Source organism: Xenopus laevis, chromosome 3L, assembly GCF_017654675.1.
Source record: "Xenopus laevis strain J_2021 chromosome 3L, Xenopus_laevis_v10.1, whole genome shotgun sequence".
In the NCBI taxonomy this organism is placed as follows: domain Eukaryota; kingdom Metazoa; phylum Chordata; class Amphibia; order Anura; family Pipidae; genus Xenopus; species Xenopus laevis.
In genome coordinates, this window is record NC_054375.1 from 158,501,074 (window position 1) to 158,623,145 (window position 122,072).

Below are 122,072 nucleotides of genomic sequence, written 5' to 3' on the forward strand. Positions count from 1 at the left end.
TATAAGGGGAATATGATCACTATGATGTAAAGTATATAAGGGGGGATATGATCACTATATATAAGGGGATATGATCCCTTACTATAAATATATAAGGGGATAGTATGATTCACTTTATAAATATAATAAGGTGTTGATCACTATATATAAATTATAAGGGGGGATATGATCCTATATATTAATATATAAGGGGATATGATCATATGTATAAATATATACAGGGGAATATGATCACATATATAAAATTTAAATGAAAGGGGGATATGATCAGCTATATATAAGGGGATATGATCACTATAATATAAATAGTATAAGGGGATATGATACTTTATAAATATATAAGGGGGATAATGATAAGAGGGATATGAATTCACTAATATATAAATATATAAGGAGAATAATGATCAATTATATAATATTATAAGGGGGGGATATGATCACTCATATATAAATATTAATGGGATATGATCACTATAAATATAAATAATATAAGGGACTATGATCACTATATATAAATATATAAAGACTCCTATAATATTAAATATATTAAGTGCCGGATTATGGATCACGTAATATATAAATATATAAGGGGGATATGAAAATCACCTATATAAATTATAAGGGGGGATAATGATCACTATATGTAAATATATAAGGGGATATGATCACTATATATAAATATATATAGGGATATGATCACTAATATAAATATATAAGGGGGATATGATCACTATATATAAATATATATGGGGTATATGATCACTATATATAAATATGATAAGGGTAATAGATGATCACTATATATAGCACATATATAAGGAGATTATGATCAGCTATATATAAATATATAAGGGGGATATGATCACTAATATATAAATATATAAGGGGGAATATGATCACTATATATAAATATATAAGGGATATGATCAGCTATATAATAAATATATCAGTGGGGATATCATCACTATATATAAAAATATAAGGGGGATATCATCAATATATAGCATGAAATATATAAGGGGGATATGATCACTATATATAATATCATAAGGGGGCATATGATCACTATATATAAAATATAATAAGGAGGATATGATCCACTATATATAAATATATAAGGGGGATATGATACTATATATAAATAATATAAGGGGAATATGGATCACTTATATAAATTATTGATTTTAAGGGGGGATATGATCACTATATATAAATATATTAAAGAGGGAATGATCACTAATATAATAAATTATATAAGGGATATGATCCACTATAATATAATATATAAGAGGGATATATCACTATATATAAATATATAAGGGGATATGATCACTATATATAAATATATAAGGGGGATATGATCACTATAACTTATAAAATATATAAGGGGACATGAAAATCACTATATATAAATATAGGGATATGATCACTATATATAATATACAAGGAGGATATGATCAACTATATCTAAAATATATATAGGGGACATTGACTCACTATTATATAAATATAATAAGGGGACATGTCACTATATATAATAATAAGGGGAATATGACACTATATCATAAATATATAAGGGGGGATATGAAATCACTTATATAAGTATATTAGGGGATATGATTCACTATATATAATATATAAGGGGAGGGGCATGATCACTATAATATAAATATATAAAGGGGGGGATATGATCACTATATGACTAATATATAAGGAGGATATGATGCACTTATATATAATATATAGGGGAATATGATAACTATATATAAATAATTTTAAGGGGGGAGAATGATCACTAATAATATAAATATCATAAGGGGGATATGATTCACTATATAATAAATATATAAGGGGGATAATGATCATATATATAAATATATAAGGGTGGATATGATCACTATATATATAATATATAAGGGGGATATAATCACTATATATAAAATATATAAGGGGATAATGATCATCTATATATAAATATATAAGGGATATGATCACCTATATATAAATATATAAGGGGGTATGATCACTATATAATAAAATATATAAGGGGATATGATCACTATATTAAATATATAGGATATGATCACTATATATATATGTATAGGGGAGTAAGATCACTATATATATAATATATATGGGATTGATCACTATATTTAAATATAGTAAGTGGGGATATGATCACTTATTTATGAAATATATAAGGGGGTATATGATCCACATATATAAAATATAGAAGGGGACTGAATACTATATATAAATATATAAGGGGGATTGATCACTATATAATATATAAGGAGGATATTATCACTATATAATAAATATTAAGGGAATATGATCACTATTATAATATTTAAAGGGGGATATTGATCACTATTATAATAGTATAAGGGGATATGATCACTATATATAATATATAAGGGGATATGATCACTATATATAAATATATAAGGGGATATGATCACTATATATAAATATATAAGGGGGATATAATCACTATATATAATATACTCAAGGGGGATATGAATCACTAATATATAAATATATAAGGGGATTGATCACTAATATAAATATATAAGGGGGGATAGATCACTATATATAATTATATGTGTGTGTGTTGACAGGTAATGAAATACGAGAGAAAGTTCAGAGAAGAGCAACTAAGCTGATAAAGGGAATGGAAGGGATCAGTTATGGGGAAAGACAAGTTGGGATTGGTTACACTGGAGAAGAGACAGTTAAGGGGGATATGTTATAATAAATATATATATTTGTGCCTATATATTATACAGTTACATTATGTGCATATATGATAAGGGGGTGACACTGGGGCAGTTGTATAAGATGGGGGCTGAGGAAGAGGAGGGGGCTGAGGGGTGTCAGAGATACAGTAGGGGGGCAGGTGCAGTCAGTTATATTTATCTTACTTTAAGGTCAGGGAGCGTCGCCCCCTCCTTTCTGATTCCTCAGCCCCGTGTAAAGGACAAGGGTAATAGTAGAATAAGTTGCCCTTTGAGAAGGTCACGGAGAGCCCAGAGGGGGGGGGGCTGGTGGTGCCACGAGAAGGACATAGAGAAATGTCAATGTAAGGGTCACTGCTCACCTAATCTTACAGGTTCCTGAGCCAGAACAGGGGGTGCAGCCAAGTTATCATTCAGTGAGGCTCACAATTGCACCATTGGGGATTTCTCTGCACCCCCTGTGTCCCACATATTTACCCCATGGTTTAGCAAAAGTGTAACAAGATGAACACTCCATACAATGAGGGGCAGGGGAAGGGTGTGGGTGCTATCAGGTAAATAAGGGTGCATGGGAAGGTGTATTATATTTGCAGCACCCTAATGCACTCACACCAAACACTAATACTGTAGCACCCTAATGCACCCACACCAAACACTAATACTGTAGCACCCTAATGCACCCACACCAAACACTAATACTGTAGCACCCTAATGCACCCACACCAAACACTAATACTGTAGCACCCTAATACACCCACACCAAACACTAATACTGTAGCACCCTAATGCACCCACACCAAACACAAATACTGTAGCACCCTAATGCACCCACACCAAACACTAATACTGTAGCACCCTAATGCACCCACACCAAACACTAATACTGTAGCACCCTAATGCACCCACACCAAACACTAATACTGTAGCACCCTAATACACCCACACCAAACACTAATACTGTAGCACCCTAATGCACCCACACCAGGCACTGACACTGACTTAATGCACAAACACCAAACATTGATTTAATGCAGGGATCTAGTAAGTGAGTGTTAGTGTCCTGTGTTTATTGGGGGCATCACTAATGGCTGTTGCTGCTGAAGCCCAGTTGCCCAGTTGCCCAGTAGAGGTTGTACCTGTGCCACAGCCCAGTCTCCAGTCTCCAGTCTGTGCAGTCAGATTGGGAGGGTAAAGGGCAAACTGGCAGCAGGGTCTTTACAATGGAAATGGGATGATGGATGGACCCCATGTGTCTCCTCCTTCCAGCCCCTTCCTAATTAAAAGGCGGCCTCAGCCTATAAAAAGGGCAGCAAGCAAAGCCGGGCACCCACAGGCACCCACACAGGCACCCACTCAGCTTCTGGCACACAGGTAAGTCTCTACGGCAGCTCAATAGGCACAGGAGACTGTGGGTTAGATCAGTAGGTACTGGGGGAGCCTCCGGCTGATCAGTAGATACTTGGGAGCTCGATGGGGCAGGAGTCAGGTAGGCGTACTGGAGAGGGCTCAGGGGCAGATCAGTAGATTTACTGGGAGGAGGCTCAGGGCAGATCAGTAGGGGTTACTGGGGGAGCTCAGGGCAGAGTGCTAGTAGATACTGGGAGAGCTCAGGGGCAGACAGTAGGTACTGGGAGGCTCAGGGGCAGATCAAGTAGTGTCTGGGGGAGCCTCAGGGGGCAGATCAGGTAGATACTGGGGAGCTCATGGGTCAGAGATCAGTAGGTATGGGGAGGCTGCAGGGGCAGAATCCCAGTAGATACTGGGAGGCGAGGCCTCGTAGGGGGGGCAGATCAAGTAGGTATTTTGGGGAGCCTCAGGGGCAGATCAGCTAGGTTACTGGGGAGCTCAGGGGCAGGAATCAGTAGGTACTGGGGAGCTTCAGGGCAGATCGTAGGTACTGGGGAGCTCAGGGGGCAGATCAGTAGATTACTGAAGGAAGCTGCAGGGCAGATCAGTAAGGTACTGGGGCCGCTCAGGGGCAGATCAGTAGGTACTGGGGAGCTCAAGGGGCAGAGTCAGTTAGGTACTGGGGAGCTAGGGGCAGATCATTAGATACTGGGGAGCTCCAGGGACAGGGATCAGTAGGGTTACTGGGGGAGCTCAGGGGGGCAGATCAGTAGTACTGGGGGAGTCTCAGAGGGCAAGATAGTAGATACTGGGAGGAGCTCAGGGGCAGATCAGTAGGTACTGGGGAGCTCAGGGGGGCAGATAGTAGGTACTGGGGAGCTCAGGGGCAGGATCAGTAGGTACTGGAGCTCAGGGGCAGATCAGTAGATAAACTGGGGAGCCTCAAGGGCAGAATTCAGTAGGTAACTGGGGGCTGCAGGGGCAAGATCAGTAGGGTACTGGGGAGCTCAGGGGCAGATCAGTAGATACTGGGGAGCTCAGGGGCAGATCAGTAGATACTGGGGAGCTCAGGGGCAGATCAGGATAAGCTACTGGGGGAGCTCAGGGGCAGATCAGTAGATACTGGTGGGCTTCAGGGGGCAGATCAGTAGGTACTGGGGAGCTCAGGGGGCAGATCAGTAGATACTGGAGAGCTTCAGGGCAGTATCAGTAGGTACTGGGAGCTTAGGGGCAGATCAGGTAAGGTATTGGGGAGCTCAGGGGGGCAGATCAGTAGGGTACTGGGGGAGCTGCAAGGGGCCAGATTCAGTAGGGTACTGGGGGAGCTCAGTGGCGCAGATCAGTAGATTACTGTGAGGGAGCTAAGGGGCCAAGATCAGTGGTTACGGGGAAGCCTCCAGGGGCAGATCTAGTAGGTACGGGAGCTCCAGGGGGGAGAATCAGTAGGTAGCTGGGGGCAGCTCAGGGCAGGATCAGATAGAATACTGGGAAGGGCCTCAGGGTGCAGGGGAGTGTCAGGGGTAGGGTACTGGGGAGCTCAGGGGCAGATCGTAGGTACTGGGGAGGCTCAGGGGCCAGATCAGTAGGGTAGCTGGGGGAGCTCAGGGGCAGATCAGTAGATACTGGGAGCTCAGGGGCAGATCAGTAGGTACTGGGGAGCTCAGGGGCAGATCAGTAGGTACTGGGGAGCTCAGGGGCAGATCAGTAGATACTGGGGAGCTCAGGGCAGATCAGTAGGTACTGGGGAGCTCAGGGGCAGATCAGTAGGTACTGGGGAGCTCAGGGGCAGATCAGTAGGTACTGGGGAGCTCAGGGGCAGAATCAAGTAGATTTACCTGGGGTGAGCTCAGGGGCAGATCAGGTAGGTAACGGGGGAAGCTTCAGGGGCAGATCAGTAGGGTAGCTGGGGGAGCTCAGGGGCAGATGCAGGTAGATTACTTGGAGAGCTCAGGGGGCATAGATCCATAGGGTTACGGAGAGCTTCAGGGGGCGATCAGTAGATACTGGGGAGCTCAAGGGGCAGATCAGTAGATACTGGGGAGCTCGGGGCAGATCAGTAGATACTGGGGGAGCTTCAGGGGCAGATCCAGTAGGTACTCTGGGGAAGCTCAGGGGCAGATCAGTAGGTACTGGGAGCTCAAGGGGCAGATCAGTAGGTACTGGGGGAGCTCAGGGGCAGATTCGTAGATCTGGGGGGAGCTTTTCCCAGGGGCAGATCAGTAGGTACTGGGACTCAGGGGCAGATCAGTAGGTACTGGGGAGCTTCAGGGGCAGAATCAGTAAGATACTGGGGAGCTCAGGGGGCAGATCGTAGATACTGGGGAGCTCAGGGGCAGATCAGTAGATACTGGGGAGCTCAGGGGCAGATCAGTAGATACTGGGGAGCTCAGGGGCAGATCAGTAGGTACTGGGGAGCTCAGGGGGCAGAAATCGGGTAGATACTGGGGGAGCCTCAGGGGCAGATCAGTAGATACTGGGGAGCTCAGGGGGCAGATCAGTAGGTAACTGGGGAGGCTCAGGGGCAGAATCAGTAGGTACTGGGGCTCAGGGCAGAATTCAGTAGGTACTGGGGAGCTCAGGGCAGATGCAGTAAGGTACTGGGAGGCTCAGGGGCAGACTCAGTAGATATCTGGGGAGCTCAGGGGCAGATCAGTAGATACTTGGGGAGCTCAGGTGGCAGAAGATAAGACACTGGGGGAGGCTCAAGGGGCAGATCAGTAAGTATACTGGGGAGCTCATGGGGCAGATCAGTAGGTACTGGGGAGCTTCAGGGGCAGATCAGTAGGTACTGGGGAGCTCGGGCAGATCAAGTAGATACTGGGAGCTCAGGGGCAGATCAGTAGATACTGGGGAAGCTCAGGGGCAAGTAATCCAGTAGATACTGGGGAAAGCTTCAGGTGGGCAGATTCAGTAGGTACTAGGGGAGCTCCAGGGCAGATCGTAGGGTACTGGGGGGAAGCTCCAGGGGCAGATCAGTAGATACTGGAGAGCTCAGGGGCAGATCAGTAGATACTGGAGAGCTCAGGGGCAGATCAGTAGATACTGGGTAGGTTGTGGGGCAGAAGTGGAAATGAATTGAAGGATAAAGTTGCTGAAACCACAGGACAATGGAACTGTCATTTCATAAGAGGCAGAACTATTAGAGCTCAGTATTATTTACAGAACATTAAACGCTCCTTAGGAACAACTTTAGTCCTATTTTCTCCTACAGGGAACAGCCCTTGTGTGTGTATGTGAATGTATATGTAAGTATGAGTGTGAGTGTATATGTAAGTATGAGTGTGAGTGTATATATGAGTGTATATATGAGTGTGAGTGTATATGTGAGTGTGTATGTAAGTGTATATGTGAGTATATAGATGAGTGTAAGTGTATATGTAAGTATGAGTGCAAATGTATATGTGAGTGTATATATGAGTGTGAGTGTATATGTGAGTGTATATATGAGTGTGAGTGTATATGTGAGTGTATATATGAATGTGAGTGTATAGATGAGTGTAAGTGTATATGTAAGTGTGAGTGTATATGTAAGTATGAGTGTGAATGTATATGTGAGTGTATATATGAGTGTGAGTGTATATGTGAGTGTTTATGTGAGTGTATATGTAAGTATGAGTGTGAGTGTATATGTGAGTGTATATGTGAGTGTATATGTAAGTATGAGTGTGAGTGTATATGTGAGTGTATATGAGTGTGAGTGTATATGTGAGTGTATATGTAAGTATGAGTGTGAGTGTATATGTGAGTGTATATGAGTGTGAGTGTATATGTGAGTGTATATGTGAGTGTATATGTAAGTATGAGTGTGAGTGTATATGTGAGTGTATATGAGTGTGAGTGTATATGTGAGTGTATATGAGTGTGAGTGTATAGATGAGTGTGAGTGTATATGTAAGTATGAATGCAAATGTATATGTAAGTGTATATATGAGTGTGAGTGTATATGTGAATGTGAGTGTATATGTAAGTGTGAGTGTGAATGTATATGTGAGTGTATATATGAGTGTGAGTGTATATGTGAGTGTATATATGAATGTGAGTGTAAGTGTATATGTATATGTGAGTGAATATGTAAGTATGAGTGTATATGTGAGTGTATATATGAGTGTGAGTGTATATGTGAGTGTATCTATGAATGTGAGTGTATATGTAAGTGTGAGTGTATATGTAAGTGTGAGTGTATATGTAAGTGTGAGTGTATATGTGAGTGAGACAAGGGGGGATATAAACATTTAGGGGTCGGCTAGTGATGGGAAGAGGTTCTACTTTACCCTTTGGCTGCTGCTATAATTATCTGCCCTTTCTCTGCCTTCAGTGACTTTTAGAGGAGTTATTAATAGCCCCAGTCAGGGTTATATGGGGAAACTGCCCTACCCAGCAACTCCCTGCAACTCCCAATAATAGCTAATAGACTCGTCCACTATCTGAAAACTCAATCTCCTGAAAGCTCTGAAATACTCAGCACTTCCACTGACTGCCTGTAGAGTCCACTATAGAGACTGTTTGTATGATTATCAGGGCAGAGGTACCCAGTACCACTATAGAGACTGTTTGTATGATTATCAGGGCAGAGGTACCCAGTACCACTATAGAGACTGTTGGTATGATTATCAGGGCAGAGGTACCCAGTACCACTATAGAGATTGGTGGTATCATTATCAGGGCAGAGGTACCCAGTACCACTATAGAGACTGTTGGTATGATTATCAGGGCAGAGGTACTCAGCACCACTATAGATGATAGATTACTAAGCACAATGTCAGGGTAGATGATTTAGTAGGTTGGTACCATGAGTATATGGACCTCTTATAGTGACCGTCCCTCTGTCTCTCACAGACACAATGTCCATCCTGAAGATCCATGCCAGGGAGATTCTGGACTCCAGGGGAAACCCAACTGTAGAAGTTGACCTGTACACTGCTAAGGGTAAGTAAAGCCTCAGCTGTGACCCCAATACTCTTTTTTTCTTGGTGCTGACACACGTGTCTTTGTGTAGGTCTCTTCCGGGCGGCCGTGCCCAGCGGAGCTTCCACAGGAATATATGAAGCTCTGGAACTCAGGGATGGAGACAAGTCCCGCTATCTGGGCAAAGGTCAGACTCTCTCACATAAATTCACCAGTGTGGGGCAACTTAATGATTGGAAGGGTGTGATTATGGTGGATACCCCAGTCAGCCAATATTTGAGCTAGGGTTGGAGGGATTGAGGAACGGGTGGAGTAAGGGAAGAAATATATGATGAGGGGATAGACAAAAGGACGGATGGACAGATGGAGAGGAGTGAGGTTGTCCGTGGGTGGGTATTAGTGACATGAGACGTTCACTGAATAATGGATTGTGGGTAGAACATGAATGAAGGGCCAAAGAGAAGTGGGAAGATATTGGAAAGTGGGAAGAGGAATGAAGAGGTTGAGGGAATTGATGAATGGATTGAGAGGGATGGGGTTGTTCTTGGGCAGATAGAAGATAAATGGAAGGTCGGATGGGTAGATAGTAGATGGAAAGGGGGACATAACATGAATGAAGTGCCAGTGGAATTGGAAGTGGGTAGAAATTGGAGAGAAGGATGGAGAGAAGATGAATGCAGGGATGGATACGTGGTTGGAGAGGGATGAGGTTGTTCTTGGGCAGATGAATGGGAGGTTAGAAGGAGGGATAACGGATGGGGCAGCAGAACATGAATGAAGGCAAAGGAATAAAAAGTAAATTCTGGAGGGAAGGATGGTTGCATGAATGAAGGGGCAAAGGAATGGTAAGTGGGAAGGTGTTGGAGAGAAGGGGTGATGGATGAGACGTTTGAGGTTGTTATTGGACAGATAGTAAATGAATGGAAAGGTCCCTTATGGGATCGCGCCTATGGCTGCCACAGGAAGGGGTCAATAAGGATCGAAATATTGGATGCAAAAGGAGATGGCAACAGATAAAGATGCGATGGGAATTGGATGGAATGGAGGGGGATTGAACTGGAGTGGATTGTGATCGGAGAGGGAAGTGATGTGCTGCTGGGTGGAAAGAGGTGGCGTGTGGATAGATGGATGTGTGGATCGTTGAGCAGGGGATGGTCGGTTGGATGGAGAGGGGTTGGAGTTAGATTGAACGGTATGTCGCGTGGAGAGACGGTCTATGGAGTGGTTGATGGGAATACGGATGATCTGGATGGAGGGATGGATGGCACTCCGATTGGAGCGGTTGATGGGCTGGTGTGAGGGTTGACTAGAACTCTCGCACGGCATAGACCCGATTCCAGATGAAACTGGATTGGCATGGATGTGTGAAGAATGGGAATGAATGGGATGGATAAATGGATGGAGGGATGGATGGATGGAGAGGAATGGGTGTGGGTATGGTAAGAGGGGAGTGGTGGGATCGAAGATGGAAATGATGGTGGCTGTGAGGAGGGAGTGGGGCTGAGGCTATGCGATTGGGAGACGGGTTGTAGTTTGGGACTGGATGGATTGGACTGGAGAGGGATGGGTGGAATCGGGAGAGGGATGGAAATGGGATGAGGGAGGGAGGATGGATGGATGGATTGGATGGGATGGAGAAGGGATGGATGGACTGGAGAGGATGGGTGATGGATGGAAATGGATGGGGAGTGTGGAGGGATAGGAGTGGCAGGGATATCTGGGTGGGACTGGAGAGGGGTTGATTATGGACTTGGGATAATTGTGTGATAGAGCAGGGCTGATGGGGTGGAATGGATTATGATGGAATGGATGGAGTGGGTTAATGTGAGAGGCGAGTTGGAGAGGCGGTGGAGTAGATGGTGATTGGATGAGAGGTATGATTGGTGGGATGGATGTGATTGGATGTGAGAGGGGTGGGAATGAAATGGGAGAGGGGTGGGATGGGATGGATGGATGGATGGATGGATGGAGAGGGATGAGGTTGCTCTTGAGCAGATAACTGGATAAATGGGAGGTTGGGAAACAGATGGGGGCAGAACCTGAATAGACAGGCAAAGGAATAAGAGGTAAGTAGATACTGGAAGGATGGATGAAGTGGTTGGGGATCACTGATGGAATGAGGAATAACATAAATGAAGTAATGCGAGGAATGGGAAGTGGGTGTGCAAGTACAGTACATATAACCTGCAACTGTACATGTGTAAGGAGAGTATTCTTCACCTGTACCCACCCCAGCCCCCATCCTATTAACCTCCTCAATGTCTTTGTGTCTCAGGGGTCCTAAAGGCCGTGGAACATATCAACAAGACTATTGTCCCAGCACTGCTGGAGAAGGTATGAGGACCCATGGCTGGCCAATCAGGAGGCTGGGAGAGGGTAGACTGATTAAAGGGAGAAGCTAGGTCACATGAGCCTATCATCTGATGTGGGCGGAGACTTGCACATTGCTCTGTTTCTATAACTGTGAATGGAATGTGCCCCCTGGTGGTGACACAGGATAGACAGAATGTGCTGTATAATTGGCCTTAAATCATCTCACACTTGTGTTTATTCCCAGAAACTCAGTGTTGTGGAACAAGAGAAGATCGACAAAGTAATGCTGGAACTGGACGGGACAGAGAATAAGTGTAAGTAAAGGAATCAGACAAACCCAACAGCATTTATGAGACATTATTTCAAGTCAATGTCAGGGGTGGCACCTCTGGGGGGTGATGATCAGGGAAGTTATTGTGGGACGGACACGGGGCTGGGGGCAGGAACCAGTTATTTGGCTGATGGGGGAAGTTATTGTGAGACGGACACTGGGCTGGGGGCAGGAACCAGTTATTTGGCTGATGGGGGAAGTTGTTGTGGGACGGACACTGGGCTGGGGGCAGGAACCAGTTATTTGGCTGATGGGGGAAGTTATTGTGGGACGGACACGGGGCTGGGGGCAGGAACCAGTTATTTGGCTGATGGGGGAAGTTATTGTGGGACGGACATGGGGCAGGTGCAGTCAGGTAACTTATGTGTCCCTCATCACGTGACCTTGTTTGTTTCCTCCTCTGCAGCCAAGTTTGGAGCCAACGCCATTCTGGGTGTGTCATTGGCTGTGTGCAAGGCTGGTGCAGCTGAGAAAGGCGTCCCCCTGTACCGACATATCGCTGACTTAGCCGGGAACTCAGAGCTCATCCTGCCAGTGCCTGTACGTAACAAACAAGGGAAACTAATAGTAATAAGGGGGTGCAATGAGGCTATGACCACAAAATACAGACAAATACCAGACCCTCACCCCATTATCACTGAGACATTGAGACATATTGTTTGTCCCCTGCCAGACACCGTCCTGTCTCCCCAATCTGACTCCTCCTACAGTAGTTAATATGGCTGCCTTGTAGTGATGTGGGGGTCGGGGTTGAGCTCTTCTGTCTCTCTGCCCCTGGTGAGTCCTAAAGGTGCAGAGCTTGGTGTGATCACAGCCCTGATAGTGAGGCCACTGATTTAGACTTTTTATTTCCCATCCCTATAGAAATAAACCCTCCAATCATAGCAGCCCGTGCTTAGCAACGCCTCCAGCCAATTGGCTCCTCCCCCCACGTGAGTCCTGTTCTTCTTGTGTTGCCTATTGGCTGCTCCTCACCTCCGACCCCCCATTATCTGCCCCTCTCTCAGGCCTTCAATGTGATCAACGGGGGGTCCCACGCAGGGAACAAGTTGGCCATGCAGGAGTTCATGATCCTCCCAGTGGGGGCCTCCAACTTCCACGAGGCCATGCGCATTGGAGCCGAGGTCTATCATAACCTGAAGGCCGTCATAAAGGCCAAGTACGGCAAAGATGCAACCAACGTGGGGGATGAGGGGGGGTTTGCCCCCAACATTCTGGAGAACAACGAGGGTAAGAAGCAATGGGGGCAACAGTGAGCTTGATGAGCACTGGGGGTTTGGAGGATAAAGAGACAGACCAGTGGGGGGGATACAAGTTTGGGGGACAGGTGAGTCCCAGGCCAATGGTTCCTCTGTGTCGTTGCTATAGCGCTGGAGCTGTTAAAAGCCGCCATAGAGAAGGCGGGGTACCCAGACAAGATCGTTATTGGGATGGATGTCGCTGCCTCTGAATTCTACCGCAAGGGAAAATATGACTTGGACTTTAAATCTCCAGACGATCCAAATCGGTACATCAGCGGGGAGAAGCTGGGCGACTTGTACAAGAGCTTCATTAAGTCTTATCCTGGTAAGAAAACCCCTCATTACACCCCCTATCACTCTGCCCCGCCCACTTTAGGGTGACCCTGGGATACAGAGGGAGCTATCAGCCTGCCCCGCCCCCTGTAGGGTGACCCTGGGATACAGAGGGAGCTATCAGCATGCCCCGCCCCCTGTAGGTTGACCCTGGGATACAGAGGGAGCTATCAGTCTGCCCCGCCCCCTGTAGGGTGACCCTGGGATACAGAGGGAGCTATCAGTCTGCCCCGCCCCCTGTAGGGTGACCCTGGGATACAGATGGAGCTATCAGCCTGCCCCGCCCCCTGTAGGTTGACCCTGGGATACAGTGGGAGCTATCAGTCTGCCTGCCCCCTGTAGGGTGACCCTGGGGGAGCTATCAGTCTGCCCCGCCCCCTGTAGGGTGACCCTGGGATACAGACGGAGCTATCAGTCTGCCCGCCCCCTGTAGGGTGACCCTGGGATACAGAGGGAGCTATCAGTCTGCCCCGCCCCCTGTAGGGTGACACAGTCAATAATAAGACTTTGCTCCTTTCAGTGGTCTCCATAGAGGACCCCTTTGATCAGGACGACTGGGACACATGGAAGAGCTTCCTGAGCACTGTAGATATCCAGATAGTGGGGGATGATCTGACTGTCACCAACCCAAAAAGGATCCAGAAGGGGGTGGAGCAGAAGGCCTGCAACTGCCTGTTACTGAAGGTCAACCAGATCGGCTCCGTCACAGAATCCATCCAGGCGTAAGTGATGGAACCCCAAATAAATCTGAAATATGGGAGTATCGGGGGGTATTTCAGTGTTCATCAGATGGGCAGTGTAGATAGAAGCACAGTGAGTAGTGGGTGAGTAACTAGCAACACTGAGTATCTGGGGAGTAGTTAGGTATTCACAGTATCGGTGTATTTGGAGTAACCATGGTGCCTCGGCAGGTGTAAGCTGGCCCAGTCCAATGGATGGGGAGTGATGGTCAGTCACCGCTCAGGAGAGACTGAAGATACATTTATCGCCGACCTGGTGGTGGGACTGTGCACTGGGCAGGTAAGTGGGTGACAAAGACAAGGGGTTACAATAATAGCAGCTTATTTGCCCCTATACAAAATGGCACATTAGTGGGGACAAGCCCTGTGCCAACGCACTGAGCCCCAATTACTGGACACTCCGTGGTTGGGCAGAATGTAGGGCAGAAGGTTGGGCAGAAACTCAAGCAGAAGGTCGGCAGAAGGTAGGGCAGAAGTTTGGGCAGAAGGTTGGGCAGAAGCTCGAGCAGAAGGTTGGGCAGAAGGTTGGGCAGAAGGTTGGGCAGAAGCTCGAGCAGAAGGTCAGGCAGAAGGTCAGGCAGAAGCTCGAGCAGAAGCTCGAGCAGAAGGTCGGGCAGAAGGTCGGGCAGAAGGCTGGGCAGAAGGTCGGGCAGAAGGTTGGGCAGAAGGTCGGGCAGAAGGTCGGGTAGAAGGTCGGGCAGAAGGTTGGGCAGAAGGTCAGGCAGAAGGTCGGGCAGAAGGTCGGGTAGAAGGTCGGGCAGAAGGTCAGGCAGAAGGTAGGAAAGAAAGTTGGGCAGAAGGTTGGGCAGAAGGTCAGGCAGAAGGTAGGAAAGAAAGTCGGGCAGAAGTTTGGGCAGAAGGTCAGGCAGAAGGTCAGGCAGAAGGTTGGGCAGGTCAGGCAGAAGTTTGGGCAGAAGGTCAGGCAGAAGGTCAGGCAGAAGGTCAGGCAGAAGGTTGGGCAGGTCAGGCAGAAGGTCGGGCAGAAGGTCGGGCAGGAGGCAGTAAAGAAGGTTGGGCAGAAGGTTGGTAGAATGGGGGCTGAGCTGATTCTATGACACTGGTGACACTCAGAAACTGGCAATTATTCATTGGGTCCCTGGTACATTAGGAGTCCAGTAATTGTGGCAGGAAAGGGTGGGATATGGAGAAGTCCTGTGCCTGACTCAGTACTGGAACACTACTTAGTAGATCCTGCCCTACATGTGCAGCTGCCACTTGTGTGTATGGGGGAAACACAGCAAATAAATGAAACTGCCATTCAGGGGCTCCTCACCCCTAAATCCTTTAACTGACTCCCCAGTGTCTCACCCCTATAGAGGCTGCTCCTTCAGCCATACAGCTTGGCACAGAAATCATCATGGCAGCTCCTGTTGCTCCTCCCACTACCAGTTACTCCTACTGGGACCCAAAGCTACTTGCCCCCATGAGCCCCACAGCAGCCAGTGTCAGACTCTCTTCCTTCTCTCCCACCTCCACATTTCCCATCATGCTCAGCTACTGCCCATCCCATTCCTACTGGACTTCCCTTAGTTCTTCCCACAAGAACAAATGTCCCTGAACCCTAAATGTCACTTCAGGGGGCTTCACCTTTCTCTTATGTTCTACAGATCAAAACAGGCGCCCCCTGCAGGTCAGAGAGACTTGCCAAATACAATCAACTCATGAGGTAAGACCCCCTACTCTCATGTCTGCAGAAATCCAGTGCAGGCAGCAGCAGTCACACAGCAGGTAACCCCCGGTGTTTTTCTTGCAGGATTGAGGAGGAGCTGGGAGACAAGGCCAAGTTTGCAGGGCGGAACTTCAGGAATCCCCGGGGAAAGTAAATGAAGGAGCAGCTGTGCCCCCCGGTGTGAGACCCCCCTTGTGCTGCAGAATTTCAGAGCCGGGTCCCACAATGTTCTATTCACTGCCCTGCAGCCCCCAACTCTTTGTATTCTGCCTCCCCTCATATACAAAAGCAACATGGCAGCTCCGCCATCTGTGCTGCCCATTGGCCAATCCCTCCGGCAGCTCTGCTTGTAACAAACATGGAGGGTCACGGACAAGGGAGGGGCAATACAATGAAATGAGAGAATAGTCCTAATAAAATGTGTAAATAGAAATACAGCCGCCTCGGAGTCTGTTCTTTATACTCCCCCAGTTCCATCTTCCAGCAGGTACCAGTGCTCAAACTGGGCCACACAGCTCACATTCACTTGGGAACCAGGAGAGGAAAAAACACTAGAGTTCTCAATCCGACCAGAGCAGGGGACGGGGCGCAGCTCACAAGCAGTTCCCAGGACTTTCCAGTTTGGGGCCACACACTATTGTGTTGCTATTGCCATACTCATACAGGTATGGGACCTGTTATCCACAATGCTCAGGACCTGGGGTTTTCCAGATAACAGACCTTCACATAATTTGGATCTTCATACCTTAAGTCTACTAGAAAATTATGCAAATATTAAATAAACCCAAAAGGGATTTTATACTCACGGAAAATCCTTTTCTAGTCGGCCCTCCTGTCAGTGCAGACGTAAGGGGAGGTTCAAAAGCAGAAAGAACAGGGGGGTGCGCTGAACTATAAGTATTATCTCTTATACAACTAATGCAACTGCAACTTGTAAAGCTTTGGGGCTAAACACGGCCGGTGTAGAAGCAAAAACGTGTAACTAGAGAGTAGGAGACCAGTCGGGAGTCTGTCCTTTGCTTCTAAATCTCCATTGCCCGTATCACATGGCCTTTATGTAACTTTGTCATTCGTGGAAGTGATGGATCAGGAAGGCGACTTTGAAGCTCAGACACTTCAGATCACAGGAATGGAGAGGTTCAAACTGGAAGTACCAGGGGATTGTCATGCCTGGACCTCTGGTTCTGGAGCAATGGAACGTTGTGCTGGATGCGAAGATGTCCGGGTTCCTCCATGTGGCTCCAATCTGGCTGAATGCCTCTCTGTGAAGGCTCCATTCTCCTTGGTCGAGTGTTTGAAGTTGGCTTCCCAATTTTGGACTCCTGGGATAAATATTGCTGAGATTGTTGGTGGGTTGTGTTCGGCCCACGTCAGGATCTTTGTCACCTCCTGCACGGCCATTCTGCTGCGCGTTCCTCCCGGCTTGTTCACATAGGCCACCGCCATAGCATTGTCCGACTGAATCCTGATTGGCTCTGCCTGGAGGAGATCTGACCATCCTTGAAGAGCCAGTACTATAGGCCGCAGTTCTAGCACATTGATTGACAAAAGAGACCACTGACCTTGTAGCATGTGAGTCCCGTACACTGCTCCCCATCCGAATGTGCTGGCGTCGGTCATCACTACTTCCCTGGTTGGTAGCGCCCAACTTCTGCCCAATGTTAGGTGAGCTCGGGTCATCCACCAGGAGAGGCTGCTCCTGGTCTGTGGAAATAGTTGGATAACTGGTTGTTCCAGCACTGAAGAAGTTGAGTTGTGGTGGCCCCAAGTGAAATCTGACGTTTGGAATAGTCTCTAATGGCGCTACCATGAACCCCTGAAGGTAGAGGTAGTCCTGTCAGGGGCCTATCGGCTTCTTGCAGAGAAGTCTGGAACAAGGAGGAAGCCCATGGGTTAAAGTCCAAGTTCGCTGTATCCAAAAGGGGTGAGGCATAAGCGCAGTCAAGTTCAGACAAGTTGCCGACAGCAAGAATCAAAATCAGGAAACTGTAACCCAGGAACACGATTCAGCAATTCCTATCGGGCATCAAACCCGTGACCTGGAAGTCCTTTTATTTTCAAAGTTCACGCCGGGCTGTGACGTCTTTACTGGCGCCACCATTTTGGAGATGACACCACCGAAGACAGGAGCGACGTCGGGCGCTTCTGACAAGACCCCGTTATTTGGGGTTTCCCGACGATGCACTTTGTGTCTTGATCTTGTCTATCGTCTGGAGTCAAACAGTGACCCCAAAAAGCGTATCTGCTGAGAAGGGTGTCGGGAGCTTTTGTTGTGGTTTATCAACCACCGTGTTGCGTTAGGACATGTAACGTTATTGGTTTTCGTTGCTTATGAGGTTGCTTTGCGTTGGAGATCGTCCAACTACGGCAGCATGTGGATCCCCGTTGTCCTTAGGTGGGTTGCGCTAGGGTCTTCGTCAACAATCGTGGACAAATGTCCGCTTCCCAGCAGCAAAGGATTGTGGATAGTTGATCTTCTACTAATCTGTCCTCAGCCTGTATCCTCTAACTCCCACAATTCCCTGCACATGTGATTTCAATAAGGAAAGGGACATCCCAGTGCAATGCATTGTGGGTTATGTAGTTCCTGCATGCTGTCTGTAAGTACAATGTGTAACATCAGTGTTTAGTCCCTGCCAGGATTTCAAATGATGCAGAAAGAGAAGAACTGTTACACAGCTGGATTTCAGCATAGAAAATGCCATTTATTTATACTTTTTGAAGAAACAGGTAACTGTGATGGGAATATTAGGGGTTTCTGTGTTATGTGGGCCTTTTTATCAAATTTTGCTTTGGAAGCCAGAGTTCCCCTTTAAATTAATAAAATAAACTTAAATGTAATCAATGTTTTTGTTAATGAGGCTTTTAATCCTATACGGTGACTATAAAATGCCGATCCCTATTAATATGATAACAATTCCCCAATGCGGCACCTACAAGAGGTGAGAAATCGGCTGAACCAAAGCAAATTATCTTAGAATTGATCAGACACACGGGGAACAGTTACACTGAGCTTTACTCAATTTTTTAAATGTCGTTTGAAAGACAAATTCATAAACTGTCACTAAACAAGAAAAGTGAATTCCCCCTAAGAAACCCCCAAGCTGAAGTGGCAGTTGTGGTGGGGACCCGTGTCTGTAGCATTACCTGGAGTAGGAGGGATATTAGTTACTTGGAATAGGAGATCCTCCTTGTCCTGTGTCTCTAGTATCTCTGAATTAGTCTCGGCTCTATCATCTTCAGGAGACTGGTGGCTCTATATTCCTACAGTCTGAGCAGTATGTGGCTTCCGCCTTTAACTTCCTACATTTTTGCCCTTTCTCATGTGTTTTTGCTGATTTCTTTACTGATCTAGCAGCCCAATTATCCTCCTGTAATTCTCTCCATTATGATATATAATAACCAATGGCTGAGCCCCTGTATTGCCTGTTACTAACAGTATAATGTTCTCCTTATTGTATTCGCTCTGTTACAGGTGAGCACTGAAAACCGCTTGTCTTTAAGTTTCCAGGTGACCCTCCGACTAAAGGAAGAGTCTCTAGAGACACAGTCCGGAAGCGAAGACGAAATGGAGTTGCGGAAACTGTTTGCGCCAGAACAAGAACCGCGGTAACTTGGAGCGGTGCCCTTTTTCAAAATGGTGCTAATACTGCGCTAAGCCTGCAGTGTTGTGCTGGTCTGTACCATCCGTAGTGCTATACCTGAGCAGGTAATAAGCTGCCTAGTGTTTATACAACCTCCTATACTATCAGGTTACTCGCTCTTATGGCAGCACAGCAAACCGCCGTGGTCTCTTCCCTTTGAGACTGAGTGTCATACACCTGTTGGGCTGTAAGTAGCTCCTCCCACCTCTTCCCTTTGAGACTGAGTGTCATACACCTGTTGGGCTGTAAGTAGCTCCTCCCACCTCTTCCCTTTGAGACTGAGTGTCATACACCTGTTGGGCTGTAACTAGCTCCTCCCACCTCTTCCCTTTGAGACGGAGTGTCACACACCTGTTGGGCTGTAAGTAGCTCCTCCCACCTCTTCCCTTTGAGACTGAGTGTCATACACCTGTTGGGCTGTAAGTAGCTCTGCACACCTGGCCCAACTCCTTAACCCTTTGTAGAACAGCGTGTGCCAGAGGGACAGGGTTAATATCTGCCAGTTAGGAGGAAGGGGTAAATAACGTAAAGAGACAGCTCTTCGTGACTCACCTGTGTCATCCAGGTATTGATGAATCTTAAAAAATCAAAGAAATAAAACAGAAGAGAAATTTCTCTCCTTCACCTCCAAGTCAGGACAAAAGAACTGGGAAACAGAGGCGGAGTCTATATATCCTGAGGGAGGGGCCAAGAGACCAATTCTTCAGTCCCGCCTCCAGAGGTGAAACTGGACATAACCCACTGCTCTGCACTGACACGAGGGCCGACTAGAGAAATAAGGATTAATATCCAAAGTGGAGGGGCCCTAAATGGATTCTGCTGTGGGGCCCGGTCCCTTTGCAGCTCCCTGAGCTTTTACATCAATTGCAGGTTAGTGAGTGGGGTTATCCGCCCACCTACTGTAAGCCCCACCCCTTTTCTTCTGCTTAACGGCTCTGCCTCAGAGGGGCAGTAATAACTAACCGGCCATATTTACACATGCTGCAGCCTGCACTGCTATTTAACACAGCCATGGGACACAACCCCGCTGCAGTTGATGCTGCAGAGTCAATAAAGTCCAGTTGCTATGGGGAGTGAAATTTCATAGCAACTGGACGAAATACCAGGATCCTTCATTTTCCAGTGACCCCGCCCCTTTACATGAGAAGGGCTCGTTAGTTAAGAGGTAAAACTTTTATTATTGAACTAAAAACAGAAGAAACATCAGAAGCGTCCCAGTAATGAGTAAGAGGTTGGGGCCACATTTGTATCTGGGGAGAAATGACAAAAACGCCACTTAATGAATAAATAGAAATAATCAGCGTTAGCTCCTCCCCTCCTTATTTGTAGAGCGGCGGGGGAGCTCCTCCCACAGTCCAATCAAACTCACAGCATTAAGCCCTTCCCCCAGTACCTAAAGCTTTAAGGCTTCACATCACTGCTGGTTGCGACTGCCCAGCAACTGTGCTCCCCCCAACATGCGCCCAGTAAATTGCCGGGGGGGGGGGTGAATATTAAAATAAATGACCAACAGGCCACTCAGGACAGGCCACACCCACCCCTATATATTAAAACAAATATATCATTATAAAATCATCAGAGCAGAAAACCGGAAGCCGAGGCCTAGTTACAGCGGGGGCGGCCATGTTTGAGTGGCAATATTCCAGGGGCAAGGTCTCAGGAGCCCACACTCTCTGCGTCACCGTCTTCGTGTTTTAGGCGCTTTTTGGCTCGGATCTCATTCATCGCCTCCTCGATGGATCGGGTGTCTCGCTTGTTGGCGACGGGAACTGAAAGTAACAAAGAGGATTAAACGTTTATGCAACGATCATATGTAATAAATGTCACAGCAATATGGCAGCTCCCACCCACATGCAGACTTATTCCCAGGAGACTGAAGATCTGGGGGGTAAATTGGGGGAGGGTGATGGGAAGGGCTGGAGGCCGCCTGCTATTTCAACAACAAAGAGGCTCCAATGAATAGTTATGGCAATTTCCAGCAGCCCCTTGTTCCCCAACTGTCAGCTGGGAGGATTAAGGAATATTATACTGGGAGAGATTGGCCACAGCAGATACAGGGGAGACAACTGGGTTTAGGATAAATTCTGGGATATGGGAGTGACTAAAGGGCAAACTAATCCTAAGGGGAGGTGGAAGCCCAGGGAATGCCCTCGGGGTGTAAGGCTGAACTACAACTTTCCCTGCTCACTCTCCTGTAGATAAAATGTAGGAAATTGTCTGAAATTGAATCCGATTAGAAATAAACTTATTCGGATAAGAGTTACTGGGAGTCGCAGAGCTGGAAAGCCAGAACATTCCCCTCAGTGGATCCCAAGGCCCAGGCCAAGCGTCAGTCACGTACAACTGTCAGTTGGGAATGTCGCCGTTTGTACAGACGCGGTTCTTATGAAAAAGAGGGGAATTCCCAGAAACAGAAATAAGGTCCTTTATTTTCTCTGTTTCGTTGGAACTCTGAATATTCAACATAATGTTCTGTGTTCTGGCGCAAACATGAGGGAAGCCCCAGAGTGGGAGGGGTTTAGAGCGACCATTGTCTGTAAGAGCCAGTCTGTGCACCAGGAAAATGGGATGATCTGGCTACAGAGGCAAAACACTCTCCTGTCCCCCTGTGTGATGAGGAATGTTCTGGGCACACAATACCCTCATACTGTACTGTCTAAGGGAATCAATATGGCACCTCCTCCTCCCATATGTATAAATACAAATATACAGAGAAGGAATGTTCTGGGCACACAATAAGCTATACTCTCATACTGTACTGTCTAAGGGAATCAATATGGCACCTCCTCCTCCCATATGTATAAATACAAATATACAGAGAAGGAATGTTCTGGGCACACAATAAGCTATACCCTCATACTGTACTGTCTAAGGGAATCAATATGGCACCTCCTCCTCCCATATGTATAAATACAAATATACAGAGAAGGAATGTTCTGGGCACACAATAAGCTATACCCTCATACTGTACTGTCTAAGGGAATCAATATGGCACCTCCTCCTCCCATATGTATAAATACAAATATACAGAGAAGGAATGTTCTGGGCACACAATAAGCTATACCCTCATACTGTACTGTCTAAGGAAATCAATATGGCACCTCCCTCCTCCCATATGTAATAAATACAAATATACAGAGAGGAATGTTCTGGGCACACAATAAGCTATACCCTCATACTGTACTGTCTAAGGGAATCAATATGGCACCTCCTCCTCCCATATGTATAAATACAAATATACAGAGAAGGAATGTTCTGGGCACACAATAAGCTATACTCTCATACTGTACTGTCTAAATGAATCAATATGGCAGCAGAGTAGGATGGTAGAAGGAATCTAAATGAAGCCCAGATCATATTCAATATTTGTTGCCCACTTACCACAGCCATAAGCCTTGTTGGCCTGCAGGGTGTGAGCTGCATCTTTAGCGGCCTCCTTGCCAATCAGATGAGTGTACTTGTCCTTATAGTCCGTGGCCGGTCTGACTGTGGCCGGGGCTCTCAGGGCATCGGCTTGTGCCTCACGCAGTGTCAGCTCCTGTAGGGACACACGGGAAAGTAAGGGGAGCAGAGTAACCCAACTAGTGTCCATATAATGTCACCTCCCCAATAACTCTCCCCTCTCCAATATTCATAAACCCCCAGCATTATACCCAACGGATTCTACTACCAGTTCTACTCTATAGGGACAACTAGTCATGTTACTCCATATACTGGCCCAGCAGCTCACCAGCCCCCCTCAATTCAACCTCCCCTTTATCAGCTTATGCCCCAATGTAAATAAAAACCTTCAGCCTCTTCTTCTCTTCAGCCTTTGTGGGGTCCCACTCCTCCCCTCTGCGATACGCCTCCAGTTCTTCATCCGACGGGGCAAACTCCTTATAGACAAGAGAGGGGGCAGGGTATCACTCATGTATTATAAGGGATAATGTACCCCCTACTGTAAATGATAAGGATATTAGAAGTCACTGAGGGGTTGTTCTGTGACCATATAAAGGCACAAGGCTACAGGCTGAGTTATACAGGGAACTCTGAGTATCACTCATGTATTATAAGGGATAATGTACCCCCTACTGTAAATGATAAGGATATTAGAAGTCACTGAGGGGTTGTTCTGTGACCATATAAAGGCACAAGGCTGCAGGCTGAGTTACACAGGGAACTCTGAGTATCACTCATGTATTATAAGGGATAATGTACCCCCTACTGTAAATGATAAGGATATTAGAAGTCACTGAGGGGTTGTTCTGTGACCATATAAAGCAGGGGTGTCCAAACTACGGCCCGCGGGCCAAATGCGGCCCGATATCCATTTTTAATTGGCCCGCAGAGTGCAGAAATCCCTCCCCCCTCTCAGCATCCATAAAAAAAAAAGTTTCCTTCCACGGCGTCATTGAGGGGCGGAACCTACAGTGCTTCACAGAAGCTACAGAAGCCTGTCCTAAACTCCGCCCTCCCCTCCCCGTGACTGGAGTTTAGTGTAGTGCGGGGAGGGAGGGGGAGCCAGTAAACAAACTGAAAGCATGGCTCCAACTGCTGCCTAACCTGGCCTGGATTTCCTGCATGTTCTCATGAACTGTGAGTAAAACTGTTCGGTGCTTGGCTTGGGGGAGGGGTGGATTTAGTGAGGCTGCAGCCGGGCAAGGGAGTCAGTTACAGATCGAGTGTGTGAGTTACTGTGTGTGTGTCTATCTGTATGTGTTTCACTGTGTGTGTGTGTGTGTGTCATTGTATGTGTGTGTGTGTGTATATCTGTCTGTATGTGTTTCACTGTGTGTGTGTGTGTCACTGTATGTTTGTGTGCCTCACTGTATGTGTGTGTGTCTGTCTGTATGTGTCACTGTGTGTGTATGTCATTGTGTGTGTGTGTGTCACTGTATGTGTGTGTGTGTATCTGTCTGTATGTGTGTGTGTGTCTATGTGTGTTACTATATGTATGTGTTTCACTGTGTGTGTCACTGTGTGTGTGTGTGTGTATCTGTCTGTGTGTTTGTATGTGTGTGTTACTTATTTAAAATTTGTAAAATGAACATGGTAATCGGGGGGTGTGGCCACAAAATGGGCGTGTCCACAGTGAGTGGCCCGGCTGTTTGTATATTTTACCGCATATGGCCCTTGGTGAAAAAAGTTTGGACACCCCTGATATAAAGGCACAAGGCTGCAGGCTGAGTTATACAGGGAACTCTGAGTATCACTCATGTATTATAAGGGATAATGTACCCCCTACTGTAAATGATAAGGATATTAGAAGTCACTGAGGGGTTGTTCTGTGACCATATAAAGGCACAAGGCTGCAGGCTGAGTTATACAGGGAACTCTGAGTATCACTCATGTATTATAAGGGATAATGTACCCCCTACTGTAAATGATAAGGATATTAGAAGTCACTGAGGGGTTGTTCTGTGACCATATAAAGGCACAAGGCTGCAGGCTGAGTTATACAGGGAACTCTGAGTATCACTCATGTATTATAAGGGATAATGTACCCCCTACTGTAAATGATAAGGATATTAGAAGTCACTGAGGGGTTGTTCTGTGACCATATAAAGGCACAAGGCTGCAGGCTGAGTTATACAGGGAACTCTGAGTATCACTCATGTATTATAAGGGATAATGTACCCCCTACTGTAAATGATAAGGATATTAGAAGTCACTGAGGGGTTGTTCTGTGACCATATAAAGGCACAAGGCTGCAGGCTGAGTTATACAGGGAACTCTGAGTATCACTCATGTATTATAAGGGACAATGTACCCCCTACTGTAAATGATAAGGATATTAGAAGTCACTGAGGGGTTGTTCTGTGACCATATAAAGACACAAGGCTGCAGGCTGAGTTATACAGGGAACTCTGAGTATCACTCATGTATTATAAGGGATAATGTACCCCCTACTGTAAATGATAAGGATATTAGAAGTCACTGAGGGGTTGTTCTGTGACCATATAAAGGCACAAGGCTGCAGGCTGAGTTATACAGGGAACTCTGAGTATCACTCATGTATTATAAGGGATAATGTACCCCCTACTGTAAATGATAAGGATATTAGAAGTCACTGAGGGGTTGTTCTGTGACCATATAAAGGCACAAGGCTGCAGGCTGAGTTATACAGGGAACTCTGAGTATCACTCATGTATTATAAGGGATAATGTACCCCCTACTGTAAATGATAAGGATATTAGAAGTCACTGAGGGGTTGTTCTGTGACCATATAAAGGCACAAGGCTGCAGGCTGAGTTATACAGGGAACTCTGAGTATCACTCATGTATTATAAGGGACAATGTACCCCCTACTGTAAATGATAAGGATATTAGAAGTCACTGAGGGGTTGTTCTGTGACCATATAAAGACACAAGGCTGCAGGCTGAGTTATACAGGGAACTCTGAGTATCACTCATGTATTATAAGGGATAATGTACCCCCTACTGTAAATGATAAGGATATTAGAAGTCACTGAGGGGTTGTTCTGTGACCATATAAAGGCACAAGGCTGCAGGCTGAGTTATACAGGGAACTCTGAGTATCACTCATGTATTATAAGGGATAATGTACCCCCTACTGTAAATGATAAGGATATTAGAAGTCACTGAGGGGTTGTTCTGTGACCATATAAAGGCACAAGGCTGCAGGCTGAGTTATACAGGGAACTCTGAGTATCACTCATGTATTATAAGGGACAATGTACCCCCTACTGTAAATGATAAGGATATTAGAAGTCACTGAGGGGTTGTTCTGTGACCATATAAAGACACAAGGCTGCAGGCTGAGTTATACAGGGAACTCTGAGTATCACTCATGTATTATAAGGGATAATGTACCCCCTACTGTAAATGATAAGGATATTAGAAGTCACTGAGGGATTGTTCTGTGACTATATAAAGGCACAAGGCTGCAGGCTGAGTTATACAGGGAACTCTGAGTATCACTCATGTATTATAAGGGATAATGTACCCCTACTGTAAATGATAAGGATATTAGAAGTCACTGAGGGGTTGTTCTGTGACCATATAAAGACACAAGGCTGCAGGCTGAGTTATACAGGGAACTCTGAGTATCACTCATGTATTATAAGGGATAATGTACCCCCTACTGTAAATGATAAGGATATTAGAAGTCACTGAGGGATTGTTCTGTGACCATATAAAGGCACAAGGCTGCAGGCTGAGTTATACAGGGAACTCTGAGTATCACTCGTGTATTATAAGGGATAATGTACCCCCTACTGTAAATGATAAGGATATTAGAAGTCACTGAGGGGTTGTTCTGTGACCATATAAAGACACAAGGCTGCAGGCTGAGTTATACAGGGAACTCTGAGTATCACTCATGTATTATAAGGGATAATGTACCCCCTACTGTAAATGATAAGGATATTAGAAGTCACTGAGGGGTTGTTCTGTGACCATATAAAGACATAGCATTAATATTAATTAAAGATGAAAGCTATAGGGAACCCCCCATGTAAAGTTTATTCTCGTGCCACTGACCTTCTTGAATATCATCACATAACGAGTCTCCTCATCGTCCCCGAAAGAAAAGGACGTCAGGCCGGCGACCTCCACAACATCGTGACTGAGGGGGAGAGCAGAGCATCATGGGACACGGAATGTGCACATAGTACTGGAGCATGGAAACAAATCTATAGGTGGGTGTGAGTGTAAGTAAGTGTGAGTGAGAATAAGTGAGAGTGTAAGTCAGAGTGTGAATGTAAGTGTGAGTGTGTAAGTAAGTGAGTGTGAGTATAAGTGTGAGTAGGAGAGAGACTCACACGATGCTGCGCTCAATCTTCCCCATCGACTCAAACTTCCTCCTGGTCTGTGTACTGTCCTGTATGAACTGACTCACCTCCTGCTCCATCTGTGGGAAACAAGAAAATACTCTCACCCATTTCACCCTGCAGGGGGAGGGACTCTCCTTCTGTCTGTGTCACTATCACCCTGCAGGGGGAGGGACTCAGATCCTTCTGTCTGGGTCACTGTATCACCCTGCAGGGGGAGGGACTCTCCTTCTGTCTGTGTCACTGTATCACCCTGCAGGGGGAGGGACTCTCCTTCTGTCTGTGTCACTGTATCACCCTGCAGGGGGAGGGGCTCTCCTTCTGTCTCTCTCACTGTATCACCCTGCAGGGGGAGGGGCTCTCCTTCTGTCTGTGTCACTGTATCACCCTGCAGGGGGAGGGACTCTTTCTGTCTGTGTCACTATCACCCTGCAGGGGGAGGGACTCTTTCTGTCTGTGTCACTGTATCACCCTGCAGGGGGAGGGACTCTCCTTCTGTCTGTGTCACTGTATCACCCTGCAGGGGGAGGGACTCTCCTGTCTGTGTCACTGTATCACCCTGCAGGGGGAGGGGCTCTCCTTCTGTCTCTCTCACTGTATCACCCTGCAGGGGGAGGGGCTCTCCTTCTGTCTGTGTCACTGTATCACCCTGCAGGGGGAGGGACTCTTTCTGTCTGTGTCACTATCACCCTGCAGGGGGAGGGACTCTTTCTGTCTGTGTCACTATCACCCTGCAGGGGGAGGGACTCTTTCTGTCTGTGTCACTATCACCCTGCAGGGGGAGGGACTCTTTCTGTCTGTGTCACTATCACCCTGCAGGGGGAGGGACTCTTTCTGTCTGTGTCACTATCACCCTGCAGGGGGAGGGACTCTTTCTGTCTGTGTCACTATCACCCTGCAGGGGGAGGGACTCTTTCTGTCTGTGTCACTATCACCCTGCAGGGGGAGGGACTCTTTCTGTCTGTGTCACTATCACCCTGCAGGGGGAGGGACTCTTTCTGTCTGTGTCACTATCACCCTGCAGGGGGAGGGACTCTTTCTGTCTGTGTCACTATCACCCTGCAGGGGAGGGACTCAGCTCCTTCTGTCTGGGTCACTGTATCACCCTGCAGGGGGAGGGACTCTCCTTCTGTCTGTGTCACTGTATCACCCTGCAGGGGGAGGGACTCTCCTTCTGTCTGTGTCACTGTATCACCCTGCAGGGGGAGGGACTCTTTCTGTCTGTGTCACTATCACCCTGCAGGGGGAGGGACTCAGATCCTTCTGTCTGGGTCACTGTATCACCCTGCAGGGGGAGGGACTCTCCTTCTGTCTGTGTCACTGTATCACCCTGCAGGGGGAGGGACTCTCCTTCTGTCTGTGTCACTGTATCACCCTGCAGGGGGAGGGACTCTTTCTGTCTGTGTCACTATCACCCTGCAGGGGGAGGGACTCAGATCCTTCTGTCTGGGTCACTGTATCACCCTGCAGGGGGAGGGACTCTCCTTCTGTCTGTGTCACTGTATCACCCTGCAGGGGGAGGGACTCTCCTTCTGTCTGTGTCACTGTATCACCCTGCAAGGGGAGGGACTCTCCTTCTGTCTGTGTCACTGTATCACCCTGCAGGGGGAGGGGCTCTCCTTCTGTCTGTGTCACTATCACCCTGCAGGGGGAGGGACTCTCCTTCTGTCTGTGTCACTGTATCACCCTGCAGGGGGAGGGGCTCTTTCTGTCTGTGTCACTATCACCCTGCAGGGGGAGGGACTCAGCTCCTTCTGTCTGGGTCACTGTATCACCCTGCAGGGGGAGGGACTCTTTCTGTCTGTGTCACTATCACCCTGCAGGGGGAGGGACTCAGCTCCTTCTGTCTGTGTCACTGTATCACCCTGCAGGGGGAGGGGCTCTCCTTCTGTCTGTGTCACTGTATCACCCTGCAGGGGGAGGGGCTCTCCTGTCTGTGTCACTGTATCACCCTAAAGAGGGAGGGGCTCTCCTTCTGTCTGTGTCACTGTATCACCCTGCAGGGGGAGGGACTCTCCTTCTGTCTGTGTCACTGTATCACCCTGTAGGGGGAGGGGCTCTCCTTCTGTCTGTGTCACTGTATCACCCTGTAGGGGGAGGGGCTCTCCTTCTGTCTGTGTCACTGTATCACCCTGCAGGGGGAGGGGCTCTCCTTCTGTCTGTGTCACTGTATCACCCTGCAGGGGGAGGGGCTCTCCTTCTGTCTGTGTCACTGTATCACCCTGCAGGGGGAGGGACTCTCCTTCTGTCTGTGTCACTGTATCACCCTGCAGGGGGAGGGACTCTCCTTCTGTCTGTGTCACTGTATCACCCTGCAGGGGGAGGGACTCTTTCTGTCTGTGTCACTATCACCCTGCAGGGGGAGGGACTCTTTCTGTCTGTGTCACTATCACCCTGCAGGGGGAGGGACTCAGCTCCTTCTGTCTGGGTCACTGTATCACCCTGCAGGGGGAGGGACTCTCCTTCTGTCTGTGTCACTGTATCACCCTGCAGGGGGAGGGACTCTCCTTCTGTCTGTGTCACTGTATCACCCTGCAGGGGGAGGGACTCTTTCTGTCTGTGTCACTATCACCCTGCAGGGGGAGGGACTCAGATCCTTCTGTCTGGGTCACTGTATCACCCTGCAGGGGGAGGGACTCTCCTTCTGTCTGTGTCACTGTATCACCCTGCCAGGGGGAGGGACTCTCCTTCTGTCTGTGTCACTGTATCACCCTGCAGGGGGAGGGACTCTTTCTGTCTGTGTCACTATCACCCTGCAGGGGGAGGGACTCAGATCCTTCTGTCTGGGTCACTGTATCACCCTGCAGGGGGAGGGACTCTCCTTCTGTCTGTGTCACTGTATCACCCTGCAGGGGGAGGGACTCTCCTTCTGTCTGTGTCACTGTATCACCCTGCAAGGGGGAGGGACTCTCCTTCTGTCTGTGTCACTGTATCACCCTGCAGGGGGAGGGGCTCTCCTTCTGTCTGTGTCACTATCACCCTGCAGGGGGAGGGACTCTCCTTCTGTCTGTGTCACTGTATCACCCTGCAGGGGGAGGGGCTCTTTCTGTCTGTGTCACTATCACCCTGCAGGGGGAGGGACTCAGCTCCTTCTGTCTGGGTCACTGTATCACCCTGCAGGGGGAGGGACTCTTTCTGTCTGTGTCACTATCACCCTGCAGGGGGAGGGACTCAGATCCTTCTGTCTGGGTCACTGTATCACCCTGCAGGGGGAGGGACTCTCCTTCTGTCTGTGTCACTGTATCACCCTGCAGGGGGAGGGACTCTCCTTCTGTCTGTGTCACTGTATCACCCTGCAGGGGGAGGGGCTCTCCTTCTGTCTGTGTCACTATCACCCTGCAGGGGAGGGACTCTCCTTCTGTCTGTGTCACTGTATCACCCTGCAGGGGGAGGGACTCTTTCTGTCTGTGTCACTATCACCCTGCAGGGGGAGGGACTCAGCTCCTTCTGTCTGGGTCACTGTATCACCCTGCAGGGGGAGGGACTCTTTCTGTCTGTGTCACTATCACCCTGCAGGGGGAGGGACTCAGCTCCTTCTGTCTGTGTCACTGTATCACCCTGCAGGGGGAGGGGCTCTCCTTCTGTCTGTGTCACTGTATCACCCTGCAGGGGGAGGGACTCTCCTTCTGTCTGTGTCACTGTATCACCCTGCAGGGGGAGGGACTCTCCTGTCTGTGTCACTGTATCACCCTAAAGGGGGAGGGGCTCTCCTTCTGTCTGTGTCACTGTATCACCCTGCAGGGGGAGGGACTCTCCTTCTGTCTGTGTCACTGTATCACCCTGTAGGGGGAGGGACTCTCCTTCTGTCTGTCTCACTGTATCACCCTGCAGGGGGAGGGACTCTCCTTCTGTCTGTGTCACTGTATCACCCTGCAGGGGGAGGGACTCTCCTTCTGTCTATGTCACTGTATCACCCTGCAGGGGGAGGGACTCTCCTTCTGTCTATGTCACTGTATCACCCTGTAGGGGGAGGGGCAGACAGAATGTTAAAGGGACACACCCGTTTCCTGAACTCCACTTTCTGGCGCCTCTCGTGCTCCTGCATTTTCTTCATTCTGGCGGCTTGTTCTGTAGATAAAATAAAAAGCAGGAGGTGAGGGAGAGACATGAGGGGCCGCAGTGCAGTCTGGGTAAGAACAAGAGGTATTTTACTGTATGTTAATAAGTTGTGTGAGGCAATTGCAGCAGCAGCAGCAGATACACAGTGAGACACATTATACAGTGAGTCAGTGTCCAATACTATCATTTATGCCCTCACAAGGAATAAAACTGATTGACAAATACAAGAACCAATAAACAGTTGGGGTCAGGTCAGGTCGCACGCACACGTGTAAAAGAAAAGCAGACTTCTTATCCAATCAGACATCACATCCAGGCCCGCTGCAGCCAATCGCATTCCTATTTCGTCACTGCGAGGACAAGCCCATTTGTAATTGACACAGAAACTGACCAATGGCGCATCCGAGTCGACCGGCAACAATAAGTGTGTGCGTGAGGAGAAAGCCAAGATTTCCCGGTTGCTTCCCGCCGCATATTGGGCTTCCTGGTCCCTTCCCATAGGCTCATCCCCTGAAACCCACCTTTAGCCTTGCGCCGGGACTCCTGGTCACCGACCTGCGGCGGCCGCTCCATAGAGCTGAGGATTGAACCGAGCAGATCCGCCATCTTGGTTTGTGGCAGCGGGGGCGCGGCCTGGAATATAAGGACAGGGCAGCGCCATATTGGGCATGGAACTTCCGGTACTTGTTGATTGGGCCTTTATGTGCAGCGCTAATTGTTTCCCTCATAGGCGGGAGTTTCCTGCGGCTCTGACTCACTCTCAGCTGCTCATACCCACAAGCTGGGCCTCTAAACTCGATGTACAGAGGGATATTCTGAGACAATTTGCAGTTACTTTTTATTATTTGTGGTTTTTGACTCATTTAGCTTTTTATTCAGCAGCTCTCCAGTTTGTAATTTCAGCCGTCTGGTTGCTAGGGTGCAAATTCCCCTAGCAACCATGCTCTGATGTGAATAAGAGTCAGGAATATGAATAGGAGAGGCCTGAATAGAAAGATGAGTAATAAAAAGTAACAATAACAATACATTTGTAGCCTTACAGAGCATTTGTTTTTAGATGGGGTCAGTGACCCCCATCTCAAAGCTTATTTACAAAAACCGCACAAAGTATTCCCTTGATAGTTGCTTATGTTTTTAGCCTTTAGATTAGAAGAGAAAAAAAACACCTACTTAATCCATTTAACTCAAACAGGTCAGTGAAATAAGTTATTAGACCTTTATAATAAATATCTGTGATAGGGAACCCAGTGCTTGTCAGTCCAATGAAACCAATCGATTCTTCTGCTTTAAAGTGCAGTCAATTTAGAATCGACCGACACAATTGAAAAATCCCACAATTGTTACCAATGATTCAAAGGTCCCCTACAGGGCGTTTTTACCCTCGTTAATCGGTTAATTGTGCAGCCGGGTCTCTCACATCCGTCAAGTCATTGGATTACAACACCGAGGAGGAGTTTAAACCATTATAAAAAATTAATAGAATGTTAGTGATAAAAAGTGCAGCGCTAATAAATAGTAATTCATATCTTTTCCCAAGTCGATTACGACTGTCATGGGAAAACGTTTTTTTTTCTCAAAACGCATCAGTTAATAGTGCTGCTCCAGCAGAATTCTGCACTGAAATCCATTTCTCAAAAGAGCAAACAGATTTTTTTATATTCAATTTTGAAATCTGACATGGGGCTAGACATTTTGTCAATTTCCCAGCTGCCCCAAGTCATGTGACTTGTGCCAGCACTTTAGGAGAGAAATGCTTTCTGGCAGGCTGCTGTTTCTCCTACTCAATGTAACTGAATGTGTCTCAGTGGGACCTGGATTTTACTATTGAGTGTTGTTCTTAGATTTACCAGGCAGCTGTTATCTTGTGTTAGGGAGCTGCTATCTGGTTACCTTCCCATTGTTCTGTTTTTTGGCTGCTGGGGGGAAAGGGAGGGGGTGATATCACTCCAACTTGCAGTACAGCAGTAAAGAGTGATTGAAGTTTATCAGAGCACAAGTCACATGACTGAGGGCAGCTGGGAAACTGACAATATGTCTAGCCCCATGTCACTGTGATTCCAAAATTCAATATAAAAAAATCTGTTTGCTCTTTTGGAGCAGCACTATTAACTGGGGAAAAAAAACGTTTTCCCATGACAGTATCCCTTTAATTCAAAGTGACCATTAATTAATAGGATAAATATAAAATGAATCTGCTCTAATTCATAACAAATGGGAGGAAAATGAAATAATAAAAGGTGGAGTTGTCCCAAATTCTACTGCCTAGTATTTTCTATCCCGGGGGACACCACAAAGGGGGAGACCGGGAGTAACCGGGACTGAGGTCTCAATTATTAAAAAGGAAGCTCTGAGCTGTCGGAAGGTTGTTATTGGCTAAAAACCACCAATCCACGGCCTCCTGAGATTTAAGCAGAAAGAAGAACAAGACAAATGGTATGATTCGAGCAGCAGGCTGACAATTCATCGCCCCACTATAGTTACGTTTCAGAGAGGTTTAAAAGTTTCGTCATTTCCATCTACAACAGGGGTCCCCGGGGACCAAAGAAGAGCCAAATATTTTTGCAAGGACCAGGGAAGGTCAGGGAGGGGTCGGGATGGGGGTTAGAGGGGTCAGTGAGGGGGTCGGCATTCAATTTTGTCTGCCAGCGTCCATTTTGGCGTGGCACATTCATTGTCTGGTGCCCCACTTCAGGACTATCCGTGGCCCGGCATTTGGGGACCCCTGATCTAGAAGATTTCAAGTAATAAGAGCAGAGTAAAGCCAACGCGCGTTTCGCAATAAAAGCTTTGTCAAGGCGAATGAAGGTCTTCCCAGGACTAGTGAAGGGGCGAATTTATTCGCCAGGTGCAAATTCGTGGCGAATTTCCACGTTTCTAAATTTCAGAATTGCCGCGAAAATTCTCCTGACAATTCTAGGCCCCCGTTGACTTGTCGCTGACGTCGGAATTGTCGCCGGCTTCATATATATTTTGACACCAGCGTCAAAATTTGTGTTTTGCTAATTTTTCGCCGGTTTGCGAATTTTTCGGCGAAGCGAAACGGGAGAAATTCGCCCATCACTACCCAGGACGCACGATTTAAATCAGTTCCGTATGTCGTATCATTATAGAAGTATCGCAGGAACTGACCGCACCCTGCCCTTCTCTCACACGGGCTTCATCGTTCCTGCGGCTCCAGAGTTGCGTCAACGGGAATCACTTAATACGTTAATCTCCGAGGGCCATTTAAATTAGAATATGTCACTAGAAGGCCCACGTTGACTAAACTTCCCTCAATTTAGTGTACGTTCTCTATCAGTCCTTTCCGGAAAGTTTTCATATTCATTTTTATTACCCATTTGAAAGCTGGAAAGAAGACAAATAATTCACAAACTATCAAAGAGAAAAAATGAAGACCAATGGAAAAGTCGCTCAGAATTGTCCATTCTATAACCATCATATAATATAAAAAAAAGAATGTGCCAGGGAATTAAAGTCTATTGGATAGAGAAGGAATGTACTTTATAAAGTTGTTACTTCATTGAACATTTCTGCATAAATCCCCACTAGTCCCGCCCATGGATTCCACTCGCTGCTGCCTCCTTTCCCAGGCTGTGCAGGGCGGCACTCAGAGGAACCAATCAGCAGCGAGCATGACCTGATAGGGAATTAAAACCTGTGTGTGACTGCAGGACTGTGATTGGCTGTCCCCCTCCTACTGTGCTTCTGGCAGGGACCGTTAGGATACGCCCACCCTTATCTGCAACAGGGACTAAAGAACATCAATCAGGAGCTCAAATAAAGGGGCTATTTTTTGAGACAATTATTTTTGGGCAAAATGCAGCATTATATAGTATTCATTATTGCCTACAAAATTAGGGGGTATCATTTGCCCACCTGCCCCTCTATCACCCCAACAATCCTGTAAAGGTGGATGTTGAGAGCACAAGCAGCGCAGCTCTCTGATTGGCCCTGGACCCAATTTAGCTGGCCTTACATGTGCCAAGCAACTGGATCTCCTCTTGATTTGTCCCTCACATGATACCGACCAGTGGAACCCCAACAACGCACCAATACACGACTCACCCCCCAATGCCTGATATCACCCATATAAATCTTCTCTCCCCCAGGCCTGGCTACTATACTGCCACCTAGTGGCCACTGGGAGCAAGTGCAGGGATTGGATGGCCTATAGAACAGCACAGGGCCACATTTCCTCTCCTCCGATTGGTTTATCTGGAGCCCCAGGTCAGTGTATTAATCTTCCCCCAGCTGCTCATTCAGTCACACAGGTCCTGGGAGTTGCAGGGAATCCTCTCTGGTCGGTGCCAGCAGAGTAAGAGCGCCCCCTGTGGTGATGCCATTGTGCTATGGGACACTCTCTCCATGAATAAAGCACTTTAGATTGTAAGCTCTGAGGAGCAGGGCCCTCTCTAGCTTCCTGGTACAGTAAGTGTTGCTGTGTGACCTTTGTCATGTGCTTTATAAATACAGAATGGGCTTTGCTGGTGCCGGTCCCTCCAGGGCAGTTTGAAGAGGATGACAGTTAGGAGAGCGTCACTAGGGAACTGCGTCTGTTTATAAATCCAGGGGTACATTCCTGGGAGCCCCCGGGGCCCAGCTCAACCAATCCATGACACTGTTGCCCCTGGGAGGGGTATTACCACTGGATCCTATAACAGAACCTTCTCAGTAAAGGGCAAGTAAACCATGAAAGCACAACAGGATATTCTTTTCTTAAAGAAAGTCACTTTATTATGATGGGCAGCTCGGTCCCTGCCATTCCAATTCATACAAAATCATGCAAAGAAAAAGGAGCATAGAAGTGACACAGACCCCCCCGCCAATTCTTTTCTCCCCCAGTCCCGGGAAACACAGAGCAGCCAATAATCTCTCTCCCCCAGTCCCGGCACAGCCAATAAACTCTCTCTCCCCCGGTCCCGGCACAGCCAATAAACTCTCTCTCCCCCAGTCCCGGCACACGGAGCAGCCAATAAACTCTCTCTCCCCCAGTCCCGGCACACGGAGCAGCCAATAAACTCTCTCTCCCCCCAGTCCCAGCACACGGAGCAGCCAATAAACTCTCTCTCCCCAGTCCCGGCACACGGAGCAGCCAATAAACTCTCTCTCCCCCAGTCCCGGCACACGGAGCAGCCAATAAACTCTCTCTCCCCCAGTCCCGGCACAGCCAATAAACTCTCTCTCCCCCAGTCCCGGCACAGCCAATAAACTCTCTCTCCCCCAGTCCCGGCACACGGAGCAGCCAATAAACTCTCTCTCCGGCCAGTCCCGGCACACGGAGCAGCCAATAAACTCTCTTTTCCCCAGTCCCGGCACACGGAGCAGCCAATAAACTCTCTCTCCCCCAGTCCCGGCACACGGAGCAGCCAATAAACTCTCTCTCCCCCAGTCCCGGCACACGGAGCAGCCAATAAACTCTTTCTCCCCCAGTCCCGGCACACGGAGCAGCCAATAAACTCTCTTTTCCCCAGTCCCGGCACACGGAGCAGCCAATAAACTCTCTCTCCCCCGGTCCCGGCACAGCCAATAAACTCTCTCTCCCCCAGTCCCGGCACACGGAGCAGCCAATAAACTCTCTTTCCCCCAGTCCCGGCACACGGAGCAGCCAATAAACTCTCTCCCCCCCAGTCCCGGCACACGGAGCAGCCAATAAACTCTCTCCCCCCCAGTCCCGGCACACGGAGCAGCCAATAAACTTTCTCTCCTCTAGTCCCGGCACACGGAGCAGCCAATAAACTCTCTCTCCTCCAGTCCTGGGACACGGAGCAGCCAATAAACTCTCTCTCCCCCAGTCCTGGGACACGGAGCAGCCAATAAACTCTCTCTCCTCCAGTCCCGGACATGGAGCAGCCAATAGACTCTATCTCAGAAAATAATATATATTACACTATATACAAATCCCACCTCCCATGCACAGACAATGCAGCCCCATTATATCTTTACAATATTTTAACATTTTTCATACTTTTTTCATATATTTACAATTTAGTGTTTACTTGGAAAGTTCATGCAGTTTGTTTTTTTTTGTATTTAACCCTTGCGTATCCAGGTAACGGTTTCTGTCCATAGGCAATACTGTAGGGCACACACATGCACCAGCACATGGAGGGGGCACCGTGGGTTTGGCTCCTCATGTTGTGCCACATTCGCTTACCATCAGTGGACTACAGGCTTGGACTTGCTCAAAGAGTCAGAAGGTGCAGGGAGTCCCAGACTGCTGAAGTGGCACATGGTGGTTGTTGGGGTTTGACCAGTAAGAGTGAAAGCTTGAGAGCAAATGGGCTCAGTCGGATCTATTATGTTCTTGCACTCCTTCCATAGAGGGACAGACGGGTGCTCAGTGACAAGGGATTGGCACCCAAATAAAATGCCAATGGCTCACCCCGCTTGCCAGTGAAGGCTCTTATCTAAGTGAGTTCTGAGCGTGTGCGGGACAAGTGCAAAGTACAGGCTTTTAGTTGGCACCGGGTGGCACAACACAGCAGGGAGCTGCCAGGAATTAGTGAGGGTATAAATGACCCCCTGGTGCCCCACTTGGTGCCGAAGATGGAAAGCTCGACTGAGAAGAGACCAAGGACTCCAAGCAAACAAAAGCACAATGTGTAGTGATAGTTCCCCTTTACATGGTCCCCTCCAAATGAGTCACCATGATGAGTGAGTGTGAGCTTTGGGCCAAGCTGTGCGTTTCAGCTGGTGAGTATCTCTCAGCCTACGTTTGGGTTCAGCTTCCCAACTGCCGCTCAGCAAGTGACATTTTTGCAAAACCACAGCCCAATTGGGCGTCAGATCTGAGTTCTTCCACAGAACACTGGCCCATGTACTAGTCCTGTGGCCCAGCAGCAGTGCCAGGACTACGTGTCCCACTCTAGTGCTTCCCCCAACCAGGGAATCCAGGGGGCACATACAAATAAATGGGGGGGGTTTCTGTGGCTGGTGAATAATAATACAGTTACAGTAACTGACCAGAACTGGGGGGGATAGAGTTTTCTCTCTCTCTATATATATATATATCTCTCATCTGTCCATATAGTCTTGTATATACACATCTCTCAGTGATAGAGAAGCAACTCTCAGCTTCCTTATATACAGATAATATATATATTCCCTATATTGCACACTGTGTGTCTCTTACTGATAATACTCTGTACCCCAATAATTCCCACGGCTCATCCCCACGTCTGTGTGACAATACATCCCACGTCCACACTCACACTCTCCTCCGGCTCATCCTGAAATGATCATTAGTGGTAAAAAAAAACAATATAAAACACAATGGATTTGCATGTAAAAGGTTCTCATGGGAAGGTCGGTACAAAAGCCACAAATATATATAACTATATGGGGGGGGGGGTGTAACAAAGTGCATGAAACGAGACGGTTAAAATAAATTAATAAATAAAGGAGCTGCCTGAGTGAATCACACAGGAAAGTGCACACGACTCACACTCACACTCACTCTCAGTGCACTTGTTACTGTACACTCACCTGCACACACACGGCTCTTACATTTACATACATGCGCCTTCACACTGTCACACACACCCTGTACAAATACACACACAGCACACGTTACCTGAACATAAAGAACAGAACCATTCACACACTCTCCTGCCATGCACACCCACTTGCACAGGGACAGCAATATATGTATATGTGTATGTATGTGTGTGTGTGTGTGTATGTATGTGTGTGTGTGTGTGTGTGTGTGTGTAACACATAGAGGAAGGCAGGCGTGTGCACACAAAGTGGACGGTTACATCTAGTGATCTACACACAGGCATATACAGTAATACGGGGGTGTGATACTCAAGGACATACATGCAGTGAAATGTGTGCATACATATATACAGATCTATACACAATTATATATATATATATATCTCTAGCTGTACTCTGGTGTGTACACACTCACTCACACTCCCTGTATGGCGCAAGGAGCAGCCCATTACGTGGTTTGATCAGAAGTCCCAGTGTCCCCCAATCCTCACCACTGTCTCACACATTTAGCCTGACACACACACACGTAACACACACACACGTAACACACACACACAGATAGGCACTGTTTCACGTTTGTGCACTTAGATCCATACACACTGCAGTGGCACAGGTGTGGCTCATATACCCGTCCCTATATAACAGGCCTATGTGCCAGACCCAGGAAGGGCAGTGATAGGGTACGGGGGCATTGAATGGGAGGGGACAGAAAAGTCAATTGGTCAGTCCCCTCGTCTGTAAACACTCCTGGGTCTGCTTCATCTCCTTCATCCTGCAAGAAGCGGAAATGGAGAATGAAAAGGTAGGAAGAGCGACACAGGTGTTTGAGGAAAGAAGGAAATGGCGGAAGTGGGGGAGGAACAATAGAAGGTTATAGGATGGAGAAAAATAAAGTAGGAAGGAATTGCAGGTCAAAAAAGGGGATAAAGGGAGGAAGGGAGGTGAGTATAAATAGGTGGGACAAAAGGAAGAGTACAGGGAAGGTATAGGAGCAAGGTGAGAGAACAGGGAAAGGTAGAAAAAAAGATCGGAGCATGGAAGGAAGCATAAGAAAGGGAGGGGAAAGGAAAGCAGGCAAGGTAAGGGTGGGTGACGGAAAGAGGGAAAGGAAAAGGCGAAAGGAAGGAAAAAGGCAAAGGAAAGGGTAAGAGGAAGAAAACAGGGCAAAGAAAGGGGCGAGAGGAAGGAAAGAGTAAGAAAAGGGCAAGAAAAAGAAGGGTAAAGAAAGGGCGAGAGGAAGGAAAGAGGGCAAGGAAAGGGTGGGGGAAGGAAAGAGGGAAAGGAAAGGGGGTGAGAGGAAGGAAAAAGGGCAAGAGAAGGGCAAGAGGAAGGAAATAGGACAAAGAAAGGGCAAGAGGAAAGAAAGAGGGCAAGGAAAGGGTGGGGAAGGAAAGAGGGAAAGGAAAGGGGGTGAGAGGAAGGAAAAAGGGCAAGAGAAGGGCAAGAGGAAGGAAATAGGACAAAGAAAGGGCAAGAGGAAAGAAAGAGGGCAAGGAAAGGGTGGGGAAGGAAAGAGGGAAAGGAAAGGGGGTGAGAGGAAGGAAAAAGGGCAAGAGAAGGGCAAGAGGAAGGAAATAGGACAAAGAAAGGGCAAGAGGAAAGAAAGAGGGCAAGGAAAGGGTGGGAAGGAAAGAGGGAAAGGAAAGGGGGTGAGAGGAAGGAAAAAGGGCAAGAGAAGGGCAAGAGGAAGGAAATAGGACAAAGAAAGGGCAAGAGGAAAGAAAGAGGGCAAGGAAAGGGTGGGGAAGGAAAGAGGGAAAGGAAAGGGGGTGAGAGGAAGGAAAAAGGGCAAGAGAAGGGCAAGAGGAAGGAAATAGGACAAAGAAAGGGCAAGAGGAAAGAAAGAGGACAAGGAAAGGGTGGGGAAGGAAAGAGGGAAAGGAAAGGGGTGAGGGGAAGGAAAAAGGGCAAGAGGAAGGAGAGAGGGCAAAGAAAGGGTGAGAGGAAGGAAAGAGGGCAAAGAAAGGGCGAGGGGAAGAGAAGAGGGCAAGGAAAGGGTGGGGGAAGGAAAGAGGGCAAGGAAAGGGTGGGGGAAGGAAAGAGGGAAAGGAAAAGGCGAAAGGAATGAAAAAGGGCAAAGAAAGGGTAAGAGGAAGGAAACAGGGCAAAGAAAGGTGCGAGATGAAGGAAAGAGAGTAAGAAAAGGGCAAGAGGAAGGAAAGAGGGCAAGGAAACGGCGACAGGAAGGAAAGAGGGCAAGGAAAGGGTGGGGGAAGGAAAGAGGGAAAGGAAAGGGGTGAAAGGAAGGAAAAAGGGCAAGGGAAGGGTAAGAGGAAGGAGAGGGCAAAGAAAGGGCGAGAGGAAGGAGAGGGCAAAGAAAGGGCGAGAGGAAGGAAAGAAGGCAAGGAAAGGGTGGGGGAAGGAAAGAGGGCAAGGAAAGGGTGGGGGAAGGAAAGAGTGAATGGAAATGGCGAAAGGAAGGAAAAAGGGCAAGGGAAGGGTAAGAGGAAGGAAAGTGGGCAAAGAAAGGGCGAGAGGAAGGAAAGAGGGCAAGGGAAGGAAGAGAGGAAGGAAAGAGGGAAAGGAAAGGGTGGGGGAAGGAAAGAGGGAAAGGAAGGAAAGAGGGCAAAGAAAGGGCAAGAGGAAGGAAAGAAGGCAAGGGAAGGAAGAGAGGGTGGGGGTAACAACAGGTATACAGTTGGAAAGGATATAATAACGGGTGAGTGCAATGGGTGAGATAAAGGGCAGGAATACAGAGTTGGTGGTTATGGAATATAGAGGGATAAAGGGGGAGGGAAAAAAAAGAAAAGACAGTCACATGATCAGTGAACAGGACAAAGTCACCACTTAACCCTATTCCCACTATCTGTCTATACTGATTAGGTCCTTTCCCTGAATGGTGTGTGTGTAGAACAGCAGGGGGCAGTATATAGAGGGTTGCACTATATTTCTCATATATATTCCATGCCACTGACCCAAGTGACTCCACATTGACTAAAACCACACCCCCTTCTGGTCAGTCTTGTCCCCATTTATTCCTGCCTGCCCTTCCCTGATGGTGGCCCTGTGTATGTGCCCTGTGTATGTACCCCATGTATGTACCCCTCATATGTACCCCATGTATGTACCCCATGTATGTACCTACCTATGGCGGCAGCGGCGGAGGAAGCGCATGATTTTCCGGGCAGCCTGATCTTGCTTCTTGGTCAGGAAGGATCCCCTGTAGAAGAGCAGAGATTAGTAAGAGACAGGGGAGAGGGAGCTGCCATACTACATAGAATGAGTAGTGAGGGAATGAGTAGTAAAGCAGACATGCTCGTACTTAATGCAGTGTTGCAGGGCAGAGCCCCCCCGTGCCCCCTCTCTGTAGCTCCTGTAACACTGCTGGATCAGGACGGCTGCCCGACGACTCTGCTGGAAACGCTTCTGCTCATAGTAACTGCGGAACTTGGACTGGATTAATATGGCTGCCTGTGTCATCTTCTTGTACAGGGCATACTGAGGGATGATGGGTAATCAGTGTTATAAGCAAAGCCAAAAAAACTCTCCCCCCCCCCGCATTTATCCTCATCTTGTGCCCAGTCCATCCCCATATTTGCCACACACAGGCCATTCCTGACAGAGAAACTGCCCCTCACCCACTGCCATTAGGGAACCACAGGGGCTTGAACAGATTTATGTGACAGTTACCTTCAGAGCAATCCAAGTCAGCTTGTAAAGAAAGAGCAATTTGTGTTAGACAATGAGTGAGGCACAACCCAATCCCTCCCACTCAGCAAATACCCCCAAAGATATCGTAACCATGAGATTATACCCACCGGCACCAATGGGCCCTTTCTCTGGATGCTTTATGGCAGCTGAGATTCTATCTGTATAACAGAACATTCTGTCCCAGTGGCTGCACAGATCCTATCTGATCCCCATTGTAAGCAGCAGTCCTGTCCTGCTTTATGGCAGCTGAGATTCTAGCTATCTGTATAACAGAACATTCTGTCCCAGTGGCTGCACAGATCCTATCTGATCCCCATTGTAAGCAGCAGTCCTGTCCTGCTTTATGGCAGCTGAGATTCTAGCTATCTGTATAACAGAACATTCTGTCCCAGTGGCTGCACAGATCCTATCTGATCCCCATTGTAAGCAGCAGTCCTGTCCTGCTTTATGGCAGCTGAGATTCTAGCTATCTGTATAACAGAACATTCTGTCCCAGTGGCTGCACAGATCCTATCTGATCCCCATTGTAAGCAGCAGTCCTGTCCTGCTTTATGGCAGCTGAGATTCTAGCTATCTGTATAACAGAACATTCTGTCCCAGTGGCTGCACAGATCCTATCTGATCCCCATTGTAAGCAGCAGTCCTGTCCTGCTTTATGGCAGCTGAGATTCTAGCTATCTGTATAACAGAACATTCTGTCCCAGTGGCTGCACAGATCCTATCTGATCCCCATTGTAAGCAGCAGTCCTGTCCTGCTTTATGGCAGCTGAGATTCTAGCTATCTGTATAACAGAACATTCTGGCCCAGTGGCTGCACAGATCCTATCTGATCCCCATTGTAAGCAACAGTCCTGTCCTGCTTTATGGCAGCTGAGATTCTATCTGTATAACAGAACATTCTATCCCAGTGGTTGCACAGATCCTATCTGATCCCCATTGTAAGCAGCAGTCCTGTCCTGCTTTATGGCAGCTGAGATTCTAGCTATCTGTATAACAGAACATTCTGTCCCAGTGGCTGCACAGATCCTATCTGATCCCCATTGTAAGCAGCAGTCCTGTCCTGCTTTATGGCAGCTGAGATTCTATCTGTATAACAGAACATTCTATCCCAGTGGCTGCACAGTTCCTATGTGATGAGTTTAGTGACAACATAAACAATATAGTAACGTGTAGTTTTCAAATGAAATGTGGATGTATTTAGAAAGAGAGTATCAGTTATTAGAAGTACATCAAAAAAAAAAATGAAATATGTAAAAAAGAGGAATTCCAGAGAAGCCCTTATCTGTATAAAAAAGTAGGACAAGCAAGAATAAGGATTAAGCAGTCGTCCCTACAAGCCCAATGCAGTGCCACGGTGCCAGATAAAGGTGGCACACACACAGTCTCAGTGGCATATAGTAGCCCACGATGGAGGCAGAAGTCCTACCTGTTTGTACTTCCTATAGCATCGCTGAATGACGGCTGCAGCCAGATCCTGCTGTTCTTTTAAGCGCCGGCCCTGTGGAGCACAAGATTAGAGTATCAGCAGTGGCACAATTTGGGGTCACTATAAGGGCACAACCCTCCAGCTGTATCACAAGCCACAATTTGGGGTCACTATAAGGATACAACCCTCCAGCTGTATCAGAAGCCACAATTTGGGGTCACTATAAGGGCACAACCCTCCAGCTGTATCATAAGCCACAATTTGGGGTCACTATAAGGGTGCAACCCTCCAGCTGTATCATAAGCCACAATTTGGGGTTACTATAAGGGCACAACCCTCCAGCTGTATCATAAGCCACAATTTGGGGTCACTATAAGGGCACAACCCTCCAGCTGTATCATAAGCCATAATTTGGGGTCACTATAAGGATGCAACCCTCCAGCTGTATCACAAACCACAATTTGGGGTCACTATAAGGGTGCAACCCTCCAGCTGTATCACAAGCCACAATTTGGGGTCACTATAAGGGCGCAACCCTCCAGCTGTATCACAAGCCACAATTTGGGGTCACTATAAGGGCACAACCCTCCAGCTGTATCATAAGCCACAATTTGGGGTCACTATAAGGGCACAACCCTCCAGCTGTATCATAAGCCACAATTTGGGGTCACTATAAGGATGCAACCCTCCAGCTGTATCACAAGCCACAATTTGGGGTCACTATAAGGGTGCAACCCTCCAGCTGTATCACAAGCCACAATTTGGGGTCACTATAAGGGTGCAACCCTCCAGCTGTATCATAAGCCACAATTTGGGGTTACTATAAGGGCACAACCCTCCAGCTGTATCATAAGCCATAATTTGGGGTCACTATAAGGATGCAACCCTCCAGCTGTATCACAAGCCACAATTTGGGGTCACTATAAGGATACAACCCTCCAGCTGTATCAGAAGCCACAATTTGGGGTCACTATAAGGGCACAACCCTCCAGCTGTATCATAAGCAACAATTTGGGGTCACTATAAGGGCACAACCCTCCAGCTGTATCATAAGCCACAATTTGGGGTTACTATAAGGGCACAACCCTCCAGCTGTATCAGAAGCCACAATTTGGGGTCACTATAAGGATGCAACCCTCCAGCTGTATCACAAGCCACAATTTGGGGTCACTATAAGGGTGCAACCCTCCAGCTGTATCATAAGCCACAATTTGGGGTTACTATAAGGGCACAACCCTCCAGCTGTATCACAAGCCACAATTTGGGGTCACTATAAGGGTGCAACCCTCCAGCTGTATCATAAGCCACAATTTGGGGTTACTATAAGGGCACAACCCTCCAGCTGTATAAGCCATAATTTGGGGTCACTATAAGGATGCAACCCTTCAGCTGTATCATAAGCCACAATTTGGGGTCACTATAAGGATGCAACCCTCCAGCTGTATCACAAGCCACAATTTGGGGTCACTATAAGGATACAACCCTTAGCTTGTACCTGGGAACATGGCAACACTTACCTTGTACTTACGGAACGCCGTCTGAATGACTCGGGCTGCCTCATATAACTCTCGCTGCTCGTGGTCGGACAGGGTGAGAAGAGCAAATTCACTCTCCATTCTGCCGCTGCTTGAGGCACCGAGAAACTCTGACCAGCGAGCTGCACCCGGGGGATCAAACCTCTCAAATGGGATCTCTCCCAAGGGGGACGGAGAGGAGGGGGACAGGGGAGCTTCAGACCTGAGAAAAAGGGATTTCTAGTTAAAGACAAACACAATAAAGGAACATATACATTTCCATATTGACTGGTGAGCACTACAAACACTACACTTAGCAGAATGGGGTGGAGAGGAAATAGATGTACCCCACCTCACTGTCATCAAAAAGGGGAATAAGTAACTGTTGGGTGGAGCTCTCCTCTGTGAGCAGTGCAAGGAGGGGGCTAAAATAATAGTTGGGTTTATGTGAAGTGCAGCTAATCTTCTCTGTGAGTGGCTCCTGGGTACTCATTCCAAGCTGCCAGTCTTTGGAATATGATGGGCACCTGCCTATGTGTCAGCTTCTTTACAACTGCCAGCTGGGCACTCACACCTCTTTTCTGGAAACTTCTGCAACTGCTGCACCTAAAGTATCTCCACACCTGCTGATGTCTCTTCCCTGGGAGCATCATTGTACAGAATTGTTGTACAGCAGTGAATATTACTCACCTTGATATTTTAACCCTTAAAGCTTCAGAGCAGCGCCTGTTGCCCCTCTTACTCCACTGACTGTACATCTCACTGGCAGACAAACGACTCGATCCCTCCTCTCTCGGACTCATCTGGGCAAATCGAGCCAGGGCACGTGCCGCTCTCATCCCCTCCCTGAGAACAGGAGATTGTGAATTCACTCACAAGCAACACACACACTAATACACCATTCACACACACAATTAGTCACACTGTAGGCAGAGCCTATTCACAAACACTAACCCATGTGGAGGCAGGCCGGGCATCTGATCTGCAGTCTCCAGGTAACTGGCGAGCCAAGTCATAGTCTTACTCAGGTTACCAGACCTTTCCTTTAGGGGAGCAGAGTCCGACGCAGTGAAGTCCTCCTGTTTTATCCGATCTGGTGTGGCCTCAATAATCTGCTCTGCCAGAGTCACCATGTCCACCTGTAATGTGCCAGAGACATTGTCAGTAGTATATATGTAATATTTATTTTACTTCATCTCAACACATCAAAGCTTCAGAACTGCACCCGATCATTCACTTACCCCCTTACCTTAGTTACAGATATACAGTGGGTATAGAAACATTGGGGTGTCACCCTGTTATAGTTCTAGGGGTACCCAGGGTACAAATAAGCACTCACCCCAAATCTCCCCCTAACTGACCTTCAGACTGGGCCCCCTTAGCTCATAACAAGGTTACAGATATATAGAAACATTGGGGTGTCACCCAGCTATAGTTCCAGGGGTACCCAGGGTACAAATAAACACTCACCCCAAATCTCCCCCTAACTAGCCTTCAGGTTGGGCCCCCTTAGCTCATAACAAGGTTACAGATATATAGAAACATTGGGGTGTCACCCTGCTATAGTTCCAGGGGTACCCAGGGTACAAATAAACACTCACCCCAAATCTCCCCCTAACTGACCTTCAGACTGGGCCCCCTTAGCTCATAACAAGGTTACAGATATATAGAAACATTGGGGTGTCACCCTGCTATAGTTCCAGGGGTACCCAGGGTACAAATAAGCACTCACCCCAAAAGAACCTTAAAAAACCTAGTGCCTGGTTGCTAGGGTCAACAGCATTAGCAACGAGACAGCTGAAAATTCCAAAACCAAGAACCCATGCTGCAATTATTTGGGAGTAGAGTTAAGCACCTGCAGGTAACCCTGGTTCTCAGTATCCTCGGTGTATCCCAAGAGATCATGTGGCTCCTCATAGTTATCGCCCACCCCGGGGAAGTCCAGGTACAAAGCGGTCCCTCCTGCATCTTCAGGGTCCCAGGAGGAGGCTAGAATTCGGGAGCTTGGGGAAGTCTCCGCAGGGGTGTCCTGGCTACTCTCTGGGCTGCAGTCAGGAGAGTCTTGCAGAGCAGAACTACTGGAATAGGCAGAGGTTACAGACACGGAGCCGTCTGACACTTGTGATGGAGATGAGAGACTGCTGAGCCCTGAGGGAGGAGGGAACATGTTATTATTGGTTCTTCCCCTCCTGCAGTTGTTATAGCAACTTATTACAGGAGTTTGTCTGTGTCATGCTGCAGGGGACAGACAGACTGATATGTCCTATTGTGTGTCACAGGCAGAGGAATAGACAAAGAGCTGTGTATAAATGTAAGTGTGCCATGCTGTGTGTAAGTGTAAGTGTGCCATGCTGTGTGTAAGTGTGCCATGCTGTGTGTAAGTGTGCCATGCTGTGTGTAAGTGTGCCATGCTGTGTGTAAGTGTGCCATGCTGTGTGTAAGTGTGCCATGCTGTGTGTAAGTGTGCCATGCTGTGTGTAAGTGTGCCATGCTGTGTGTAAGTGTGCCATGCTGTGTGTAAGTGTAAGTGTGCCATGCTGTGTGTAAGTGTGCCATGCTGTGTGTAAGTGTGCCATGCTGTGTGTAAGTGTGCTATGCTGTGTGTAAGTGTAAGTGTGCCATGCTGTGGGCAGTGCCAGTACCTGTATCAGTAGAGAGGGGTGACAGTCCCATACTGAACTCCTGGCTGCCTGTCAGTTGGTGCCAGCTGCTTCCCTGTAGCCTCGTGTAGTTACTGTGGAAAGGCTCCATTCTCTGCATCTCCTCCAGGGTGGCCGCCAGCTTGGTATGGCCTCTGTATCGGGCAACACCCAATGGAAAGCGACCCAAGGAGTCTGGGATGGAGAGAGCCCGACAGTCCCAGCGGAACAAGAGACTGGCAGCTTCAGTGTGACCCAGAGCACAAGCCCACATCTGCCAAAGTAAGTGTGAGAAGTGAGACGGGTAAAATAGAATAATATACTGGCCATGGATTTCCAAGAGGCGGTAAATAGTTGTAAATGAGAATGTAGTCCAGAGGGGAGAAGGAGGAATGGAGAGTGCAGTCTAGAGGGCAGAAGAAGGAATAGAGAGTGCTGTCCAGAGGGGAGAAGGAGGAATGGAGAGTGCAGTCTAGAGGGTAGAAGAAGGAATGGAGAGTGCTGTCCAGAGGGGAGAAGGAGGAATGGAGAGTGCAGTCTAGAGGGCAGAAGAAGGAAAGGAGAGTGCAGCCCAGAGGGGAGAAGGAGGAATGGAGAGTGCAGCAAAATAGAGAGGGGAGGAGAATTAGAGAACAGGGAAGAGTGTGCGAGTGGAGAAGCAGGGGGAGTAGGTAGCCTTACCAGAGGGGTACAGGAGAAGTGATCCACATTCAGAGGGTCAACCTCTAATTCCACTGGAAGACTTTGGGAATGGAGGTTCCTGCAGGAGAATGGGAAAAACAAGCAGCAGGCAATAAATAAGGGGACAAACACTCTTCTTGAAACAAGCAGTCCCCTCCGTTCCTGATGTCATTGTCCTCTGCACCCTATTTACCCCCCAACTGCCTGTTGCCCCACTCTCAGGCTAAGCAGCAGTGAAGCAGATACCCGCACTCACCGCCACTGTATCAGGGTGTGTATGAGCTGGGCGTATCCCTGAGCAGCTGCGAGGTGGAGCAGAGTCATGCCTCGGAAACTCATCTCATGCATTAGAAGGTCTGATGTCACCCAGCAGCTCTGTGACATCATTTTCTCACACACTGCCACCAATCGAGCCTCAAAGGAATCAGCACTTGACATCTGAAAAAAAGAAATGTGTGTGGCTCACACTCCTCCCCCAGGGGCAAATACCTATGTCTATTTAATCCCTATGAGCAACATGATATTTCTACACAAGCCAATGAATGTAGCCCAAATAGTGGGGCTGTACCTCACACACAGAGAGGCTGGACAGAACAAGGACTGTGTTGCCCCCAGGAACATGGCACCATGAAAATGATATGCCCCCCACTAACCAACACCACTGACCTTTGTGCTCTCTCCTCTCCGAGAGCCAGAAGTCTGCTGGGCTTGTCCAGAGCTCATATTGGCCATTCTCCTCTCCATCTGTTCCAGCCTCTCCAGGATAGACATCCTAAACTGACTGTCTGCAAGAGACACGGGCACAATGTAGAGACAAACAGGGGTGAGAGGGGCAAATGAGACAGATAAGGAGGCAGAAGAGTGAGAGGGATGGAAGAGGCAATAGGAAAGTAAGAGAGAACAGAAGATCAGACAATAATGCAATGAAATTAAATATGGAGGGTAAAAAGGAGAAGAGCAAAGAGGCAGACAAGGAAGAGAAATAATGGAGACACCAAAGAAGTAACAGAGAGTGAAGTAACAAGAGGGGTAAGACGGAGAGAAATGGTTGGATACCAGAGACCAGAAAACACAAAGGGACAGAAGGAGAGACAGTGATATTAATCTCCTCCATCTCACTCTCATGTATCAATGCACTTACTCTATATACTATACTATATACACTTCTACCCTCATCTTCCTCTCTAATTATATGTCATAATTGTCCTACACATTGTTACTCTCTCCTGTACTGCTGAACCCTCAAACATTCCCACTGACTGACCAGCTACTGTACCAACCACTGAATGCTCCCCTACACCCCTTATACCAAAACCAGCTCCCCACCCCATAATCATTCCATCTCAACATTGCTCTCTCTCTCCCCCCCACACACACCCCAAATCTCCCCCTAACTGACCTTCAGGCTGGGCCCCCTTAGCTCATAACAAGGTTACAGATATATGTATGTTTGCTCATACTCTGTAAAGAGAGATCCCATAAAACTATGGCAGCATAGGTATTCCCTGTACTAAGCACAATTCAGCAGGAACAGTCCCTAAGTTTGCTCATAGTCTGTACAGAGAGATCCCATAAAACTATGGCAGCATAGGTATTCCCTGTACTAAGCACAATTCAGCAGGAACAGTCCCTAAGTTTGCTCATAGTCTGTACAGAGAGATCCCATAAAACTATGACAGCATAGGTATTCCCTGTACTAAGCACAATTCAGCAGGAACAGTCCCCTAAGTTTGCTCATAGTCTGTACAGAGAGATCCCATAAAACTATGGAAGCATAGGTATTCCCTGTACTAAGCACAATTCAGCAGGAACAGTCCCTAAGTTTGCTCATAGTCTGTACAGAGAGATCCCATAAAACTATGGCAGCATAGGTATTCCCTGTACTAAGCACAATTCAGCAGGAACAGTCCCTAAGTTTGCTCATAGTCTGTACAGAGAGATCCCATAAAACTATGACAGCATAGGTATTCCCTGTACTAAGCACAATTCAGCAGGAACAGTCCCCTAAGTTTGCTCATAGTCTGTACAGAGAGATCCCATAAAACTATGGAAGCATAGGTATTCCCCTGTACTAAGCACAATTCAGCAGGAACAGTCCCTAAATTTGCTCATAGTCTGTACAGAGAAATCCCATAAAACTATGGCAGCATAGGTATTCCCCTGTACTAAGCACAATTCAGCAGGAACAGCCCCCTAAGTTTGCTCATAGTCTGTACAGAGAGATCCCATAAAACTATGGCAGCATAGGTATTCCCTGTACTAAGCACAATTCAGCAGGAACAGTCCCTAAGTTTGCTCATAGTCTGTACAGAGAGATCCCATAAAACTATGGCAGCATAGGTATTCCCTGTACTAAGCACAATTCAGCAGGAACAGTCCCTAAGTTTGCTCATAGTCTGTACAGAGAGATCCCATAAAACTATGACAGCATAGGTATTCCCTGTACTAAGCACAATTCAGCAGGAACAGTCCCCTAAGTTTGCTCATAGTCTGTACAGAGAGATCCCATAAAACTATGGAAGCATAGGTATTCCCCTGTACTAAGCACAATTCAGCAGGAACAGTCCCTAAATTTGCTCATAGTCTGTACAGAGAAATCCCATAAAACTATGGCAGCATAGGTATTCCCCTGTACTAAGCACAATTCAGCAGGAACAGCCCCCTAAGTTTGCTCATAGTCTGTACAGAGAGATCCCATAAAACTATGGCAGCATAGGTATTCCCTGTACTAAGCACAATTCAGCAGGAACAGTCCCTAAGTTTGCTCATAGTCTGTACAGAGAGATCCCATAAAACTATGGCACATAGGTATTCCCTGTACTAAGCACAATTCAGCAGGAACAGTCCCCTAAGTTTGCTCATAGTCTGTACAGAGAGATCCCATAAAACTATGGCAGCATAGGTATTCCCTGTACTAAGCACAATTCAGCAGGAACAGTCCCCTAAGTTTGCTCATAGTCTGTACAGAGAGATCCCATAAAACTTTGACAGCATAGGTATTCCCTGTACTAAGCACCATTCAGCTGGAACAGCACCTAAGTTTGAATATGCATGCCCCCAGCAGGTAGGAAGGGGCCTTACCATCGAGTGAGAGCCAGTCCAACTGGGTGCTGGGCAGGGTGAGGAAGTTTCGGGCACGATACTCAAAGACGACAGAGTGAGAGATAACTTGCTGCTGATGTATGACCTGCAGTGTGACCAGGCCGGCCTCATGTGCTGTAAGTGCAAACTCACACATATCAACAACTGTTGTGATATTCACACACACACACTTACACATGCTGCACTCTTCCGTAATGGTAATGGGTGTAGAAGATGGGAAACACTCATTCCCCAGCACTGGGCAGTGACTGATAACAAATCAGCAAGTGGCTTTTGTTAGACAGCTGCAAGTAGAACAATGAAAGGAAACATCTGATTGGCTACCATGGGTTAGTGCCCCATTGTGCCCAGGAATGCCATACATAATAGCCCATTCCTTCCCATAACACTTCATATTACTATACAGTCCCACACTTACCTGGGCAATAACAGCGTAGGACTCCTGATTGGATGAGAGAGGCCGGCACAGTCAGCTGATCAAATACACAGGAATAAGAGTCTGTATTCTCTACCCAGGGACCTGTAATCAGGATCTTAACACCCCCCTAATAAAGAGAGAAGAGAGGGAGATTAGGTAGAGCCAGTTTACACTGCAAATAATTCACTGTACAATATAAAATGTCATTCCTGAACCAGCAAGTGTATTTAGTTGTAATATTGGTGTGTAGGTGCATCTCAGCTCATTTTGCCTGGTCATGTGATTTCAGAAAGAGCCAGCACTTTAGGATGGAACTGCTTTCTGGCAGCCTGTTGTTTCTCCTACTCAATGTAACTGAATGTGTCTCAGTGGGACCTGGATTTTACTATTGAGTGCTGTTCTTAGATCTACCAGGTAGCTGTTATGTTGACAAAGTGAAGAGTCCTGGCACTCAATAGCAATTGCAAAGAATAACAGGTGTGGAAGCCTACTTTTCAGATAATCTACTGATAAGAATTATACCTGAATAACTTCAAAGGGAAAGGTAATTGTTTCTCTTTTACAATAGGGAAAGAATATTACAATAAATGTTCCTCTAGAATGTCTGTATCTTTTAATTTTGTTACAGATGGATCGAGTTATAATTGCACATGATTGGAGCTTCACTTTAACCTGCATATGGACTTTCTATAATGGACTTGAATTTTAAGTATTTTTGTACTCACCTTGGTGGGAGGGGCCTAAGGGTATTTAAGGGATGTTACGTAATTGTATTGTATCACCTGACGAAGGGGCAAGCCCCCGAAACTTTGTGCATTTGTTTGACTGAATAAATACGTAGGGGGTAACCCCTTTGCAATTGCTATTGAGTGCCAGTACTCTCCACTTTGTCAAATACCGATTTATGGGGATCGCCGTATCCCCCAAGGACTGGTCACCTAGCAGGATCAACGAAGGAGGGCCGGTTAGTGCAAGCGGAAATTGTGTTGAGCTTTTATCATGTGTTAGGGAGCTGCTATCTGGTTACCTGACCATTGTTCTGTTGTTAGGCTGCTGGGGAGGGGGTGGGGTGATATCACTCTAACCGAAGTTCATCAGAGCACAAGTCACATGACTTGGGGCAGCTGGGAAACTGACAATATGTCTAGCCCCATGTCACATTTCAAAATTAAATCTAAAAAAATCTGTTTGCTCTTTTGAGAAGTGGATTTCAATTCTGATGGAGCAGCCCTATTAACTGATGTGTTTTGAAAAAAAAAACAACATGTTTTCCCATGATAGTATCCCTTTAAGCAAAAAGCCTCACCTCGGGGTAGGACCATTCTGGAGAGAAGTCTGTGATCCCAACAAGGCTTGGAGTCTCCTCTCTCCCATCAGAGAAGACTGTCCCCACCACTGAAGCACTAGCTGCAATTGGCTGGACCTGCTGCTGTACATACTGGGCTTGAGCCGGAGAAGATTGTGCCTGGGGCGCTCCATAATGTTCATAGTCTCCTGGAGGAGCCTCCTCAGTCATCAGGTCAGAGATGAGGTCGGGGAATTGGCTGTCGAAAGAGATGTTGAAGTTTTCTGCAGACAATTCCATGTGGTCACTGGAGGCCCCAGAAGATGAGCTCAGGTCATTGTGGATGATGGAGTAAAGGTCCCTCATATGGGTTCCGTCTGGCTTGTCCTCCTCCTGACCATCACCAGGTGCTTCTGCAACCTCCTCCTGCCTGGACTCATCCTGTTCCTCCCTGGTGTCCATCTCCACCTCCAAACCGCTGCTCTCCTCCTCTTCCCTATGATCTTCTACCACTAGCACCTCCTTCTGCATGTTTGGCTTCTCCTCTTTAACCAATGATTTCTGCTCCACTGACTCCATGCAGCCTTCCTCTTGGGCTTCTCTATCTGCTTCTCCTCCTTCTGAGCTTTCAGTCTTAAACTCTGCTGTCCCTGATGCCCCCCCATAGGTCTGCCCTTCTCTGGGACTGTTGAGGAAGGAGTCAGGATCAAATGTGACTGGACCACTAGTGCTCCCTGGAGCAGCCTCCATTGCTACCTCCAGACTCTGAGAAGAAGACAGCAGGAGGCCCTCAACAGGAGAAGGTATCAGGGACACACTAACTGGTGCAGAATTAGACTGGTTTCCCGATGGTACAAGTTGCTGACTGGGTGTTAATGCCAGTGGCTTTTCCGGTATCCCCGTCATCACTAACACTGCGCTAATGCCAGGCACCCCAGGTGCAGCTGTAATCGTGACGCCAGTTAGTTCCTGGTCTGTATAGAATCCATTGGTGAGGGTCAGAGGCGGGGAGGCTTGTGTGCTATCTGGCAGTTCAGCGTAGGAATGGGAGGAGCTTGGGTCACTGCCTGAAGGAGTCCTACAACCCTTTGGTGTGGCTCTCCTTTCCTTACCCTGGTCTGGCTCAGCAGAGGAGGAAATATTCTGAACCTCAGTGAGAGCGGGCAATGGGCACATCCTTGGCTCCACCTTTGGGGAAATGATGCGGTGCTTTGTACTGGTACATTTGTGAGGAACCCCTCCTGTTGACCCTATGGGGGAGGAGCAAAAGGACAAATGAAAAAAAAAATCAATGAGAAATATATTCTGCCGTACACGAAAGATCGTGCCCAGAGACAATACACAATAAGTGGAGAGTGTGTCGTTGTCACCAGTTAAAAAAAATGTTGTGGTTCTGACACAAAGAGGAACAAAGTGTGATTTACCCAGTGATTTGGTACTGACCCAGGGAATCATGGATTATTTGGTACTGACCCAGAGAATCATGGATTATTTGGTACTGACCCAGAGAATCGTGGATTATTTGGTACTGACCCAGAGAATCGTGGATTATTTGGTACTGACCCAGAGAATCGTGGATTATTTGGTACTGACCCAGAGAATCGTGGATTATTTGGTACTGACCCAGGGAATCATGGATTATTTGGTACTGACCCGGTGAATAATGGATTATTCTGTACTGACCCAGTGAAAAATGGATTATTCTGTACTGACCCGGTGAATAATGGATTATTTGGTACTGACCCAAGTAATCATGGATTATTTTTTACTGACCCAGGGAATCATGGATTATTTGGTACTGACCCCGGGAATAATGGATTATTTGGTACTGACCCAGGGAATAATGGATTATTTGGTACTGACCCAGGGAATCACGGATTATTTGGTACTGACCCAGGCTGGTGCTGCACATACAGGTGTGGGTACGAGGAGGGGGTTTGGCCTGGTGGGTGTCCAGGATCTGTTGGACCAGTTGTTCTATAGAGAACTCGCTTGTTCCATTCCCATTACTGCAGGACCATTTAATGCCGTGAACTGAAACAAAAAGCAAAAGCATCCACAGTTATTTATCAGTCACCTACTCCTCTTGCCCTCATCTCATTTCATTCTACTTCACTCACCTGTCCCTCAGCTCCTCTCCCTTCACTCACCTGTCCCTCGGCTCCTCTCCCTTCACTCACCTGTCCCTCGGCTCCTCTCCCTTCACTCACCTGTCCCTCGGCTCCTCTCCCTTCACTCACCTGTCCCTCGGCTTCTCTCCCTTCACTCACCTGTCCCTCGGCTCCTCTCCCTTCACTCACCTGTCCCTCGGCTTCTCTCCCTTCACTTACCTGTCCCTCGGTTCCTCTCCCTTCACTCACCTGTCCCTCGGCTCCTCTCCCTTCACTCACCTGTCCCTCGGCTCCTCTCCCTTCACTCACCTGTCCTTCGGCTGCTTTCCCTTCACTCACCCGTCCCTCGGATCCTCTCCCTTCACTCACCTGTCCCTCAGCTCCTCTTCCTTCACTCACCTGTCCCTCGGCTGCTCTCCCTTCACTTACCTGTCCCTCGGATCCTCTCCCTTCACTCACCTGTCCCTCAGCTCCTCTTCCTTCACTCACCCGTCCCTCGGCTTCTCTCCCTTCATTCACCTGTCCCTCGGCTCCTCTCCCTTCACTCACCTGTCCCTCGGCTCCTCTCCCTTCACTCACCTGTCCCTCTGCTGCTCTCCGTTCACTCACCTGTCCCTTGGATCCTCTCCCTTCACTCACCTGTCCCTCAGCTTCTCTCCCTTCATTCACCTGTCCCTCGGCTCCTCTCCCTTCACTCACCTGTCCCTCGGCTCCTCTCCCTTCACTCACCTGTCCCTCTGCTGCTCTCCCTTCACTCACCTGTCCCTTGGATCCTCTCCCTTCACTCACCTGTCCCTCAGCTTCACTTCCTTCACTCACCTGTCCCTCTGCTGCTCTCCCTTCACTCACCTGTCCCTTGGATCCTCTCCCTTCACTCACCTGTCCCTCAGCTTCACTTCCTTCACTCACCTGTCCCTCTGCTGCTCTCCCTTCACTCACCTGTCCCTCTGCTGCTCTCCCTTCACTCACCTGTCCCTTGGATCCTCTCCCTTCACTCACCTGTCCTTCAGCTTCACTTCCTTCACTCACCTGTCCCTCTGCTGCTCTCCCTTCACTCACCTGTCCCTCGGCTCCTCTCCCTTCACTCACCTGTCCCTTGGCTAATCTCTTTTCACATACCTGTCCCTGGGTTGCTAATCTCTCATCATCCCATCCCTGTTTCCTCTTCACTTACTCATTCCCTAACCTCTTCTCGCTCTCAAACCACAATTCTTTTTATTAAAACACCAAAACTTCAATATGTTTCCTCGTCTTTCCAGTCCCATTCCAATCTCTCTTTCTCTACCCATCACATTTCCTTCTTTTTCACACCTTTATATGTTCCCCTTCCCATTACAATATCCTCTTCCCTCCAATTAATTTCTACTCGCTCCCTTCCCTAATTGAGAGATATTAAGGAAACAGACAAGTGACCCCAAGCTGAGTTTGTGCTGTTTGTACAAGTGCAGAGACCTGGGCATAGGCTGGGCAGCTGTAGCACATGCCTTCGCAAGTAAATGGGACTATACTGTTATGAAACATGTAGAATGGACACATTTATGGCCTCAATAGGACTGGCGTGGGAGAACACCCCCCCCCCCCCATCAGATTGGCCCGCTCTACACTTCACCTGATAGCCCAGCTGGCAATGGTTCCGTATGATCTATAAAACAAATTCATGTTTGGCTTGTGACTTACACATAGGCTTAAGTTGACTAATCAGCTCCTCTTTGCTCCATTTCATCCACTCCTTACGATCACTATTGGTGGCACAAAGTATAGGGCCACAAATCTTCCCACAATCCTCAATGGCTGGAACATTCAGGTAATGAACCAGAACTATGTCTGGATTCTAAAAGAGAAAAGAGTTATAGCCCATGACTGGTCCCCCCTAACACAGACATTGAATCTCTCACACCTCAAAACTGCCAATATTTCACTACTCCAGAACAGACTGAAAAGTTGGTACAAAATAGGTGAACTCCACGCTTAGTGTAGATAGTCACATCGATGCAGCACCAACTTAATTAACGGGATCCACTTATCCTCTAAGTTAATGTAAAAAATGGTATTAAAGCGGTGCACTTCGAAGACTTTAAAGGAAACTATACTCCTCAAACAATGTAGGTCTTTATAAAAAGATATTGCATAAAACAGCTCATATGTAAAACCCTGCTTCATGTAAATAAACCATTTTCATAATAATATACTTTTCTAGTAGTATGTGCCATTGGGTAATCATAAATAGGAAATTGCCATTTTAAAAAATAAGGGCCGCCCCCTGGGATCGTAAGATTCACTGTGCACACAAACATGCCAAACAAACCATCCTTGTTAGGTCACATGAGCCAATTAGAATTACTGCTACAGTTAGAGTTGCAGTATTTCTGGTCAGGTGATCTCTGAGGAAGCACAGAGACCATCACGAAATGGTGGTTCAAGGCAAGAGATGTAAAAGGACAATAGGACAATATTTACTTAAGTATATATACCAGTTTGGTAAGATTCTTTAATATGTCACTTAATATGATATAAATCTGTTGCTTAAGTATTCATTTTGGGGGTATAGTTTTCCTTTAAGCGTGTCTGAAAAGTTGTTAAACACTTCCATGCTGAAAGCAGTCCCAATGTGGTACAGTGTATTCTTTTATTCATAAACACCCGTCTGCACATTCATAGTACGGCATGAGGTGGCATGAGGCGTCCATTGCCTATCAATGTCCTGATATAGAACCATCACTGTCCTGAGCTGATATAGAACGTCCATCACTGTCCTGAGCTGATATAGAATTCCCATCACTGTCCTGACCTGATATAGAACGTCCATCACTGTCCTGAGCTGATATAGAATTCCCATCACTGTCCTGACCTGATATAGAACGTCCATCACTGTCCTGAGCTGATATACAATGTCCATCACTGTCCTGAGCTGATATAGAATGTCCATCACTGTCCTGACCTGATATACAATGTCCATCACTGTCCTGAGCTGATATAGAATGTCCATCACTGTCCCGACCTGATATAGAATGTCCATCACTGTCCTGAGCTGATATAGAACGTCCATCACTGTCCTGACCTGATATAGAATGTCCATCACTGTCCTGAGCTGATATACAATGTCCATCATGACTGATATGTCCATCACTGTCCTGACCTGTATATCAATGTCCATCACTGTCCTGAGCTGATATAGAATGTCCATCACTGTCCTGACCTGATATACAATGTCCATCACTGTCCTGAGCTGATATACAATGTCCATCACTGTCCTGAGCTGATATAGAACCTCCATCACTGTCCTGAGCTGATATAGAACGTCCATCACTGTCCTGAGCTGATATAGAATGTCCATCACTGTCCTGACCTCCATCACTGTCCTGAGCTGATATAACAATTGTCCATTCACTGTCCTGAGCTGATATAGAACGTCCATCACTGTCCTGAGCTGATATAGAACGTCCATGACACTGTCCTGAGCTGGATATAGAATTCCAATCACTGTCCTGACCTGATATAGAACTGTCCATCAACTGTCCTGAAGCTGATATAGGAATGTCCATCACTGTCTCTGATGTGCTGTATATATGGATGTGTCCCAGTCCTGAGCTGATATAGAATTCGCCACATCCGACTAATGATCCTGTTAATAGAACGTCCCACTGGTCTCTGTTGAGCTGAATGATGTACGTCACACTGTCCTGTATGCTGATATAGAATGTCTCATCACTGTCCTGATTGATATAGAACGTCCATCATGTCCCTGATATAGAACGTGCCATCACTGTCCTGAGCTGAGAATGTCCATCACTGTCCCACCATCACTGTCCTGAAGCTGATTATAGAACTCAATCAGCTCCGACTGTCACTGTCCTGAGCTGATATAGAATGTCCATCACTGTCCTGACCTGATATAGAATGTCCATCACTGTCCTGAGCTGATATAGAATGTCCATCACTGTCCTGACCTGATATAGAATGTCCATCACTGTCCTGAGCTGATATAGAATGTCCATCACTGTCCTGACCTGATATACAATGTCCATCACTGTCCTGAGCTGATATACAATGTCCATCACTGTCCTGAGCTGATATAGAACGTCCATCACTGTCCTGAGCTGATATAGAACGTCCATCACTGTCCTGAGCTGATATAGAATTCCCATCACTATCCTGACCTGATATAGAACGTCCATCACTGTCCTGAGCTGATATAGAACGTCCATCACTGTCCTGACCTGATATAGAATGTCCATCACTGTCCTGAGCTGATATAGAACGTCCATCACTGTCCTGAGCTGATATAGAACGTCCATCACTGTCCTGAGCTGATATAGAACGTCCATCACTGTCCTGAGCTGATATAGAATGTACATCACTGTCCTGAGCTGATATAGAATGTCCATCACTGTCCTGAGCTGATATACAATGTCCATCACTGTCCTGAGCTGATATAGAATGTCCCATCACTGGTCCGCTGCAGCTGATATAGAATGTCCATCACTTGTCCCTGCCTATTATAGATTATTCCATCACTGTCCTGAAGCTGATATAGAAGGTCCTGATATAGAACATCACTGTCCTGGACCTGTCCATCACTGTCCTGAGCTGATATAGCACTGTCTCCATCACTGTCCTGAGCAGAATGTCCATCACTGAGCTGATATATGTCATCACTGTCCTGACTGTCCATCACTGTCCTGAGCTGATATAGAACGTCCATCACTGTCCTGAGCTGATATAGAACGTCCATCACTGTCCTGAGCTGATATAGAACGTCCATCACTGTCCTGAGCTGATATAGAACGTCCATCACTGTCCTGAGCTGATATAGAATGCCCATCAGGGACCCACGTGGCTCCACTAGGAGTTGGTCTTACCAGAGCTAATGTGCACTTACCTGCAAAAGCCAGTAGCAACGGCGGTGAAATGTTGGGACTATAGAAGAGTGAACGTAACATCCGTATAAACACTGCAGAGAGAAACAGATGATGAATGTTACCAGCGTGCAACTGCCAACTATTCTCTGTAACGGGCTGGGCCAAGTATCAGTCATGTACATCACTAGTGTATTGTGCAAAGGGACAGCCTCACTGGATATTGCTACATACTGGCATTTTACAATTAAAATTAATTAACACATATATCATCTTTAAAGGACAAGAAGTGCCTTTTCAACCTGGTTTATTTATTATGAGGAGCTGAACCTTATCACTAAGTGCCTCCCCAACATCCATCCACTTGTTAGAGTAAGTGGTCTGTAACACTGTCCTGTTTCCCTGCTTGAAGTAATCAATATGGCCGACTGTCTGTATGCATGCACCATTGAAATCCTCCCCCTGACCCTACAATGCCACGGTCTACATGCACTGATGTTAATATGTATGTAACAGTATAGTGTGGGTGGAGCATTCAGCTTGCATTCTGTTGCTGATCTGCATAAGCTCCACCATGTGGTTGAGAGGATCCAGTACAGATGAGCCCACTCTTGCTTCTTCTTAACAACTGCTGCATTATGGGTTATTTAGTAGAGGGATGTTAAAACTATGGATACACGGAATCTAGGATTCGGTTCAGGATTCTGCCTTTTTCAGCAGGATTCGGCCGAATCCTTGTGCCTTGCCGAACCTAATTTGACTGCTAATTTATATATGTAAATTAGGGGTGGGAAGGGAAATGACGTGACTTTCTAACCCATTCAGTGTTGTTAGTAAGCTCACCTCCATTCCTTGCACTTTCAGTTTCATGTGATCTTCTCGTGTTGTTTTCCCATCCTTCCTCTTTTTCCAGCAATATCCATCCTTGCGATATTTCACCTTCTTACGATTATAGAGGATGATGGAGCCATTCTGAGGTCTGGTGCAAGAAACAGGCACATTATCCACTTGTAAGCCCCCATCTGCTCCAAATTCTGTTGTGCAAATGGGGTGCCTAGTGCTCAGCACAACTGTCCCAGCCCTTCCCCAAGTCTATACTTCTATTGGGCCTATGTACAGAACAAAGAAAGCACAAGCTGATTGGCTGACACAGGTTATTGCACAATTACACACTGGCCTAAGAAACAGGTGCAATATCCACATGTAACAGTCATCCAGTTAGGGTACCCTGTGTTCAGCACAATCAGCCTCAGCTGTTCCGCAATTCTAGGGTGCAAATAGGTTCCCCATTACTCAGCACAAAGCCACATAACGTGTTTGTTTGTGTGTAACTGGGGGACAGGGGACACTGCAGCATGTAACATACACACTGGCCTAAAACTGGGAAGCTGACTTACCTTGTCTTAGGGGCACTGGACAACCACTCCTCATGTCTCTCAAATGTGATGAGATACGATGCGATTTCCTACACAACAGAGATAGATACAGAAGAACATGTTTAGAGAGAGCATAAGAGCATACATAGAGAGAGAGAGAGAAGAAGAGCATACATACATACATAGAGAGAGAGTGAGAAAAGAAGAGCATACATACATACAGAGTGTGAAGACAAACATATATATATATATATATATATATATATATATATATATATATATAGAGAGAGAGAGAGAGAGAGAGAGAGAGAGAGAGAGAGAGAGAGAGAGAGAGAGAGAGAGAGAGAGAGAGAAGAGAATGCACACAGAGAGAGAGAAGAAGAGCATACATACATAGAGAGAGAGTGAGAAAAGAAGAGCATACATACATAGAGAGAGAGAGTGAAGACAAGCATAGAGAGAGAGAGAGAGAGAGAGAGAGTGAATAAGAGCATACAGAGAGAGAGAGAGAGAAGAAGAGAATACATACATAGAGAGAGAGTGTGTAGACGAGCACACACATATATATATCTATATATATATATATATATATATATATATATATATATATATATATATATATATATATATATATATATATATATATATATGAGAGAGAGAGAGAGAGAGAGAGAGAGAGCAGAAGAGCAGAGAGAGAGAGAGAGACAGAGAAAGAGAGCAGAAGAGCATAGAGAGAGAGAGAGAGAGAGAGAGAGAGAGAGAGAGAGAAGAGCATACAGAGAGAGTGAGAGAGAGAAAGAAGAAGAGCATACATAGAGAGAGAGAAGAAGAGCATACATAGAGAGAGAGAAGAAGAAGAGCATACATAGACAGAGAGAGAGAGCAGAAGAGCATAGAGAGAGAGAGAGAGAGAGAGAGAGAGAGAGAGAGAGAGAGAGAAAGAGAGCAGAAGAGCATAGAGAGAGAGAGAAGAGCATACAGAGAGAGTGAGAGAGAGAAAGAAGAAGAGCATACATAGACAGAGAGAAGAAGAGCATACATAGAGAGAGAGCAGAAGAGCATAGAGAGAGAGAGAGAGAGAGAGAGAGAGAGAGAGAGAGAGAAAGAGAGCAGAAGAGCATAGAGAGAGAGAGAGAGAGAGAGAGAGAGAGAGAGAGAGAGAGAGAGAAAGAGAGCAGAAGAGCATAGAGAGAGAGAGAGAGAGAGAGAGAGAGAAGAGCATACAGAGAGAGTGAGAGAGAGAAAGAAGAAGAGCATACATAGACAGAGAGAAGGAGAGCATACATAGACAGAGAGAGAGAGAAGAAGAGCATACATAGAGAGAGAGAAGAAGAAGAGCATATATATATATATACATATATATATATATATATATATATATATATATATATATATATATATATATATATATATATATATATATATGAGAGAGAGAGAGAGAAAGAGAGCAGAAGAGCATAGAGAGAGAGAGAGAGAGCAGAAGAGCATAGAGAGAGAGAGAGAAGAAGAGCATAGAGAGAGAGAGAGAGAGAGAGAGAGAGAGAGAGAGAGCAGAAGAGCATGGAGAGAGAGAGAGAGAGAGCAGAAGAGCATGGAGAGAGAGCAGAGGACACAGTAGTGGGTAGAGCTCACCTCATTGGTGTTCCAGCGCAGTCTCTCTTTGGGCAGGAGAGTGCACTTGGGGAGACACTCGAGGAGTTTCTTGGGCAGAAAAACTTTGATATGGTGGCTGTTCTCTACACAGACAATGAGAGGTGGGTCAGTAGGTTCAGCTGAAGACAATGGGAGGAAGTAGAATGGGGGCACCAGCGGCTGGAGAAGCAGTTGCATCTGTTACTGGTGTTGCCTCCTGGGCCCAAAGCCTCAGGGTTCCCAGGGACTGAGAGACAGCAGCAATAGCCTGTGTGTGTCACATGACTGTGTATAATATATATTATATAATCTGTATATTTGCCTCTAGGCTTATATGAGCAATGGTACAGCGGCTGCCTGGCTTTACTAACACATAACCCACAGGCTCTCCCCTAACCGCTGTATTCCCACTAACAAACTAGAACCATCTGCAGTTGCTCTTCATTTTATGTGTCATCTATTAACAATCTATGGGGTTTTTTCTCTGCAGCTTAAAGGGCTTGTTCCCCTTCCAGTTCAGTTGATGTCAGTCAGTTCACCAGAAATAAAGACTTTTGCCAATCACTATTTCCTATGTGTGACTGTTTTTCTAATAATGAAGCGTAAATCAAATTTTTCACCTTTCTAAAGCTGCTGTGGGAGGAGGGGGGTCGCCGACTCTCTAAATTGTTCTAAACAATTTATTCATTAGATTATTCTTATCTTGAATCCCTGAGTTTCATTACAGGCAGCTGTTAGAATTGATACAATAGTTACTAATATTCCAGAGACGATGCTGAGAAACGTATCGACTAAATGTTGCAAAATTGTAACAGTTTAAACAATTACTGAGCTGCCAGACAGAAACACTGAGACTTAGGGGCACATTTACTAAGCTCGAGTGAAGGATTAGAATAAAAAATACTTTGAATTTCGAAGTATTTTTTTTGGCTACTTAGACCTTCGACTTTGGATCGAACGATTCAAACTAAAAATCGTTCGACCATTCGATAGTCGAAGTACTCTTTAAAAAAACTTCGGCCACCTAAAACCTACCGAGCACCAATGTTAGCCAATGGGGAAGGTCCTCATAGGCTTTCCTAGCTTTTTTTGATCGAAGGAAAATCCTTGGATCGATCGAACGATTTTTCCTTCGATCGATCGAACGGTTTTTCCTTCGATCGATCGAACGGTTTTTCCTTCGATCGATCGAACGGTTTCTCCTTCGATCGATCGAACGGTTTCTCCTTCGATCGATCGAACGGTTTCTCCTTCGATCGATCGAACGGTTTCTCCTTCGATCGATCGAACGGTTTCTCCTTCGATCGATCGAACGGTTTCTCCTTCGATCGATCGAACGGTTTCTCCTTCGATCGATCGAACGGTTTTCTCCTTCGATCGATCGAACGGTTTCTCCTTCGATCGATCGAACGGTTTCTCCTTCGATCGATCGAACGGTTTCTCCTTCGATCGATCGAACGGTTTTTCCTTCGATCGATCGAACGGACGGTTTTTCCTTCGATCGATCGATCGAACGGTTTTTCCTTCGATCGATCGATCGAGCGGTTTTTCCTTCGATCGATCGAACGGTTTTTCCTTCCATCGATCGAACGGTTTTTCCTTCGATCGATCGAACGGTTTTTCCTTCCATCGATCGAACGGTTTTTCCTTCGATCGATCGAACGTTTTTCCTTCGATCGATCGAACGATTTTTCCTACGATCGATCGACCGATTTTTCCTACGATTTTTTTTTTTTTTTTGCGGTAAATGCGGATTTTTCCTTCGATTGATCGAACGATTTTTCCTTCGATCGATCGAACGATTTTTCCTTCGATCGATCGAACGATTTTTCCTTCGATCGATCGAACGATTTTTCCTTTCCTTTTTTTTTTTTTTGCGGTAAATGCGGATTTTACTTTGACGGTTGAATATTGAGGGTTAATTAACCCTTGATATTCGACCAATAGTAAATGTGCCCCTTAAACGTTAAACTTTTTGTAAAAACAGTAAAAAATTAAAAATGGAAAGTAATTGAAAAAAGTCTTTATTCCTGGGGAACAATCTGAACACAACTGAAAAAGTGTTTGGAAGGTGAACAACCCCTTTAAAGCCTGGTTTAGCTGGTTTAGGGGTTAATCAGCTTAAAGGGATACTGTCATGGCAAAAAAAAAATTCTCAAAACACATCAGTTAATAGTGCTGCTCCAGCAGAATTCTGCACTGAAATCCATTTTTCAAAAGAGCAAACAGATTTTTTTTTATATTTAATTTTGAAATCTGACATGGGGCTAGACATATTGTCAGTTTCCCAGCTGCCCCTGGTCATGTGACTTGTGCTCTGATAAACATCAGTCACTCTTTACTGTTGTACTGCAAGCACAAGTCACATGACGGGGGCAGCTGGGAAACTGACAATATGTCAGATTTCAAAATTAAATATAAAAAAAACTGTTTGCTCTTTTGAAGAATGGATTTCAGTGCAGAATTCTGCTGGAGCAGCACTATTAATTGATGTGTTTTGAAAAAAACATGTTTTCCCATGACAGTATCCCATTAACAAGCTGAGAGCAAGTAAAAAACAAAACAGAAGGCAAATGGTAGAGGCTGTGCAGCTTCACAATAAAAGTAATTTTGTTTTTGGGTGCCAGGGTTAGTGATCATCACTGTCACACATATGAAGAACTATAAACACACAGGGAGTAATGGGTATCCACGCTGTTAGTATGATGTAGAGAGGGATAATCTGAGACAATTTGCAATTGGTTTTTATTTTTTTATTATTTGCGGTTTTTGGGTTATTTAGCTTTTTATTCAGCAGCTCTCCAGTTTGCAATTTCAGCAATCTGGTTGCTAGGGTCCAAATTCCCCTAGCAACCATGCACGGATTTGAATAAGAGACTGGAATATGAATAGGAGAGGCCTGAATAGAAAGATGAGGAATACAAAGTAGCAATTACAATACATGTGAAGCTCTATGAAGCATTTGTTTTTAGATGGGGTCGGTAACCTTCCCCCTGTTTGAAAGCCGGAAAGAGGCAAAAAATATAAATAATGAAGACCAATTGCAATTTTGCTATGTATGAGATATTCTATAACATAGAGATGACTAAAAGATGAACCACCCCTTTACTATAATTTGTCATGTACAATTTTGAGCGTAAGCTTTTGGGAGTTTTATTCTGTAAATCGTTTATTCTGTAAGTCTATAGAAAGCATAAGATAGTGATGAGTTATTACGGAGCCCGACCCCTCTCACCTGAGACCTCAGCGCACTCCTTGCTATTCATTGTAAATGTCTGGACATGTCGGAGTCAGGAGAAGCAGTGTCACGGCTCCCACAATCGCTGCCCTCTGATGAATACGTTGGCCAAACATGAGGGGCATTCCCAGAGGTGCCAGGGAGAGAGCAAGAGATAAAGCACATTAATGTACTCATAGGGCCACACTTATATCATGTCCTATGGGCAGGACAGTAAAGAAACACTTCTGTGTCATGAACAGTATCACACGAGCTTGAGTATATATATATATATATATATATATATATATATATATATATATAGAGAGAGAGAGAGAGAGAGAGAGAAAGAAGGCATGAGTATACAGTCATATGAAAAAGTGTGGGAACCCCTCTCAGCCTCCATAATAATTTACTCCACTTTCAGCAAAAAAGAGAACAGTGAAGCAGTATTCAGTTGTATGACATTAAATCTGGCTGTGCATAAATGTGGGTACCCTTGTAATTTTGCTAATTCGTATCTGTGTAACTGCTCAGTACTAATTACTGGCAACACCAAATTGGTTGGATTAGCTCATTAAGCCTTGAACTTCATAGGCAGGTGTGTCCAATCATGAGAAAAGGTATTTAAGGAGACCAATTGCAAGTTGTGCTTGTGTTTGACTCTCCTCTGAAGAGTGACAGTATGGGATCCTCAAAGCAACTCTCAAAAGATCAGAAAACAAAGATTGTTCAGTATCAGGGTTTAGGGGAAGGCTACAAAAAGCATCTCAGAGGCTTATTAAACTGTCAGTTGCAACTGTAAGGAATGGAATGAGGAAATGGAAGGCCACAGGCACAGTTGCTGTAAAACCCAGGTCTGACAGGCCAAGAAAAATCCAGGAGCGACATATGCGGAGGATTGTGAGAATGTTACAGACAAGCCAAAGATCATCTCCAAAGACCTACAAGAAGATCTTGCTGCAGATGCAGGTGTATCTGTACATCGTTCTACAATTCAGCACAATTTGCACAAAGAACATGTGTATGGCAGGGGGATGAGAAGCCCTTTCTGCACTCACACAAACACAGTCGCTTGTTGTATGGAAAAGATCATATAGACAAGTCACAGTCATTTTGGAACAAAGAGCTTTGGACTGTGGAGACAAAAATTGACTTATTTGCTCATAACAAAAAGCGCTTTACATGGCGGAAGAAGAACACGGCATTCCAAGAAAAACACCTGCTACCGACTGTCACATTTGGTGGAGGTCCCATCATGCTGTGGGGCTGTGTGGCTAGTTCAGGGGCTGTGTGGCTAGTTCAGGGGCTGTGTGGCTAGTTCAGGGGCTGTGTGGCTAGTTCAGGGGCTGTGTGGCTAGTTAAGGGGCTGTGTGGCTAGTTCAGGGACTGTGTGGCTAGTTCAGGGGCTGTGCGGCTAGTTCAGGGGCTGTGCGGCTAGTTCAGGGGCTGTGCGGCTAGTTCAGGGGCTGTGCGGCTAGTTCAGGGGCTGTGCGGCTAGTTCAGGGGCTGTGTGGCTAGTTCAGGGGCTGTGTGGCTAGTTCAGGGGCTGTGTGGCTAGTTCAGGGACTACTGGGGCCCTTGTTAAAGTCCAGGGTCGGATGAATTCAACCCAATATGAACAAATTCTTCAGGATAATGTTGAAGCATCAGTCACAAAGTTGAAGTTCCGCTGCAGGGGTCGGATATTCCAACAAGACAATGACCCTAAACTCACTTGGAAATCTACAAAGACATTTATGCAGAGGGACAAGTACAATATTTTGGAGTCCCCCGACTTGAATATGATGGAAAATCTATGGGATGATTTGAAGCAGACTGTCCATGCTCGGCAGCCATCACATTTAACTGAACTGGAGAGATTTTGTATGGACCAATGGTCACAAATAGCCACATCCACAATCCAGACACTCATCAAAGGCTATAGGAGGCGTCTAGAGGCTGTTACATTTGTAACTAAGTATTGATGGAATATCTCTGTTGGTGCCCAAATCTATGCACCTGTCTCATTTAGTTATGATGCATATTGTATATTTTCTGTTAATCCAATAAACATGATGTCACTGCTGAAATACTACTGTTTCCATAAGGCAAGTTATATATTAAAAGGAAGTTGGTACTTTGAAAGCTCAGCCAATGATGAACAAAACTCCAAAGCATTAAGAGGGGTTCCCAAACTTTTTCCTATGACTGTATATGTATCACAACAAGCATGAGTATATATGTATCAAAGCAAGCATGAGTATATATGTATCAAAAGAAGCATGAGTATATATGTATCAAAAGAAGCATGAGTATATATGTATCAAAAGAAGCATGAGTATATATGTATCAAAACGAGCATGAGTATATATGTATCAAAACGAGCATGAGTATATATGTATCAAAAAGAGCATGAGTATATATGTATCAAAAAAAGCATGAGTATATATGTATCAAAAGAAGCAAGAGTATATATGTATCAAAAGAAGCAAGAGTATATATGTATCAAAAAAAGCATGAGTATATATGTATCAAAGCAAGCATGAGTATATATGTATCAAAAGAAGCATGAGTATATATGTATCAAAACGAGCATGAGTATATATGTATCAAAAAAAGCATGAGTATATATGTATCAAAGCAAGCATGAGTATATATGTATCAAAACAAGCATGAGTATATATGTATCAAAACGAGCATGAGTATATATGTATCAAAAAAAGCATGAGTATATATGTATCAAAGCAAGCATGAGTATATATGTATCAAAAGAAGCAAGAGTATATATGTATCAAAAGAAGCATGAGTATATATATATCAAAGCAAGCATGAGTATATATGTATCACAACAAGCATGAGTATATATGTATCAAAGCAAGCATGAGTATATATGTATCAAAAGAAGCAAGAGTATATATGTATCAAAACAAGCATGAGTATATATGTATCAAAGCAAGCATGAGTATATATGTATCAAAACAAGCATGAGTATATATGTATCAAAAGAAACAAGAGTATATATGTATCAAATGAAGCAAGAGTATATATGTATCAAATGAAGCAAGAGTATATATGTATCAAAGCAAGCATGAGTATATATGTATCAAAAGAAGCAAGAGCATATATGTATCACAACAAGCATGAGTATATATGTATCAAAAGAAGCAAGAGCATATATGTATCAAAACAAGCATGAGTATATATGTATCAAAACGAGCATGAGTATATATGTATCAAAGCAAGCATGAGTATATATGTATCAAAACGAGCATGAGTATATATGTATCACAACAAGCATGAGTATATATGTATCAAAAGAAGCAAGAGTATATATGTATCAAAGCAAGCATGAGTATATATGTATCAAAACGAGCATGAGTATATATGTATCAAAGCAAGCATGAGTATATATGTATCAAAACGAGCATGAGTATATATGTATCAAAAGAAGCAAGAGTATATATGTATCAAAACAAGCATGAGTATATATGTATCAAAGCAGGCATGAGTATATATGTATCAAAAGAAGCATGAGTATATATGTATCAAAGCAAGCATGAGTATATATGTATCAAAAGAAACAAGAGTATATATGTATCAAAAGAAGCATGAGTATATATGTATCAAAGCAAGCATGAGTATATATGTATCAAAAGAAGCATGAGTATATATGTATCAAAGCAAGCATGAGTATATATGTATCAAAGCAAGCATGAGTATATATGTATCAAAAGAAACAAGAGTATATATGTATCAAAAGAAGCATGAGTATATATGTATCAAAGCAAGCATGAGTATATATGTATCAAAGCAAGCATGAGTATATATGTATCAAAAGAAACAAGAGTATATATGTATCAAATGAAGCAAGAGTATATATGTATCAAAGCAAGCATGAGTATATATGTATCACAACAAGCATGAGTATATATGTATCAAAGCAAGCATGAGTATATATGTATCAAAAGAAGCATGAGTATATATGTATCAAAGCAAGCATGAGTATATATGTATCAAAAGAAGCAAGAGTATATATGTATCAAAAGAAGCAAGAGTATATATGTATCAAAACGAGCATGAGTATATATGTATCAAAACAAGCATGAGTATATATGTATCAAAACGAGCATGAGTATATATGTATCAAAACAAGCATGAGTATATATGTATCAAAGCAAGCATGAGTATATATGTATCAAAACGAGCATGAGTATATATGTATCACAACAAGCATGAGTATATGTATCCATGGGAACCAATCAAATGTTGACTTTCAGTGTTCTTCCTGAAGGTGTTTTGAAAACAGCTAATAACTTATTGGTCTCTATAGGTTACTGCCTTATAGATGCCCCCCCCCAACGACAAACATACAGGGGTTCCCAGACTCAGTGAATGCTGGATATAAACATAAAGTGACCCTGCCCCACACTCTGTCACCAGGTTCTGATATGCTGACCTGAAACCAGATTAACCCCCCCCCCCCAAAATAAAACCTACAGTGACCTCAATGATGATAAATCCACAGAGCAGGGGGAGTAGAATTGCAATAAAGTGCTGAGAGAATGGGAGCTGCCATGTCAGTGAATTGTAACGGTGTCCTGATCCCCCAGCTGGGAGTGTAACCCAAGCCTGCACTTTAGCCCTGAGTAACACAATGGGAGGATCAGTGTCGCTGGCATACGATCTACTCACAGACACACAGACTCCTGTCCAACCTCAGATCATGTGACAGGTAAGAGGAGAGACTTGTAAGTAACCCAGGTACCAGAGAGTGTGCCCTTCTATCCTCATTCTATCCTCATTTTATCCTCATTCTATCCTCATTTTATCCTCATTCTATCATTGTATCTGCATTGTATCCTCATTCTATCATTGTAGCGCATTGTATCCTCATTCTATCACTGTATCTGCATTGTATCCTCATTCTATCACTGTATCTGCATTGTATCCTCATTCTATCACTGTATCCGCATTGTATCCTCATTCTATCATTGTATCCGCATTGTATCCTCATTCTATCACTGTATCCGCATTGTATCCTCATTCTATCACTGTATCCGCATTGTAACCTCATTCTATCATTGTATCCGCATTGTATCCTCATTCTATCACTGTATCCGCATTGTATCCTCATTCTATCACTGTATCCGCATTGTATCCTCATTCTATCATTGTATCCGCATTGTATCCTCATTCTATCACTGTATCCGCATTGTATCCTCATTCTATCCGCATTATAGCCTCATTCTATCATTGTATCCGCACTGTATCCTCATTCTATCACTGTATCCTCATTCTATCACTGTATTTGCATTGTATCCTCATTCTATCATTGTATCTGCATTGTATCCTCATTCTATCACTGTATCCGCATTGTATCCTCATTCTATCCGCATTATAGCCTCATTCTATAATTGTATCTGCATTGTATCCTCATTCTATCCGCATTATAGCCTCATTCTATCATTGTATCCGCACTGTATCCTCATTCTATCACTGTATTCGCATTGTATCCTCATTCTATAATTGTATCTGCATTGTATCCGCATTCTATCCGCATTATAGCCTCATTCTATCATTGTATCCGCACTGTATCCTCATTCTATCCTCATTCTATCCGCATTATAGCCTCATTCTGTCATTGTATCCGCATTGTATCCTCATTCTATCCTCATTGTATCCGCATTGTATCCTCATTCTATCACTGTATCCGCATTGTATCCTCATTCTATCATTGTATCCGCATTGTATCCTCATTCTATCACTGTATCTGCATTGTATCCTCACTCTATCATTATATCTGCATTGTATCCTCATTCTATCACTGTATCCGCATTGTATCCTCATTCTTTAATCGTATCCGCATTGTATCCTCATTCTATCACTGTATCCGCATTCTATCCTCATTGTATCCTTTGTGTGTCATATACCCACAGCCATACTAGTAACAACAATAATGCAATCACTATGGCACCTCCCTGTCATGTGTAGAAAGAGAAATCAAAGCAATAGTCCTAGAGTTGCTGTACTGGGGATGTATAAGAGCTGACTATATGACTTTCCCCTCACACAATGGCTCTTTGGCCCACAGACATGTCGGCAGTGTTGTGTTTTGCTCCCAGTTATGAGGAGGAGGAGGAGGAATGGAGCTGTGAGGGAAGCAGTGGGCAGAGGAGCAGGTTGGGATCTGCTGACAGGAAGGGAAGATGGCGGGAGAGAACAAGAGAAGACATGCGAGGGCGGAAGAAGACAGAGACAGGGACTGACAAATAATGATACCTCTTGTAGGTTTATGGAGGAGACCATTGAGGAGTCACCAGATTCTGAAGCCGACGCTGGACTGACTGTGAGGAGGGGCGGTGCTGAGGCGGAGGCGGAACAGGAAGTGCGCGCAAGGGCTGCTGGGAGAACGAGTTGACAGCTGCGCTACCCGGAAGTGACTGTTAGTGAGGCTTGTGAGGAGCGGCTCGGTGTTGTTTAGGGAAGCACAGAGCGGCGGGAGCAGAGAGGCGAGTGACACAGACTAGCGACTTGTTGTTACTACAGACTCCCACTGAATTACATCCACTGATATAACTGATAGTGACTGATCCCTGTTATACGGGCGGAATGTTCCATTTCTACTCAATTCTGTGGGACGGGGGGAGAGTATATACTGTCACTTCTCCCTATTGTTATGTACAACTGTCTGTTATTCCTCTCACTGAACAGAAGCGCCGCTTTTATCTCATTCACTCCCCCCTCCTCCACACACATATATATATATATAATACATAATCTCCCTCATATATAATAATAGAGACTCCCCCCATATATATAATACAATGGATCAGTCCTTCCTGCTCCACTGGCTTCTCCCATGAGCCCCTGCGCGACTGTTAGACACTAATTGATCAGCAGATTTCTAATGAGCTTCCCAGGGGTGATTATTAGTCACCAGAGATACAGTAAAGGGGCAGTGTTTGTATCTGACAACAGACAAGTGATACACCCGCACAATACTGACTGGTGTCTCTAGTGAAACTCCCAGCATTCTCTGCACTGCTGCTTGTGACTCCTGAACTCATTGGGCAATAGGCAGCTGATTGACAGACCTTGGGAGGTTGGGATTCAGTTGTGCAGAGAGAGAGATACACAAATAGGGATTTCAGGAGCAATAACAACTGAGAATAGTCCATTAACTGAATTGCTGGGGGTGCAGATTCTGAGCCAGTCCCAGGACAATGTGGTTTCCCAGAGAACAAGGTCAGCCCTGCATTGCTCTGTGTAAAGGACACACTGATACAAGTAGGTGTAACTATTGCACTCACAGAGCGTTTCACTATATAATAATAGGCTCCCTGTGCATATAACACACACACACTATATATATAATAATAGGGTCCCTGTGCATATAACACACACACACACACTATATATATAATAATAGGGTCCCTGTGCATATAACACACTCACATTATATATAATAATAGGGTCCCTGTGCATATAACACACACACTATATATATATATATATATATATATATATATATATATATATATATATATATATATATATATATATATTAATAGGGTCCCTGTGCATATAACACACACACACTATATATATAATAATAGGGTCCCTGTGCATATAACACACACACACTATATATATAATAATAGGGTCCCTGTGCATATAACACACACACACTATATATAATAATAGGGTCCCTATGCATATAACACACACTATGTATAATAATAATAGGGTCCCTGTGCATATAACACACACACTATATATAATAATAGGGTCCCTGTGCATATAACACACACACTATATATATAATAATAGGGGCCCTGTGCATATAACACACTATATATAATAATAGGGTCCCTGTGCATATAACACACACACTATATATAATAATAGGGGCCCTGTGCATATAACACACACTATATATAATAATAGGGTCCCTGTGCATATAACACACACACTATATATAATAATAGGGTCCCTGTGCATATAACACACACACTATATATAATAATAGGGTCCCTGTGCATATAACACACACACACTATTATATATAATAGTAGGGTCTCTGTGCATATAACAAACATTATATATAATAATAGGGTCCCTGCGCATATAACACACACACACACACACACACACTATATATAATAATAGGGTCCCTGTGCATATAACACACACACACTATATATAATAATAGGGTCCCTGTGCATATAACACACACACACTATATATAATAATAGGGTCCCTGTGCATATAACACACACACACTATATATAATAATAGGGTCCCTATGCATATAACACACACACACACTATATATAATAATAAGGTCCCTGTGCATATAACACACACACACTATATATAATAATAGGGTCCCTGTGCATATAACACACACACACTATATATAATAATAGGGTCCCTATGCATATAACACACACACACACTATATATAATAATAAGGTCCCTGTGCATATAACACACACACACTATATATAATAATAGGGTCCCTATGCATATAACACACACACACACTATATATAATAATAAGGTCCCTGTGCATATAACACACACACACTATATATAATAATAGGGTCCCTGTGCATATAACACACACACACTATATATAATAATAGGGTCCCTGTGCATATAACACACACACTATATATATAATAATAGGGGCCCTGTGCATATAACACACTATATATAATAATAGGGTCCCTGTGCATATAACACACACACTATATATAATAATAGGGGCCCTGTGCATATAACACACACTATATATAATAATAGGGTCCCTGTGCATATAACACACACACTATATATAATAATAGGGTCCCTGTGCATATAACAACACACTATATATAATAATAGGGTCCCTGTGCATATAACACACACACACTATTATATATAATAGTAGGGTCTCTGTGCATATAACAAACATTATATATAATAATAGGGTCCCTGCGCATATAACACACACACACACACACACACACTATATATAATAATAGGGTCCCTGTGCATATAACACACACACACTATATATAATAATAGGGTCCCTGTGCATATAACACACACACACTATATATAATAATAGGGTCCCTGTGCATATAACACACACACACTATATATAATAATAGGGTCCCTATGCATATAACACACACACACACTATATATAATAATAAGGTCCCTGTGCATATAACACACACACACTATATATAATAATAGGGTCCCTGTGCATATAACACACACACACTATATATAATAATAGGGTCCCTATGCATATAACACACCACACACACTATATATAATAATAAGGTCCCTGTGCATATAACACACACACACTATATATAATAATAGGGTCCCTATGCATATAACACACACACACCACTATATATAATAATAAGGTCCCTGTGCATATAACACACACACACTATATATAATAATAGGGTCCCTGTGCATATAACACACACAGGGTGGGTGGTGCGACTTGATGGTGATGAGCTGATGAAGCTGAATGGATGTGGGAGTGAAGGACAGTGTGTGGGAGAGGTAACGACTGATTTATGGAAGAGCATGTAAGTAGTTGGGGGAGGGAGGATTGCATGGTATAATTCTCATTTCTATGTCGATATATATATATATATATATATATATATATATATATATATATATATATATATATATAGCCACATACATCTCTATTATTTATACATAAATGTATAAATAATAGGGATGTATGTGGCTATCTATCTATATATATCTATCTACATAGAGATGAGAATTATACCATGCAATCCTCCCTCCCTGTTATAACTCAGGACTCCCAATAAGTACCATTATCCCACCATAAGCCCCAGATCCCCCTAAATGAAACTAACCATTGTTATGTCTATGAATGATATACAGTATCTATTAGAGGCAAGTCTAAAGCAACTGCACTTTCTGCCTATTACTGAACTATTTCCCTTAAAGAATACATAAGAAAATGTAAATGTCATTGTTCTTTAGTAAAGAATGGAATGCAGGCATGAAATGTCTATATTGACTATCCCTCTGTTCCTTACTTCTTTTTTCTTTTTAATTGGTCCAGTAGTTGTTCCAGCTTAGCCCTCCCCCCAAACAAGAAGAGACACTCGAGTAAATAGAACATTTTTATTTATTTTTTTTAATTGAATCTCCTGCACAGCCCATTAAATACAGACGTTGCCCAAGGCTGAATGAAAGGGAAAAGAGAGAGCACACAGACAGATGGAGTTGGTCTGAGCAAATATTCACAAAATAATGTCCGTTTTAATGGAAAATGCTCTCTACCACTAATCTGCGGTGCAATATGTTGCCTGTCTGTATAGAAGTGACTGATAAAGCAATGAAGGGAGTGCACTGATCAAGTCAGTATAGAAATACACATTGCAGCAGTCAGTTAAATCATTGTGCTACAAACATATAGAACATTACTATACTCCATGACAACAATCCAGTGTATAAAGCGACCTTCCCTGCTGGGGGTAATACTTTATTAACATTTACTATGGAAACGTTCATGCCTAAACTGACTTGTTATGTAAAGCAAATGTTTCCTTTGCCTTTAAAAGGCTTTTTCCCCTTCCAACGCTTGATTCACTTCAGTTGGTTTCAGACAATTCCCCAGAAATAAAGACTTTTTCCAATGACTTTCTTTTTCTGACCGTTGTTGGTGAGTGTGAGTGTGAGTGGGGCAGCTCAGTGATCCAGGGGCAGGTTCCAATTGGCTGATCCATTAGTGGTTACATTTCTCAGTAGGATCTATGGGGATCTAACTATTGTATCAAGTCTAGCAGCTGCCTTTACTGAAACTCAGGGATTCTGCTCAGCAGGGACAAACACAAGAAATGGATCAATTTAGTTGCAGGGTCACTGACCCCGCTCCCAGAGCTGCTTCACAAACACATAAGAAGGGGAAAAATTTAACTTTTAGGGGTATATTTATCAAAGAGTGAAGTTAGAGATCACCACCAGTCCACTAGAGTGAAATTCTGCCACTCTCCATTCATTTCTATGGGATTTTTAAAGACGTATTTATCAAAGGGAGAACTTTTACTTTCACCCATTGATAAATACTCTTTTAAAAATCCAATAGAAATGAATGGAGAGTGGCGAAATTTCACTCTAGTGGACTGTGGTGATCTCTAAATTCACTCTTTGATAAATATACCCCTAAAGGAGAAGGAAAAGCTGAGTTTACTTGGGGTGACAAAAGTTAGGCACCCCCAAGTGATTATATTTACTTACCTGAAACCCCGGGCCGGTGCTCCTATCAGCAGAAAACTGCACCAGTCCGGGGTTCTTCCCGTGAGCGCCACAAATTTCTGCAAATTTCCCGGGGCAGACGCAATGGCAGTAGAATGAAATAGCAACTTCTTCGTTAATATTTGCCTTTTCGCTCTACTGCACATGTGCACTCGCGGGAATAAAGAAGAAGAAGGAATCCAATCGCTAGGAGCACCGGCGTTTCAGGCAAGTAAATATAATCACTTGGGGTGCCTAACCTTTGGCACCCCCAAAATATACTCAGTCTTTTCTTCTCCTTTAAACTTCAATATTAGAAAAATGATCACAAATAGAAAAAGTGATGGGAAAAGTCTGAGGAACTGTCTGAAACCAACTGAACTGAAAAAAAGTGATGGAAGGGTGAACAAGCCCTTTTAATCATAATATAACGTCCAACCTCATATATAGCAGAGAACAAAGTCACCTTCTTAACTCGTATAATGTTATAGTAATAAAATGTTCAACATAAACAATGTCAGTGTATGATAAGAGGGAGTGCAGTATGTTGTGCTGTCATTAACAGCCAGAGGATAAAGGGTAACTATTCCTCAGCTACATAGGGCCAGGACCACATCATCTTCTGCTCTACATGAGTGCAGGGAAGCTCTTCTGCTGGGCTGTGCCCTAGGAATGAATCCTACATGGGATAAAAGCAATTTTAACATGCTGTAACATTCCTGTACACAGACTCACACACACACACATATATATATATATACCTGAGAAACACAATAGAACAATGTAGTTTTAAGACCATATCCAGATTAATGGTGGTAGCCCAGACAGAGCAGGACAGGGCACAGGACAACCTATAAAGAGTGCAGGGGCCAGTAGGGATACTATATAAAGCAAACACAAGGTAACAAGTCACAGCAGTCAGTCAGACTAATGCAGGGGCCACTTATTTTAGACCGTGGGGACTGGACAGCACTGCACTAATCTGACAGAATGGAATATTAGAGACAAGTCTGAGTGAGCCACTGTTGAAAGATCACTGTTCTAAGGCCATTTTTTAACAACAGCATTAGACCAACATTGATCCCTTCTAATATAGAATGTGGTGCTACAGTTTTTAAGACACCTGCCCAGTGCATTTCCCATACACCTACTTATATATATAGAGAGAGAGAGAGATTATACTATGTGGCATGGCTTCTGGAAAGTCATGGAAGGATGATATACCTCCCAGCATGCTCTATGGGGCAGCCCAGAGGTTAGTAAAACGAGTGCCTCATTAAGTAGTTTGGGCTGCGCAGCCTCAGCTGTAAATAAAAGAGGTGTAATCCTGTAGTAAGCACATTGCAGACATGGGGGTGCAGGGTACAAGCTACTGTATTGTGTGTGCAAGTGCCATTGCTATTTGTGTTGAATGTGTTTGCTCTACTTTGGCCTGGTATGAAGAGACTTTCATTTGTTTTTGCTGCATGAAAATGAAAAGTTGACCTATTTCCAGCAGGAACTCCAATAAACCCCAATTTCAGAAGTGCCGTCTGCCTTTCAAGTTTTGTTGATTTTTCATTATAGCCGATGGGAAAGCAATTCGGGGAGATTGTCGCCCTGAAGAAGAGGCGGCCCCTCTTGATGGAGATGGTAGTGTGCTGCAGGGCCTGGGATGTGCCAGGAAACATTTGTAGTAGTTCACTCTAGGAGGGAGAGGCATCATCAAGGTAGTAAGTAGAGCAGCCAGTGGCTCCAACTAGAAGACTAGTAAGGGTTTGTCTCTGTGCTGTTACCTGCCAGTGTAGGGACTCAAGCAATTAGGTTCAATTAAAACAGGAAGTGATGTCATTGTAAACCGGAAGTGACATCATTGGAAGTAGGCTTGATCAGAAAAAAGGAGTAAAAATCGCTATTGAGAAGACCAGGGCCTGACCCACAGAAACGCCGACCCGCGTCTATACCTGCACCCGGAACTTCTACCCGCAGGGGACTCTACTGTAGCGTAGCCTTGCATTAAGTATTCTATTGTCAGTGGTGCTAGGGATACATGTCTTATTATTTGCTGCCATTTTATTATTATCCCACCAGTCCATATTGTAATAATGAAGGCACCTCCTTAGTGACTCTTTATAAACATACAGGCCAATCTCAGTCCCTAAAGATGAGCATAGCACCCACATGCAGTCAGCGAGGAGCCTAGTATCTAATAGGCCGGGACTGTATGTGTGTCATGGTCCATACACTTAATCTGTCAAAATAGTTTTAATCATTATTTAAACATTTTCTACTTTAGCTACATACATATTTCATCAAAGCCCTGGTCAGAAATGTTGGCGTATCTGAAAATTAACTAATATAAATATTTTCCTGATGGTTTCATTATTAAAGGAGAAGGAAAGGCTGTATTTACTTGTGGGTGTAACCTCAGGCCGATGCTCCTATCGGCAGAAAACTTCACCGGTCTGGGGATTCTTTCAGCGAGCACCAAGGAGCGATCGCTTCTTTCTTCTTCAAATTTCCCGGGGCAGACGCATGCACAGTAGAACGAAATATTGTCTTCTTCTTTAAAGTTCAGCTTTTTCTCGCTACTGACATGTGCCCAACGCAAAGAAAGAAGAAACAGGAAGACGATCGTTCCGAGGTGCTGCTGAAAGAATCCTCAGATCGGTGCAGTTTTCTGCTGATAGGAGCACCGGCCCGAGGTTTCAGGTAAGTAAATACAATCACTTGGGGGTGCCTAACTTTTGTCACCCTCAAGTAAATACAGCCTTTCCTTCTCCTTTAAAGGGGAAGGAAACCTAGTCTGCGCAAACCCCCCACCCCCCCTCCCGTTTGTTGCCCACCCTCCCTCCTCCCCCCTGGCCTACCCGTCCCGCTGGGCAAATGCCCCTAACTTGTTACTTACCCTTCTGCGCAGGTCCAGTCCAGGGAGTTCACCGACGACATCTTCTTCCACGCGATCTTCTTCCTGCTTTGAACGGCGCATGCGCAGTAGGATCATTTCGCCTGTACGATCTACTGCGCATGTGCGTGACTTTTGGCGCATGCGCAGTAGATCCGTACCGGCGAAATGATCCTACTGAGCATGCGCCAAAACGCTGTTCACAGCAGGAAGAAGATCGCGTGGAAGAAGATGTCGTCTGTGAACTCCCTGGACTGGACCTGCGCAGAAGGGTAAGTAACAAGTTAGGGGCATTTGCCCAGCGGGACGGGTAGGCCAGGGGGGAGGAGGGAGGGTGGGCAACAAACAGGAGGGGGGGTGGGGGGTTTGCGCTGACTAGGTTTCCTTCCCCTTTAAATGAAAGCAATAATCACTATGAACCCCCCAACAGAAACATAAAGATTTCATCATTGTTACCTCAACGTGAGTGATTAGCGCTGAGCTGCCGAAGGAAGAGAAATCTGGATCTTCTCTCTTTGGGAGGAATGGAAAGTCCTCTGGTTGATAACTGTAGGTATCAGTAGGCACTTTCATGCTGGACTTACTAGATGTGCCGTCATCACCCCAGGTAACTTTCTTCATCCTGCACAAAAGTGAGATTGGATTGGAGTCCAGGTAACTGCGGTAAAATAGTACTGACAGGAGAGAGAGAGATTTGGGAAGAAATCATGAAGAATTGGCAGGGTTGGGGTTCATTTTATGCACCACACTGCAGATATAGAAACATATAGAAATTGAATCCCATTAATCCTATTCTCCTACAGTGCAAATACCTCCTGACTGGAGGAGAACCCCATTTCTTACAGCACCATCGTTGCAGGACACAAGCTGTGCTCCTATACATCTATTTAGTGGGAAAGGAATAGGACAAGTTATAGAAGGCAAACTGAATTTAGAGAGGGGAAAGAGAAAAAACAAATCAGTAAGATAGAACTGGTTGGTCTCATGGGCATTTCTATGTGTAGGTCCAGGGTAACAATTACTGAAGAAATCATTTGTGTCTGGACAGGGGGACCACTGCCTTTACAAAAAGGTGAACAGTACAAAGATCTGAACCTTGAAAGACGGTGGGGTACATCTTAAAGGGATACTGTCATGGGAGAAAATGTTTTTTTTTTCAAAACACATCAGTTAATAGTGCTGCTCCCGCAGAATTCTGCACTGAAATCTGTTTCTCAAAAGAGCAAACTGATTGTTTTATATTTAATTTTGAAATCTGACATATTGTCAGTTTCCCAGCTGCCCCAGTCATGTGACTTGTGCTCTGATAAACTTCAATCACTCTTTACTGCTGTACTGCAAGTTGGAGTGATATCACCCCCTCCCTTCCCCCCAGCAGCCAAACAAAAGAACAATGGGAAGGTAACCAGATATCAGCTCCATAACACAAGATAACAGCTGCCTGGTAGATCTAAGAACAGCACTCAATAGTAAAACCCAGGTCCCACTGAGACACATTCAGTTACATTGAGTAGCAGAAACAACAGCCTGCCAGAAAGCAGTTCCATCCTAAAGTGCTGGCTCTTTCTGAAATCACATGACCAGGCAAAATGAGCTGAGATGCACCTACACACCAATATTACAACTAAATACACTTGCTGGTTCAGGAATGACATTTTATATTGTACAGTGAATTATTTGCAGTGTAAACCGTGTCATTTAGAAATAAAAACTACATCATGAAATCATGACAGAATCACTTTAAAGGAACAGTTCAGTGTAAAAATAAAAAGTGGGTTAATAGACTGTGCAAAATAAAAAATGTAATGTATAAAGACTGGAGTGAGTGGATGTGTAACATAACAGAACACTACTTCCTGCTTTTCAGATCTCTAACTCTGAGTTAGTCAGTGACTATAAGGGGGGCCACATGGGACATAACTGTTCAGTGAGTTTACAATTGATCCTTAGCATGCATAGAAATCCCCCTTATCAGTGTTCTGCCTCTTCAGTCAGTGCATATACACAGAGGTGGTGGGGTTGTTGGCCTCACTGACAACCTTCTGGGGAAGGGAGGTGCCCCTTGCAGCTTTTTTTTGTAGCTGCCCATTTCTGTTAAGGTGGGTGGGTCCCTTAGCACTTGTGGCCCCCTACTCCACCCATAGGGTAGCAAAGTTTGCCATCTACCTCTGGCTGGGTGACTTTAACATGCTCTAATAAGATTTATTAATAACTGTTTTATTTTAGTTTCTCCCCAAACACTGATGAACTGATGTATGTTTTGCCTCTATGGCTTCTAGATCACAGGATCATCATCATACTCACTCCATCTAAAGAATAATGTTTCTGGGACATGGCGTTGCTGTTTACTAAAGCCAAAAGGACTAAGGCCAATAGGAGTAAGGCCAATAGGAGTAAGGCCAATAGGAGTAAGGCCAATAGGAGTAAGGCCAATAGGACTAAGATCAATAGGACTAAGGCCAATAGGACTAAGGCCAATAGGAGTAAGACCAATAGGACTAAGGCCCATAGGACTGAAGCCAATAGTAGTAAGGCCAATAGGAGTAAGGCCAATAGGACTAAGGCCAATAGGAGTAAGTCCAATAGGAGTAAAGCCAAAAGGACTAAGGCCAATAGGAGTAAAGCCAATAGGAGTAAGGACAATAGGACTAAGGCCAATAGGAGTAAGACCAATAGGACTAAGGCCAATAGGAGTAAGGCCATAAGGAGTAAGGCCAATAGGACTAAGGCCATAAGGAGTAAGGCCAATAGGATGACAACAGCTACTTGGTCTTTACAGGAAATGCTATTTACATTCCCTTTGCAGAGGGTAAATTAATGCTTATTGGGCATCACATTTTTCAGTAGACTCCTGGAGATCGTATTTAGGATGTTTTAAGTTGGTACATTACAAAATTTGGGGCATATAATGGAGTAAAAGGTAGGCTTTGAGATGATTTTCAGACATTTTTATAAAAACCACTACTTTTAGCATAGATTTGACATTTAATAGTTTGCACTAAAAAGGCTTATTTAACCAATTTGGATTTGATAGAATGTGTACTTTCTGAAAATATATCGTTTTTTAGAGTCGCTGTATTATTATGGTGCATAATATACATACAGGATGATTATTTTGCAGCAGCCATTGTGTGAGCCATGAAAATTCACATGCGTATTCTCATTCGGATGCCTCTGCACATAAATCCATGCATATTGGGCACAGAACTCTTCCATATACCCTGGCATTTATAAAATGCAGTAAATGTGTTGATTTTTCAGTAGCTGAAGTGAACTCCATGACAATTTGCACTCACTCATTTTGTTCTGGGGTCTCTATATGCCACAAATGGTTTGGTGATTGTATGTACAACGGGCATCAAGGATGGAACCCTGGCATTCAGAATTAGCTTGTTTTTTTTCTTGGTATCTAATGATTGGTGGGAGATACCAAGTTGCAAATTGAAAGGTTTGAGGTGATGTTTAAGAACTTTCATAAATTTATATAAAAACTAAGTTCACAAAAACATTGACATTTGGTTATTAGGAGTAGAAAGACATATTTGACCATTTTAGATTCTATTTCTCAAAAACATATGGTTTGTGGAGTAAACTTACTGTTAAAGACATTTTTGAGAGGCATGAGGCTTTCCAAATCAGTTGGATTTTCGTGAATAAAATAAAAACGTTTTTTTTTTGGTATCAATTCATACATCACAAAAGTTTTTTTCCCCCCCTGTTATTTAGAGCTCTAAAACTTGTTTCAAAAATGAAATCTCAGGTTCTACTGAATAAAAACAATGTATAGTTTTCCTAGGTAAACTAAAATTTCCTGCCCCCAGAAATTGCCCTAAAGTGAGTGAACACAAAAGATTCTAAAAAAGAGTGCAAATGAAATAAAAAATTCTGCTGGCACTAAAATGGTTAAAGGAAAAAGTTTTTTTTACCCCTGAACTTGGCACCCCTATAGTAGAACTATATCCCCTGTTCTGTGCCTATTATGTGCCTTTCTTTATCAACCCTCTTGGGATGAGCAATTATTATTAGTAACATGTATTTATATAGCGCCAACATATTGCATAGCACTGTAAAGTAAATAAACTAAATCACATGAATTCTATACATAGAACATATGGAGTTACATACATCACAATCAATACCGGTACAAAAGGTGAGGAAGGTCCTATGCAAAAGAGCTTACACTCTAAAGGGAAGGGAGTAATACACAAGGGGGCAAATTCACTAAAGGACGAAGCGCCTAACGCTAGCATTAATTCACTAGCGTAGCGCATTTTCGTTAATTCGCCGATTCACTAACAACGGACGTAACTACGCAAATTCACTGATACGCGCATTGTACTGAACGCTACCTTTTACGCTAGACTACCTTCTCCAGGCCAGGTGAAGCGCAATAGAGTAGATAGGGATTGCTTCAAAAAAAGTTGAAATTTTTTCAAAGTCCCAAAAAACGCTGGCGTTTTTTCTTTTTTTATGGGTGATAGGCTGAAAAAGATCAACATTTTTTTTGGGGCTCCCCTCCTTCCCCCCTACATTTCCTAACTCATGGCACCTTAACTATACAGTGGGCACATGTGTAGGGCAAAATAAACATTTTATTTGATGTTTTGAAGGTTTCCCAGGCTTGTGTAGTGTTGCTACATATACTTCCATTGTAACTTCAATTTGGTGCCGTATGCAAATTAAGCATCGCTAGCATAACTTCGCTTTGCTTGGCGAATTAACGCTAGTGCAACTTCACAACCTTACGCTTCCCCTGAGCGCAACTTTGGATTTTAGTGAATTTGCGTAGCACTGGCAAAAATACGCCTGGCTAAGTGCAGCGAACCGGACGCTGGCGCAACTACGAATCTTAGTGAATTTGCCCAAAGGTGTTGGAGTGGGTGAGAAATGTGGTGTTGTATGTGGTGTTGCATTTGGTAGTTAAGCAGAGTGAGGGGAGACTTCTCGAAAGAAGTGCGTTTTCAGAGATTTCTTGAAAGCAGAAAGGTTGGGAGAAAATGGGACAGACCGTGGGAGAGAGTTCCAGAGGAGGGGTGCAGCCCTTGCAAAGTCTTGAATGTGAGCATGTGAGGAGGTAATGAGAGAAGAGTTGAGGAGCAGGTCAGTAGAGGAGCGTAGTAAGCGGTTGGGTGAGTATATAGAGATGAGTTCAGAGATGTAGGGTGGGACAGAGTTATGAAGTGCTTTGAATGTCAGGGTCATTAATTTGAATTTGATTCTGAAAGGTAACGGAAGCCAGTGCAGGGATTGACAGAATGGCGAGGCAGAGGAGGAGCAGTTGCTGAGGTGTATGAGCCTCGCAGCAGTGTTCATTACTTTTCTGAGCAATGCACAGAAAGACAATACAAGGAACTATCAATATGCATTTCATTAAAATATTAACCACTCGGGGATGTCCCTGGGGATTGTACTGCAACACTCTCATCTCAAGTGGTATAGTAATGAAATACACAACCTATGACGTGTTCAATAAGAGCATTTATCATATACAGTATAGATGCTATAGTAGAGAGAAAGACTATGGGTGAAACATAAAACCTAACTGACTTGTCTAACTTGCTCTGATTCCTTTTCTGCTCATCTAGATGATGAAATACAGGATTCACTCTTTTAAAATCACAGTATTTCTTCCTTCCTTTATTCTCTCCAAAAGGCTCATCAGGAGTTGGCCCTAGACCTGTAGAAGATGGGGCAGCCCAAACAGGAGGTGTTCTGTATACAGTTTTACTAGATATCTGGTGGATGAAAAACAAAGAGCAGCATTAATGGGACAATATGAAATCTATTCTGCTTCTCCATTAATTTTGATTTCTTTATCTGACTGGTATTATTTACTCTGCCAAACAGTCATTTCTGAGTACCTGCTCCTCTTCTATTTCTTACAATTTTTGAAGAAGAACAGATCCAGGCAGGTGCCACAATAAATTCAGTAGGGATGCACCAAAACCCAGATTTGGTCTGCAAGTTGGCAGATTCGGAGCCTTTTGAAGCAGGATTTGCATTTGGCCAAATTCGTTCCTTTTTAAGAAGGATTTGCGTTTGGCCGAATCCAAAAGCCTGGCCAAACCAAATCTGAATCCTATATAAATCTGCAACATGTGAAGTGTGCATGTCGGCTATTTCCGCGGCTTCAAGGATTCGTTTTGGTATTCACCCAAATCCGTTAAGTTGACTTTAAATACTGGACTGGAGGGTTCGGGGCATCCCTAGATTTCAGTATTCTCAATATGCCATACCATTAAACAATAGCCTTCCAAGATGAAACTGCCAATGAAATCTTCTCTGCTCTATACTATCTTCTAGCCCTGCTCCTACCTAATTTTCTGAACGCAGACCCTCCTTCATCCATAAGGGAGAACCAAGAGATATTCTAGACCATTACAACACATGTGTTTGTTGCAATGTTATTACCTAAGGGGGTCCTGGACCAAATGCTGGACCTCAAATGTGGACTTCAACCCAGAAAGTACAAGTACTGCCCCGAACAAGGTTAGGAGTTGTACTTTCTGGGTTGAAGTCCACATTTGAGGTCCAGCATTTGGTCCAGGACCCCCTTAGGTAATAACATTGCAACAAACACATGTGTTGTAATGGTCTTTCAGTCATAATTACAAGTATATCTAGAATATTTCTTGGTTCTCCCTCATGGATGAAGAAGGGTCTGCATTCAGAACATTAGGTAGGAGCAGGGCTAGAAGATAGTATAGAGCAGAGAAGATTTCATTGGCAGTTTCATCTTGGAAGGCTAAGTATATCTAGAATAGCATTTAACTGTTGGGACATCTATCTCCCTTACGGACTGTCAGGCTAGGTATTGAGGAGTACAGTATATATGGCAGCAATATGAATTCTCCCAAAATGTTAGTTTAATTGGCCTTTAGGCTGAGATCCCCAGCCACTGTTCCGGCCAGTTTTAAAACCACTGCAGTAAGGGAGACCACCTGATGGAGCTACTCCAGTTATCCCTCCCACACTAACATAATAGCAGCCCTCCACTCCTAGAGTGCATCACACAAAGGGGACTAAATGCCATAGAGGTGGGTACTAGTTATTGCTCTTTATTATGTCAGATGACACAGGAATTTCTATTATTAGAATACAAGGGGGCTCATTTACTTACCTTTAGCATTCACCTACCATAGAGTAAATGTGCAATCTCTAGTGCAATTATCATGTGTTTTTCCCACAATGCAACACTTTCCCCCAGAATTCTAGAGACATTGCAGGTACAACATGGCAATTTGCTTGGCGTAACTGCGCTGCATCTACCACAATTTCATCTGATTTGCCAACACAGGCAAATCTAAGGGTCCTGCATCAAATGACGCAGCAGCAGCGCCCAATTTGGGACAGAGGCAGGGGGACGGCAAGTAACTATAAGTTAGTGTAAAGAGCACATTTGGATGCAATTATCTCTAATGAAAGTGAATGCAAGTCACTGCAGGATAGATTAGCCGCAATAGTGCAAGCTATAAGACCTTATTTATTCTGTAGAATGCTTTACCATACCTAAGTTAACAGCTCTAGAAGCTCTCTGTTTGTTTAGGATAGCAGCTGCCATGTTGGCTTGGTGTGACATCACTTCCTGCCTGAGTCTCTCCCTGTCTCACTCAGATTACAGCAGGGATGGGAGGAGGGAAGAGGAGCAAACTGAGCATGCTCAAGCCCTGAAGGTTTAAGCTGAAAACAGGAAGTCTGATACAGAAGCCCATGAGTACACAATAGAAGGAAAGAAATGTGATGTTTCTTTTGATAGAGGACTCAGAGCAGCATTACTTTGAGGGTTTACTGGTATATTTATATAGACCTTTCTGATAAATCTTACTTACTTTTAGCCTTTCCTTTTCCTTTAAGTAAATGAGTCCTATGATCTACAGTATATTACCCTTATTCCTTATTAGCGAATTCCTTATGCTGCCTGTCTGTTTTTATTCAACATACCATGCCTGGAATGTCCAACTGGTTCTTCAAGAAATCAACACTAAAATAAAGAGAATAACAGTTACCACATTACCTAAAATAATAATTCCAAACAGGATTCGGTCATTTTACAGAAAACACAGGAACGAAATATCAGATACCGAAGAAGAAAGGTGGGCAGCCAATTGTAAGAGGGCAGTGTCAGCAATATTTAGGATATTCTTATAAACATATTTTATAAATATCTGTTATTGATAGCTGAACAAATTCTTCAGTCTCAACCCCTGCAACTCTGGTCGGGCCATGGTATAGTTATATATATTATTTACTGGCACTGCTGAAGCATTTGCACTCTACTTTGCCTTTTGGTTTTACAGTGAAGTCCACTGTGCTATAAAATATATTAGCCGGAGTCAAGTTTAATTAATCTACTGTGTATATAGTGAATAAAGTACCCCCTATTGTAAAATATAAAGATGTTATACGGTAAGTCACCAAGGAGTTCCATGACCATGTTTTTATACAGGTCAAGGAACTTCTAATATCCTCATATTTTACAACAAGAGGTACTTTATTTATTATAATACATAAGTTTTCGTGAGTCATGTGACAAAAATGACATCACTGCTCACCGTTTATAACTGATGACATCACTAGTCACCGTTTATGAGGATATAATTTATGGCTTTTGTGTATTATATGAACATATACTTTTGCTGCAGGAGATGGTCAGAAAAAGTAATGTTCTCCTGCTAGACTTACAGACTTGAGTCGTCCTGGAAAACATACAATCATATAAATTCTCTCCTCCTCTGCTCCTCACTGGGGCTCATGTATCAACACTGGGCAATTTTGCACAAGGGCAGTAACCCATAGCAACAAATCAGTGATTGGCTGTTGTTTTTCAGCCACCTGCAGGTAGAACAATGAATGCAACATTTTCATTGGTTGCCATGGGTTGCTGCCAAAAGTTAAATTTACCAATTGTTAATAAATGACCCCCACTGTCTTTTCTCACCATCCATACACCAATTGCCATCTCTCATTTTAAATAGTTGCCCTTTAGTTAGACAGTTCCCTAGCTTTTGGCCAGCTAAATGGGTCCTAGTCTAAAGTCTAGACAGCTAAAGGGGTCCTAAGCATAGCTGGGAAGTAGTTTCTCCTTCCTCGGTTAAAGTAAGGCCCTGGCAGTTCAGGAACTTTCTGAGAATTTTCCACCTAGATTGGAACCTAGGTTACATAGTAAGAGGGTTATTTACTAAACTCCAAATGCAATCAGTCCCAATGATTTTTTGATGTGCGCTGGGTTTCGTGCAATACCCAGAAGTTTTTCGGGGGAAAAATTCAAAAAAATCGTGAAAATCGGATAAAAAATCCGTAAAAATCGTGAAAATCTGATTTTTTTTTTCACCGCAAAGCAAAATTTTCTGGAAAATTTAATAATAAATAAGCGCAAAAAACCCAAGCTGATTTGATCGGAGTTTGTAGCAGAAAATATTGAGATAAATTCGGACTTTGATAAATAACCCCATAAGTGTTAGAATATAGATTTCACTAGGGGGCACATTTACTAAAGAGCAGATCGTGTTTTTATGAAGAATTTTTGCTAAAATGACAATTTGCAATGACATTACCTATTTACTAAAAGACGACCAACACACTTCGCTAGCGAAATTACCTTGTCGCTGGTCGACTTTCGCAATGTACCACCAGGCAAATTTTCGCTCAGAAAAATGATCGTAAATCCGCTAGTTTATCAAAGTGTGAAAATTTTTACTGAAATCTATTTTGCCAGGCAAATTAATACAATGAAGCTACATCCTCAACATTATTATGACATCATATCCTGTATTGCAAAAAAAGCCATAAGCAAAAATCAAAGCGCTGGCGGTTTTTCATACTTAAAGTGGAATTATGTTTACAAGTTGCAACTGTTAAAAAAATATCTTATTTACAACATTTAGGGTCAGATTCGGGGAGATTGGTCGCCCAAAAAACGGTGATCGGAGTGCCATCCCGCCGGCGATTCTAGCCGGTGGGAGGCAGTTCGGGAAGATTAGTCGCCCCGAAGAAGAGGAGATTTGTAGCTGGGCGTCAAATCTCCCCGAATCTGCCTGTGTGCCCTGACCCTTAACATTTGAAACTCATGACACATTTGTTTTAGACCTCGGACAATACAGGAATTCTGTCTTTACTTTGTTTCCTTCGACATTTTTAATAAGAAGTGGCCACTTCCAGCAATTTCACCAGCATCACTAATACATATATATATGTCCTTTATATACCCACTGAATTTAAATTGATGTAAGCCTGAATAAGTCAGCAAAGTTTTGCTAGGAAGAAAGTAACGCAGAGAAAATCTTCGTGGCAATGAATCCTTGCTGACGAATGTACGCCAATGTTCTCTTGCCGAGATGTAATTGTGCATTTTTATGAATTCATGTATTTGTATAATGTCTGACGTAGTTGCACTAAGTATAGCGACGACTTTCAAAGAGAAAATCTGCACATAAGTAAATGTGCCCCTAGGTGTGATAGATAGGAGAAGTACTAGTTAGCTAAGCAGCCTGAGCTCCACAAGGAGACTGAGTAAGGATCAGAATCCTCGGTGTACTACTGCCCAGAGTAGGGACATGGGGGTATATTTATCAAAGAGTGAAGTTAGAGACAACCACAGTCTGCTAGCGGGAAATATCGCCTCTTTCCATTTATTTCTATGGGATTTTTAAAGGCTTATTTATCAAAGGGTGAAAGAGAAAGTTTACTCATTCCCTTATCCAGAAAACCTCAGGTCCCAAGCATTCTGGATAACAGGTCTCATACCTGTATAGTTTGCTGCGTATTCAGTAAAGAGCAGAATATATATAGAGAGAGAAGAAAGGTTGAACTGACTTGTCTATCTTGTTCTGCCTCCTTTTAATATCCTCTATATGGCGAGTAACAGCATCCGCTCTTTTATTGTTATGTTTGGTTTTCTTCTTCTTCTTTGTTCCAAACACCTCACTGAGGACAGGCAAGTTGTGTATCCCTGTGGTTGATGGATCAGCCCAAACAGGGCTTGTTCTGTACACAGTGTCACTGCATTTCTACAGGATAAGGAATCAAAAAGAGTATCAAAGGGACAATATATCCAAAAAATACAATCATCTACTTCTCTATTTACATTTTGCTTTTCTTTATCTGACTGATACAGTATCTGCTAAATTGCATTCACTAGAACGATCTCATTTCTATACAAGTACTCTCTCTCTCTCTCTCCATTTCCCACACTCTGTAGTTGGACCTACGATAATGTCTCCAATTTAAAATCTATAAAAAAATTGAAGGCTAAAAACCCATCCGAAGTCTCTCCAATTTGCCTCAGAGGGGGAAATATTTCTGCCTGACTTCAAAATGGGAATGGGACCAGTCCCTGGATCAACTTGTACTATGAGCTATCTCCCATAACTCTGTATTCCCTCACTTGCTAAACACCATCCAACCCATTGATCTAGGGATATCCATAATTAGAATATGAAAGTATCCCTCACTGTACAGCTATGCAGGTTTAAGAACCACAATCTCTAATGATGTTTGTTTGTTTTCCTTTAAACATACCATGCCTGAGATGTCCAGTTGTGGTTTCATGAAAAGACTACTAAAACAGAGAATGACAGTTATCATTGCAGGAAAATGAGAGAGTTGAAGCATTGACAAATGTAGAAGAAAGGTGGGCAGCTGACTGTAAGAGGGCAGTGAAAACAATTCAAAAGAAAGACTTAAAGGAGAAGGAAAGGCTAAAAGTAAGTAAGCTTTATCAGAAAGGTCTGTATACTGTAAATACACCAGTAAACCCTCAAAGTAATGCTGCTCTGAGTCCTCTGTCTAAAGAAACAGCACATTTCTTTCCTTCTATTGTGTACTCATGGGCTTCTGTATCAGACTTCCTGTTTTCAGCTGAAACCTCCAGGGCTAGGGCTTGAGCATGCTCAGTTTGTTCCTCTCTCCCTTTCCCCCCTCCCTCCTCCCCTCCCTGCTGTAACCTGAGCCCAGAGCTATGAGTGAGACAGGGTGAGACTCAGACAGGAAGTGATGTCACACCAAGCTAATATGGCAGCTGCTATCCTAAACAAACAGAGAGAGCTTCTAGAACTGTTTACTCAGGTATAGTAAAGCATTCTGCAGAATAAATATAGTGTTATAGCTGGCACTATTGTGGTTAATCCTATTGTGGTAGCTTTCCTTCTCCTTTAATACAGTCTTATAATGCTGCTTTACAAATGTGTTTATTGTTGAGAGCTGCACAAATAACAAAGTTGTACTAACGGAACATAAAGGTGACATTGGCTTCTTTACCTTGGGTTCTTGTTAGGTTGGTCCCACAGTGTTGGCCTGTAACGTGGCTGTGGGCAAGCGAGACCTGAGTCATGCAGATACGTTTCTCTTATAAAGGGCTGTCTGTAAATAAACATGCCAATGGGGTGCTGTTTTGCATTAAGGATTCATTAAAGGAAAACTATACCTCCATACAATGTAGGTCTCTATAAAAATATAACAGCCCATATGTAAAATCTTGCTTTATGTATATAAGCCATTTTTATAAATATATACTTTTCTAGCAGTGTCACTGGGTAATCCTAAATACAAAAATGCCATTTTAAAGGAGAACTAAACCCCCAATAAGAAAAGCCCCTACCTACTACCCTAGATAATCTCCTTACCTGCTTCCCCCCCCCCCGCAAGGTTGATTACCCCTGAAAGTGATGCTAACACAGTACAGGTATGGGACCTGTTATCCAGAATGGTTGGGACCTGAGGTTGTCCAGATAAGGGATCTTTCTGTAATTTGGATCTTTAGACCTTAAGTCTACTAGAAAACCATATAAACATGAAATAAAGCCACTAGGCTGGTTTTGCCTCCAAAAAGGATTAATTATATCTTAGTTGGGATCAAGTACAAGCAACTGTTTTATTATTACACAGAAAAAAATCTGTATTATTTGATTATAATGGAGTCTATGCGAGATAGCCTTTCGGTAATTCAGAGCTTTCTGGATAATGTTTTCTGGATAACAGATCCCATACCTGTACTTACAAATCAGTGCAGAGTAAGAGCAGCGGAGTTCATGGGAGCCATCTTCCAGCTCTTCGGTATTCTTTCTTGAGTGACCGCCGTATTTTGGCATGCACCAAAAGTGCCGGAAATTGGCAAAGGGAGAGGACCTGAAGAATACCAAAGAGCCAGAAGAGAGCTCCACTGAGTTTCTCTGCACTGATATGTGAGTACTGTGGTAGGGGCACTTTCAGGGGTAATCAACTATGCAGGGGGGAAGCAGGGAGAGGGGTAGTATGTAGGGGCTTTTATTATTGGGGAGTTTAGTTCTCCTTTGAGTTTTAAGGGCCACCCTCTGGGATCATATGATTCACAGTGCACACAAACAAGCCAAAGGCACTCATACATGTTAGGTCAAATGAGTCAATTACTGGGCAAAGTTCTCTCTTTTGCTCCCACACTTCTTCCTGTTACAGTTAGAGCTGCAGTATTTCTGGTCAGGTGATCTCTTCCTGTTACAGTTAGAGCTGCAGTATTTCTGGTAGGGTTGCCACCCGGCCGGTATTTTATCGGCCTAGCCGGTAAAACACCTGCCAAGGCCAGGGCCGGTATTACAAATTTACTGGCAATGCAGTTGCCAGTAATTTGTGATACCCTTTAAAAAAAAAGCCCTCGGCCTGCCCCCAATTCACGCAGAACTTACCTTTTTTGCAGTGTTCTTGACATCGCCACGATGTTGCTCCACCCCATTTTGCATCCTGGACCGCCTCCTTTTTGTACCCGCCCCCCCACTGGCCGGTTATTTTTTTCAGTAAAGGTGGCAACCCTAATTTCTGGTCATGTGATCTCTTCCTGTTACAGTTAGAGCTGCAGTATTTCTGGTCAGGTGATCTCTTCCTGTTACAGTTAGAGCTGCAGTATTTCTGGTCAGGTGATCTCTTCCTGTTACAGTTAGAGCTGCAGTATTTCTGGTCAGGTGATCTCTTCCTGTTACAGTTAGAGTTGCAGTATTTCTGGTCAGGTGATCTCTTCCTGTTACAGTTAGAGCTGCAGTATTTCTGGTCCGGTGATCTCTTCCTGTTACAGTTAGAGCTGCAGTATTTCTGGTCAGGTGATCTCTTCCTGTTACAGTTAGAGCTGCAGTATTTCTGGTCAGGTGATCTCTTCCTGTTACAGTTAGAGCGGCAGTATTTCTGGTCAGGTGATCTCTTCCTGTTACAGTTAGAGCTGCAGTATTTCTGGTCAGCTGATCTCTTCCTGTTACAGTTAGAGCTGCAGTATTTCTGGTCAGGTGATCTCTTCCTGTTACAGTGAGAGCTGCAGTATTTCTGGTCAGGTGATCTCTTCCTGTTACAGTTAGAGTTGTAGTATTTCTGGTCAGGTGATCTCTTCCTGTTACAGTGAGAGCTGCAGTATTTCTGGTCAGGGGATCTCTGAGGCACACAGACCATCACAAAATTATGGCTCACAGTAAGAGATGTAAAAGAGCAGTATTTATTAATATATACATATATTTCAGTTTGGTAAGATTCTTTAAAAGGCCACTTAATATGATATACACTGGGGGGGTAAAGGTTTCCTTTAAGTAAACATTTTGATTTATTTAAATATGTAATATTTTGTATTGTGTATAAATGAGGAACATGAATATGCTATGATACATCTTACAATGTGTGATGTATATGTAGCCTCAGAATACATTTTCTACATATTCTGAAGATACTTAAAAAACCTAATGTACCCCAAATAAAAATCTTAAAAGGGACATAAATCCCCCACAAACGTTTGCATATATTGGTGCTAAAACACAAAAGTATGAGTTTTTCCCTCCACTTCATGTGTGCACTGATGAATGGTTCTTAAATGACTGTGCATGACCTTCATTATTATTATTATTATGCTTATTATCCTTGCTGCACTAGACTGATCAAAGCATATTCATGATTTGTGGCTTTGGGTTAGAAAACAACGAATATCACATATAAAACAGTCATAGTAAAGACACACAGAGACAAGAAGTAACAGGATAGTAAAGTCCTTCTAAAGAACAGGGTGAAATGGCCTTGCTTACCTTGGGTTCTCACTAGTTTGGCCCCACAACGTTGGCCTGGAATGTGCTTCTGGGGGACTGAAAGTCGAGTCATACAGAAGAGGTGACTGGAAATATGATTCACGGGGGTGTCTGTAGCGAATCAAGGCAACACGGTACAATTAGAGCATGTTGTAAAGTATATTTATTCTAATATATTTTGTATTGAGGAACATGGACACGCTATGATACACATGTGTCTTACAATGTGTGATATCTCATGTTCTTAGCTGTCTCACAATACATTTTCAATATTGGCATTTTTTTTGCTAGGCCTGTTATAGTTGTTAAAGGGATACTGTCATGGGAAAACATGCCTCAGTTAATAGTGCTGCTCCAGCAGAATTCTGCACTGAAATCCATTTTTCAAAAGAGCAAACAGATATTTTTACATTTAATTTTGAAATCTGACATGGGGCTAGACATATTGTCAGTTTCCCAGTTGCCCCTAGTCATGTGACTTGTGCTCTGATAAACTTCAGTCACTCTTTACTGCTGTACTGCAAGTTGGAGTGATATCACCCCCATCCCTTTCCTCCACAGCAGCCTAACAACAGAACAATGGGAAGGTAACCAGATAGCAGCTCCCTAACACAAGATAACAGCTGCCTGGTAGATCTAAGAACAACACTCAATAATAGTAAAATCCAGGTCCCACTGAGTCACATTCAGTTACATTGAGTAGGAGAAACAACAGGCTGCCAGAAAGCAGTTCCATCCTAAAGTGTTGGCTCTTTCTGAAAGCACATGACCAGGCAAAATGACTTGAGATGCACCTACACACCAATATTACAACTAAAAAATACACTTGTTAGGGTAGCAATGAGATTTTATATGGCAGCATGAATTATTTGCAGTGTCATTTAGGAATAAAAACTACACCATAAAAATCATGGCAGTATTCCTTTAAAGTACCTAGAAAACCTAGTGCGCCCAAATACAATTCTTGCTCCTTGAAGGGGACATAAATCCCCCCCTAATTTTTTGCAGACATGGGGTACATTTTGGTGATACACAAAAGTATGCATTTTTCCTCCAAAATCCACCCCGTGTGAGCACAAACAAGAACAAGGTTCTTAATTGATCTTGTGTAAGCCCATTATTCACTAACAGTATGGGGCAGATTCATCAAGGGTCGAATTTCGAAGTGAAAAAAACTTCGAAATTTGACCATCGAATAGGATAGTCTGACATTCGAAGTCGAAGGATTTTTAAGATCGTACGATCGTACTACGATTTTTTATTATTTTGTTTTTGATCACAGATTTTGATAAAATGTCCCCCCTGCCCTCAACTGCTAGTTGATCCAAAGGAAGGCAACAAAAAAAACCCACCTGAAGCCTCTTAAATTGGGGAAAAACATCCTTCCTGATTCCAAGATGAAATGAAATGGGACCAGTTGAACAACTTTGTATTAAAAGCTATTTTCAGTAGGCCCTTATTTCATCACTTGCTAAAGGGGCATGTAACCCATTCTTGTACTAATCTAATACTAATACTAATCTAATGTGTCTGCCAATACAGCTGATTAGAGGAGAAAATTCCACCACTTCCCAGGTCTCACTGTAAAATACCCTTAAAGAATATAAGAATATTAGGGTGGCTCCTCCCTCGTGTCTGGTGGAAATACCTAGTGGTAAAAAAAGCGTCAGTTTATTGTATTGTCGCCTTATATATTTATACATCATTATCTTACCCCCCCCATAAAGGGCCTCTTCTTCAGCATAAACGACCCCAATTAGGCCAGTCTTTCATCATATCTATGATTTTCCATACCCCTAATTGTCCCTCTTAGGACTCTCTATCTAATTCATTAATATCCCAATGACTGGAGACCAAAACTGTAGGGCATATTCTAGATGGGCCTTACCAGTGCTCTATACAGTGGGACCCCCTCCTCCCGTGACTCTCTGCCCCCATTTAATACAACTCAAGCCCTTATTTGCCCTTGATGTTGCTGACTGGCATTGCTTGCTACAGACAAGTTTATTATCTACAAGGACTCCAAGCTCCGTCTCCATTATGGATTTGCCTAGTGCAGTCCCATTAAGGGTATAAGTGGATATTGTTACATCCCAGGTGCAGGACTTTACATTTATCAACATTGAATCTCATTTGCCACTTAGCTGCCCAGATTGCCAGTTAGTCAAGATCCTGTTGCAAGTGCCACATCCTGGATGGAATTAATTGGGCTGATAGTTTTGTGTCATCTGCAAACACTGATACATTACTTACAACACCCTCCCCTAAGTCATTAATGAACAAGTTAAATAAAAGTGGAGCCAATACCGAGCCCTGAGGGACCCCACTAAGAACCTTACTCCAAGTAGAGAATGTCCCATTAACCCCCCCTCTGTACCCGATCCTGTAGCCAGTTTCCTATCCATATGCACACAACATTACTAATACCAACACACTAGAAAGTAGTGATTTATGCAGAACTGTATGAAATGCTTTAAAGGAGAAGACATTTTCACATTTGAGGTTCCAAAAGTTAGGCACTCCCAAGTGACTACTTTGACTTACCTGACACTCTGGGCCGGTGCTCCTATCAGCAAAAAACTTCACCAACCCAGTGTTCTACTAGCGAACACCACAGATCGATACTCTTCCTGCTTCTTCGTCTTTTAAATTTCCCAGGGCACAGTAGAGCGAAATAAGTTAAAGTTCTGCTTTTCGGTCTACTGAAAAGGAAGAGGAACGCTCCATGGTACTCACTAGAAGAACCCAGCGTCGGTGCGGTTTTCTACTGATAGGAGCACTGGCCCAGGGTGTCAGGTAAGTAAAAGTAGTCGATTGAGGGTGCCTAACTTTTGGCACCCCTAAGTAGTAAATGATATTCCTTCTCCTTTAAAGAGATCCTTATAGATCTCATCTACTGCACCTCCACTGTCCAACTTCTACATCCCCACTGTCTAAATTGTACTTAAAAGCAATCACATTTGTCTGACTGGGCCTATCATGCTGACTACTGCTCATAATGCCATTCTCCAGAACATAAGTATGCAAAGGTGTCTTCCATCTGGCCACTCTTCCCTAACCTATGGGGGTCTTTAGCCCTGCAATGAATTTGCTGGACTTTCTACAATCTATACAAAAATTCAACTCATAAGGTTTCAGTGCCCTCATTTTCCACCATTTTTCACCTTTGCTTCTTTCTTTATATTGCCTTTTAAATTCTGCTTTACAAACAGACATAACCGTCTTGCTTTTCTATTTCCCTGTCCCGCTGAAAAAAAAGTATATAGTCTTCTATATTTACGCCCAGCCATTTGACTCATTCTGCCATGTTTTGGGAATGCCTCCAGCTCTCCCATTTTACAAGTTAGGTTCTTGCATCAATACTGCTACCAGCTTGTGACTTGTGTAAATACAATGTGTGTTCCTTGCTAATATCAATCGCCCCAACAAAATTTCCACCCTCCCCGTTTTCCCTTACTATAAAAAAGGTTAAAATAACCTTCTTTACCTCGGGTTCTCGCTAGGTTGGTCCAACAGTATTGGCCTGTAATGTGGTTGTGGGCGAATGACAGTTGAATCATATAGATAGGTTTCTTTTATACAAGGCTGTCTGTAGAGAAACATGGCAATGGAGTACAATTAGAGAATGTAAGTCTGCATTAAAGATTCTTTAAGTATGCTGTAAATGTTTTGATTAATATTTCTTCTAACATATTTTGTATTGTGTATAAATAAGGAACATGGATATGCAAGGATACACGTGTAGTCCCACAATGAGTGGCTCTGGGTTAGTAAGCAATATACACTTCACATATTGAAGACGTACAGAAAATGGAAATGAATAGAAGAGTAAAGTCGTCCTTACAAACAAAACATGTTTAATGGCCTTTTTTACCTGGGGATCTCGCTTGGTTGGTCCAAGAATGTTGGCCTGTAATGTGGCTCTGGGCAAGTGAAAGCCGAGTCATTCAGATACGTTTCTTTTATACAGGGATCTCTGTAGAGAAAAAGAGCAATGGGTACAGTTAGTGCATGGAGGTCTGCATTAAGGATTCACATTTTGCATTATGTGTTTAAATAAGGAACATGTGTAGCCTTACAATGTGTAATATCTTTTCTTCTTAGAAGTCTCATAATACATTTACTATATCAGCATTTTTAAAACTGCTGGGTAAGTCTTAATTGTGAAGCTATTGCACCCAAAATACCACTCTTGCTCCTTAAAAGGGACTTAACCCCCCCCAGAGTAAATTCAATTTCCACCCCCACTACTGTATAGTATAATATAGACTATAAAGCATTGATGAAATTAGGATACAGTGCGAATTCAAACAACCAGATAAAACTTTGAAACTGTTGAATATTTATTGGAGTTGTGGGGAGGTTAATATATGAATTTGATATAATGGATATTTCTGATAATTATAGTTTTCCATTCTCAGTTTTTCATTTTAGAGTAATGTTTTTTGGCATAGATAGCCAGGCAAATAACTAATGTCCATTCTAGGTCATCCATCTGGTTCAGAATCAGAAAGAGGTGAGTTCAATAATGAAAGAATGCATTTTTTGGCCTGATAACCCATTCACAAAACTTTTTTTTTTGACATTGCCAAACCATGTAAAAAAAATATAGTAGAGTCAATGGGGCAGATTTACTAAAGGGCGAAGTGACTAACGCTGGCCAAGATTCACAGTTTTGTTCACAGATCTAGTCCTGTGGGCCAAACCCAGGCATGCAAACAGTCCACGACAAGGGTATACCATAGAACAGGGGTCCCCAACCTTTTTCACCCGTGAGCAACATTCAGATGTAAAAAGAGTTGGGGAGCAACACAAGTATGAAACAAGTGCCAAATAAGGGCTGTGATTGGCAATTTGTTAGCCCCTATGTGGACTGGCAGCCTACAGGAGAATCTGTATGGCAGTACAGCTGGTTTTATGCAACCAAAACTTGCCTCCAAGCCTGGATCTTAAAAATAAGCCCCTGCTTTGAGGCCACTGGGAGCAACATTCTAGGGGTTGGGGAGCCACATGTTACTCACAAGCTACTGGTTGGGGATCACTGCCATAGAATGTGAAGAACCTTCCTAGCCTAGTGTGTCCTGCAGTATATCTACTGGGGTGGATTTCATAAAGGGTTGAGTCACATCTAAGACTCAGGTTTTGGTCCTTGGCTACCTCAAAACATACACGTGGGGCAGAGCATGTGAAAGACTGCTGTAGCACAGTGATTGTTCACAATGTGTTTCACAACCTTGGGTTGTACCCACCCATCTGGAGAAAGTCCCAACCAGATTGATTAAGTATGAGATAGGGATCTTTAACCGCTTTCTTCTCTGCCTTATGTCTCAGAGTCTTCTTTCTACCTTCTTACCATCTGAGCTTTCCAGACAAATGGTGGGTGTTAGGTGGAGCCATCTGATTTATACAGGAGTCATCAGTATTTTCTATCCTTTTTCCAGTGGTGAATAAAGACAACCCCAACCCTTATGTCTGCACTGACAGTTCAGGCTTATGAGAAAAGGTGAGCCCAAAATCCCCACATAAGGACCAAACATGGACTAATTACCCTGTTTGCCTTGATTACCTAAAACAATGGATTTTCATGATAAAAATAACAGGCAAAAGAATGTTCAGACCAAGCCCTATTTTTCATGTTGAACATGGGGTATATTGCTCCTTTAAAGAAGCACTTTCAGTTTGTGCCTAGGAAGTAACCCATAGCAACCAAGCAAATATTTGTTGTAATCATTCTGTCTGCAGTGAAGTGATTGCTGATTGGTTGCTATAGGTTACTGCTCTAAAGCATATTTACCTACATTACACCCTGTTATCTGGAGGCCAAGGCTTCCTTCTAATTGTTAGTAGGGCTTGTGTTATCAAACGTTGCACAGCATATTCCCCTATTGATTGAGCGCCGTTGTTTTTTATCCTTGTATTTATTTCCTAAATGTATTTTAGTGACACAAAAGTTCTCAAAATCTTCTGTTCATAAATCTGGTTTGCAAAATGAAATGTAAAGCTTGTGTACATATGAGGGCCTCACTGTTATAATCATTTATGACTTGATATGATAAAGCCCCATATAATAAGACCTTTGTTGGTCAGGCAATATTAATACTGCAGTGTATCATGAAAACCATAATATTACTTGCCTTGCCAAAAGAAGTGACAGTATAAAGTGATAGCACCATCTAATGGTCCAAAATGATGACTGTAAACTATTGGAATATTAAATCTTTCCCCTTCTGTATAATGAATAGTTTCTATTATCATAATTGGCAAACAGTCCCTTTCCATTGATGATATATTGCCCAACCTAGTGATCCTGGCAAAGGCAGTACCAATGTAAGCTCCTATAGCGTTATCCAAGAGTAAAGGTCAAGCACAAGATGCAGGAGCAGGCAGATAGAAAATGTAAAAATAAAATATATAGGGGGTTATTTATCAAAGTCTGAGTTTTTAAATTAAAAAGGCCGACCAAACTAGAATCCATGATTTTACCTTGTTTATTTTTAAAAAAGAACAAATTAATTGGTTTGTGAAAGAAAACCCCAAAAAATCATATTGTCTGATTTTTTCATGATTTTTCCCGAATTGTGCGATTTTTGCCCGAAAAGTCAGAAATAATCAGATTTCCAGGGCTAATTCCAGCGCGGACCACAGAAACATCAAAATAGGACAGGGACCTCTCCCTTTGACTTATATAGAACCTTGTCAGGTCTGAGATTTGAACTTTTTGCAGTCTCGGGATTTAATAAATCATGAAAAATTCTAGGTTTTTTTCCACTAAAAATTTGGATTCAGTAGTAAAAAACCTTGAATTTTTCGAGTTTTTGGCATTCAGACGTTGATAAATATCCCCCATATTGTATATAATATTTAAAACAAATGAAAGTGTCTAACTGTGCAGTCACTTATCTAAATACTTACAGAGAAAATAATGTGTGATTTACACTCTTGTCCTCTTCTCTCATTTTTAATGTCAATGTAAAGGTCTCCTAGAAAATAAAAAAAAACAATATCATGAATTGCATATACCGTATATTATATATATATATATAGATATAGTCAACTACAAGAGGTCCTCTGCACTCAACCCATTATCAATATATTTAAATATATTGATAATGGGTTGAGTGCAGAGGACCTCTTGTAGTTGACTATATGTATTTTGTAGTCACACCCTCATTGCACCCCCGCCTAATGGTTTTAAAAAATAGTGGTGAGCACAACTTTCCCTTGTTTATATAGATAGATAGATAGATAGATAGATAGATAGATAGATAGATAGATAGATAGATCTCTACATATGACTCTTTCCCACTTTCAAATTGGGTCACTGGGGTCACTGACCCCATCTATAAGTACAAATGTATTGTTGTTGCTACTTTTCTATTCCTCATCTTTCTATTCAGGCCTCTCCTATTCATATTTCAGTCTCTTATTCAAATCAATGCATGGTTGCTAGGGGAATTTGGATCCTAATGAAATGCTAAGACACTCAGACTTCACAAATAATCAAAAATGAAAACCAAATTTTCTCGTAATACAGGTATGGGACCCATTATCAAGAATGCTTGGGGCCCAGCGTTTTCTGGATCTTTCCATAATTTGGATCTTCATACCTTAAATGGGTTGTTCACCTTTAAGAAGATAACTTAGTATGATGTAGAGAGTGATATTCTGAGACAATTTGCTATTGGTTTTCATTTTTTATTATTTAAGATTTTTGAGTTATTTAGCTTTTTATTCAGCAGCTCTTCAATTTGCATTTCAAGCAATCTAGTAGCTAGGGTCCAAATTCCCCTAACAACCATGCATTGATTTGAATAAGAACATTAAAAGTAATGGATAGCACACCCGATTTGAAAAGCAAATACATTTATTGCAAAAAAGAAGAAAAAAATAAGCAAAAATAATATACAAAAAATAATTGAAAACAAAAAGGTGAGCCCAACGCGTTTCGACCTTAAGGGTCTTCCTCAGGGGCACAAAATAAACAAAAAATCAAAAAGAGTCAGGAATATAAATAGGAGAGGCCAGATTACAAAGATGAATAATAAACATTAGCAATAACAAAACATTTGTAGCCTTACAGAGCATTTGGTTTTTAGAAGGGGTCAGCGATGCCCATTTGAAAGCTGTCTGAGTCAGAAGAAAAAGGCAAATAATTAAAAAAATAAATAATGAAGACCAATTGAAAAGGTGCTTAGAATTGGCCATTCTATAACATATTAAAAGTTACGTTTAATTTGAACCATCCCTTTAAGTCTACTAGAATATCATATAAACATGAAATAAACCCAATAGGCTGGTTTTGCTTCCAATAAGGATTAATTATATCTTAGTTGGGATCAAGTACAAGTTACTGTTTTATTATTGCACAGAAAAAGGAAATCAGTTTTCAAATTTTGGATTATTTGGATAAAATTACCTTTCTGTAATTCAGAGTTTTCTGGATAATGGGTTTCCAGATAATGGATCCTATACCTGTATCACTAAGTATTAAACGTTAACTCAAAGGTGAACAACCCCTTTAAATATCATATAAAGCCATACACATAACTAGCTAAAAATTCTTTTTTCTGCCCCTAGGCAAGGTGAAACGCTGACATTGTCTTAAAGGAAAAGTTCAGTATAAAAATAAAAACTGGGTAAATAAATAGTCTGTGCAAAATAAGAAATGTTTCTAATATAGTTAGTTAGCCAAATATGTCATGTATAAAGGCTGGAGTGAGTGGATGTGTAACATAATAGCCAGAACACTACTTCCTGCTTTTCAGCTCTATAACGCTGAGTTAATCAGTGACTATAAGGGGAGTCACATGGGACATAATTGTTCAGTGAGTTTGTAATTGATCCTCAGCATTCAGCTCAGATTCAAACGCAACATTTATGTCCCATGTGACCCTTCCCCCTTAAGTCTCTGATTGGCTACTGCCTGGTAATCAGTGGAAACCAAGAAAGCTGCAAAGCAGGAAGTAGTGTTCTGGCTATTATGTTACACATCCAGTCACTCCAGCCTTTATACCTTACATTTTTGGCTAACTGACGATTTTAGATACATTTTTTATTTTGCACAGTCTGTCTATTTACCCAGTTTTTATATTTATACTGAACTGTTCCTTTATGGTACAAAGAAATAGTAATGCACCAAAAAAATATTTGTTTACATTACCTCCTTGAAATGAAATGGGAACTGTTGCATGATCTTTGCCTGGAGCAGGTAAAAAGAGAAAAAAAATCAGATATAACATAAATAGATTTAGGGTGAATATAGAGCTCCCTTCAGTGGAACTCCCAAGCTCTCTATTCACTTGCACAGAATTTTTAAGAAAATACTTACTAAGTCGGGAACATTTCTCTACTATTGTTATTTGATAAACATTCTCTTAAATCCTATTCAAATCAATATAGAGCTGGAAAATTTGAATTCCCTCTGGCAAACTGTAGGGAAATCTGTTTTCACCCTTTGATAAATATGCCCTTTATGTAAAAAAATGTGATGCACACTGATGGATAAAGAATGAAATAGACAATAGAGTGGTGCATATAACAAACATTCCTATCTCTGTAAACTCAAACACATTAGATTTGGATTAAGGTTTAATAGTTAAAAACAAAATTTGTAAAGCTAGAGAAAATTGCCATACATGAACGGGGCCGATTTATCAAAGGTCGAGGTGAATATTCGGGCAAAAAAAACAAAACAAACCTTTGACTTAATTTTGGTTGGTCTTTTTGAATTCGAATTTCAAAGTTTTTCAAATTCGAAATTTGACCCGTGATAAATATGCCCCAAACAGTGTCAGACGGGACCGGTGAGACACCACAAAAAAACCCAATTGGCTCTGCCCCCTGCCATAGACTGCAGGCACTCTTCCCTGACCGCTTACTGGTTGCAATGAGAAATAAAAGTAAGCTGGAGAAGCTTACAACTGGGGCCCCTGATATGGTAGGCTTGGAGGGCCCGATACACCTCAGCATACCTCCCAACTGTCCCTTTTTCGGAGGGACAGTCCCTCTTTTGACAGCTCAACCTGCAGTCCCTCATTTGTACTGGAAAGTCCCTCTTTTCTATGCACTGAACAGCCAGAAAAAGAAACACAGTTTCTCACTTAATTGGCTTTTAGCAGAGAGCCCAGAACAGCTAACAGGTGCAAATAAGATACTTTGTAACAATTTTGAGGCACAAAAACACAGTTTAGATAAGGAGAAATATTTTCAAACTTTCATAATCTGCCAAATTTTGTAAAACAAACATGTTAATTAGGGGGTGTGGCCACAGAAAGGGGTGTGGTCAAAAAAATTGCTGCGCTATGTGCGGGAAAAAAATTTTTGTCCCTCTTTTTACTTCCAAAATGTTGGGAGGTATGACCTCAGTCCCACAATGTACATAAAAAGTATAGACCAGGGGCTCCAATACCCCTCATTGGGCCCCTGCTGCACTACCCGCACCCTCCATGGGGCCCCTGATGCTCCTGCATCCATTATATCTCCGCCGTCCTATAGAGATCTACGGCCTGGGGCAGAGCTGGTGAGGATCGGGGCCCACCGGGTTTTTTCTTGGTGTTAGGGTTGCCACCTTTTGCTAACTTTTTTACCGGCTGGTGGGGGGCGGGTACAAAAATGGGCGGGGTGTGATGTCAAATGGGGCGGGTTGTGCCGTAAAAGGGCGGGGCCACGGCACGGCCAGGACAAAAACGGAGGAAAAAGCTAAATTTACAGGGGATTGGGGGCGGGCCGAGGGGGTCTTTTTAAGGTAGGGTTGCCACCCAGCCGGTATTTTACCGGCCTAGCCGGTAAAACACCTGCCAAGGCCAGGGCCGGTATTACAAATTTACCGGCAATGTTGCTGCCGGTAATTTGTAATACCCTTTACAAAAGCCCTTGCCCTCCAGTAAAAACTTACATTTCCTTCGGCTTCTGCGATGTGGCCCCGGCCCTTTTGTGGCGCTACCCTGTGGCTCTGCCCCTTTTTACGTCACTGACTGCCGGCTCCGCCCCATTTTGCGTCACGGTCCGCCCCTTTATTATTCGCCCCCACCACTGGCCGGTATTTTTTTTTTTTAAAAAAGGTGGCAACCCTATTTTAAGGTTAATACAAATTTATCGGCAGCTACATTGCTGGTAAATTTGTAATACCGGCCCTGGCCTTGGCAGGTGTTTTACCGGCTAGGCCGGTAAAATACCGGCCGGGTGGCAACCCTACCTGGTGTCCTGCCGGCGCAGTCAGACCCTGAATTGATTATATTATTTACAATGCTGTGCCCTACTGCTTGCACTCAGTCTGAATCAGATCACAAGCAGTGGTACAAGTGCACTCATCTGATCCACATAAACAATGTCCTCAGTCAGTATTACTATGGATCTAATTATTTACAGGAGGAAAAGATGGTGGATTTATGCTCAATAGATTCCCTTCATAAGGAAGAAGTTAAGAAGGATTTCCTATGTGGAACACCGAAATCCAAACCTGCAGGAAAGCTATAAACGCCTTGTCTTGTTCTGGGGAGAATATTATGTGGCCCATAGGCTGATGTACAAGTGAGCACTTCCTGTAAATGACTAAAAGTCAGGGCCTCAGTCCAGACCAGGAAGTGATACTGAACATGAAACCCGAGCCCTGGAATGTCTGTTGCTAATAGCAATAAACAAAGTACAAAATAACAACTCTATCCCCATCCCCTATACAGGCAGTGTCCCCTCGAATATCTCCCTCACTGTGACACTGACTCCTCAGTACCTCACCTCTGAGGGGACCCTAATATCTCCCTCACTGTGACACTGACTCCTCAGTACCTCACCTCTGAGGGGACCCTAATATCTCCCTCACTGTGACACTGACTCCTCAGTACCTCACCTATGAGGGGACCCTAATATCTCCCTCACTGTGACACTGACGCCTCAGTACCTCACCTCTGAGGGGGAGGGGACCCTAATATCTCCCTCACTGTGACACTGACTCCTCAGTACCTCACCTCTGAGGGGGGGGCCCTAATATCTCCCTCACTGTGACACTGACTCCTCAGTACCTCACCTCTGAGGGGGGACCCTAATATCTCCCTTACTGTGACACTGACTCCTCAGTACCTCAACTTTGAGGGGGGACCCTAATATCTCCCTCACTGTGACACTGACTCCTCAGTACCTCACCTCTGAGGGGGAGGGGACCCTAATATCTCCCTCACTGTGACACTGACTCCTCAGTACCTCACCTCTGAGGGGGGACCCTAATATCTCCCTCACTGTGACACTGACTCTTCAGTACCTCACCTCTGAGGGGGGACCCTGATATCTCCCTCACTGTGACACTGACTCCTCAGTACCTCACCTCTGAGGGGACCCTAATATCTCCCTCACTGTGACACTGACTCCTCAGTACCTCACCTCTGAGGGGACCCTAATATCTCCCTCACTGTGACACTGACTCCTCAGTACCTCACCTCTGAGGGGACCCTAATATCTCCCTCACTGTGACACTGACTCCTCAGTACCTCACCTCTGAGGGGACCCTAATATCTCCCTCACTGTGACACTGACTCCTCAGTACCTCACCTCTGAGGGGACCCTAATATCTCCCTCACTGTGACACTGACTCCTCAGTACCTCACCTCTGAGGGGACCCTAATATCTCCCTCACTGTGACACTGACTCCTCAGTACCTCACCTCTGAGGGGGGACCCTAATATCTCCCTCACTGTGACACTGACTCCTCAGTACCTCACCTATGAGGGGGAGGGGACCCTAATATCTCCCTCACTGTGACACTGACTCCTCAGTACCTCAACTCTGAGGGGGAGGGGACCCTAATATCTCCCTCACTGTGACACTGACTCCTCAGTACCTCACCTCTGAGGGGGAGGGGACCCTAATATCTCCCTCACTGTGACACTGACTCCTCAGTACCTCACCTCTGAGGGGGAGGGGACCCTAATATCTCCCTCACTGTGACACTGACTCCTCAGTACCTCACCTCTGAGGGGACCCTAATATCTCCCTCACTGTGACACTGACTCCTCAGTACCTCACCTCTGAGGGGACCCTAATATCTCCCTCACTGTGACACTGACTCCTCAGTACCTCACCTCTGAGGGGGGACCCTAATATCTCCCTCACTGTGACACTGACTCCTCAGTACCTCACCTCTGAGGGGACCCTAATATCTCCCTCACTGTGACACTGACTCCTCAGTACCTCACCTCTGAGGGGGAGGGGACCCTAATATCTCCCTCACTGTGACACTGACTCCTCAGTACCTCACCTCTGAGGGGGAGGGGACCCTAATATCTCCCTCACTGTGACACTGACTCCTCAGTACCTCACCTCTGAAGGGGAGGGGACCCTAATATCTCCCTCACTGTGGCACTGACTCCTCAGTACCTCACCTCTGAGGGGGGACCCTAATATCTCCCTCACTGTGACACTGACTCCTCAGTACCTCACCTATGAGGGGGAGGGGACCCTAATATCTCCCTCACTGTGACACTGACTCCTCAGTACCTCACCTCTGAGGGGGAGGGGACCCTAATATCTCCCTCACTGTGACACTGACTCCTCAGTACCTCACCTCTGAGGGGACCCTAACAGGCCCGGATTTGCGGCAAGGCCGCATAGGCCCGGGCCTAGGGCGGCAAAAAAATAGGGGCGGCATGCCACCCAGCCGCATTATGGGGACGCGTGTGTCCCAATTCATTTACAGCAGCTGCGCTGGCGTTTTTTCGCCGGCGCGCTGGGAAGGGGAGGTGAGGCGGGCGCTAGGACCGCGCGGCCGCCTGGTCGGACAGCGCGGCCTAGGGGCGCGCCTCATTGAAATCCGGCGCTGGACCCTAATATCTCCCTCACTGTGACACTGACTCCTCAGTACCTCACCTCTGAGGGGACCCTAATATCTCCCTCACTGTGACACTGACTCCTCAGTACCTCACCTCTGAGGGGACCCTAATATCTCCCTCACTGTGACACTGACTCCTCAGTACCTCACCTCTGAGGGGGGACCCTAATATCTCCCTCACTGTGACACTGACTCCTCAGTACCTCACCTCTGAGGGGACCCTAATATCTCCCTCACTGTGACACTGACTCCTCAGTACCTCACCTCTGAGGGGGGACCCTAATATCTCCCTCACTGTGACACTGACTCCTCAGTACCTCACCTCTGAGGGGACCCTAATATCTCCCTCACTGTGACACTGACTCCTCAGTACCTCACCTCTGAGGGGGAGGGGACCCTAATATCTCCCTCACTGTGACACTGACTCCTCAGTACCTCACCTCTGAGGGGGAGGGGACCCTAATATCTCCCTCACTGTGACACTGACTCCTCAGTACCTCACCTCTGAAGGGGAGGGGACCCTAATATCTCCCTCACTGTGGCACTGACTCCTCAGTACCTCACCTCTGAGGGGGGACCCTAATATCTCCCTCACTGTGACACTGACTCCTCAGTACCTCACCTATGAGGGGGAGGGGACCCTAATATCTCCCTCACTGTGACACTGACTCCTCAGTACCTCACCTCTGAGGGGGAGGGGACCCTAATATCTCCCTCACTGTGACACTGACTCCTCAGTACCTCACCTCTGAGGGGACCCTAACAGGCCCGGATTTGCGGCAAGGCCGCATAGGCCCGGGCCTAGGGCGGCAAAAAAATAGGGGCGGCATGCCACCCAGCCGCATTATGGGGACGCGTGTGTCCCAATTCATTTACAGCAGCTGCGCTGGCGTTTTTTCGCCGGCGCGCTGGGAAGGGGAGGTGAGGCGGGCGCTAGGACCGCGCGGCCGCCTGGTCGGACCGCGCGGCCTAGGGGCGCGCCTCATTGAAATCCGGCGCTGGACCCTAATATCTCCCTCACTGTGACACTGACTCCTCAGTACCTCACCTCTGAGGGGACCCTAATATCTCCCTCACTGTGACACTGACTCCTCAGTACCTCACCTCTGAGGGGACCCTAATATCTCCCTCACTGTGACACTGACTCCTCAGTACCTCACCTCTGAGGGGGGACCCTAATATCTCCCTCACTGTGACACTGACTCCTCAGTACCTCACCTCTGAGGGGACCCTAATATCTCCCTCACTGTGACACTGACTCCTCAGTACCTCACCTCTGAGGGGGGACCCTAATATCTCCCTCACTGTGACACTGACTCCTCAGTACCTCACCTCTGAGGGGACCCTAATATCTCCCTCACTGTGACACTGACTCCTCAGTACCTCACCTCTGAGGGGACCCTGATATCTCCCTCACTGTGACACTGACTTCTCAGTACCTCACCTCTGAGGGGGAATCCTAATATCTCCCTCACTGTGACACTGACTCCTCAGTACCTCACCTCTGAGGGGGGACCCTAATATCTCCCTCACTGTGACACTGACTCCTCAGTACCTCACCTCTGAGGGGACCCTAATATCTCCCTCACTGTGACACTGACTCCTCAGTACCTCACCTCTGAGGGGGGACCCTAATATCTCCCTCACTGTGACACTGACTCCTCAGTACCTCACCTCTGAGGGGACCCTAATATCTCCCTCACTGTGACACTGACTCCTCAGTACCTCACCTATGAGGGGGGGGCCCTAATATCTCCCTCACTGTGACACTGACTCTTCAGTACCTCACCTCTGAGGGGGAACCCTAATATCTCCCTCACTGTGACACTGACTCCTCAGTACCTCACCTCTGAGGGGACCCTAATATCTCCCTCACTGTGACACTGACTCCTCAGTACCTCACCTCTGAGGGGACCCTAATATCTCCCTCACTGTGACACTGACTCCTCAGTACCTCACCTCTGAGGGGACCCTAATATCTCCCTCACTGTGACACTGACTCCTCAGTACCTCACCTTTGAGGGGGGACCCTAACATCTCCCTCACTGTGACACTGACTCCTCAGTACCTCACCTATGAGGGGGGGGCCCTAATATCTCCCTCACTGTGACACTGACTCCTCAGTACCTCACCTCTGAGGGGGGACACTAATATCTCCCTCACTGTGACACTGACTCCTCAGTACCTCACATATGAGGGGGGGGGCCCTAATATCTCCCTCACTGTGACACTGACTCCTCAGTACCTCACCTCTGAGGGGGGGGCCCTAATATCTCCCTCACTGTGACACTGACTCCTCAGTACCTCACCTCTGAGGGGACCCTAATATCTCCCTCACTGTGACACTGACTCCTCAGTACCTCACCTCTGAGGGGGGACCCTAATATCTCCCTCACTGTGACACTGACTCCTCAGTACCTCACCTCTGAGGGGACCCTAATATCTCCCTCACTGTGACACTGACTCCTCAGTACCTCACCTCTGAGGGGGAACCCTAATATCTCCCTCACTGTGACATCACCTCTATACTCATGCAGGCATGGGAAGTCAGATTTTGACAGAACGTTTGCTGGGGGCTCCCTTTTAAAGCAGAATAATTAGAGTTCACTATAATAATCGATTCCAGCACACAAACAAAATCTTAACACAACAACAGATTTTGGCACAACTCCTGCAGGTAGAGAGACAGTATTTCTGGTAATAAAGGAGCACTCTGCAATCAGACTCCTGCATGATAAAGATATGTAGACAGAGATGCTGGGAAGGGGATAGTAAAGAGTATCTTTATTATTTCAGAAATTATACAAAATTTGTAATTGATTTTTTTCTCTTTGTTTCGGTATGATGAACCTTATAAATTTTGCAATAATTCCCCTTTAAGGGTAATGCCACACTGTCTGTGTATAAAAGGAAACCGAGACCTAACCATTCCCCAGCCTCCACTTCTTGGCTTTCACTTACAGGTACTGGATCTATCTACGTTCAGACACAGTGTGGAAATTGGTTCTAAAATGCTAAAATGCATGCTCATGTGTATCTGCTGTGCGTCTGCACCCAGACAGACACACACACAAGCAGAGACACGTGGGTCAGCTGATTCTCTCTATCTGTGTTTATTTATATGCAGGCTGACAATCAACTCTACGTGGCACTACCCACACTATGTTAACTGTTCATTAAAGGAGAACTAAAGCCAAACTAAAGAAGTAGGTAGAAATGTTGTACATGATGTTTTGTGCTTCTGTACCCGCCCAAGGCAACCACAGCCCTTTAGCAGTAAAGATCTGTGTCTCCAAAGATGCCCCAGTAGCTCCCCATCTTCTTTTCTGCTGATTCACTGCACATGCTCTGTGCTGCTGTCACTTACTGAGCTTAGGGAGCCACTCACAATATACAGTACACATAGAATAGAATTGTCACAATATAAGGCTGATTAGTAATTAATACACATAATTACTACATGGCAGCACAGAAACCAGTGCAATTAGCATCAGAATTTAATAATCAGCAAACCTGTAGCATCAGCTTATATTACAGACCAACCTCATTTTCTGCTGGATAATTAGTGACGACCCCTAAGCTTAGCTTCTCAACAGCTGCTCAGAGCCCACTGAGCATGTGCAAGTCACAGACACTTTCCAAGATGGAAAGTTCTGGATTACCTGCTAGCCGCCCTAGGCACCTACCTTAGGCCACGGCAGCCCAGAAATCATTAAAGTTTAAAAATAGTGCATCTGTGATTCGATCGCATCACTTATATCTGAGGCCCACCTCCGGTGCCTGTGATTGAATCCTCCTCATCTCCAGGCAAGCAAGTAGGCAGCAGAAAGAACAGCTAAACAACTGCAGGTTATATTACCGATTCGCTCATTTGAATTTCCCGCCTACACATCGGGTTCTGACTCCTGAGCTGTGGGAAAAGAATTTTCATGCTGGGCTCTGCAGATCTTGGCTGAAGGCAAGTTGGTGGCTGGCTACTTTCCAGATTCCCCCCCAACCCCCCTAGGACCCCAAGAAGAATACTGGTAAGAACTCCAGACATAACTTTTTCCTTGTCGTCTGTCATTATCTCTGACAATGTGACATTTGTTTGTTTTATATATGTGCTGAGGCTGTTTTACATAAAAAATAACATGGGTATCATTTGTGAATCTGGTTTTGGAGGTATTTATACATGGAATTGCCACTGTGCCATCCTGCTATGAGTTCTGGGGTATTTATACATGGAATTGCCACTGTGCCATCCTGCTATGAGTTCTGGAGTTATTTATACATGGAATTGCCACTGTGCCATCCTGCTATGAGTTCTGGAGTTATTTATACATGGAATTGCCACTGTGCCATCCTGCTATGAGTTCTGGGGTATTTATACATGGAATTGCCACTGCATTCATTCTGCTAAATGTTTTAGGGGTATGCAAAATAAAATAACCCTGCATGCATCAGTCACTTTGCCTGAGAATGATGTGATTTGTGTTTTAGGAAAAGCTGAAACAGATGCTTAGCTATCTATATATTCAGTGGGGAGTGGTTTATCAAGATGTATCTCCAAAAGTAGGCGTGGTCAAAGAATTTGCAGCAGCGCACAGCCTTTTGCCCCTAGCCCCCAGCTTTTACTCTCAAAATCTGGAAGCCTTTATCTGACAGGAACAGGAGGTGATTGCTGTCTCCCATGCTGCGCAGCACTTGTAAAGGTGGGGGACCCCCAAAACATTACCCTGCCTAGGGCCCCATCTGGTCTTAATCCAGCTCTGACCCCCTGTGACAAGTTTGAAGTCCTGGATCATTGCTGCTATTGACAAGCTCAAACTTTAGCCTCGTGCAATAAGTTCACTATATAAAATAGGACATTTTTAGCCACATTCATTTTTAGGGGTTTGTTCTCCTTAAAACACTATTTTTTTAACATAGCCCTAGTTCAGCGAAAAATAGCCCTAGTTCAGCGATAAAAATATCATGTTGTCATGTATTGTGTATTAGGAGATCTGTATATGACTAAATACAGGGCAGCCATCAGGGGGGGACAGGGGGGAGAGTTGTAGGGGGCCCTGAGGGTAAGGGGGGCCCTGCCACGCCACACTTACTTGATTAGCCAGGCCCCCCATCTTTCTGAGAGCTGCTGACTTCGGGAAGGCATGGACATTTAAGGGGACCTGGCCACCAATTATCTCATAATGTGGGGGGGCCCTGGCCACCAATTTTTCTTTTCTCATGCGGGGTCCTAGTCACCAATATTTTTTAATGGGGGGGCTCTGACCACAAATGTTTTTTTTTATGGGGGGCCCTGACCACCAATAACTTTTTATTTTTTATTAACATGTGGGAACCCTAGCCTCCCAAAATTTTTTTGTTTTTTTACTGTGTGGTGGGGGGTGGACCTGTGGGGGTGGGGAGGACGAACCTGTAGGTGGGGCTTGCGGTGGGTGCAGCCCAGGGGGCCCAGGATGATGGCGGCCCTGACTAAATATGACTAGCTGGCAATACAGGCACACTAGATACAGTATATGACTCCCATTTTCAGGTAGTGATCAGCAAAACAGCTGAGGAGCAAATAAGACACGTGGCAAACATGGAGCAGAATGAAGAGAAAAAGAAAGCTGCCAATATACTTATGGTATATTATAGTATGGTTTATAACATTAGAGGGGAAGTAAAGTGTAAAATAGAATAAGGCTAGAAATGCTGTATTTTGTATATTGTTACTGCACCACAAGCCTAATCACATAAATGATTTATGCTTTCAAAGTTGGCCACAGGGGGTCACCATCTTGTAACTTTGTTATACATCTTTGCAAGACCAAGACTGTGCACATGCTCAGTGTGATCTGGGCTGCTTAGGGATCATCATAAATTATCAAAACAGCACAAGTCAAATAATATCTGCCAGACACCGATACACAAGACTGATTAATAATCAGAATATACAGACTGCACTGGGTCCTGTGTTGTCATGTAATCTAATGTGGATTTTATAGTTTTTGTATTGTTTAATACAAACTTTCTCCAACTCTGCAGAACCAGTGGCTGCAGCAAAATAATCCTCCAAATAGAATCCCAGTTTATCTGTTTAAATCTGGCTCCATGATCTTTGTCCCTGCAGCTGGAGTTGGAAACAGTAAAGGGGATGTAAAGGCAAAAATAAAATCCAATACAAATCTGTACACAGTCGCCGACTGCTCTACAGGGAAACAAACAAAGCTGCTTGAGTTCTGCATGGCTGGGAAGTAAGGCGGGGGCTCCCCCTGCTGTTCATAAGTAGGATTGTTTCCCTGCAGAGCAGTTAGGGACCATCTGATAATTCCTATCCACAGCAGTAAATGAATGGGGAATTTGACTGCATACAGTCAGGTTTCTTATTAAAACGGTACACATTTTTTATATGCGAGATAGGTTTCTTTTTTATTAAAGAAAGTAAAAATGGGATTTTATTTTTTTGCCTTTACATGCCCTTTAACCAGGTAAGAGGAAAAATGATGATACGTGTCAGGCACACACTTTATTGGGATTAAAAAACAAAAATGAAGGTGCCAGCAAATGTAGAATCAATGACACTGATATTCATTGTGCTGGTAAAGCAGTGTCGCCAGCGTCGGACTGGGGGTAAAGCACCATCTGGCCCCCCTCTCTAAGCCGCAACCTGCCCCCTGGGCTCCTGCACCTACCTTCTTTTTTGTATAGCCGCGCTGAGGGCCAGGGAGGGAAGATGGAAGCTACTTCTGGCTTCTGCCAAGAACCAGGTCTGGGCTAGTGGGCCTGCAAGGGCTGGAGCCCACCGGGTTTTTTCCCTGTATTCCGCCGGCCCAGTCCGACACTGACACCATAAGATCAGAAGGTGCTGGCACATACCCAGACTGAGCATGAAAGGGGCAGCCCTGTGCCAGTGGTATGAAGGAGAAACAAAGGGATCCCAAGCTGAATGGAAGTATTTGTGGGTTTAAAAATAAAACACACACAAAGATCGTTTTGACATTTCTGCACCCAACCAGTGATATGATGGGTGATGTGAATCATATTTGCACTAAAGGTGAGCTCATGTTTTGGAGTTCTGGCCCTGGTACACGGCTGATTACCGTATATACTCGAGTATAAGCCGACCCGAGTATAAGCCGAGGTACCTAATTTTACCTACGAAAACTGGGAAAACTTATTGACTCTAGTATAAGCCTAGACACAACTACAGCCCTGTCTCCCAGCAGTGCACATTCTGCCAAAGCGACCCCCCCAGCGATCAACCGGACTTCTTTGCAAAGTTGATGGTGACAGAGAATTGCCAAACGGATTACTGTGTGCACTGTCCCACTGTCCCACTACCACGTGCAGAGGGTGCTGTGTGATATTGCCATCACTGTTATTCTTTCATATAACCAACAGAGGGTGCTGTGTGATATTGCCATCACTGTTATTCTTTCATATAACCAACAGAGGGTGCTGTGTGATATTGCAGTCACTGTTATTCTTTCATACAACCAACAGAGGGTGCTGTGTGATATTGCAGTCACTGTTATTCTTTCATATAACCAACAGATGGCGCTGTGTGATATTGCAGTCACTGTTATTCTTTCATATAAACAACAGATGGCGCTGTGTGATATTGCAGTCACTGTTATTCTTTCATATAACCAACAGAGGGCATTGTGGGATATTGCAGTCTCTCCTCAATTTTACTGTTGGTATAGGAATGATTAAAAGTGACTGCAATCTCAGCTACTCGGGTCGGGTACCGCTGACCCGAGTATAAGCCGAGGTAGACTTTTTCAGCACATTTTGGATGCTAAAAAACTCGGCTTATACTCGGGTATACGGTAGTTCTTCATTCACATTCACATTACATGGCAGCTCAGAAACCAGTGGGACTCGCATCAATAATGTATTCAACCTTATTGTTTTCTGCTGGAAGATTTGTGCCGACCCCTAAGCGTAGCTTCTCAATAACTGCCCAGGCCCCACTGAGCATGTGAGTGTCACAGACACCCTTAATAACTAGGGTTGCCACCTTTTGCCGAAAAAAGTTCCGGCTGGTGGGGGCGGGTACACAAAGGGGGTGTGGTGTGACGTCAAAGGGAGCGGGGTTGTGCCGCAAAGGGGCGGGGCCACGGCGCGGCCAGGCCAAGAACCGAAGGACAAGGTAAGTTTACAGGGGATTGGGGGCTGGCCGAGGGGGTCTTTTTAAGGGTATTACCGGCCCCGGCCTTGGCAGGTGTTTTACCGGCTAGGCCGGTAAAATACCGGCCGAGTGGCAACCCTACTAATAACATGTGTAACGCTAACTTGCTAGTGCTTAGAGCATGGGTTACATGTGACTCTAACACTTCAGGCTAGGGCCTACACTAAGTGGAGGATTCAAGGGGTGGTGTAGTGTAACTATAACTACCACAGGCTACTGTGCAATAAAATATTAAAGAATGGACGCCAGGAGGTTCTTGTAGCTGAAATAGTTAACAGAAAAAGTACAGTTGAAGAGATATTCACCTCAGAAGTTTCCCTGTACTAATCCTTCAGTTCCACACGGACCCTGTGCTGGGAGGGGGTCACTGACCCCAAAAACACTACAGCGTTGACTTCCTCTTCCTTATATGACATCACACATTGTACTGAACTCCTATTGGCTGAGTCTGCTGTCAATCTGCCACTGCTTCCTGTGCTGAGGAACTCGAGCAGCATCAGGTCCTGGAGAGAAACTGTTACACGTTTGTGAGAGGGAGTGTGAGCTGCTGAGACTTAGGGCGAGGCCAGAAAGTTGTTGTGTTTTTAAAAAAGCTCCATCGGGCGTCAATACGTAAATTTACGTAAATGCGTAAATACACAGAAACTGCAATTCCACTGAAGCGAATGGAAAACGCATGACAATTCTCACAGGGCGCTTGCAAGCCGAAATCTGCCACGGGACGCCAGTATTGGTGTTTTTTAGCAGAAATGTCAATACGTCAAGAAACAACCAAATCAATAGACTCTGTCTGTAAGTTCGAAACCACACTTTACATAAATACGCAGTAGTGATGTGCGGGTCAGGCTTTTCCAGCCCGCGCCCGCACCTGCGTTTCCGGGGTCCTTTTATAGACCCGCGTGACCCACCCCGCCGATGATGTCACAATGACGTCACAAAAGGGCGGGGCGAGCAGACGCAAGACTATAAAACCGGAAGTCGGAAGCCGGCATTTGAAGGTAATGGGCGGGGAGAGCAGGAGAAGAGCTCGACCCACACCCGCCCACCACCCGCGAGGAGCACTTTTAGGTCGAACCGAACCCGCGGGTTAACTCATTCCCTACACTTGAGTTTCTGGCTCTGTGGAGTCCATTGTGAACTCCCGGGGTTCATCTTCATGATCACAGAATTATGGGCAAGTTGCTTCATCACAAGCTGTAAATATTAGGGATGCACCCAATCCTGGATTCCGTTCGGGGATTCAACCAGGATTCAGCAGAATCCTTGTGTGTGGCCAAGCCAAAGTTTGCATATGCAAATTAGTAGGGATTCACCCGATCCAGGATTTGTTTCAGGATTCGGTCGGATTCGGCCTTTTTCAGCAGGATTCGGATGCTGCTGAATCTCTCTGCCTGACCAAATCCGAACCCTAATTTTCATATGCAAATTAGGAGCGGAAAAGGAAATTGCGTGATTTTTTTGTCTCAAAAGAAGGAAGTAAAAAATGTTTTCCCCTTCCCACCCCTAATTTTCTCCTTCCTGCCTCTAATTTGCATATGCAAATTAGGATTTAGATTCAGTTCAGGGATTCAGTAGTAGGGATGCACCGAATCCAGGATTAAATTCGGGATTCGACCAGGATTTGGATTCGGCGGAATCCTTGTGTGTGCCAGAACCGAATCCTAATTTGCATATGCAAATTAGGGGCGGGAAGAGAAATCAAGTGACTTTGTCACAAAACAAGGAAGTAAAAAAAAATATCACAAATGTTTTCCCTTCCTAACCCAATTTTGCATATGCAAATTAGGATCTGGTTTGGTATTTGGTCGAATTTTTCACAAAGGATTTCAGGGATTCAGCCAAATCCCAAATAGTGGATTTGGTGCAACCCTAGTAAATAGTTGTTGAGGTTTTATGAGATTGGGCAGAATGTTACCCCTGCAGTTGTTAATTTAAAGTCACATAACCTAAATTATGCTGTGTAAAAAGTGGAGTGAAGCATTACCGGTGATGTTGCCCAGAGCAACCAATCAGCACTTAGATCTCAACAGTTAGAAAACAAAAGCAAAGATCTGATTGGTTGCTCTGGGCAACATCACTGGTAATGTTTCTCTGCACTTTTTTTACCCAGCATGATAAATAGACCCGTAAGGCTTGGAGCACTGTCCTATATTGTTCTTAGGGCTAAAGACCTTAAACACTCATATTAGTATTTATTATTTATTATTACGACTATCCAGGGTTATGTATGTAGCTGTTGAATTTGAACTGAAATGAACTCTTTACTCCTATAATAACTGTATAGATCATGTATGATCCATGTTGGTTGGCATCCCTAATTCTGTTCTTCTCTGTTGCCAGGATGATGGGGAAGAGGATTATTTGGATGAGCAGTCCTTATCTTATTACTCCAATGAAAACAATGAGATCCCTGAGGCCAACACGACTGACATTTCCCCTGATCACTCTCCCAAAGAGCAACGTGTGGGACTGATGATGGAGGAAGACTCAGCCTTTCGCCGTGGGAGAATGCGTTGGTTAATGCAAGAACAGAGCCAGATACAGAACTTGCAGCAACAACAGATGAACCGAGGCCGACACCTTCCAGGCACAGGAAGATTCATCCCAGCGCTAGAGTGCAAGCTTTGCTTTCCCTTTAAGAGTAACCCTCTGGGCACCACTTGAGTTGTAGAGGATTTAAACTGCGCTCTGGTCCAATGACAGTAGGAGAGGGGAAGAGGAATCTGACAGTAGGGGAGGTCGGAGGAGTCAGGGAGAAAGAGACTGTCACAATCAGCGCAGGAACTCTCTAGATGGGGGCTCAAACAGGGGGAGAAGATCTCAGCCAAGACAGAATCGCCAAAATGGTGAGGAATACCAACAAATGGGAAGGGGAGGCCGGGGAACTGAGCTGCGGGGGAGGCAACAATGTCAACCTGCACCCCCACCTGATAGACCCTACAAATATCACCCCTATACTGCACCTCCCAGAATGCGCAGGCAGAGCTCGGCCCCAGAGCTGAGAGAGTATAGGACAGTCGTGTGAAGAAGAAGGAGAAGGAATGAGACAGCCGAGGGGAATGCGAGAGAGACAAGGAGAGGAATGAACCTGTAAGTTGGGCAGGACAGTGACGAGAAGGAACCTCATCTGCACACGAAACAGTTTGGTATTGGAAACTTTTTTTTTCTTTTCTATCCCACTATTATTTAGGAGTTTTCACCCATTATCTTGAGTGGTTTTATTTTATTTTTCATTTACTTGGCTTTGAGAGGAGGAATGTGCTTGTTCCCCTCCAGCCATAACTAGCTGCTATTGGAGATTGGTGTCCCCCGAAAACCCTGTTACAATCTTCAGGGAAAGGGTGGCCAGATATTCTCTCCATCTGCACTACTCTGCCTAACTGCCAGCTGCTCTGCCTAACTGCCAGCTGCAATGGGCGGCCCCATGTTCGGCTCTTATAGACGTTATGTGAGAGTTGCCCTGGTGTTACCCCAAAGTGCCTCACTGTAACGTAACAGCACTGTCACAGGGATATATGTATAAGTATGTGTGTATATATATATATATATATATATATATATAGCTGATGTGTATATACACAATGATATGACTTATACTGCTATAGACACACATTCTATATATACTGTATATTTGTATGTATAAATGTCTGTGTATACAGGCAAGAACACTGTGGAACCCTAATGCTTGTCCTGTTTTACACTAATATTTTTGCACAATATTGTCTGACACTGAAAAAGAAACAATCCATTTGTAGAATGGGGGAGAAGGGAGGAAGGTTGATCAGCCCCCGACACATTCTCTATTATTAGGTTTTATCCCAGGATGCTCTCTGGTTGGCTTATCTACCTCCCCATATCCCCGCCCCCTGCACTGGCTGGAAATATGGCCGACTGCTGTCCTGTTCCAGATGACACTTGAGTTTAAAGCTGGCCACAGACGCAAAGATCCGATTTTACGAATCAACATACGATCGGACTTCCCCATCCCTGCAGGGTGATACAGTGACACAGACAGAAGGAGAGTCCCTCCCCCTACAGGGTGATACAGTGACACAGACAGAAGGAGAGTCCCTCCCCCTGCAGGGTGATACAGTGACACAGACAGAAGGAGAGTCCCTCCCCCTGCAGGGTGATACAGTGACACAGACAGAAGGAGAGTCCCTCCCCCTGCAGGGTGATACAGTGACACAGACAGAAGGAGAGTCCCTCCCCCTGCAGGGTGATACAGTGACACAGACAGAAGGAGAGTCCCTTCCCCTGCAGGGTGATACAGTGACACAGACAGAAGGAGAGTCCCTCCCCCTGCAGGGTGATACAGTGACACAGACAGAAGGAGAGTCCCTCCCCCTGCAGGGTGATACAGTGACACAGACAGAAGGAGAGTCCCTCCCCCTGCAGGGTGATACAGTGACACAGA

The 122,072-nt window shown here is 44.7% G+C and overlaps 4 protein-coding genes across 7 annotated transcripts; 1 reads left to right on the plus strand and 3 right to left on the minus strand.

Moving 5' to 3' along the window:
• The first annotated feature begins 4,090 nt into the window (after nucleotides 1–4,090).
• Nucleotides 4,091–16,052, plus strand: eno3.L (enolase 3 (beta, muscle) L homeolog). Its single transcript, NM_001086877.1, is given in 12 exon segments — nucleotides 4,091–4,109; nucleotides 8,922–9,011; nucleotides 9,082–9,177; nucleotides 11,266–11,324; nucleotides 11,548–11,617; nucleotides 12,041–12,174; nucleotides 12,642–12,864; nucleotides 13,003–13,200; nucleotides 13,729–13,930; nucleotides 14,120–14,228; nucleotides 15,556–15,614; nucleotides 15,702–16,052. Coding segments are annotated over 11 exon segments (1,305 nt in total). The 5' UTR covers nucleotides 4,091–4,109; nucleotides 8,922–8,926; the 3' UTR covers nucleotides 15,772–16,052.
• A 4,367-nt stretch (nucleotides 16,053–20,419) lies between these two features.
• On the minus strand, nucleotides 20,420–31,772 carry spag7.L (sperm associated antigen 7 L homeolog). Its single transcript, XM_041587394.1, has 7 exons — nucleotides 31,617–31,772; nucleotides 31,037–31,104; nucleotides 27,028–27,116; nucleotides 26,747–26,831; nucleotides 23,050–23,139; nucleotides 22,643–22,799; nucleotides 20,420–21,030 (listed from the first exon to the last, which is right to left on the minus strand). Exons 1-7 carry the CDS (start codon nucleotides 31,699–31,701, stop codon nucleotides 20,918–20,920), a joined length of 687 nt encoding a protein of 228 aa, XP_041443328.1. The 5' UTR covers nucleotides 31,702–31,772; the 3' UTR covers nucleotides 20,420–20,917.
• Nucleotides 31,773–38,368: 6,596 nt separating this feature from the next.
• Nucleotides 38,369–73,020, minus strand: camta2.L (calmodulin binding transcription activator 2 L homeolog). 2 transcript variants are annotated; one of them, XM_018253851.2, is made up of 24 exons: nucleotides 72,762–73,020; nucleotides 66,519–66,613; nucleotides 63,284–63,387; nucleotides 61,673–61,740; nucleotides 61,119–61,254; nucleotides 60,299–60,370; nucleotides 57,097–57,250; nucleotides 55,202–55,342; nucleotides 53,330–54,558; nucleotides 52,024–52,150; nucleotides 51,585–51,719; nucleotides 49,170–49,288; nucleotides 48,760–48,941; nucleotides 48,504–48,582; nucleotides 47,826–48,096; nucleotides 47,039–47,331; nucleotides 46,138–46,322; nucleotides 45,874–46,029; nucleotides 45,187–45,406; nucleotides 43,670–43,741; nucleotides 42,223–42,243; nucleotides 41,855–42,030; nucleotides 41,678–41,752; nucleotides 38,369–39,364 (listed from the first exon to the last, which is right to left on the minus strand). In XM_018253851.2, exons 2-24 carry the CDS (start codon nucleotides 66,547–66,549, stop codon nucleotides 39,307–39,309), a joined length of 4,104 nt encoding a protein of 1,367 aa, XP_018109340.1. In that variant the 5' UTR covers nucleotides 66,550–66,613; nucleotides 72,762–73,020; the 3' UTR covers nucleotides 38,369–39,306. The 2 variants fall into 2 exon arrangements, with proteins under 2 accessions (XP_018109340.1, XP_018109341.1); XM_018253852.2 differs by lacking the exon at nucleotides 42,223–42,243.
• Nucleotides 73,021–77,890: 4,870 nt separating this feature from the next.
• LOC108710512 lies at nucleotides 77,891–107,567 on the minus strand. 3 transcript variants are annotated; one of them, XM_041587396.1, is made up of 13 exons: nucleotides 107,134–107,565; nucleotides 104,836–104,874; nucleotides 102,588–102,655; nucleotides 99,550–99,651; nucleotides 99,163–99,264; nucleotides 95,676–95,786; nucleotides 92,908–93,009; nucleotides 92,170–92,206; nucleotides 91,465–91,658; nucleotides 88,594–88,633; nucleotides 86,200–86,387; nucleotides 81,109–81,274; nucleotides 77,891–78,447 (listed from the first exon to the last, which is right to left on the minus strand). In XM_041587396.1, the coding sequence occupies exons 1-13, from the start codon at nucleotides 107,188–107,190 to the stop codon at nucleotides 78,352–78,354; spliced, it is 1,302 nt and encodes a 433-aa protein (XP_041443330.1). In that variant the 5' UTR covers nucleotides 107,191–107,565; the 3' UTR covers nucleotides 77,891–78,351. The 3 variants fall into 3 exon arrangements, with proteins under 3 accessions (XP_041443330.1, XP_041443329.1, XP_041443331.1); XM_041587395.1 differs by having other exon boundaries at nucleotides 92,170–92,209; nucleotides 107,134–107,564; XM_041587397.1 differs by lacking the exon at nucleotides 99,163–99,264 and having other exon boundaries at nucleotides 92,170–92,209; nucleotides 107,134–107,567.
• Nucleotides 107,568–122,072: the final 14,505 nt, after the last annotated feature.

Bases quoted from the DNA above. Each gene is read 5' to 3' on its own strand.
- spag7.L (XM_041587394.1), bottom strand. From the start codon at position 31,701: ATGGCGGATCTGCTCGGTTCAATCCTCAGCTCTATGGAGCGGCCGCCG. The intron at 23,140-26,746 runs GTCAGTGGCACG...CTTGTCTATAAG, and splicing joins ATGTGATGATATTCAAGAAG to GAGTTTGCCCCGTCGGATGA. The intron at 22,800-23,049 runs GTTTTTATTTAC...GTGTCCCTACAG, and splicing joins AAGAGAAGAAGAGGCTGAAG to GAGCTGACACTGCGTGAGGC.
- camta2.L (XM_018253851.2), bottom strand. From the start codon at position 66,549: ATGAATAGCAAGGAGTGCGCTGAGGTCTCAG. The intron at 54,559-55,201 runs GTCAGTACCAAA...CCTCCCCCATAG, and splicing joins TATGTGCAGCACCAGCCTGG to GGTCAACAGGAGGGGTTCCT. The intron at 45,407-45,873 runs GTGAGTAATATT...CCTTTTTCTCAG, and splicing joins TTAAGGGTTAAAATATCAAG to GTCTGAAGCTCCCCTGTCCC.
- LOC108710512 (XM_041587395.1), bottom strand. From the start codon at position 107,190: ATGGGCCACATAATATTCTCCCCAGAACAAGACAAGGCGTTTATAGCT. The intron at 81,275-86,199 runs GTCAGTTAGGTT...ACTTTTGTGCAG, and splicing joins AATCAGAGCAAGTTAGACAA to GATGAAGAAAGTTACCTGGG. The intron at 78,448-81,108 runs GTAACAATGATG...TATCCCATGTAG, and splicing joins CGCTAATCACTCACGTTGAG to GATTCATTCCTAGGGCACAG.